Source organism: Apodemus sylvaticus, chromosome 21, assembly GCF_947179515.1.
Source record: "Apodemus sylvaticus chromosome 21, mApoSyl1.1, whole genome shotgun sequence".
NCBI lineage: Eukaryota > Metazoa > Chordata > Mammalia > Rodentia > Muridae > Apodemus > Apodemus sylvaticus.
In genome coordinates this window covers 61,159,071-61,303,249 of record NC_067492.1, presented here as the reverse complement: position 1 = coordinate 61,303,249, position 144,179 = coordinate 61,159,071, and the positions used below count along the sequence as shown (strand labels likewise).

Genomic DNA, 144,179 nt, shown 5'->3' with positions numbered 1-144,179 from the left:
GTTTTCAGCCTCTTTGTCGAGGATCAAGTGGCCATAGGTGTGTGGGTTCATTTCTGGATCTTCAATCCTGTTCCATTGTTCCTCCTGCCTGTCACTGTACCAATACCATGCAGTTTTTAACACTATTGCTCTGTAGTATTGCTTGAGGTCAGGGATACTGATTCCCCCCTGAATTTCTTTTGTTACTGAGAATAGTTTTAGCTATCCTGGGTTTTTTGTTGTTCCAGATGAATTGGATAATTGCTCTTTCTAACTCTGTGAAGAATTGAGTTGGGATTTTGATGGGTATTGCATTGAATCTGTATAGTGCTTTAGGCAAAATGGCCATTTTAACTATATTGATTCTACCGATCCATGAGCATGGGAGGCTTTCCCATTTTTTGAGGTCTTCTTCCATTTCCTTCTTCAGAGTCTTGAAGTTCCTGTCATACAGATCTTTCACATGTTTGGTAAGAGTCACCCCAAGATACTTTATACTGTTTGTGGCTATTGTGAAGGGGGTCATTTCCCTAATTTCATTCTCAGCCTGCTTATCCTTTGAGTATAGGAAGGCCACTGATTTGCTTGAGTTGATTTTATAGCCTGCCACTTTGCTGAAGTTGTTTATCAGCTGTAGGAGCTCTCTAGTGAAGTTCTTTGGGTCACTTAGGTAGACGATCATGTCTTCTGCAAATAATGATAGTTTGACTTCTTCCTTTCCAATTTGTATCCCTTTGACCTCCTTATGTTGTCGAATTACCCGAGCTAGTACCTCAAGTACAATATTGAAAAGATAAGGAGAAAGGGGGCAGCCTTGTCTGGTCCCTGATTTCAGTGTGATTGCTTCAAGTTTCTCTCCATTTAGTTTGATGCTGGCTACCGGTTTGCTGTATATTGCTTTTACTATGTTTAGGTATGGGCCTTGAATTCCTGTTCTCTCCAAGACTTTAAGCATGAAAGGATGCTGAATTTTGTCAAATGCTTTTTCAGCATCCAATGAAATGACCATGTGGTTTTGTTCTTTGAGTTTGTTTATGTAGTGGATTGTATTGATGGATTTCCGTATATTGAACCAACCCTGCATTCCCGGGATAAAGCCTACTTGATCATGGTGGATGATCGTTTTGATGTGTTCTTGGTTTCGGTTGGCAAGAATTTTATTGAGTATTTTTGCATCGATGTTCATAAGGGAAATTGGTCTGAAGTTCTCTTTCTTTGTTGGATCTTTGTGTGGCTTTGGTATCAGCGTAATTGTGGCTTCGTAGAAGGAATTGGGTAGTGTTCCTTCTGTTTCTATTTTGTGGAATAGTTTGAAGAGTATTGGTGTGAACTCTTCTTTGAAAGTCTGGTAGAATTTTGTACTGAAGCCATCTGGTCTTGTGCTTTTTTTGGTTGGAAGACTTTCTATGACTCCTTCTATTTCTTTAGGCATTATGGGAGTGTTTAGATGGTCTAGTTGGTCCTGATTTAATTTTGGTATTTGGTATCTGTCAAGGAAATTGTCCATTTCCTCCAGATTCTCCAGTTGTGTTGAGTACAGGCTCTTGTAGTAGGATCTGATGATTTTTTGGATTTCCTCAGTTTCCGTTTTTATATCTCCCTTTTCATTTCTAAGTTTGTTAATTTGGATACTTTCTCTGTGCCCTTTGGTCAGTCTGGCTAAGGGTTTATCTATCTTGTTGATTTTCTCAAAGAACCAGCTCCTGGTTTTGATGATTTTTTGTATGGTTCTCTTTGTTTCTACTTGATTGATTTCGGCCCTGAGTTTGATGATTACCTGCCTTCTACTCCTCCTGGGCGAAATAGCTTCTTTTTGTTCTAGGGCTTTCAGGTGTGTCATTAAGCTGGTAATGTATGCTCTCTCCATTTTCTTTTTGGAGGCACTCAGGGCTATGAGTTTTCCTCTTAGCACTGCTTTCATTGTGTCCCATAGATTTGGGTATGTTGTGTTTTCATTTTCATTGTGTTCTAAAAAGTCTTTAATTTCTTTCTTTATTTCTTCTTTGACCAAGGTATCATTGAGTAGAGTATTGTTCAGTTTCCACGTGTATGTGGGTTTTCTGTTGTTTCTGTTGCTATTGAGGACCACTTTTACTCCATAGTGATCAGATAGGAGGCTTTGGATTAGTTCGATCTTCTTATATTTGTTGAGGTCTGTCCCTCAGGGTCTCTTTTGATGACTTTGGGTTGAAAGTCAATTTTATCTGATATTAAAATGGCTACTCCAGCTTGTTTCCTGAGACCATTTGCTTGTAAAATTGTCTTCCAGCCTTTTACTCTAAGGTAGTGTTTGTCTTTGACCCTGAGGTGTATTTCCTGTAAGCAGCAAAATGTAGGGTCCTGTTTACGTATCCAGTCAGTTAGTCTGTGTCTTTTCATTGGGGCATTAAGTCCATTGATGTTAAGAGATATTAAGGAATAGTGATTGTTACTTCCTATCATTTTTGACGTTATTTTTTAAATTTAAAAGCTTAACTTCTTTTGGGTTTGATGAAATGTTACTATCTTGCTTTTTCCAGGGTGAAGTTTCCCTCCTTGTATTGGTGTTTTCCTCCTATTATCCTTTTTAGGGCTGGGTTTGTTGATAGATATTGGGTAAACTTGGTTTTGTCATGAAATATCTCAGTTTCTCCATCTATGGTGATTGAGAGTTTTGCTGGATATAGTAGTTTTGGTTGGCATTTGTGTTCTCTTAGTGTCTGCATGAGATCTGCCCAGGACCTTCTAGCCTTCATAGTCTCAGGTGAAAAGTCTGCTGTGATTCTGATAGGTCTTCCTTTATATGTTACTTGGCCTTTTTCTCTAACTGCCTTTAGTATTCTTTCTTTTTTTAGAACATTTGGTGTTTTGTTTATTATGTGATGGGAAGTATTTCTGTTCTGGTCCAGTCTGTTTGGAGTTCTGTAGGCTTCTTGTATATTCATGGGCATCTCTCTCTTTAGGTTAGGGAAGTTTTCTTCCATAATTTTATTGAAGATATTTACTGGCCCTTTAAGTTGTAAATCTTCACTCTCATCTATGCCTATAATCCTTAGGTTTGGTCTTCTCATTGTGTCCTGGATTTCCTGGATATTTTGGGTTACAAGCTTTTTGCATTTTGCATTTTCTTTAACTGTTGAGTCCATGGTTTCTATGGAATCTTCAGCATCTGAGATTCTTTCTTCTATCTCTTGTATTCTGTTGTTGATATTTGCATCTCTGTCCCCTGATTTCTTCCCAAGGCTTTCTATCTCCAAAGTTGTCTCCCTTTGAGTTTTCTTAGTTGTTTCTACTTCTGATTTTAGATCCTGGATGGTTTTGCTTAGCTCCTTCACTTGCTTGTTTGTGCTTTCCTGTAATTCTTTAAGAGATTTTTGTGTTTCGTCTTTCATGACCTCAGCCTGTTGACCAAAGTTCTCCTGTATTTCTTTAAGAGATTTTTGTGTTTCGTCTTTCATGACCTCAGCCTGTTGACCAAAGTTTTCCTGTATTTCTTTAAGTGTTTTTTGCATTTCCGCCTTGTTGGCTTTTGTATTCTCCTGGATTTCTTTCAATGATTTTTGTGTTTCCCTTGCAAGGGCTTCTAACTTTTGATCCATTTTCTCCTGAATTTCTTTAAGTATGTCCTTCATGTGTTCCTGTACCAGCATCATGACCAGTGATTTTAAATCCAAATCTTGTTTTACAGGTGTGATGGGGTATCCAGGACATGTTGGTAGAGGAGAACTGGGTTCAAATGTTGCCATATTGCCTTGATTTCTGTTAGTGACGTTCCTGCGTTTGCCTTTTGCCATCTAGTTCTCACTGGTGTTAGTTTGTCTTGTGAGTGCTGGACTCACCAGTGCAAGCTGCCCCTTCCCAGTTGGCCTCTGGTGCACAGCTTACCTCCTGCACTGCTTGTAGACAGGTTGCTGCTGCCCAGGCTGTTCAGATCCCAAAGCAGGCACCCGAAGGCTCCCGCTGGGGCCCGCCGGATTCACTAGAGCACACTGACTTCTCCCAGCTGGCCACCCGGAAGCCCAGCTAGCCACTTGCAGGACTTGGAGATGTGGTGCTGCCGCCCAGGCTGATCTGGATCTGGAAGCAGAGAGAGTAGAGCTGAGGGCTTCTGCCTGAGGTCTTGCCCCACATTGTGTCTGTGGACCAGATGGAGCCCGTGTGCACCCCCAGGGAGTGCCGAAGGTGTATGCTGCTGTGACCTCCCCTGTGTTCTGCTCACTCCGCTGGGCAGCCGATCCGCCAACCGAGCTGGCGCACACAAGGTTAGCCTGGCCGCCCAGTCCCTGAGTCCAGGCAAAAGCCTGGGAGCCCAAGGTCCGAGCAAAGTTCCCCTAGGGCTATGACTGTTAATTGGGTCCGCCAGGTGACTAGGATGGCGGGCATGTGCGCCCGCGCTCCCTGAAAGCGCTGGGAGAGTCTGCTGTGCTAACAACCTCCTGGGCAGGTTGACTCACAGATGGCCCACCAAGCCGCCCAGTTCTTGGGGTCAGTCCTGTGCCTTTTGGGGCCTAGACCCCCGCTTTGTTAGCCTCAGGCTATGCCTGTTACAGGTCTGCCCGCCAGAGCTCTCTGTCGTCCTGCAGGCAAAATGGCGGCGGTGCGTACACAGGCCTGGGCAAAAAACCTGGCTGGGTTGGCACCCCGATGGCCCCCCGACCAGCCCAGGGCCTGGGTGCAGGCCAACGCCCATCGGGCTCAGACCACCGTGGTGTTGGCCTCGGATTATGTTTGTGTACCTCAGTCTGTCCAATCCCTGGAGTCCGGAACCAAGATGGATGCACCTCTCCTGACTGGTGGGAGGCCGAGTGAAGTAGTTATTTCTTAAATATACTAGTTTATACTGAAGATCAGCTGTAATATCCTGCCACATGAAATTAACCAGTCCTTGATTTTTCTAACTTGCCTTGGCTGATCCTTTATTGGGACATTCTATTAGCTAATCTTTCTATATACATAGAAGTATTCATTTTTTTTTTCTATGATTTGACATAAGCTTATCTGGAAAATCTGTACTAATCCAACTGTGTTTTTTCTTTACTTTGCCACTGGTGAAAATGTGCTGACTAGTAATAGTACTCAACAGTGTTTCCCTTATTTTTCTGGCTTTTAATATGGGGTTGTTTGAGAAGGAAGCTTCAGTTTCCCTGAGCCCAGGATTTAGACAAAAAACAAAACACTTGGTTTGCTTTTTTTTGTTGTTGCTTTTTTGTTGTTGTTGTTTTTGACAGTGTTTCTCTGTATAGCAGTGGCTGTCCTGGAACTCACTCTGTAGACCAGGCTGGCATCAAACTCAGAGATTCACATGCCTGCCACCCAACTTCTAGGATTACAGGCATGTACCACCACTGCCTGGCTAAACCCTTTGTTTCTAAAAATCATTATTTAATGTTAGTAACCTGGGTGATGCTTTGGGTCATCAATTCCTGGTTCACACTGATACCTATAATGCACCTGCAGTAATGGTCTAGGAAAGCTATTCACCATGATTATGGTAAGAAGACAAGTGCTTTGAGGAAAGCTCAGGTAAAAATCCTGCTTAGTGCAGTTTCCTGGATCATAGAGGGGAAAATCCTGGTAAGTGCAGGGTCCTGGATCTCAGAGTGGAGGAGCAGGCAGCTGACCAGCCTGAGCTGGAATGTTGCTTACTTCCACATTTCTGGGAGGGGTAAGATACCTCTTGGAATCTTATTTCAACTGTTAATGGAGTGCAAACCACTCCTGAGATCTTGAAAAGGTGTGGCTCTTTATAGGAAGCATACTTTAACCTGAGTAGGGCTAAGACTCACTGGCCAATCAAGGGCACCAGACAGACCTGGTAGTCAGACAAAGAGGCAGGATCTTCCTGGAGTCTTTCTGTGTGTTCACTGTGGCTGTGCAGCTGAATGGTTCTCTGTGTCCTGCTCTGAGCTCTGCTGTTGTTTGCTGTGAGGGGACAATCAGGGAAACTCTTGCCTATCATAGCCATGTGTTCTTTGTGGATAGGAACAGGCATTATATTTTGAGGACTAAAACAGGAATAATAGAAATTATGGTTATAAATAGCTCCTATATTTGGGGGAACAAAACATGAGTAATGAAATCTACCTACATATGGTTAAGTACTCAGGTCAACTATCACCTAGCACTTCAATTTAGTTTGAACTTACGTTTAAATGAACGTTGTTAACAAAAAGGCAGTCCTTGGGACAAATTTCTTGATAGGCAAGAACATAACATCTATATTCTGTATCAGTTGAAATAGATTAAGAATAGAAAAATGTAGTGATTGAGGAGAAAATATAGATATAACTTGCCACTGGTATTTGTGGATTTCAAGCCATCATATATATATATATATATATATAAACGTAAGCCATTATATATATATATATATATATATATAAATGTAAGCCATCATATATATATATATATATATATATAAATGTAAGCCACTATATATATATATATATATATATATATATATATATAAACGTAAGCCATCATATATATATATATATATATATATATATATATATATATATACATCATATCAAATATATAACAGAACACATCTTACAAATGCAATAAATGTGGTAAGACATTTTCACAACACATTTATCTATAAATATATAAACAAACACATCCTGGAGAGAAACACAATGCATAAGCAATGTGTTAAAGCCTCTGCTTGTAACAGTAGTATTACAAAAAGACTATGAAAGAGTCATAAGAAAAAGTCATAATTCAGATAAGCCCCATAAACTTAGACGATGGGTTAATGTTTTGCACTTTCTGGTATCCTTGTACAAGAGGAAACTCTGTGGTATACAATCAATCTAATAAAGTCCTTACATTTTACAGTAATCTTTGAAAACATTCAAGAATACCAAACGTAATCTGTGGCTACAAAGAATTTGGCAAGATCTGAAGCAATACACTTACATTGTTTTACTCAAGATTATTTTTTGTAAATAAATAAACTGTGACAATTGACAACATACAATTCAAACATTATGATGTCCCTGGATTTTATTTGTTCTTGTAAAAATGTATAGGTAAAAGACACATGAAAGCAACCATAATGAAACCTTTTTAGATTTCACAATGTTCTTATGTTACATAAAGGAAATATTGCAGGTGTAAGAATTTGTGTCTGTGTTCTAGTGCATTTTATTTTGTAATGATAAAATATAATGTCTAAGGCAGCTTCTGAAACAATTGAATTTGGTTTATGATTCCAGAGCAATATTGGTTGACCATGAAATTGGAAACACAGCAAGAGTCCTGCAAGTGGGAGAATTAGCCTGAGGCAGAGAAATCTTTCAGATTTCTTATCCAATGCAAGTGTTCATCTAACTTTTTATCCCTGGATCATATACACACAACCAATAGAAATGCACTCAGCATATTTTCTTCTTATATTTGTACATGCTTTCTAAAACATACATAAAGTGAAAGACTTGGAAGGGAAGAAGTAGGGATGGAATTGAGAGAGGACAAAGCATGACAAAGTACACTTTAATTAATAGGTCAAATAATTTTTTAATAAAAGCACAGATAGACAGGTAGCATGATATTGAAAAACATTGCCAACTGAAAGGAGAATAATTTTATTCCCAGAAACTACTTGGGAGGTAATCATGTCCTATAAATACAGTCCCAAGGGAACTGGTGCTCCTTTGCTCTTGCAGGTACTGCACACAGATATACACAGTCAACACATCCATGCACACACAATAAAAATGACACTAAAAAGAAATTCTCTATAGTGTTGACTTAGCTTTTTTTGTGAGATGGAGCACAGTCAGGGCTTGTTAAAATGGACTTCTTCTGGTCTGGATTTAGGCACAGCTGTGGACACCTTGGAACCAGCCTCCTTAGAGTCAAAACCAGCCATATTCTAAGGATATAATAGCACAGCATAGCTTTCCATCTGAAATCTGCAAGCACAGTTCTGTTAGAACACTTTTCTTTGTTATCTGTATTTGTGTTATTTGTCTTTGCATGTGTAATAATTTTGTTTGGTACTTGTTTTCCACCCACAGTGTAGAACATACATTATGATATAGAAGATAGATTTCAATTTTAAATCCCTATCTGCCTTTCTGGATAGACCTGCCATCTCCTGTAGTATTCAAATTTTCACATGTATGTCATAGGGCCTGAAACTAAGAGACTTAATATTGACAGCATTTGTAGAAAGCAAATTCTCTTCTATGGTGGCTATTCTCTGACTGTTAGCCAGATTTGAATGCATGCTAGCATTAAAGTAATTATTTTTATTAGCTGATTAAGTGTGTGCAGTGATTTCTACTTGAGAAGGGATATTTATTCTAGAACAGCTATACCTGCAGAATTTTATTAAAATTAATCTGAGACAATTTGTCCTATGTTTGGCTGGCTCAAGTGGCCTTGATCCCAGAATTTTGCTCCCTAGGTCAGTGACCTTTCTTTTCAATTAAGTAAACTAACTAAATTCTTAAATTAAATGGCTATATCAGCACTCATTTACCTATTGAATCATATAAACTCTGTGGTCATGGGAGAAGGATTTGCATGTGGAACATTGTTTCTGCCTTCAGAACAGAATATTCAGAACAGAATAAGAGGATTTGCATATATGTGTTTGGAGTGCCTGCAGTCTTGGTGTTCTGTTCAGAAACTGATCCCCTGTGCCAAAAATTGTGAAGTTTGTTCTCTACTTTTTATTCTACTATCTTAAGTGTTGAGTTGCTTGAACCACATAGACTTCAATCTAACTCAGTATCACACACATGTATCTGTTTGCTTCCTTAAAACATGTAGACATTCAATAGGAACTTCACCATTTTTTTGAAGATCCAGTCAAGACATAAGAAAGTTTAAAAATAAAAGATGGTCTTATTTCCAGGAACTCATTTATATTCCAGGAACTTTTCAGTTATCCTAGAGGTTTTTGTTTATCTGTTTGTTTGTTGGTTTTTCCCTACGAAATTGAGTATTGTCCTTGAAATGTCAGAAAAAAATTTGAGCTGAAAATTTAAGGGGGTTTATATATAACTTAATGATACCTTTTAGTTTGTTGACCTCATATTTTGTTAAGCATATATATTCTTGAACATGGGGGATCTTTCAGTCTTATTTATTTATTTATTTATTTATTTATTTTACTTTTTATTATTTAATTTTTTTAGTCCAGTTGTTACTTCTCTCCTGGTACACCATCTCTAAATTCCCCATCCCATTCCTCTTACCCCCTGTCTCCAATAGCTTGCCTCAATGCACCAACACACAGCTTAAAGTACAAGAAAAATAATCTTCAAAACAATTATTTTAAAAATCCTCCTCCAACTTAAAAATGTGATAGCTGTAAATATACAAGAAGCCGATAGATCTCCAAATAATTTAGACCAAAAAAATAAAATTGTCTTGTCACTTAATATTCAAAACACTAAATGTGAGAGCTGATCCTGTGCCACAGTTCTCCATATCCAAACTCTGTGGGGGAAAAGCTGATCTTATGGTAGTTCCATCACTCCTGTAAGCACAGGAAATACTTCCACTTTGGCCCAAATTCCAGGATCAAGAGGGACCCCCCCCCAGGGACATCAGGATTCAGGAACCAAGTAAGAGCTGTGAACAGGATCCTTCTGGATTCTGTATGCATGTTGGAGCTGACCATGTGCTATAGACCTCCATACCAAATTTCCTCCTGTAGAGAACTGTTGTCCCAGGAGTACAGATATACAGGATTGCAGGAGCAACAAGCCTCAGTAAGAGACAAAAGATCAGCTAATATCAGAGATAACAAGATAACACAAGGGCAAAAACATAAGCCAAAGAACCCAATGTAAATTGGTGTCATCAAAATCTAGTTCTCCCACCTCAGCAAGTCCTGGATACCCCAACAACCAGAAAAGCAAGATTCTGATTTAAAATCATATCTCACAATGATGATTGTGAACATTAAGCAGGGCATAAATAACTCCCTTAAATAAATACAGAACACAGGAAGACAGCCAGAATCCCTTAAAGTGGAAACACAAAAATCCCTTAAAGATTTTCAGAATAAAACCAACTAAAAAGGTGGAGGAATTGAACAACATCATACAGGATCTAAAAATGGACATAGATAAAATAAAGAAGCCATAAAAACAAGAAAAACAACAGAAATGCCACATAAACATGGAAACTGAACAACACCCTACTAAATGATAACTTGGTCTATGAAGAGTTGAAGAAATTAAAGCCTTTTTAGAATTTAATGAAAATGAAGGTACAGCATACCCAGATCTTTGGCCCACAATGAACGCAGTGCTAAGAAGACTCATAGCTCTGAGTATTTGTAATTCCCACAAAAACTGTGGAGATTAGAGGACACTCATTCACTAATGTCTTTTCATTCACATTGAGCAGTAAGGCCCAGGCTTAGAGGAGGTGTATATGACTGTCTTGCAGGCACAGTGCAGCAGAAGCAGGATTAGGTCTTCAAATCAATCGTTAAATACATATGCTAAGACAAGTCTCAGCTGCAGAAGACAGTGATATAAACAGAAACAAAGACCAAATACAAAAGTCTCTGAGTAAAAGGAATGAAAGTCTTAATGATGACGAAACTATGGAGAATAGAAACAAATAAGTGATTAGATCAGTAACACAGAGAAAATGAAATTTAAAAAGTAATAGAACCATTGACTTTTTAAAAACATAAACATGGTTAAAAAGACTCATAGCTATACTAACTTTGAAATACAGCAGTCATTCGCTGCTAGAGGGAATGGCATTAAGAAGACAGTTTTTTTACTTTGTCCCATGGGAAATGTTACTGCAGACAATCCCAGCACAGCCAATGGTTTGTTTCACAAATTTCTGAGCTGACTTAACTATATCAGTGAGCATTCCCAATATCTCTGCAGGAGAACCCCCTAATTTGTAACTCAATATGCACTGGCTCAAGGTAATCCACCCAAATTGTACACCCCCACAATCTGGTCTGTTTTCATTCACATACATGAATTAATACAATATGGGAAAATAGGAAATCACTCACTCTGCTTCTGTCAGTGCTTTCTTCATAATTGTGTTCCCTGCAACTGAGTTCCTTAAACATTGATCTGTGACGTAGCTGTCGCCTATCATGTGTCACTGTGTATTGTCCACACTAACTTCTTCCTCATGTTCTAGACTGAAGGAAGAAGCCATGCGTCACATGCAAATACTTTTCCTGTTGCTGTAATGGGCAGTTCACTACATAACTCCAATTGGTAATTTTGAAACTCTCTTTTGGTGCGGCTTTATAACTAAAGAATTTCAGAATTTTAATCAAGAAGAAAACAAGGCCATTTCCCTTTGGAACAAAAGACTGGCATCAAGGTGACCTGAGTCAATATTCCCTTTTTTTTTTTTTTTTTTTTTTTTTTGGAAACATTTGTCTAAAGGCTGAAGGCACAGCTGTCTTAAAATTAACATGGATCCCCAGGGAGAATCACTCTAGACACAATTAAAGATTACTTCAAAAGGGACAGAAGACCACAATTCTAGCCAATTAGGTAGATAGGGGTTTTATACAGTAAAGATATTCCTGAAATTAATTTAGTACACAGTGCTCTAGGGTCATTCTTCAGCAACAGGGTCCAAAGTCCAAAGTCCCAAATAATGAATAATAGAAAATGTAGAAGGCAGAATGTATAAAAGTTGTAGAGGTAAGGTCTTGCAGAAGCCATATCTTATGCTGTATAAAGCTCTTAAAACTCGCATCTTGTATATTACTTACAGAGAGAAAATGGAAAGAAATGGGAGACCTCTATGAAACCAGCAAAAACTACAATGCAGCAAATTGGGGGTGGAGGGATCTCATAAACAATGCGACACTAGGAGAATAGAATAGACCTCATCTAAAGAACATTACTGACCATGCCTACAGTAGACTTAGGAGTGAAAATCACAGCCCCATATGGTGGACAGAGGTGGGTTCTGAGGATATAAAATTTCATGAAGGCCCTGTACATTACAGTTCCCTCATGTGTTATGGTTTGAAGAAAGATTTCTAGACAAACATGTTGAACAAACATGAGAATCCTAGCATCCTGGTCTCTAACTGATCTGCTTAGCACACTATCATTGGGGTAGTTTTGAGGCAGTCCTTCATTAGCTAAATGCTACTTATTGTCACTATTTCCTAAGCTTTGTAAGTTTTTTACAACATCAAATCTAATCTTCTCTATCTTTACTTAATATGGGAGTGCTACCCAACGCATGAGATGCCTTTAACAGATCTACAATATTAACAGCAGGTGGATCTTACTCATAAGTGGTAAATTCTGGGGGAAGAACTTGTAGAAGATTCAAGAAAATCCAGGGATCTCCAAATTTGGCATCCTACCCATGACATTTCAACAAGCAATCCCATGAAGGAGGTGAAGGGGTTTGCAGCCTCATGGGGTAAAGTTGTGTTGACTAACCAGAACCTTTAGGGCTCCCAGTGACTCAGCCATCAACCAAGGGGTACACATGGTTCCAGATGAATTTGGTATGTAGGAATGCCCTCTTGGGCATCAGTGGGAGGAGAGGTCTGTTGTCCTAGGAAGGCTCAATGAATGTCCCAGGGTGGGCAATCATGGGGATGGTAAATCAGGAAGAGGGCTGTAAGATGGGCATCTTCTTGGAGGCAGGGAGAAGGAGGATGTGTTGGGGGCTTTCTGAAAGAGGGAAAACAAGGGCATAACATTTAAAAGATAAATGAAGAATGTATTCAATAAAAAATGTTCTAATTTCTAGAAAGGGTACCCACAGCTTGCTTATTAGTTGTGCTTAATAGGAGCCAGCTGACCTCTAAATTATTTTGCAGAGTTGAAGGGAAATGTATGATTGTTGTCTCCTAAGAAGCAATGAGTGAGGTTCACAGGATGTTGATTTGTAGGATAATCAAAAAGAGAGAAGGAGTAGTTTACTACATTTATATGTAAAATAAGGGACTGGGCCTATGAGCTGCAAGAAAAAAACTGTCAAGATAAAGTTTTCAGAATAGCAAGAGAGAACTGCTTGGAGAACTGTCACAGGCATCCCATAGAGAGAAAGAGCTGCTTGGAGATCTTCAAAGAAAACTGATCAGAGATAAAGACAACAGAAGAAAGAGAAATCACGTGGTAAAGCTTTCTTGAGCAGAACATAAGCCACCAGCTTGCCCCACAATTCTAGGCATTTGTTTTTCTACTATCAGACACCTCTTCCTTAGGATCTCTCTCCAAGCTAAGTCAGTTCCTTGACAAATGTTTCATAATTCATGGAGTGTCACTGACTTACTGCGATTGAGTGTAAGCCAGAGAGTAAAATGTAGAGGAAGGGATCTAATGGGACCCCAGACAGTTCCTGGCAACCCAGGGCTTTTCAAAGGTCAACATCCTGAGAATCTGAGCAGAAGATATTGTAATCTCTCCCTTTAATCACCTCACCTTTTTTGAGCTGACCCTGACAAAGAAAGGACAAACTAGAAAAGAAAAAACAGAAAAAAGAAAACACAGAACAAACAAGTATGCTTATCCATTACTTGGAAGCCACACTCACAGATGCCTACTCCAGGAATTTTCACATTACTGTTCCATGACTCACTGTGCCTTTTCCAGGACCACATCTTCCTTGCTGGTTTATAGTGACATGGGACACACATGTTGATCACCTCCCTTTCAAAAGCCAGAGGTCTCAGCCACTGAGATTTGTCAGTGTCAGAACAATGGGGAAGTGCTGTGCTTTATTTCCAAATGTGTTAACTGTGGAGAACTCGGAGAGGATGGAGAGAAGAGCCAGGCCATCAAGTTGGCAGCAGAAGACTTGAGATGTCCACTTTCTTCCTAGGCTTTGGCCGCATGAATTTGTTAGAAGGCAGTTCCAGGGACACCTTCAGAATGTGGAGATTCAGGACGGGAGGAACGTTCTCAGGACGGTCTTGCTTACAGATGATGCCTGCGGACAGGGATCAGGAAAACAAGATTACTCAGATCTGACACTCTGACGGAGAGATGAAAACAAAGGATATAGTATATTCTCTGTGTTCCATGCTCTGTATTTCAGGCTGTGAGATAGACACTCCCCACAGTATGTTCGTCCACATCTGTCTACGAATATCAAATTCTACATGTCCCAAACAGCTCATGTCTGTCTCTTAGCCTTAGAAATATGTATAAATATGTTTTAAAATTGAATATTTTCATGGAAAATAATAAAGATAAAATGGTAGATATATTAAACATTTCTAAACTAATTGAAGTGTTAAGTAGAAATATTTTCTGATAAGATTGTAGATTTTCATCAAAAGTATTTCTGATAAAATTGAAGAAATATATAGAAAAATGTGTTAAAATTGAAGATATTCCTGGAAAATAATATAGATAATATGGAGGACATAGAAAACATTTCTAAATTAAATAAAGAGGTAACTAGAAACATTTTCTGATAAAATTGAAGATTTATATGGAAAAAAATTTCATACAATATTGAAGAAATATATAGAAAAATGTGTTAAAATAGAGGAATTTGTTGGTAAATAATAATGGTAAAATAGAAAACTTAGAAACTATATCTTAATTAATTCACCAAGCACATAGAAGCACATAAAATCATATTTTAATGAAACTGAAGATATTGATATATGATAAAATTGAAGAAATATATATAAAAATGTTGAATTAAAGATTTCATGGAATATAATACAGAAAAAGATGGTAGAGAAAATGCAATATTTATATAATTACTGAAGTGGTAAGAAGAACAATTTCTGATAAAATTTATGATTTACATGGATACTATTTTTGATAAAATTGAGGAATATATACAAAAACAGGTTAAAATTGAAAAATGTGTTGGAAAATAATGAAGGTAAAATAGTAAACATAGGAAATATATGTTTAATAATTGACCAAGCAAATAGAAAAACTTCATGATAAAATTGTAAATTTTGATGGAATATATTTCTGATAAAATTGAAGATTTTATAAATTCTTAGATTTATAATAATAAATAATAAGATAATAAGATATTCAAATATAAATATTTGAATAATTATATATTCAAATATATAATTTGAATATAAAGTAAAATATTTAGATAGAATATTTTCATGGAAAAGAATACTGATAAAATGGTTGACTTAAAAAAATTGTAAAATAATTGAAAAGGAGGTAGAAACATTTTCTGATAAAATTGAAAATGTACAAGGAAAAATTTTATTTTTGACAAAATTGGAGAAATATATTGAAAGTTGAAATAGAAGAATTTGTTAGAAAATAATATAGTTAAAAAGCAAATATTGAAGAATTACTTTTAAAAATGACCAAGCATAGAAAGATTTTCTGATAACTTTGAAGGTTTTTATGCAAAATGTCTGATAAAATTAAAGAACTATAAAAAAGTGTTAAAATAGATTTTCATAGAAAATAATATAGATACAATGGTAGAAATAGAAAAAAAAAAGATTTGGGCTGGAGAGATGTATCAGCGGTTAAGAGCACCGACTTCTCTTCCAAAGGTCCTGAGTTCAAATTCCAACAACTACATGGTGGCTCACAGCCATCTGTAACAATACCTGACACCCTCTTCTGGAGTGTCTGAAGACAACTACAGTGTACTTACACATAATAATTAATAAATCTTTAAATAAAAGAAAAAAATTCTAAATTAATTAAAGAGTTAAGTAGAATTGTTTTCTTTTTTAAGATAAAGCAAAATTTATTAAGTGAACAAAATGAATCCCTCTATTAAAGAAACACAGAAGTTCAAAGAATACAAATTACATATTGCCAATGGCCACACATGATAGGTTTATAGCTGAAGTTAATTTCTTTAATATCTGAACACTAAGAAATGGTAGACTAGAGAAAAAATATATTAAGTTACTAAGTTACCATACTGTCATGGGGAAATAACATGCTTGATATTTCTAATAAAACACTTGAATTGGCGATGATGGAGTTGAAGGACACATTTTAGACTCATACATGTCATTTGCAGTATACAATTACATTTCACCACTCCTCATTTCTTGAATTTTTAGTCTAGACTGTATTTCAAAGCCATAATGCTAGGAGATTAATAAAGGAGGAAAAGGAGATTGTAGGGGAAAATATAAGGCGACTCAGCAAAGGTTAAGGTGCATTAGAGTGATAATATAGAAGCATGACATTGTAGAACCGTCCTAATATTTATCCATATGTGATGGCATATAAACGAAATGTCCAAATAATAGGGGAGATGGAGTTCCAACTGACCATCTCTTACCATCAAATCACAATACCTGTATCAGGGTTTGGTTACATTGAGTTGTTGATCGACGGGGTCCAATGAGAAATCCCCCCCCAAAAAAAAACTAGACTCCTGACAAGACAATATGTTGCTCCCTACAAAGTGACAAGAACATCCCAAGAATGAAGAAAACACCTATATAACTCATTGGAAATGACAGTGTCATGTAGCCTTCACCACTACATTTTAGTGTATTTGGAACTGGAAGATAACGAAATATTTCCAATATATTTGAAGAAAATATATACAAAAATGATAGGATTAAAGATTTTCAAGGAAAATTTTACAGATAGTATGTGTTACAGATAGTATCATACCATATAGGTATGGTAGACATACTAACCATTTCTAAACTAATTAAAGTGGTAAATAGAATCATTTTCTGATAAAATTGAAGAATTTCATAGAAAATATTGATAAAATTAGAGAAAGTTATAGCAACAATCATTAAAATGGTAGAATTTGATGGAAAACAATAATAGTAAAATAGTAAAAATACAAAATATATTTTCTAATTGGCCAAGCATATAGAAAAAATATAATAATTAGATCTTGAAGGAAAGTATTTCTTTTTAATTATTTTTATTGGGTATGTTCTTTATTTATATTTTAAATGATTTGACAAAGCAAGTAGAAAAATTGTAATAATATTGAAGGTTTTGAAGGAAAATATTTCTATTACAAGTAAGAACTATAGAAAATGTACTAAAATTGAAGAATTTAATGGAAAATAATATAGATAAAATAGTACACAGAAAAGTTTCTAAACTATTTAAATAAATAGAAACATTTTTTTCATAAAATGGAAAACTTACATAGAACATATTTCTGATAAAATTAAAAAATACATACAAAAATATCTTAAATAGAAGATTTTCATTGATAATAATACAGATAAAATGGTAGATATATTAAGCATTTCTGAAATAAATGAAGTGGTCAGTAGAAACATTGCTTGATAAAATTGAAGAAACATTGGAAAAAGTGTTAAAATTGAAGAATTTCTTGTAAATTCATAATGGTGAAATTGTAAACGTACAAAATATATCCTTACTAATTGACCAAGCACAAAGAAATATTTGATAATAAAATAGAGGATATTGATGGAAAATATTTCTGATAAAATTGAAGAAGTATAGAAAAAAGGTGTTAAAATTGAAGATTGTCATGGAAATTAATACAGATAAAATGGTAGATATATTGCACATTTCTAAACTTAATGATGTGGTATGTAGAAACATGGTCTGATAAAATTGAAAATTTTTATCTAAAATATTTCTTTTTTTTGTTTTTTTTGAGACAGGGTTTCTCTGTATAGCCCTGGCTGTCCTGGAACTCACTCTGTAGAAAAGGCTGGACTCAAACTCAGAAATCCACCTACCTCTGCCTCCCAGAGTGCTGGAATTACAAGTGTGTGCCACCTGGCTTAAAATATTTCTGATGAAATTGAAGTAATAAAAATTGTGTCTACAGAAATGTAGTAAAGCTAAATAATTTTATAGAAAATAATAATGGTAAAATGGAAAACATAGAAAATATGTCTTTTGTAATTGACAAAGTGGATAGAAAATTTTTTTGGTAAAATTGGAGATTTTGATGGAATATACTAATGAAATTGATATATATATATATATAAATGTGTTAAAATGATAGCATTTGTTGCAAAGTAATAATGGTAAAAATTAAGCATATCAAATTTATCTTTGCTAAATGACCAAGCACATCGAATAATTTCTGATAAAATTGAAGTTTGTGAAGGAAAATATTTCTGATAAAAATGAAGAACTATAGTAACATTTGTTGAAATGAAGATTTTCATGGAAAAAATACAGATAAAATGATAGATATTGAAAACATTTCTAAACGAATTAAAGAGTTAAGTAGAAACATTTACTGATAAAATTAAAGATATTCTTTGAATATATTGCTGAAAATATTTAAGGAATATACAAAAGTATGTTAATATTGAATATTTTAATGAGCATATTACTTAGAAATAGAAGAAATAGGAAATAGAGTTAAAATTGAAGTTGTTGGAAAATGATAATGGTAAAATAGTAAACATAAAAAATAAATCTTTACTAATTGACCAAGCACATAAAATATATTCTGATAAATGGAAGGTTTTGATGGAAAATATTTCTAATAAAATTGAAGTATAGACATAAGTGTTAAATTTGAAAACCTACATGCAAATAAAACCGAATTATAGACATATTAACATGTCTAAACAAATTGTCTTGGTAAATAGAAATGTTTTATGATAAATTTGAAGATTTACATGGTATTTCTGAACTGGAGAAATATATAGAAAAATATATTAAGCATGTGGAATTTGATGGAAAATAATAGTTGTAAAATTGTAAATATAGAAAATATTTCTTTACTAATTGACCAATAGCATAGAAATTATTTCTGATAAAATTGGAGATTTTGATGGAAAATATTTCTGATAAAATAGAACAAATAAATAGAAGAAGTGTTCAAATTGGAGATTTCCACGCAAAATAATACAAATAACAGGGTAGACATAGAAAGGAATTCTATACTACTTAAAGAGTTAATTAAAAATATATCCTGATAAAATTGAAGATTTTAAGGAAATTATTTTGGGTAAGATTTTGGAAATATATAGAAATATTGTTAAAAAATAAGATGTTTTTGGAAAATAATAATGGTAAAATAGAAAAGATAAAAATGTATCTTTACTAATTTACCAAGTACATAATTTTTTTTCTAATAATGTGGAAGGATTTGATGGAAAATATTTCTGATAAAATTGAAGAAATATTAAAAATATTGTTAAAATGGAAGATTTTTTGTAACACCATACAGATAATATGGTAGACATATCAAATATTTCTGAACAAATTGAAGTGGGAAATAGAAATATTTTCTGATATAATTGATGCTTGACATTGAATACATTTCTGAAATACTGAAGAAAGGTAAAGAAAAATAATGTAAATTTGAAGAATTTGATGGAAAATAATAATGATAAAATGGTAAAAATAGAAAATATTTCTTTACTAATTGACCAAGCAAATAGAAAAATTTTGTGATAAAATTGGAGAATTGGATGGAAAATACTTGTGATAAAACTGAATACATAGATGCATTATTAAAATTGAAGCTTTTCATGTAAAATAATACAGATACAATTTTAGACATAAAAATCATTTCTAAAATAATGAAAAAGGAAATAGGAACATTTTCTGATAAAACTTAAATTAATTTTTATCCAAAATATTTTTGATAAATTTGAATATATATATAGAAAAATTTTAAAATTGAAGAATTTGTTGGAAAATAATAAGGCTAAAATAGTAAACATACAAAATAAATTTATTTAGTTTAGAAATATATCTAAGTCTACCATTTTATCGTTGTTATTTTCCATGATAATCTTCAATTTTGATACTTTTTCTATATAATGGCCACTATCATCTTTACAAGGTTATATTATAGTCATTTTTTCTTTATTTCAGGATATTCCAGGCTTGATGAAATTGTGTAGGCCTACTTAGGAGGAATTATGTATTCATATCTTTTGCTGATTGTGTTGTTTCAAGGGTATTCTGAAAATTTTGGTCCATAAAAGTTCTTATTGTAGTGGGTGTTGGGAGGGCATGTGCCTTGCTGATCCTGGTGTGGCAGTCATCTGATGGATATGACTAGTTTGTCTATTTTCAGACCTCCAGTTATTTATCTTTCAGATGAAGGTGTGTGCAGAGGTGGCAGGAGAATGGATATCTTCCTGAGCTTTCAGACTGCTGAGTGAAACTTGGCTTGATTCAGGGGGCTCAGAGATCAGGGAAGATGGGTAGGGCAAGGGAAGCTTACCTGTGTGCATCTGTATTCTGATGAATGTGCAGAAGAGATTTTTGATTTCTCTATTGTTTCAGAGTTTTTATGTCTTAGTCTCGTTTGTTCCATTCTATCACCTTTTAAATTGTATTTTCTTCCAATTCCTCAAGTGATTTATTTTTTCATCTCTAAGGTCTTCTACTTGTTTTTCTCTGGCTTTCTGTATTTCATTAAGGGGATCATTTTTATACTCATTAAAGACATTGGTCATCCTCATGAGGTGATATTTTAGGTCTGAATCTTGTTCGTCATGTGTGCTTGGGTATCCAGGGTAGGAGAACAGTGATATGATAATGCCAAATAACATTGACTTCTGTTGGTTATGTTCTTGCATTTTTCTTTCACCACCTGGTCATTTCTGATATTAACTTGCCTGGGCCCGCAGACTGGACCAGGACACTTTTCATCCAGGCAGTGCTGTTTCTGCTTAGGTCAGGACTTCTGTAGCCATGCTTAGTGCAACCATCATGCATCCCCATGCCTCTGATTAGTGCAGACCTCTTGAAAGCCAGGTTGAATTTGGGGTCTGTGGTAGACATATTGATCTGCCATGGTTTCAATTGAAGGTGCAGACTGTAAGGACAACATGGCTCATGAAGAGCTTCATAGATACCACAGGTTCTGGTCTCTGGGGGGGGGTGTACAAAATGGCGTGGGTATTCAGGAGAAGTCTGAACTATGCTTGTAGATATGGAAGACCACCTGTTAGACAGGTAGCATGTTAGATTTGGGAGGTATACCCTGCTTCCTTAAGTTCAGACTGTAGAAGTCCTTCAGTGGTAAAATTTTATAGAATATTGAAATTCTTTTTGGCATTCCATGTTAGTATGGTTCGGTATATAGGGCCATGAAGCATGGAATAAAATATAGGACACTGTATTATAAGCTGAGTTTTATGATTTAAATGTTCTAAGGGTACAACTTGGAAGAATCGTCATCTGCAAGGTTGCACGGCTATGTATTTTAAGTGTTCTGAAGTAATATTTCATGTCAATTATGATGCATCATGTTAAAAATCCTATTTAGTTTCCTATATTTAGTTTCATTAGATTAAATTGAAGTTTGTACATAAATCATGGTAATTATAATATACTGAGATGTTCTTTTTAGTGAAGAAAGTGAAGTTAGGTTTATTGGTGCCTGAATGTACATTCCCTTTCAAATATCTGTGGTTAATCAATAAGATATTCGCTATTGAATATCCCATTTGTAAAGATGAAGTCTTTCCATCCATGTATACTGATGAGTGCAAATACTTAAAACTTATTCAATGCTTTAAATAAATCATATTTCTGTGCCATATCAAACCTTGTTTCAAGTGATTGAAGAATGAAAGATTAGTTTGTATTAATTTGAGACAAACAGAACAAGAAGGTTTTACGAATAAATGATATCAAACATTTAATGAAAATACAACACCAATATTTTGAACATTATTCTATGAAATGGACATGGGATAGAGGCTATCTCATGTTCCACATAGCACAACATGGAATCAGATATCTGATTCCTTCCTTTCCAATTTGTATCCCTTTGACCTCCTTATGTTGTCTAATTGCTCTAGCTAGGACTTCAAGAACTATATTGAAAAGATATGGAGAGAGGAGGCAGCCTTGTCTAGTCCCTGATTTTAGTGGGATTGCTTCAAGTTTCTCTCCATTTAGTTTGATGCTGGCTACCGGTTTGCTGTATATTGCATTTACTATCTTTAGATATGGGCCTTGAATTCCTGTTCTTTCCAAGTCTTTTAGCATGAAAGGATGCTGAATTTTGTCAAATGACTTTTCAGCATCTAATTAAATGATCATGTGGTTTTTTTCTTTGAGTTTGTTTATGTAGTGGATTGCATTGATGGATTTCCTTATATTGAACCATCCCTGCATCCCTGGAATGAAGCCCACTTGATCCTGGTGGATGATCATTTTGATGTGTTCTTGGATTCGGTGGGCAAGAATTTTATTGAGTATTTTTCATCCATATTCATAAGGGAAATTGGCCTGAAATTCTCTTTCTTAGTTGGATCTTTGTGTGGTTTTGGTATCAGCGTAATTGTGGCTTCATAGAAGGAGTTGGGTAGTGTTCCTTCTGTTTCTATTTGGTGGAATAGTTTGAAGAGTATTGGTGTTAAGTCTTCTTTGAAGGTCTGATAGAATTCTGCACTGAAGTCATCTGGTCCTGTGCTTTTTTTGGTTGTAAGGCTTTCTATGATGCCTTCTATTTCTTTAGGGGTTATGGGTCTATTTAGATGATCTATTTGATCCTTGTTTAATTTTGGTATTTGGTATCTGTTTAAGATGTTGTCCATTTCCTCCAGATTCTCCAGTTGTGTTGAGTACAGGCTTTTGTAGTAGGATCTGATGATTTTTTGAATTTCCTCAGTTTCTGTTGTAATATCTCCCTTTTCATTTCTAATTTTGTTAATTTGGATACTTTCTCTGTGCCCTTTGGTTAGTCTGGCTAAGGGTTTATCTATCTTGTTGATTTTATCAAAGAACCAGCTCCTGGTTTTTTTTTTATTTTTTTTTTTTTTCTGTGAGTTTTTGTTTTTATTTTTTTTTTTATTCGATATAATTTATTTACATTTCAAATGATTTCCCCTTTTCTAGCCCCCCCACTCCCCGAAAGTCCCATAAGCCCCCTTCTCTTCCCCTGTCCTCCCATCCACCCCTTCCCACTTCCCCGTTCTGGTTTTGCTGAATACTGTTTCACTGAGTCTTTCCAGAACCAGGGGCCACTCCTCCTTTCTTCTTGTACATTTGATGTGTGGATTATGTTTTGGGTATTCCAGTTTTCTAGGTTAATATCCACTTATTAGTGAGTGCATACCATGATTCACCTTTTGAGTCTGAGTTACCTCACTTAGTATGATATTCTCTAGCTCCATCCATTTGCCTAAGAATTTCATGAATTCATTGTTTCTAATGGCTGAATAGTACTCCATTGTGTAGATATACCACATTTTTTGCATCCACTCTTCTGTTGAGGGATACCTGGGTTCTTTCCAGCATCTGGCAATTATAAATAGGGCTGCTATGAACATAGTAGAACATGTATCCTTATTACATGGTGGGGAGTCTTCTGGGTATATGCCCAGGAGTGGTATAGCAGGATCTTCTGGAAGTGAGGTGCCCAGTTTTCGGAGGAACCGCCAGACTGATTTCCAGAGTGGGTGTACCACTGTTTTTTTTTTTTTTTTATTCTTTTTATGGTTCTCTTGGTTTCTACTTGATTGATTTCAGCTCTGAGTTTGATGATTTCTTGTCTTCTTCTCCTCCTGGGTGAATTAGCTTCCTTTTGTTCCAGGGGTTCCAGTTGTTCCGTTAATCTTCTAGTGCATGCTGTCTCGAATTTCTTTTTGGAGGCACTCAAAGCTATGAATTTTCCTCTTAGCACTGCTTTCATTGTGTCCCATAGATTTGTCTATGTTGTGCCTTCAATTTCGTTAAATTATAAAAAAAATATTTGATTTCTTTCTTTATTTCTTCCTTTACCAAGTTATCATTGAGTAGAGTATTGTTCAGTTTCCATGTATATGTGGGTTTTCTGTTGTTTTTATCGTTATTAAATACCAATTTTACTCCATAGTGATCTGATAGGAGGCTTGGGATTATTTCAATCTTCTTATATTTGTTGAGGTCTGTCTTGTGACCAACTATATGATCGATTTTGGACAAGGTACCATAAGGTACTGAGGAAAAGGTATATTCTTTTGCATTGGGATGAAAAGTTCTATATATATCTGTTAAATCCAATTGGATTCCAAAAGAAATGAATGAATGATAAACTGAACAGAAGCTAAGAAATATTTTGTGAGACATAGAAGAACATTTTATTTTACATGCACATACAGCACTGTAGGGTATATCATAAAATTGCAATGCAAAGGTATAACTTAAAGGAAAAAGAAAAAACAACAAAGTCTCCCTTGATAATCAGGAAGGATACAGTTGTGTTTGATGTGCCTTCTTTACACCATGCCAATAATATGGGCTTAAGGCAGAAAGAAATAAAAATCAAGAAATTATTTGTTTTTCAAGGATATGGAAGATTTCCCTGTAGAAAACAAGATGGAGTCTCACCACTCAGTCTTGGCAAAAGCAAATTCAAGTTTATTGAAGGACCTTTAAGTTTGACCTGTAGCCTGGCTATAATGAGCATGATATGGATACTTTCAAATGCTCATGTGTACCCATTTACTTCCAAAAGACTGCCACAGGCCAGGATGCCATTTCCGTAGTAGTCACAGAGTAGAGCCATCCTCCACACACATTCCCAATTCATTTGACATGGTATTACGAACCAATATACAACAGGTATAGAATATCGCAATATCAAGGCTCACAATTTTCACAATCTTCAGGTCTGCAAAAGTACTGAAAATATTCAAATTGACAAAGTCATAATTCAACCAAACTATGAAACAAAATTTTATTCATACTAACTAAGATGGCACACTCAACTTCATAGCAACCATTCAAAAATGGAGATAAAGATTCCACTTAATTCAGTGTGTATAGTATGGGCTTAAAATACTGTACTTCAAAAAATATAAATCAAATTCAATGCTCAATCTGTGTCATTCATTGTAATAAAATCAAGTTATATAAATTAGCGTAACAGACATACATCTGTGTTGTTGCAATGTCATCCATGACAGGTCTGTTTCAAAATAAACACCAAGTAGCCATGGATGAAAAATATAAGGTATATACTAACATTAGCAATACAATTCTCTCTCAGATATGACATGTCAATTTTTTTCATTTCTTTGAGAAAAATGTATGAAATTGCTCTCAAGCTTCTTAATGAGGTGTGAATAGACATCAACAATGAAATGTTTCATCAAATGTCACTGACTGCCAGGAAATGATTATCAGCCAAGACATCAGCATAATAACTCAGTGAATGTCTGCACAAGTACTGATATTGAACAGGATGGGTATGGAATTTTTATAATCCAGGCAGTTTTAGATTTAGCATAATGACATGCTGTCCAGATAATAGGAATCACAATAAGTTTGAAGATATTTTGTAAAAACTAGCAGCATACAATAGTATATAAACAACAGAGAGAACGTTCAATTCCTGGTCCAATATTTTATGTGAGCTTGCACTTCCTTACACTAGACAGTGGAAGACATAATGTCCCATGATTCTTATAAAAGTGTGAATGATATGGAACTTTTATGACCTTCTAACTTCTTGTCTATGGAAGTTCTGTTGAAATTTATTGTGTTCGTACATATGGCTGTTGACATATATTCTGGAACAAGCTGTCCTTGGGAATTATGCCATGCATATGAATGAAATCATAGCACCTGAGGATGGACAAAATGATCTCCAAAACATGTTTTCAGAAATACGAATGACATCATGGCACCTGAGGATGGAGTACGTGATCTCCAAAACATGTTTTCAGAAATGTTTTGATCAAAAGTTTTCGGACCTCAGATGTAGAAATTGAGGCCAGATTTTACTCAGTGTATCCAGGGAGAATGACATAGGATGAATGGAAAGCTACAGTGAATATAATTAAGTGGATCTCCAGACAGCAGCAGCCTTAAAACAGACAATTAGTTGTAAATGTCTGTGTGATGTTTGTCTGCATAAGAAACGGATTTCACAACTGCTCCATCAGAGAGCCTAGACATGAAGAAGCTGTGCGCTTTCACTACTTAATTTTTACTCCTGAAGTTTTCTCTCATTTTGTGCTGTTTGACAGAACCCATTTGCTTTTAGAGGATAAAGAATATTGAACAGAATGATGTAGGTTTGAAAAATGATTGTGGTTTTTACCTTTGGGCAATCGAGGGACATATTGAAGAGAATCTATATAATAAAATTATTGATTTTAGGTAAGTCATTAACTTTATTTACTGCAACAATGTGTTAAATTAGAAACATTTAACTGTGTACAAAAACTGTGTGGTTCTGTCCTGTTCCTCCCCCTATAACTTTAGAAACTGCTGAAAATTAACTATTACACCAATAATTATTTAACAGTTTCAAATGTGTCATTTCTTAGTTTAGCTTTAATATATTGTGCTCCATTCTCAATGATGGAAAATGAGTATTGATTCTCTCTTTTGAGTTTTTGTTGATAGCATATATTGAAAGCTGTTTCTTCATCTGCCATGAATTCACAATTCCTTTCCTTTTTAAGAGTTCATTTTGAAGAGACTGCATCAGTGCCTATATTAAATTGCCTGCCAGTGATTCCTCTAGGTGCATACATATAAATGCCTTCATAAATGGTTATCTAACTTGGGTCTCTAACAGTTGGGCATATATTATTTCATTGAAATATTTGTGTATGTGTTGCTCTACTATACATGCTTAGAAGTACAACATTATATACATATTTGTGAAAATACATATACTTTGCATTATAAAATAGTTCTTAAATGAGGCCCTCATTCATGAGGCTTATTTAAAGAAATTTATTTAGAAATTTAGCATGTCTCTTAGTGTAATCTTTACTGCGAATGAAATTTTAAGTTTCAAATATCTCCCTTAATCATCACTATGCCTTGTTTTAGAATACCAGCAAGATGTTTTGAGTTTTATCTGGTAATGTTTTTTGCCACTGAGGAGATCAATGAGAATCCTTACCTTTTACCCAATATGACTTTGATGTTCACCATCACTGTTGGTTCTATTCAAGATACATTGGGACTTCTGGATAGTCTATATTCACAACCAAACAATAGCATGTATTTTACTAATTATGTCTGTGCAAACTATAAACTTTGTGATGTACAGTTTACTGGACCATCATGGAAAACATCTGCTAAACTGGCATTTCATTCTTGGTCACCAAATGTAAGAATGTGTTACCCTGAATGAGTCAACAACATTAAATTCCATTTAAAAATGTCAACAAGAAAACATTGACAGCATGCATTTATGAGTGTCCTACTTCTCTCTCTTTCTCTCTCTCTCTCTCTCTCTCTCTCTCTCTCTCTCTCTCTCTCTCTCTCTCTCGAAATATATATATATCTGTGCCACACACACACATACTGCATGTATAATATAGTGATATATATCACTATATATGTATCACTATATATATATATATATATATATATATATCACTGGACATTTATTTATACACACACACACACACACACACACACACACTAAGGAATTAAATAATCAAATCACATATGTACTGGATAAACAGGCAAAAACTGTGTTCAAGGAAATTGAGACTTGTCAGAAATAGTTTAGAGTCTAAAAGAAAGAAAATATATGTTATTTATAATATAATCACACTATCCTCAATAGGAGATTGGAATGGTAAAGAACATTATTTATATATAATTCCAAATATACTAATAATCATATTCTTCATGTGGATGTATCATCCTCTCATCTAAACTCTTTACGTTTTCTTTGACCATTTAGTCCTAACCTAAGTGACCATGACCAGTTCCTGATGTCCATCAGATAGCCAGCAAGGACACACATTTACTCCATGGCATGGTCTCCATGATGCTTCATTTCAGATGGACTTGGATAGGACTGGTCATGTCAGATGATGACCAGGGCATTCAGTTCTTTCAGATATAAGAGAAGAAATGCAAAGGTATGGGATCTGTTTAGCTTTTGTGAATGTGAGCCCAGAAACCATGCAGATATACATGACAAAGGCTCTTATATATGATAAACAAATTATGACATCTTCAGAAAAGGTTGTTATCATTTATGGTGAAAGGAACTCCACTTTAGAAATCAGCTTTAGAAGATGGGAATATTTAGGTGCTCAGAGAATCTGGATCACAACTTCACAATGGGATGTTATCACAAATAAAAAGAAATTCAACCTGGATTTCTTCCATGGGACTGTCACTTTTGCACACCACAGCGGTGAGATGCCTAAATTTAGGAATTTTGTGCAAACTATGGACACTGACAAATACCCAGTAAACATTTCTGAGTCTATGCTTGTGTGGAATTATTTTAATTGTTCAATCCCTAAGAACAGAAAGAAAATGGAACATTTTAAATTCAACAACACATTGGAATGGACAGCACTGCACAAATATGACATGGCCCTGAAAGAAGAAGATTACAATTTGTACAATGCTGTGTATGCTGTGGCCCACACTTACCATGAACTCATTCTTCAACAAGTAGAGTCTCAAAATCCAGAAGAATTCAAAGGAATATTTACTGACTGTGAGAAGGTCAAGTTTCTGACATTTCATTATGCTTAGATATATCAATTTGATCTTTTAAATGGACCCAGAGACACACATGTACATTTGTTATGAATTAGTCTCTCAGTGGAAAGATTTTTACACTGCAAAACTCCCTAATTGTTTTTTCACATGGATGAATATCATGCACAAGGGAAACATTTGATAGGAAACAATATTTTTTTATGATATTCCTGAGTTTCGTGAAAACATGTCTCAACATTTCATCAAACAATTTCAAAAGTTAAAAAAGGAGCTGATAGTTTTAATATAAAAGCTTTAAGTGATGACTAGACTAGAATAATTTTCTAAAGAGTACATTTTCAAGAATCAGTACATGTGCTGTAACTAATAGTTACTCATTTAAATTAACAATGATTAACAAAATCACAAATGATTAAGACTATATATGTTATTAAGTTTCATTTTATCTCATATTTTTTATTGTCTATAAATGAGAGACCGAAAGACATTCTTTATTTTCACACACATTCAGAATTCCCCTTCATTTGTACACATGTGGCTACATTTACAAAAATGTATATTTTTGACTAACATGAACACATGCACACACACCATGTTACTTGTTATATGCTAATCATTTTTCTAGCACATTCTACCATCAAACATGGAATATTATATAAATTTTTAGTATCGATGGAGGATATTCTATTTTACTACACGAGAATACTTCAATACAGCTCTTTTGTTAACATCCTTAAGGAATTAGCAGAAATTCTCAATTTTGCTTTTCCTGTGTGATACCCATATGTAAGCATCTAATGGTGCATCTCATTTAGATGTCTTCCGTGCTGAAGACCAGGGTGTTTACTAACCCTGTTGGAGAACTGGTGAATCATAGGGAAAATCAGTGTGCAGAATATGATAATTTCATCATTTGGAATTTTCCACAAGGCTTTGGATTTAAAGTGAAAATAGGAAGCTATTTTCCTTGCTTCCCACAGATGCAACAACTTCACATATATGAAGATTTGGAGTGGACCACAGGAGGAACTCCAGTGCGTATACCACAAATTTTAAATGTTTTCAAGATATCTATATTTTTAAATATGAGGCACTGAAATAATATTTCTGTGGTTAGGATCAATTGCTACTCTTTCAGAAGGCCATGCTCACCAAAATCTGGTACCTCTCAACTCCATGTAAATCTCATCATAGCAATCAAAGGCCTCTGAATTCCATGTTCAGTTGCACCCATAGGCCTATTCACCACACACTACAGGGGTGTGTGTGTGTGTGTGTGTGTGTGTGTGTGTGTGTGTATAAAATGAAAAATTTTAACTATATGTAAAACATGGAATTTTCTTATTTTGTGAGAACATATTTATAGCCTAATTAAGCATTGCATGTGTTCATTAACAGAAATCTTTCTCTAGATTCAAGGTATATATACACATATATGTATATATATAATTGGTTATTTTATTTACTTACACTTCACATGTTATCCCACTATGCCACTTACTAGAGTCCCTTCTTCTGTGGGGGATTGACTTATCTGGCATCACTGGGAGGAGAGCCCCTTGGTCTTGTGAAGGCTCAATGCCCCACTATAGGGAAATGCTAGAGTGATGAGGCAGGAGGCTCATAAATGCAGGGGAAGGGGTTAAGGAATAGGAGATTCAAGTATTTTTTTAAACTTCATTAATTTTAAGACAGTCTTAAACAACACTTCCTATTCATCAAACTACTTTTGCTTGACTTACCCTACCTTCTTTCTCCATACACCTCAGTATTCTGATTTTTTTATTTGTAAATCATGGGAGAAAACTGATTCATCCTTTTGGATGAATCAGTTTAGGAAGGAAATGTTTTTAATTGCTATATCCTGAAAGTTAAATATATAATATTACATGATGTAGAAAATACTGTGTGACTTCAGGGAAATACAAAATATTAATGTGCCTGAAATTGTTAAGAAATATTGGTTAACAGAGGAATATTTACAGCCTTATCTGTTAATGTCCCCTATATCTATTTATGGGTCATTATACATATTATGTATAAATGAACTACACAAACACAAACACACACATGTACACACCCTTTCTCTTATAAACACACATATTATATATTATTTATATATTGTCTCAGTTTCCCTCCTGCTTGTGTAGTGTGCCATGTACTGCTGGATTTAGGAAAATTCATCAGAACGAGACAGCAGACTGTTGCTTTGATTGTGTTCAGTGCCCAGAAAATGAGGTTTCCAATGAAACATGTACATGCTTGCATGCAGAAAGAAATGCTGATTTTGAATCGTTCTCTTTCCAAACAATAACTATTATATGGCCTACATGGAAAATGAAGTTCTAAAATCTCTGTTTTTCAGAATTTAATCAGTTACATAATGTGAACTTCTTTTGGACCTAGCAAGTAACTTGCAATATCTTCCACAAACAATCCATTTCTCTCACAATATGTTGGTTGCTGATTTTATACTATGCAGAAAACTTTTAGGAGGACATGCAGTGTGCCAGTTTTTAAAGACAAAACTATGAGCATAGAGCTTCAAGAATGAAAATATTCCTTTAGAGGCTGGGCAGTGGTGGCACACGTTTATAATCCCAGCACTCTGGGAATCAGAGGCAGGCAGATTTCAGAGTTCGAGGCCAGCCTGGTTTACTGAGTGAGTCCTAGGACAGTCAGGGCTACACAGAGAAACCCTGTGTCTGAAAAACCAAATCCAAAAAACCAAAAAAAAAAAAAAAAGAAAAAGAAAATATTCCTTTAGGCAAACATTACTTGCAAGAGTAATTGTATGTTCTTGTTCCTAGGTAGAGATACAGACATATGGCACAACCCAAAAAGCAAAGTACCTAATGCATTTTGTCAACTGAGATCAATAATTTTATGTGCACACTACCCTTGTCTGTGAATAGTGATTTTATGGTTTCAAGAATTGAAAAATCTGAGATCACGCATATTATTATTTATCATATTTTTATTATATTTTGTTTAATGTATAATTTTTTCAATTCCATTCCTTATCATGGTGTTTTGTTTCAACACAAAACGCAGGTAAATACAGAGCAATATTAAGTGAGTGGTCCCTGCAGCAAGAAGGAATAGATGAGATTTTCAATACCAAATTATTTTTTGATATATCATCTGAATACTACAAATACACAATTATTAACTAAATAATTATTATATCTTATGAGGTTTTATTGTTGTTTTTTTACCATCAGATATGGAACAATGTGTGAGGTGTCCAGATGATAAGTATGCCAACTTGGAGCAAACCCACTGCCTCCAAAGAGTTATGTCATTTCTGGCTTATGAAGATCCATTGTGGATAGCTCTATGCTCCACAACTCTGTTCTTCTTGGCCATCACAATTCTAGTACTCTTCACTTTTGTGAAGTACAAGGATACGCCTATTGTGAAGGCAAATAGTCTCATTCTCAGCTACATCCTGCTCATCTCACTAGTCTTCTGTTTTCTCTGCTCATTGCTCTTTTTTGGACATCCCAACCAGGCCACCTGCATCCTGCAGCAGACCACATTTGGAGTATTTTTCACAGTGGCTGTTTCTGCAGTGTTGGCCAAAACATTAACTGTGGTCAAGGCTTTCAAGCTCACTACTCCAGGGAGAAGGATGAGAGGGATGCTGATATGGGGGGCACCTAACTTGGTCATTCCCATTTGTACCCTGATCCAACTTGTTCTCTGTGGCATCTGGTTGGCAACATCTCCTCCCTTTATTGACAGAGATATACAATCTGAGCATGGGAAGATTGTCATTATTTGCAACAAAGGCTCAGTCATTGCCGTCCATGTCGTCCTAGGATATTTGGGTTCCTTGGCTCTGGGAAGCTTCACTGTGGCTTTCCTGGCTAGGAACCTTCCTGACAGATTCAATGAAGCCAAGTTCCTAACTTTCATCATGCTGGTGTTCTGCAGTATCTGGATCACATTCCTCCCTGTCACCATAGCACCAGGGGGAAGATCATGGTGGTTGTGGAGGTCTTCTCCATCTTGGCTTCTAGTGCAGGTTTGCTAGTTGTATCTTTGTCCCCAAATGTTATATTATTTTAGTTAGACCAGATTCAAATATTACACATAAGTACAAAAGTAAATTGCTTCATTGAAACTTTCATAGAATGAAAATGTTAGATGATACTCAACAGATTTTTCTTTGTATTAATCAAAGTAGAATTTAATCAGTTAAAAACTTAAGTAATAAACAAATTTGAACTTGCAAATAGGACAGCACTGGTCACTGTGATACCAGTTAACGAAGTATGGTGGAACATGGTTTCATTCATAAGTACTCAATCCTGAAGATATTGAGAACTAGGAATGTCTATTGAGGAGTGATTCCCATTGTTTTTACCTGTGGTTTTGGATGTAAGCAATGTAATAAATTAAGCATTGATATAAGGTGACGGTACTGACTGTGGACTCTAGATATTCTTGGAGTTATACGTAAGAAGACTGCAGAGAACAATGACATGAAGCCAGTAATCAACACTATTCCACATGCATTCATCGAATGCCTACATACAATTTCATGTCTTGGCTACATTCAATATACTGTGACCCAGGTACATGAGAAAATAAACAATTTTTGCACATGTTTCTTTTCAGTCATGGTGTTTGTACAGCAACAGCATCTAAGACATCACCTAAATGGTAAATTGCCTCCATTGAGATTTAGAATATCATAGATTCCTGATGCAATAAATGACACTTATTTGAAAAGAGAAGTAAGAGTGAATGTTAGTAGATTGTAAAGCACAGTGACACTATTGCATGTGAGAGCACAGAATCGCTGGACTTTGGAATAGCTTTACAATGAACTAGGAAGATATTAAGAATATCAAATAACCTACAATGAAGGGAACATTTTATGAAGAGGACAAGGAGATTCAGGTTGGGGTTGCAATATTATTCTCTGTAAATTCATGGGAAAAGACACAATTTTATTATGAAATGAAAGTGCTTCATTAAGTGAGAAAATCCACTAATGAAAATGTCTCACACAAAACCTTTACCACAATAAGGTCATTGAATTTGATGGACACATAAATCACTCTAGATGAAGGGTGTCATCATACATTTTATAAAAGTACGAGTACTGAAGATTACATCCATTTAATATTACACACACAAACATGCATATACAAATACATCCACATTATTATCTCTTTACATCAGGTGATAAAGGTCAGTATCATTTTTCTCCTAACGTACTGTTTGCTGCATTATCTTTTAAATATTATTTAGTAGTTTATTTTTGACATTGTCATTTAATTTCTTTTTGTTTACATTTCCTGTCTCCAAAACACTCTTTGTACCACTCCCTGCACTCCTAAACGCACATGGCCTCTTATCTCATTTATTCTTCCTGAATGCGTATATTTTTGCATACACATTTATATTTTGAACTATAAATTCAAGAGAATGTAAAATTGCATTTATTTCTTGTTCTGATAAAGTCACATAACACTAAATTCACTCTTAATAACATTCTGCTATACATAAATATCAGGGTCTTGATGACCCAACATCAGAGAGCTTTCCTTCTGTAGATGATAGAAACAAATACAAATACAAATACCCTCAGACAGACAATTTTTAGAATGTGAAAGAATTTGGAACATACATTCACAAATGAGATGACTCCATAAACTCCCTTCCTCAGGACTCAGTAAACACTGTGGAAGGATTGTTAGTAGTGTTATCCATGCCAGAGGGGATGGAGAACACCCACCATGGAAAACAGGACTTCTAAAACAAGAAAGAGAGATGCACATATGAAATTACAGAGAATGTGGCAGCATGCACAGGGCCTGCATGGTTCTGTTCAAAATAGGGTCTCAGTATTGAGAGGGAAATGGAACTGCACCCCCATTCCAATTCAGTTGATAGTAATTTACAAAAATAAATATTAATTGTTTTTATAATATAAAATGCTTTACGAAATGAAAGATGACACTATACATTAGCATCTACCCCAAGAAGTTGTTGGGGATACTATCCTATATGTAGAAACCATTTTCCAGAAACATGATGGCCACCAGATAAATGAAAAAAAAATGAGACATTAAAATTCATGTCCAAATTATCAATGATTAAACAAACTTGCTTTCCTGTATGATTTACAAGAATTCCTTTTGTGATTGTAAATTTTTGTTTAGGATTGGACTACCAAAATCACATTTAAAAGGAAAAAAATAATTGTCACAGAAAATGTGGCCATGCTTAATTGAAGAAGCAAAACACACATGTGAAATTTTATCCCTACAGACTCCTGATGCTTCCCTCTAAGTAGTCAGCAATCAGTCTGACATTAAAATAGCTGTTACTAGGGAGAATAAAATCTCATCATATAATACAGTATTATTGAAGTGCTATCACAGGGATGATTTTTCTCAAATGCCATCTTTTGCTTTCTTTAAGTCTGCAGCTTATTTGGTCTTATTTAACAGTTTAGTTGGTATTGCGATGCAACACTCTTGCATTTACCACAGATGCCTTGTCTTTGCCATTTTTTTCTATTTTCTCTCAATTACCTTTACTTTACCTGCTTGTTCTGTTGCAGTCATCAGAAAGATATTATTTTAATATAATGGAGAAATGGAGACAATTATTATTTTACCATTATTATTTTATTATTTTTATTATTTAATTATTATTTTATTCTCTTTTTATTATTGTCATTTTAATTATTATCATTATTTTACTATTATTGCCATTTTAATTATTAGTTTATTAATGTCATTTTAATTGTTATTATTTTTACTTATTATTATTATTGCCATTTTAATTATTTTTCATTTAAATTATTATTATATTATTTTATTATTACTTTTATTATTATTAATTATTGGCATTTAAATTATGATATTATTATTTTCACTTGAATTATTATTATTATATTATCATTATTTACTACTGTCGGCTTATTATTATCATTATATTTTTCCTTTTTATTAACCATTTTTTAAGTTTACATCTCAGATGATCACCTACTTCCCTCTTTCCCCTTCACACACTCCCCATCCCATCCCCCTCACCTCTGTCTCCACCCACCCACCCACACCTGCCTCACTGGTCTAGCACTGCCCTACACTGGGGCATTGAGCCCCACAAGACCTAGGCCTCCTCTCCCACTGATGCCAGATAAGGCCATCCTCTGCTACATATGCAGCTGGAGCCCTGGGTCCCTCCCTGTGCACTCTTTGGTTAGTGGTTTAGTCCCTGGATGCTCTGTCTGGTCTGGTTAGTTGATATTGCTCATCCTATTGTGTTGCAATCCACTTCAGCTCCTTCAGTCCTTCCCCTGACTCTTCTGCCTGCTTAGTGTACTATTCATCCATGGGATGTTTTTGAGGCAGTTCTCTATCAAATAAATGCTACTTACTGTCACTATCGCTAAGCTTGGTAAGTCCTTTACATCACAAATTCTACTCTTCTACATCTCAGTTTAATATGGCAGTGCTCCCCAATATACTGTCATTTTAACAGTTCTACAAAATTAACTGCAGGAGGAACTTACTCCTACATGGTCAGTGCTGAGGGCAGAACTTGTATAAGAATCAAGGGAAACTAGGGCAGTCCATGTTTGTCATCCTGCCCATGACATTTCTCAAAGTTAGTCCCTGGTTCAAATGTTTGGAGCAGATTCCGCCCTGGTAGTGAAGTTATTCAGAGGTTACCACCTGATGTACCAAATAAGGAGCACCACAAGGAAACTCAGAGGTGGCCACATCTGGCTACTTATGACTGATGCTTCCCATACAGCCCCAGGGAGGACCCACAACTACATCTCCAGTGCTCATCCACATTCTCCTCATTATGGGCAGAGACCTGTGCTCAACATGTCTCAAAACCAGAACTTACTTGAGGTTACCACACAGCACCGAAGAGCAACACTCAAAGCAGGACACAGAAAATCTTTCAGGCCTGTTACTCCAAAACAAACTTCATCATGACACCAGGAAGAACCCTCCTCTTAGTCTGATTGGCAGGTCTGCCTGGTGTCCTTGACTGGCCAGTGAGTCTTACCCCTCCTCAAGGTTAGAGTATGCTTCCAGTGCTGGGCCAGACCTTTCATATATTTCAGGTCAGGTTTGCAAGTCCATAGCATTTGTTTCTGTCCTCCAAGATCCCCATCCGTCTGTACTCCCACACAGCACTGGAGGACACACCATTGCAACTGAGGGTGTTCAGCTTCTTTCCACTCCTCCCCTTTGTGGGCAGTGATCATGCTTTCATCATGACCTGTCTTCATAGCTTGCTTGAGAATTCCCTACAGCAAATCCCCTTCTTCTTCCTAAAATCAAGGAGGATAGCCTGTTACTTGACTTGCATGGGTGATATAAAGCTGGCACATCAGTGGAATGATTCCTAGGCTATTAAAATTAAAGAGGGATTTTAGGAATCACGTGTTTTGAAATGCAAGTTCATACAAGTCCTTTCCATGATATGATAGGCATGAAACAACTCCGGGAGAAAACCAGGAAACAGATGACATTGTGGAACACTATTGCTAATCAGCACATCTTTCTCAATGGCAAGATGGGGAAAAATTACACAGTAGTGTTAGCACAGATTCTCTAGATCAACAGATCTCAAAGAGTGAGTGAATTTTTATGTGTATGTAGAAAGAAGATTTATTAAAATGTCCCAAAGACAGTTGTTCTCTTCTTCAAATAATGGCTGTCTGTCAAGGGAAACTTAAAATTCTAGGACTTATCTTCTGGGGAAAAGGAGCTGCAATTCTCCTGAGCTCAGCATGAAGACAGAATACAAAACTCCTATTTCCTAAAGTTGCTCTTTAAAGTTAATATCTTGGGCATCTTTTCCCTTGTGGGTCAGATTGATACCTCTACTGCACCTGAGGAATGGGCTATGCAAGCTATTCACCTTGATTACAGGAAGAGGAAGGCTGTGCTGTGAAGAAAGCACAGGTCTGAATTTAGGTCCTGTAAGGTGCAGGGTCATTGCTCACAAGGGGAGGAGCTTAGTAGCCTGAGCTGGAAGAGTGGGCCTTCCCCAAGGCCTGGGTGGTGTGAGAGTCCTCTTGCAAGGAAGGAACAAATGCTAAGGGATTGAAAACCACTCCTATGTTCTGGAAAAAAGTTTGGCCCTGAACTAGAAGCACACTTTAACCTTGAAGAGTGGTAAGGCTTATTGGCCAATCCAGACCTCCAGGAAGACTTGTCATTCAAAGAAAGAGGCGGGATATTCCGCGTACCTTTCTTCAAGTTCCCTGTGGCTGTGCAAGCCAGGATAGTTCATTGTATCCTGCTCTGAGCGCTGCTGTTCAATGCTGTGCTGTGTGGGGACCTCAGAGAAGCTCTGAAATCAAGAAATGGTAAGCACAAGATATCTGCCCACAGTGGGGAGGTAGCTGAGCAGTGGGTGCTGGGGTGGAGGGGCCTACCAGGGTTGGGTGGGAAATATCAGCTAGATGTATTTGTGAGGTTTCTAGTGGTGCTTCTTACGTGCTAAATCAGTCAGTGACCTCTAAATATCTTCCCTATCAAGGGTGAATCTTCCAAAATCATTTGGTTTGCTTTTAGAAATATCATGGCTGCTTTCTTTTTATTCTGCAGCTCGTTACCAAAACATTTTGTGTTTTACACTATACACTGATAGGGCTGATATGAATCTTATAGGTCTATTTTAACATGTGACTGGTGTTTGTTTTCTTTTGTTTTGTTTGCACTATTCCTATTTCTTTACATGTATAGTGTTTGAATATTGCATGGCATGGGGACTTTTTTTTTGTTTCAATCTATTAGATATTTTGGATGCTTCGTGTACCTTAATAGGAATCTTTCTCTTTAGTTTAGAAATTATTCATTTATAATTTCATTAAAACTATTTTCTTGACCTTTGAGCTGATATTCTTCTTCTATTACAGTCAATTGTAGTATTTGCTTTTGGTTTGTTGCAGTGTTCCTGGTTATTTAGTGCCAGGAAACTTTTAGACTCCAAGTAATTTTTGACCAATAAGTACAGTTATTCTATTTATCTTCCTTTCCCTGTTCGGTGTGTGAATCTTGCCTTTGTAGTGGTCAATGTGCAGGCAATTTCAATGGCCTGCACTCCAAAACTTAGCACCTGCTTAAATCATTACCTGCCTCCATCAACTGCTGTTGTTGTCAGATGTGCTTTATATACATGGAGCACTAGCTTCAGCTGCTCTCTATATTTGTTCCCTGTTTCTGTTCTCTACACACACACCCTGTATAGTCTTTCTCTACTCTCATCACACTCTTTCTGCTCCCTGTGTGTGTTCCAGTCTGCAGGTCCTCTTGTGTACCTCTATCCCTTCCCAAGTTCTCACTCCTGTCCTTTCCACAAAACATCCTCTATTGTACCAGATCTCTTGCATGCTTTAATTTTTGAGGATCTGCTGTGACAGGATACCTTGGATTACTTGGTGATATATTTCCCTGACTTATCTTCATTATGTTCCAATGCTGATGTATAAGTACCTGGGTTTGTGGTGATAATAGGTCTAGATACTGATCTCTGGGTTTGTCTTGTTTGGGTGGTAATTTTATTCCTGAATTGCTGTTGCTGTCTGAATTTTCACTGGATATTGGCTAAGTGTCGCCCCTTTTACTTACCTGTTTTGTGGACATGTTCAAAACAGAATGCTTGCTCATGTTGAAAGCTGGAAGAAATGACAGGCAGGAAGATACGATCTTAGCAATCCACCAGGAGACATAGTTAGGGAAGAGGGTAAGCTGTCGCTGGTGTTTGTACAGTGCTAGGGACAACTTTGTAAAATGCATGTGAGATAAATAGTGTAGCAAATTTTATGGAAACCCTTCTGTGTCTCGTGGCAGGCATGACATGTGGTTGAGCAAGAAGTGTACATTCCTGTGTACTAGAAGAGAAAAGTGTATCCTGTACCGTTGTATGTCAGAAAGATATTACTTGCTTTCTGATTTTAAAAGTTTGACATTCAATATATTGCCTTGAGTGTCAGAAGACACTTTAGACATTTGAACTGTATAGGCACTCCTGCAGACTATTAGGATCACTGTAGACTGAATACATTTTCATCATAGGATGAACATAGGCCTATAGTATCCAAGGTCAGAATGAAGTTGATTGGGTCCCCTGGGTATCCCCACAACGTGGGGATTCACGTTTCTGCTGGGTTAAGTGCATCCTCTCACACTGAGGCCAGGCAATGTAGTCCACTTAAAGTAACAGATACCAAAGGTAGGCAGCAGCATTAGGGACAGACCCTGTCCTAGGTGTTGAAGGATCCTCATGAAGACTAATCTGAAATTCTGGTAGCTACGTGCTAGGGGTCTTAGTCCAGCCTGTGTCTGCTATTTGCTTGGTGGCCCAGTCTCTCTGTCTCCCCATGGCTAACGATTTCTTGAATCTTCTAGACTACATGTGGAGTTCCTACCATCTTCAAGGCCTTCTATCCTTCCCCAACCATTCCTTAAGTGTCTCCAAGGTCCATCCCTTGTTTCACTGTGGTTCTCTGCATCTATTTCAGTCAGCTGCTGGGTGAAGCCTCTCATTGGACATTTATGAAAGTCTCCTGTCTGGGAGCATAACATTGTATCCATAATAATATTAAAGATTGGAGATTGCCAATAAGGTGTGTCTCCAGTTGGGCGAGTTTTCATTGGGCATTCCCTCATTCTGTGCTCCAGGTGTGCCCCTGCTTTTCTTTTAGATGGGACAAATTTTGTTCTGTGTGTCTACTGTGCTGTAGTTGAAATTGATCCTTCAGGTTTCTTCTCATGTTCCATACAGTCAATATTTGGACTCTGTCCCTAAATCACATAAGATGCTTTAGCCCCATTTGCGTTTAATGTTAATCAATTTTAGAAGCCTGGTGGTTTAATTTTTTATTTAGTTCCTTTGTTTTTGTTTTCAAGATAAAATATCTCTGTGAAATCCTTCCTGTCCTGATACTCGGTATAGGAACGACATAAGCCACCTGACACGGTTTTGTACAATAGGAATATGCTTTTGTGCAACTTTTAATCCTCATGTTTCACTTTGAAATTTGGACAAATAGATAGGTTATATTCTATTTCTCAAGTTGATATATGTTCATTACATCAATACTACCTGAGGCTTCAGAGTCCTTGGATTCCAGGTGTATGATGTACTCCCTCATACTTGTGATTGTTCTGAAATGTTTGAATAGAGAGTATTTTGCTTATGTGTATGAATATGAATATCATATATCTCTTCTTTACTGTTGTCATAAGGTAGCGTCAGAACTCTTGATCTTGAAGTAATGAATAGATGTTGGTCCCTATGCTTATGTGAGAAATTGATGAACACAATGTGGAAGACAGCTAGAGCTTTCCACTGCTGAGCTCTCTCTCCGGCCCTACATTGCTTATCTATGACCAACATTTATATTACTATATTTTCATCTGTACATTTGTAACTGTTTAAGCATTCATTCCCTTTTAGCAAAAATTTATTAATGTTATAGTTTAAACTGTTGCACTTCATGTTTCTACAAGATGAATACAGATATGAAGTAAATGTATAATTCTTTGTGGTAAATTTTAGTAAATAGCTATGAGTTCTCTATATTTTGGTTTCCTTGGTTGATTTTTGTAGGGGTTGAGGATCTTAATATATAACATTTGTTCCCCTAGAACGCGTTACTTAGGCCATGTCAGCATCCAGCTTTATGACATATACCTGCATGCACCTCTGTGATCGAAGAAATGGGCAAATATACCCAGTTTGCCCATCACTTTTGTACTTAGTATTTGTTCATACAATTTTCAGATGTGTGAGCAGTATTTTGGAAGTTTTCCATGCATTTCTCTCTCAATTGGCATTTCTCTGCATGGCTATATCCTATTCAAAGTGTTCAAAAGCAACACAGATGAATCTTATAATTGATGTTCCTTCTAAAACGACAGAGTGATTGTAAATTCTGAGTCATAATAAAAGTGGAGCAAGTACCAATTTTGTTTTATTTTGTATTGTTTTTTTATTTTTCAAGACAGGGTTTCTCTGTATAGCCCTGGCTCTCCTGGAACTTACTCTGTAGACCAGGCTGGCCTCGAACTCAGGAATCCACCTGCCTCTGCCTCCCAAGTGCTGAGATTACAGGTGTGTGCCACCACCGCCTGGCGCAAGTGCCAAAATTATATGAATATATGTTCGAGGAAGCATGCATTTCCTTTACATTGACGTTAATATCATGCTTTGTGTTGTACACATGTATGGGATATTTAGGATGCAGTGACTTTGGATGATGTGCATGTGAACTTCACTGAGGAAGAGTGGAATTTGCTGGATCATTCTCAGAAGAATCTCTACAAAGATGTGATGTTGGAAACATACTTGAACCTCAATGCTATAAGTAAGACTGTTACTTTTTTCTAAAGGTAACAAATGATTATTGGTTATTGATGATCTTCTATTATTTTAATTGTGAATAATGAAGATTGAGCTGAATATTCAGTTTCACTAAATTTTCACCTTAAATTTAATGGTGAATTCACAGTGCCATGAATTTTTCCTAATTTTCAATTGTATATCATTCATTTTCTGTTACTGTGTTTTAGGCTATAACTGGGAAGACAATCATCTTGAAGAACATTTTCACAGAAGTAGCAGACATGAAAGTAATATTCATGTGGAAGATGATACAAACTTACCTCTGAGGTATTTTTTGTATCTTTTGGAATCTCCAATGAAAAGCGAGAGTGTGAAATAACAATCCTTTAAGTGTAGTTGTGATTATAATATTCTTACAAAAGCATCTACCTCAAGATCCGATATCTGATTTGTGTATCCATTTGATAAGTAGCTGCGTCAGAGCTGTGCTGTGGACCTGCCAATCTGTATAGTCTCATAGTACTTAGATATTGCATATTGAATAGTGATAAATTTATATCCTAAACATTCAAGTAAGCAAAGAGTCCCTAGTAAAAGTGGTGATACTCATATTCTTGTAGAAATATGGTTAAGTTTTTTGAGATGTCATTTTATGAGAATCAAGAATGTTGTTGTGGAGAAACATTAATATATATTGCACATGTTATGAACAAAAATTCAAACAGTGTTAAAGCAATGTGTAAATCTTGCATTTGTCATTCTTTTTTGAAAAATTAGGTATATTATGTGTCCCAATTGATAAAAACTATATGAGCATAGCGATATTGAAAGAAGCAACATAAATTTTTTGTTCTTAAACAATGAGAATATATGTAGTATTCTGTCTTTGATAGACATTTGCAATTAATTAGTTTTCTACATTTATGGCGAATATCTCCAAACTAATAGTGTAGAAAAACTTAATGGGTACTAGGAATTTGGAAATAGTTCTGTGTGTCATGGTCCACAGTCAAGTGTGTTATAACTCACACTACAGTTAAAATTATGAAAGCAGTCAGTGTTATAAAGATAAGAGTTGTTCAAACTTTCTTCAGATAGCTGAAATACATCATATAAAAATCCCACATAAAAAGAATTTGTTATAAGTATGAGCCATATAATTCACATTGATTACATGATTGATCAGAGTAATGAATGTGGTACAGATTTCACATTTTCTAATTATCTTTGCAGGCATGCGAGAAGTCATAGTGGAGAGAAACCCTATGAATGTAATCAATGTGGGAAAGCATTTGTGCAGCACAGTACTTTCCAATACCATAAAATAACAAATACTAGAGAGAAACTTTATGAATATAATCAATGTGGTAAAGCCTTTTCGTATCACAGAAATCTCCAAAGTCATAAAAGAACACACACTGGAGAGAAACCTTATGAATGTAATCAATGTGGTAAAGCCTTTGCAAGACCCAGTCATCTCCAAATTCATAGAAGAACACATACTGGAGAGAAACCATATGAATGTAATCAATGTGGTAAAGCCTTTGCAGGTCACAGTGTTCTCCAAAGACATAAACTGACACATACTGGAGAAAAACCTTATGAATGTAACGAATGTGGTAAAGCCTTTACAAGAGCCAGTCATCTCCAAATTCATAAAAGAACACATACTGGAGAGAAACCTTATGAATGTTATCAATGTGGTAAAGCCTTTTCAACACCCAGTAATCTCCAATATCATAAAAGAACACATACTGGAGAGAAACCATATGAATGTAGTCAATGTGGTAAAGCCTTTGCAGGTCACAGTGTTCTCAAAGACATAAAACAGACACATACTGGAGAGAAACCTTATGAATGTAATCAATGTTTTAAAGCCTTTTCATGTCAAAGTAATCTCCAAAGACATAAAAGAACCCATACTTGAGAGAAATCTTACGAATGTAATCAATGTGGTAAAACCATTGCAACACACAATCCTCTCCACTCTGATCAAAGAGCACATACCAGACAGAAATCTTATTAGTGTAATAAATGTGGTAAAGTATATTCAAAAGGGAGAAGTCTTCAAATTTTCTGTGCTGGAAAGAAACCTACTGAATATAATCATGAATTAAGTGAGAACCCAGCACATATCATCCTAATATGATAGACATATGTGCTTGGGACTATTTCCACTCTGGAGATGGTTCTCTTGATGCCTTGTCAAAGAAGGTTGCTGCCTTTTACCCTTGTCTGAAGAGTTTCCTTGAGGTTATATGAAAGAGATTTACATTAATTGCCTTGACAATGTAAGTCATGAAAATCACCACATAGAATTTGCCTTTACAGTTTTTAACAAGCATAGTAAACTAAGAATTGAAAAATTCAAAGCATAAGTTTTAAAATGCAAGGTATCATCAGGAAGTTGGAGAAAGCTAAATCCTGTGATCAAGGACATTCAATGGTGTTAAAGAAATAGTTGCATTAAGGCAAGATTCCATCCAGCTAAACATATGGATTTGCAGTTGTATGAATGTGAACTGTATCATGTTGGGAATTATTATTGCCTGGTTATTGTTTTCATGTGGAGATATGAAGATACACGTATGTGTCAAACTGAGAAGGGGTAGGTCCGGATTGCTATTCTGGGTTTTCAATTTAAGATCAAAATGGAAGAGCTTAGGTCCAGGCATGGTGTTGCATGATTTTTATCACAGAGTTCTGGAGATAGATTCTTGGAGATCTCTGAACTCAAGGTTAATGTACTGAGCACGTTCTAGTACTGCCAAGCTTAGGCAGTGCAGTTTTTGAAAAATAGAATGTGGGTGATAATGTAATGGAAGTGGCCATGTTTCAGCCACATCAAATAGCAGAACTCAGAAGCTTTGTCTATGTGGCTCTGAATTTAGAGGCAAGAATAGAAGGGAATAGTGAGACAATTAATGCTGGATTGCTGTATTTCAAGAATTAGAGGAGATGGAGAAGAGTTCAGCATCACTGAGGTTAAATCTTCTGGATAGTGTTTTCTGAGTGAAAAATAGGGTGTGTTTTAGAGATAGTCAAGTTTGGACCTACTAGTGCAGCTGCACTTGTTCATGTATAAGAATCACACAAGAGGTACTGGCTTTGAATTCATGAAGTTGTTATGCAGAGCAGCTGAGTCTTGGAATCATTGAGCGATCATAGGGAGCCTGTAAGTTAAGCATATTTGCAGCAGGAGAACCCTGCACCCTGAAGATGCAAGTACCAAGGGATGACAGCAAGAACAGCAGGAGCAGAAGAGTGGTGTCAAACAGACCCAAGAGTGATAGAGAGGGCAGAGCTGGAAGAGTGACCCAGTCTCTTTAGAGGACCAGAGATGATCATGTGTGGATCCCAGACATTGAAACAAGAAGCTGTGATATTGAAATTACCTTGGAGACAGAGACCAAGGTTTTGAGATGTTAGAACTGTGTGTTACCTTCTCAGGAAAACTGCTTTAAGGGAATAAAACCACTCAAAGTGAAACAATTGTGCTTCAGTAAACAATGCAGAAAGGTGTTGTAGTTGAGAAGAATGCTTTGACATCAGACCTGGACTTGCAGTGTTTAGAGATTGTTCGGCTGGCTTTTGATCTTTTTTAGGTACAGAATTTCCTCACAATGACATTTAGAAATGGTAAAGTGTATCCTGTTTATATGATGGCATATTATATGGTTTTTGTTTTTGAAAATAATATGTGATTACTATTACATTATTGGATTAATCTCAGAAAAGACTTTGAACTTTGGACTCTTAATGTTCTTGAGACTGCTATAGAGGACGGTGACTTTTGAAGTAGGAGCTCACAGATTCTGCATGTTTAAGTGATCCCTCTACACTCGTGTGTTTTAACAATCATACGGGGGCCAGGCAGTGGAATGTGGTAGTTTAAATATGCTAAGGTAAGTGAGTGGCATTATGAGATTTTTGTGGCCTTGTTGGAGGAAGTGCATCACTGTGGGGTGGGCTTTGAAATTCCTACCAGTACTGAAGAGATTCCCCCATATTAGATCCCTGGAAGACAGTCTCTTCCTAGCTGCTGCTGGATAAAGATGCAGAACTCTCAGCTTCTTTTACAGCATCAAGACTGTCTGCATTCCTGCTATGATGAAAATGGAATAAACCTCTCAAACTATAAGCCAGCCCCAATTAAACTTTTGCTTTTATAGGAGTTGCCTTTTTCATGATGACTTTTCATAGCAATGGACACGATAAGACAGAAATATCGTGTGTTCTTTTAATGTGGTCAAGACTTTGCACTATTCCGTAGTCTTCATTTTCATGAAAGAATATGTGTTAGAGAGAAACATTATGGATGTGTTCAGTATAATGAAGCCTTTGTACACCTCTATAGTCTTCATCATTATGAAACTATTAATACTAGAGAGAAATTCGATGCATTTTAGCAATGTGGTCAAGCCTTTACATTATGGGAACCACTGAGTTCCAACACAATTCAAACATCAGGACAATGCAAATGATAAGAAGCCTTTGTAGTCAAATCGTTACTGATTAATGCTTCCTTGAATATATTAAGAAGCTTATCTTTATCACCCCATTCTGTCCCCACCCCAAGCCAGAATCTGATATATATTTTAAACCTTAAAACCACAGACATTCTTGCTAAGTTACAGCTATATTTCCCACAAATCTGGATTTTCCTCTGTTGTTACTCTACATGAAATGATACAGAAGGTGGGTTTTATGGTTTAGCCTATCACACTATTGGTTCTTTTAAAGTTAGGAACAGGCATTTAATTTTGAGGAATAAAACAGGGAAAGCAGAATTATGATTAGGAACAGTCATTATGTTTCAGGGAATAAAAAAAATCATGAAAGCTTGCCAGATATTGTTAAGTATGCAGGTTCACTATGTCCTGGGACTTGAACTTAGTTTCAATTTATGATTAAATGTACATCAGCAACAAAAAGGCAGTCCTTAGAGCAAGTTTTTTTTTCCTTGTTCCCAACATTTGTATATCATAGTCATCTTTGAATATGTAATATAACACATACTGAAGAGAAATCTTATAAATATAATCATGTGATACAACATTTTCACAACTGTTATCTATGAATGCACAAAAATACATCACAGACAGAATGATATGAATATGCCATTTGGTAAAGAAAGCCTTTGCACGTAGTAAACTCTTTAACATGCAATTAATATATTAAATCATTTGTATATCACTGTAGTCTTTGAGAACATTCAAGAATACTAAAAGTAATCTGTGACTAAAAAGAAGTTCTCAGCCCACACACCTTTATTGAGTTACTCAATGTTATATATTATGTAGAAAAAATGTAACAAGAGTCACCAATCAATTCAAATTTTATGATATCTCTATATTTTATTTGCACTTGCAAACTCATTTTTACCTACAAAGGCCACTATTTTTTTAAATTATTTTTTAGTTAATCATGTATCCAACAACATTGCTAACAGTGTTGATCAGCTCTAGGAACTGCTTTTGTGAAGTGTTGGTTCACTTATGCAAACTATCAAATGATTTGCCAAGAAAGATAATTTTACTTCCTCATTTCTAATTTCTATTACCTTCTTCTCCTTCAGTTTTATTGGTCTTGCTAAACTTTAACATACTATATTGAATAAATAGTTATAGAGATAATGGACGGTGGTCCATGCCTAGTTTGGAAATTAGTGGAATTAATTTTAATTTCTCTCAAGTTAATTTAATGTTGTCTATAGGCTTGCCTTCAAGTGACATTTTAATGTTTAGGCATGTCCCTTGTATTCTACAATTTTATCATAAAGTGGTCTTGAATATAGTCAGAGAATTTTATGTCATCTCAGAAGATGATCAATTCTTGGCTTTTCTTGCACATTAATTCCATTATGTTGAACCATCACTGTATTTCTAGAATAAAGCCTTCCTCATTGATAATGGTGGACCATCTTTTGATGTGTTTTTATTTGTTTTATTTATTAAGTATTTTTTTGCATCTGCTGTTTAAAGTAATGTTGCTCTGCAATTCTCTTTTATTGCTCAGGTTTTACTGACTAGATATATGAGTAATTATGTGTTCAGAAAATAAATTGGCTAATATTTCTTTTGTTTGTATATTGTTGAAAACACTGAGAAGTATTGTTGTTAAATTCTCTTTGAAAGTCTGGTAGGACTGTACTCTAAAACTCACAGCCATGGGCTCATATTGGTGGGATATTTTTAATGAATTCTGTTTTCCTTCATTTTTATGTTTGTTTAGGTTGGTTTTCCCTAGTTTAATTTTGGTATGTGGAATCTATTGAGAAAATTATCCATTTCTTTTAGAATTTACAAGTTGGTGGAGTGCACCCTTTTTAAAACTGTGTCTTTACCTTTCTCTGGATTTCTTCATTGCTTGTTATTTAATCCCCAATTTCATTTTAGAGTTCATAAATTTGTATATTCTTTATCTTTTAATAAGGGTTTGTTTATCTTGTCTAATAAAAGGCTCAAAAGATCAATTTCATGTTTCATTAATTCTTTGTATTGTTCTCTTTCTATTTCATTGATTTCAGCCCCCAACATTAAAATTGCTTCTGTCTCTTCCTTGTTTTCTTTGCTCCCTCACTTCTTTTTGTTGTAGTCTTTAAAACATGCTGTTAAATTGCCCACATGAAAGCTCTCCAATTTTTTCATGTAGGCATTTTCTGCTGTGAACTTTTTCTTAGCTCCACTTTCCTTTTCTTTGTTTTCCATACATTTGTTCATGTTGCATATTCATTTCCATTGATCTCTAGAAAGTCTCTGATTTCTTCCTTTTTTCTGTGTAGACCCATTTTCTCTCAAACATTAGTTTGTAGTCAGTTAGCTGCCCTCCCTCATCCCTTACAACACTGAGACATCAACAGGTTTTTGGCCCAGATCATATATTTTGTCTCATCAGAGAGTCTGGAGTCTCCTGGTTCTGTTGCAATCAAGTACATGAGGAACCCAATTTCTAGGGGCCACCCACTGGGCTGCCTTGTTGCTCCCTGGGATGAAGTTTATTCCTTTCTCATCAGAAGGCTCCTCTCCTTATAAATGGCTCCATATGAGAGGTAGCAATGGCATACCAGCCATCTGTCTTGACTCTGGGGAAAAGAAAACCTTACCACAGTGAGGAGGGCAGGCCTCCGTCTTTGAGTCCACAGGAACCAGACACATCAGAACTGGAAGTGACCATTTAATGAACAGGAAGTGGCCGTGCCACATCTGGAAGTGGCAGTGATGTGACAGGAAATGACAGGTCCTATCCAGAAGTGACTGCACATCACAGGAAGTGACTCACTTTAAGAGAAAGTACACATTCAATGCATGGAAGTGACTGTCACTTTCACAGCAAGTGGCCATACACCACAGGAAGGGGCTTTAATGGCTTTAATGTCCTTTATTAGCTCTAATGACTTTTTCAGAGTTGCCAGTTCAGTTTTCTGGGCTGACATTCCTGCCAGATGTGGCTCTGCCCATGTGATCTCCATATTTGTCACCACTGATGCCCCAGCATAGCTCTGTCCATCCTGAATGAGTTGGTTGCCATTGGTGCACCCCGTTACCGCTGCATCTATCTGAGCAGTCATACAGAGGCCCAGCAAGTGAGGTCAGGCTCCATCAGCAGGGAACCTGAGGAGTTATCCTGGAGGCATTCAAGGAAAGAGACTGGTAATGAGTCATTCTGCCAAATCTTTAACCAGGAGGTTATTGCTGCACTGAAGTGTAAACAGGGTGGGGGCTAGCGTCTGCCAATTGGTGACACATTGGCCATTGACTAATGCCAGAACCCCTCGTATGAGTATTCATTCCACCAGGTCTACAAAGGTCACCTGATGTTGGCAGAGTAAGGATTTTTTTCTTCGAGACAGGGTTTCTCTGTTTAGCCCTTCCTGTCCAGGAACTCACTCTGTAGATCAGGCTGGCCTCAAACTCAGAAATCCACCTGCCTCTGTCTCCCAGAGTCCTGGGATTACAAGTGTGCACACCACCACCCTGCTTTTTATGTGTGTGTAGGTTTAAACATTCAGATTTTTTCAAGGCATCTAAGACATCCTGCATTTTTGTATTGTTTTTATAGCCACTTGGAATTAATTTATAAACTGATGAAAAGACTATCTGTAGGTTTTAGCAAGACAGAATGTGGAACATTACAACAAAAGCTGGTGGGTTTCCATTTTACTTTTAGGGTAACCCTGATCTTGTGGTGGGGTCACTTTTGATTCTTAGGTCCCCCTTATCTCCTTTATTGAGGCTGTCCTTTTTAGGCATCACTTATGGTCTTCTGATTTGGCCTTGGCTGCCAACAGGGTCTTTCCCAGATCTCCAGTCTGTTGCTTCTGTCCTCTCATCTGTGTCTCCTCTGCAGTCTTACTGCCATTAAATACTCTCTTTGCCTATGTTCTTCAATCTCTTAGACAACTCTTTCCTAACTATTCCATCCTCTGTGGCTGTGTCTTCATAGCTGGTGTTCCCTGATTAACAAAAGCTCAAGCAACTGCTGCCTTTGCTTCTGGTGATTCAGTGTTCATGGGTGTGTATTGTCAAAAATGTCTCCATGACCCTGTCTCAAAAAGCTGTAAGGCTTTTATTTTCTCTCCGCCTTATATTATACACTCTGGACAAATTTGTGAGCCATCTTGTGGCCAGCTGGAGACCTGCCAGCAGAGATGGACGGTGGACAAAAGGCCTGCTCTAACCTTCAATGGTGTTATAATCCCAGTCTGGGTGAGTTAGGGCAAAGCAAGCATATTGGGGCCATTAACCAGCTCATATACCAAACCCAGACACTATTGTGGATGCCAACAAGTGCCTGCTGACAGGAGCCTGATATAGCCATCTCCATGATAATCTCTGCCAGTGCCTGACAAACACAGAAGGGGATGCTTTCACCCAGCCATTCAACTGAGCACCGGGTCCCCAATGGAGGAGCTAGAGAAAGGACCCTAAGAAATGAAGGGGTCTGCAGTCCTATAGGAGGAACAACAATATGAACCAGCTAGTACCCCCAGAGCTCCCAGGGACTAAACCACCAACCGAAGAGTACACATGGAGGGACCCATGGCTCCAGCCACATGGGTAGCAGAGGATGGCCTGGTCGGACATCCATGAGAGGAGAGGCCTTTGGACCCATGAAGTCTCATTACCCCAGAGTAGGGGAATACCAGGTCAGGGAAACAGGAGTGGGTGTGTTAGTGAGCATGGGGAGGGGGGAGGGAATAGAGGGATTTCAGAGGGAAAATTAGGAAAGGGGACAACATTTGAAATGTGAATAAAATATAAATATAAACATATGAATATATAATATATAAATATATCAATAAATATAAAAAAATTTTTAAAAAAATTAAAAAGCACTTGGGAAGCAGAGGCAGGTAGATTTCTGAGTTTGAGGCCAGTCTGATCTACAGAATGAGTTCCAAGACAGCCAGAACTACACAGAGAAACCCTGTCTCAAAAAAAAAAGCAAAAAAACAAATGTAAATAAGAAAATATCTAATAAAAAATTCTTTAAATAAAACACAACATTAACTCTCATTGTGACCACCTTGAATGGATAAAGGTCAATTCACAAGTATCTTAATCACTGCTGTGGCTTTGATAAAATACTCTGTCAGGAGAACAGGTTTATTCCAGCTCACAGTTCACAGTAAAGTCACTCATGGTGGAGAATGCCACTCTGAAGTTTGAAGCAGCTGCTCACTCACATCAGGTGTGTAAATAATCAGGACGCCAAGAGCAATGAACGCCTACTGCTGCTCAGCCCCTTTCCACACACTGCCCGGGATCCCAGCCAGGGAATGGTGCTGCCCACAGTGGGTGGGTCTTCCCACACCAGTTAAGATAACCAAGGCAGTCCCTTACAGCCACGCCCCGAGGAACCTCCCCCTTGTTAGGATTCTGTATAAGCTCCACCCCACAGTTACCTGGCAACAGTCAGGTATGCCCCTCCCCAACATTACCTGGCAACATCCAGGTAGGTCTGGCACACTATAAAAGGGGCTGCTTGCCCCTGCCCCACTCTTATTCTCTCACGCTCAGCTTCTCTCTTGCCCCTTCTTGGGGTCCCCTCCCTTTCTCTCCCCTACCCCCTCTCTTCACATGGTCATGGCCAGCCTCTGCTTCTCTACTCTCTCCCTCTCTCTGCCTCTACTACCCACTTAACTCCCCTCTCCATGCCCTGAATAAACTCTATTCTGTACTATACCGTCTTGTGTCTGGTAACCTCAGGAGGAAGGGATGCCATAGCATGGACATGCCGAGGCACCCCATTCCCCCCACACCACTGTTAGAACATATTCTCTAACCTCTTTCTCTTTTTATGATCACAACACCCCTGGCCACTCTCATCTTATCAAGTAGACAATTGAGTTTAACCATCATGATGGCTTTGAAGCTCGGTCTATTTATCTAGACACTGGGGTCCTCTGCCTTGCCTTGCGAGAGTATATGAAATCATTTTCTCAGAAAGTAATAGATTTTTATATTTAAAAATATTTTAAATTTCAAAAATCTACTTATTGGAATTTGTACATGTACTAGCTTTCCCACCAGATCTTAAATGTTTTGGGGGACTGTGCCTGACCAAATAGATATTCAAAATTTAAGGGGCTGGGTGGGTACAAACCAGGGCTAGAAACTTCTACATATCCTGCTCCTTGTTTCCCTCTAATTTCCCTCCTTATGAGTGGTAATATTTTTCTTTATTACTGTAATTAATAAGGCTGCCCAGTGGCTTTGTTCCACATAAATCAAAGCTCTTCATAAACTTTACCTCATTTTCTCCCCTTGATCTGGGAGGGGCAAATTGCTAGTTAGCCTAGGATGGCCCCTCCCACTCCACAGATGAGAACAAGGGCAAGGACTCAAGAACTGACTCGTGGGTGGAGGGAGCACCGGGTGGCAGCCTGCCAGGGAAGCGTGGCTCCCTAAGGACTGTGTGGGTGACTTGGATTTCCCAGATGCCATTTCCACCATGAGCAGAAATGGTCTCAACCTCCACTCATTCCCCCAAAGTGACCCCTACTGTTGACTTTGTCCCATCTCTCTATAGGGTTGTCTATGTTGTGTTTTGTAAAAGAAAGTCAAGGATGTGTTTGGTGTAGGTGATGCAGTATGGTGTGGGTGAAGGGGGTGCCTCTGCGGACCATGCTGACACACCACTTCCTCCTGAAGTACAGGCCACAGAATGAAATAGTATAGAATAGAGTTTATGTAGGGCATGGGGAGGGGAGTTTTGGGAGTAGAGACAGAGAAAGGCAGAGAGAGAGACAGAGAGAGACAGAGAGAGAGAGAGAGAGAGAGAGAGAGAGAGAGAGAGAGAGAGAGAGAGAAGAGAGGAAGAAGAGAGAGGCAGAGGAGGAAGAGGAGGGAGGCTGGTCATGCACACATGGAGGGTGGAGAGGGGAAGAGGGAAAGGGAGCAAGAGCAGGAGAAGAGAAGAGAGCAAGCAGCCACCATTAGAGTGAGTTGCCACACCAGGCTGTTGCCAGGTCAATGTGAGGCAGAGCCTAGACAAAATGCCAACAGCCAGGACTACAGGGCCTCTTATAACTGAATAAGGGCAGCCTGGAGCCTGGCTGTGTGGCAAGCTAATGCAGAGTCTACACACCAAATTGTAGTGAGTCTTCCTTGCAGAAAACTTGTGGTTCACGCTGCCTAACGTTCATGATCCTGACGCCCTGCCTGATCCTTGATGGCCTCAGAACTAGGAATCTCACAACATATGACCCTGCTCAGTCCACATCTCTGTTACTGAGCTGAAAGGGTTTCCTGGAAGGAATTGCCTCTGTGGTTTGAGGCTTTGTATAAAGTGTCCTTGAGAACCGCATCCAAAAGCGAATTCAGGGAACATGAATACCCTAAATCAAAATGTATGGAAAAACATAATTCCTATCTACCAGTAGGGCTTTCTTAAATATTAATTAAATGGGAATCTAAGGTCAACATTTTAGCTCCTGGTTCACAGTCAATATTCAAAAATATTTGTTAGGACTATAGAGGTGACTGATTTTTTGAGACAGAGTCTATGTGCCTCTGGTTGTCCTCATTATGTAGAGCATAGATGAACAAGGAAACTCCTATAAAAGCACCATTTTCTCCTTCAGCATCTCCTATACTGAGAAGAATCCCTGGGGTTATTCTTATTCATGGTAGACTTCCTTATCTTCCTATATCTTCCTTGGTGTCATTCCTGTTGATGAAACTGTATCTATTCCTTTCATTGTACCATTTTTTACTGTTTCCAAAACCTTTTTTGTGAAGAAGACCTAATTCTGGCTGGAGGGTGCCACTCTCAGGAATCCACTACCCACACAGCTGCTTGTGGAGACTGACTTGGTGGTAGAGGCTCTGTGGGTGATGGTGGTTGAAGCAGAGTAGCTGCTGGGACTTACCAATCATGATTGAGGTAGTGGTGACTTGGACAGGTGACAAGGGCTCGGGATCCTTCCATGGAGTGATGGTGAATAGATTGGCAATGGTCATGAGGCTCTTAGGCCTCTCTAGTTCTTTACTTCTTAAACAATCAAAAAGGGATTTAGTCCCATGAAATAGTTATTACAGCTAATCAGATGGTGATTGGTTACGCATGTAACTTTGCTGACATGCATGCACCAGTAAGCACATCTTATGAGCCCAGTTGTTGCAGTTTGCAGAGTCACAGCTGTATGAAATCAGTAATTACTTTTCTTCTTTGGTAGCATAAGAAATACCTTCTAGCATCATGAAAACTAGTCAGTAAAGATCAAGCTTTGAGGTATGTACCAGACTGATCTCCTTGTGTTCTGTGCCATAATTTTATTTTTTTAAATGATGACTTAAATTTTTTGGTATTTGGCAGTATATGCAAGGCATCATATCTTTCATAATTGTAAATTTTAGTAAGTCTACAATGTAGGGATTAGATGAAGAACAGAGATCCATGGGAGTTTATGTAGTAGTCAGGATCAAAAGGCATCAAAAAGCTACAAACCCAGGAAAGACTGATACTGTTACTAGGATCTTTTGGGAAATCCAGGTGAAGACAGTAGCTTGCTTCAATCTCCCTGCTTCCACTTTGGTTCAATCTTGAGCAACTTATTTAACCTCTCCAAACTTTGATTCCTCACTGCATTCAAATTTGCTCTTGCTTTTCATATCTACGTGGATTTTTTTCCAGATTTCTACTTTATTTGTATTCTTTCTTCCACTTTTAAGGGGTGAAACATCTAAACAAACAAAAACCCAAACTAAACTAAAACAAACCAAAACAAAAACCCAAAACCAGCACCACCACCCAAAACAAAAGAAATGAATGAAAGAATTAGATCAATCTCAATGACTGTTATAGGAAACTTAATCATTCTACTCATGCAGCAGAATATTTTTGTACAAATTCTAGTGATTCTTTGAAGCTAACCCACTCTAGGAAATTACCGAGGAATTAAAAGAGAATAGTAATGAGTTGAGCCTCATTTCTGTTTTGGGCAAACAATCCATAACTATTATGCTTTAGAAAGAAACATGAATCAAGTCTAAAGTATCTCCCCCTTAATTGTATGGAGAATAAAGTGATAGTGTATACTTGCTCCTGTCTCTACTTTACTGTGAAACTAACTTCTACACACAGTATATATAGCTGTATCTACCCTTGTCTTACTGACAATATTCCTCTTCCCCTTTCTCTGCCTACATCTTCATATTCTGAGAAATCTACTCAGAAAATGACCACACACCCTGTATCCATAATTATGAATATATTCTGATATATTTACTTATTCCTTGCTGACTTGCCTTCTTCAATATTTTTGACTTTACAGTGTATTCTACTCCTATATTTCTCTAGGTGATACATCCTGGAGCTCTGGCTAGATGCCTCACATCTACCATGGTCTCCAGATCACATGAAGACTAGCGGGAGAAAGTAAAATTTCCATATTTGAAAACTGAGTGACAGCAAGTTCAAAATCACACCAATAATGACTCCAAAACAATTTCAGAACAATTGGAAATAATAATTTTCAGTGTTGAGAGTTGAACCCAGAGCTTCAAATATGTGAGCAGGTGTTCTAATACCACTCACCCCAGTATGCACATCATCTCACATGAGGAACTTTCTCCCAATGTACAATTTTTTAAAATAGATCCCTCCTCACTTAACCAAAGTTGACTGCATCGTCTCTACACTTTGCAAGTATAGACCAGGATAGGATTATCCAAAATCAAGATTTCATTAGAAATTCAATCTTCCAGGACCTAGGATGGTGCTGAGCCCATAAATCATGTTAATCACATGCTTGTTGAATATATAACATCTGTGATGCGCAAATTTTGTTTCAAAGAATTAAGCATAAATTATCCTCCATATTCAAAACTGTGTAATCAAGAAATGAGTCAATAATTAGGGAAGTTTTATAGCTATTATGTGACAGGGACTGATTCAGGGGCAGTGAAGTATAGGTTTTACCTATGGAGCATGGACTGACTAGAAATCCATCAGTGGGAGGGACAAGACCAGACATATTTCCAGAGGAGTAGAGCAGGTGGTTGTTGTGCAAAAGTGCCTTAGTGGTTTGTTCTCTCTTCCCTCCATCTGTCTGTCTCTGGATGTCTTTCTGTCTCTGTCTGTGATTATGTCTTTCTGTCTCTGTCTCTCTATCTCTGTCTCTCTGTTTCTATCGCTCATTATGTCTCTCTGTGTCACTCACTATGTCTCTCTGTTTCTGTCTCTCTCTCTGTGTCTCTCTGTTTCTGTCTCTCTTTGTCTCTCTGTCTCATTATGTCTTTCTCTCTCTGTCTCTATCTGTGTCTCTCTCTATATCTCTCTGTTTCTGTCTCTGTCTCTGTCTCTGTCTCTGTCTCTCTCTCTCTCTCTCTCTCTCTCTCTCTCTCTCTCGTTCTCTCTCTCTCATAATAGATTAAGTTTTTTTCATAAAAAAGTCAATCAGATTACTGAGTTCAGGATCAGCCTGGCACAGTGCAAGTTCTGTAGAACTTATAATTTCTAGAAAGGGAACACACAGCTCGCTTATCATTTGTGTTTAACAGAGGCAAGCAGATTTCTAAATTACTTTGTTAAGTTTAAGGGAAATAAGTAATTGTTGTCTCCTAAGTAGCAAGGGCCTAGGTTCACAGGACTCTGATTTATAGGATAATCAAAAAGACAGCAGAAGTTATTTACTGCATTTATAAATAAAATAAGTGACTGAGCCTATGAACTGCAAGAAAAACTATCAAGGTAAAGTTTTCAGAATATCAAGAGAGAACTGCTTGAAGAACTGTCACAGGCAGTACATAGAGAGAAAGAGAGCTGCCTGGAGATCTTCAGCGAAAACTGATCAGAAATAAAGATGATTGAACAAAGAGAAAGCTGGTTGTAAAGCTGTTTTTGAGCAGAACATAGACCACCAGCTTGCACCACAATTCAAGTCATGTGTTTTTCCACCATCAGACACCTCTTCCTTAGAAACTCTCTCCAAGCTAAGAATATTCCTTGACAACTGATACATGGAGTGGCACTGACTTACTGCTACTGGATGTAAGCAAGAGAATAAAAAGTGGAAGAAGGAATCTAAGGGGTCTTCAGAACACAGTTCCTGGCAAACCAAGGTTATTTGAAGATCAACATCTGGAGAATCTGGGTGGAATATTTTGTCACCTCCTCTTTTTGAGCTGACCCGGACAAAGAAAGGGCACACTAGAAACTTTTTGAGACTAGGCTTAAGATACACCACCAAAGAACTAGTATATTGAGTAGGTCTCCATGTCTATATTAGTACCTGGAAGGAGCATGAGCCTGGCTGTGACTTATTCATAAATCCTCAGCACAATGTGTGGTTGCTTTGGGTAATACTATTTGATGAACAGGTTAATCTGGCATCTTCTACTGGAACCTGTGCAGATATAGAATAGCTTCATATCAGACTTTCCCAGACTGAAATGTCCTTAATACACAGTGTGGAGTCTAGTTTATCAGGTAGCTAAATATTGCCAATCTTGAGAGCACTCTTTAAGCCATCCTCTATGATGGCCAATCTATGGATGGACAAATTCCAAGCTAAATGCCTTTATTCAATCTCCCCTGTAATTTTGGAGAAGATGAATGGGATTCCGGAGCTACAACTCATCGTTAGAGTATTTGGATAGCATATACAATGCCGCAGGATCAATCCTGTCTTAAGAGCCTTCAGAAAAGAAGTGTTCCATAGAGAATTTAATTCACTCTAAACCACAGTCTCCTCACAGGACCTACATGGATTTCCAACAAATGTATATATGAATGTGTATATGTAGATGTCTGTGTGTATATATGTATGTATATGCACACACACACACACACACACACACACACACACACACATATATATATATATATATATATATATATATATATATATATATATATATGAATACATAGATATATTTTTATGAAGATAGATTAAGAGCTTATAAAATTCCTTGGATAAAATGATAAGGTAAAAGAAAGGATGGTTCACTTTTAAGAACACATCCAGACCACAAGAATAAATGAAGACCTAGTAATGGGAAAAATAAGCCACGAGAGCTCTTATCCCAAGATTATAAAAAATACGTATACTCATCTTTCCAAAAGAAGGAAGCATCTCCAGTTCTCCCTGACTGACAAAGGCAATGGGAAAATAACAAATATTTGTGTAGAGGATCAATATTCTCAAGATAAAACAGGAGACCTAAGGGGAGGATACTCTATATTCTTGTTCCATAAAAATCAGATGTGTGAACCCTGTCTGAATCCAGAGCTGAGATATATATACATATATTTTTTTTATTATCGTGACTCATGAGGCTGAGAAGACAATACTGGGAGAGATAACAGTCTCACGTTTAGCAAAACTTAGTCCAAATGCCACAGGGTTATATGATAGGGATGAGGCAGAAGACATAAAATGAGGGGTATAGAATCTGCCATCAAAAAACAAAGGCAGAATAACCATTCCACCATTGGTGGTCTCCCTGATAGGCACTTACCTGCAGAAACATTTCTTCTTGAGATTCTTGTGGTTCTGTGAGGCTTCATTATTCTCAATCTCTAATCTCTGCAGGTGTGATATTACCTGCTCATGAACTAACTTTAGCTTCTCACATGTTCGTATGGTAGGACATGTCTCTAGGAGTGTAGAATCCCATGAACACTGGCCTAACACATCACATCAGCACAGAGTGATCCTCAAAGATCATATACCATGGAGTGTGATATCATGGATCCTGTGTACTGTCAAATTATGGTGATTATAAAACATGCTATTCTGACACTAGGCAGAAAAAGGCTATGTATACAACTGTAGGACTCTCGGGTTGCATGTAGTCACTAAGTAGGATTGGGAATGCAGTCAATCCCAATAAGTTCTCAGGAGCAAAGTCAGTTAGAAATGGCAAGATATTTTGGGGATGGGGACTAAGAATAAGACAACTTATAAATCGCTAAGGGTTTCCAAAGTGTACCAAAGTGCTCTCGTCCTTGGAGAAGCATTTATGGACATGAGATTGGACACTTTCCATGCAAATCTTCAATTTTTCACTATATATTTCTACCCCTTTTTTCAAATTATTCCACAATATTTTTATTCCTACCATTTTATCTGTATAATTTTCCATGAAAATTGTCAAAATTTGATGTGTTTTTCTATATATTTCTACAAATTTATCTGAAATATTTTCCATGTATCATCAATTTTATCAGAAAATGTTTGCAATTCCTTCGATTAAATTGGAAATATTTTTAGTCAACCTGTTTATCTATATTAATTCATGAAAATCTTCAATTTAAACATTTTTCTACATATTTCTTCAATTTTATCAGAAATACTTTCCATGGAAATGTGCAGTTTTATCACAAAATGTTGATAACTCACTCTTAATTATTTTACAAGTGTTTTTGCTGGCTTTCAGTGAGATGGAAAGCCAGTTTCCTATGGCCTCTCTCTCATTTCTCTCATTTCTCATTTTCTCTCACTCGCAGGTAGACTCCCCCTCCATCTTGCAGACATAAATATGGGTGAGCTCTCAAGGGACTAATTGAAAGTCCTGAGAGCAGTGGGTTTTGTTACATCACTGGTGACATCACAGGGAATGCCTACAGCTCTCCAGGATTCACTAGAACATTCAAAGAAGGGATAGTTTATGTCATGGGGAACAGGCTTTGCCTTCCTGTTAATGCTCTCCCTCTACTGAACAGAAGCTGAGGAGCCCATCCCGGGAGACTCTTCTGGGACACAAATGCTGATCACCTCCCTTTCAAAAGTCAGAAGTCTCAGCCACTGAGATTTGTCAGTGTCAGAACAATGGGAAAGTGGTGGGCTTTATTTCCAAATGTGTTAACTGTGGAGGACTGGGACAGGATGGAGAGAAGAGCCAGACCATCGAGTTGGCAGCAGAAGACTTGAGATGTCCATTTTCTTCCTAGGCTTTGGCCACGTGAACTTGTTAGAAGGCAGTTTCAGGGACACCTTCAGCAAGTGGAGATTCAGGACGGGAGGGACATTCAAAATGTTTTAAAATTGAAGATTTTCATGGAAAATAATACAGATAAAATGGTAGACATATTAAACATTTCTAAACTAAATGAAGTGTTAAGTAGAAATCTTTTCTGATAAAACTGTACATTTTCATCAAAAATAATTCTGATACAATTGAAGAAATACATAGAAAAATGTGTTAAAAGTGAAGATTTTCCTGGAAAATTATAGGAAAACATGGAGGATTTAGGAAACCTTTTTAACTAAATAATGATGTAAGTAGAAATGTTTTCTGATAAAATTCAATATTTACATGGATAATATTTTGGAGAATATTGAATAAATATATAGAAAAATGTGTTAAAATAGAATTAGTTGGTAAATAAAATGGTAAAATAGAAAACATAGAAAATATGTCTTAATTAATTGACCAAGCACAAAGAAGCATATTCTAATGAAATTGAAGTGTTTTTGTTGTTGTTGTTTTTGGCTGTTGTTGTTGTTGTTGTTGTTTTTTGGATTTGCTTTTTTTCCGAGACAGGATTTCTCTGTATAGCCTTGGCTGTCCTGGAGCTCACTCTGTAGACCAGGCTGGACTCGAACTCAGAAATCCACCTGCCTCTGCATCTGAGAGTGCTGGGATTACAGGCCTGCGCCATCACCACCCAGCCAGAAATTGAAGTTTTGATGGAAAATGTATCTGATAAAATTGAAGAAATATATAGAAAAAAATGTTAAAATTAAAGAATTCATGGAATATAATACAGAAAAAATGGTAGAGAAAATTAAATATTTCTAAAATCACAGTGTTAAGAAGAAACAATTTCGGATAAAATTTATGATTTACATGGATAGTATTTTTGATAAAATTGAGGAAATATATAGAAAAGACATCTTAAAATTGAATAATTTGTTGGAAAAAAAGGTAAAATAGTAAACATAGAAAATATATCTTTACTAATTCACCAAGCAGATAGAAAAATTCCTGATAAAAATGTAGATTTTGAAGGAATATATTACTGATAAAATTGAAGAAATATAAAGTAAAATATTTAGATAGAATAATTTCATGAAAAATAATACCGATAAAATGGTTGACATAAAAAATTGTAATATATTTAAAAAGGAAATGGAAACATTTTCTGATAAATTTGAAAATTTATCATTTATAAGTAATTATTTTTTACTAAATTAAAAAAATTTTTAAAAAATGTTAAAATAGAAGAAATTGTTAGAAAATAATACAGATAAAAAGCTAATATTGAAGAATTTTATTAAATGACCAAGCATAGAAATATTTTCTGATAACTTTGAAGATTTTGATGGAAAATATGTTTGAATAAATTTTAAAAATCTAGAAAATGTGTTAAAGTAAATTTTCATAGAAAATAATACAGATAAAATGGTAGAAATAGAAAAAAATTCTGGCTGGAGAAATGGCTCAGTGGTTAAGAACACTGATTGCTGTTCCAAAGGTCCGGAGTTCAAATCCCAGTAACATGGTGGCTCACAACCATCTGTAACAAGACTTCCTCTTCTGGAGTTTTGAAGACAGCTACGGTGTACTTATATATAATAATAAATAAGATCTTAAAGAACAGAAAAAAATCTAAATTAATCAAACAGTTAAGTAGAGACATTTTCTGATGAAATTGAAGATTTTGTTTGGAAATATTTCCAATAAATTTGAAGAAAATATATACCAAAAAGTGCTAGGATTGAAGAATTTCAAGGAAAATTATACAGATAATACAGTAGACATATTGACCATTTCTAAACTAATTAAAGTGGTAAATAAAAACATTTTCTGATAAAATTGAAGATTTTCATGGAAAATATTGATAACATTAAAGAAACTTATTGAAGCAGGCATTAAAATTGTAGAATTTGTTAGAAAACAATAGTCGTAAAATAGTAAGAACACAAAATAGCTTTTCTATTTAACCAAGCATATGGAAAAATTCTATTAATTAGTATTTAATGGAAAATGTTTCTTTTTAAAATTATTTTATTATGTATATTCTTCATTTACATTTTAAATGATTTCACCTTTCCTCTTTCCCCTTCCCTGAAAATCCCATAACCCATCTCCCCTCCCCCAGTTCCCCAATCAACTCTCTCCTGCTTCCTTGTAGTAGATACTGAGGCATCAATACTTTCCAGGACCAGGGGCCTCCCCTTCCTTTGATGTTCAACATCTGGAGAAATCTAAAAAAAGTGTTAAAAAAGAAGATTTTCATAGAATATAATACAGATAAAATGATAAACATAGAAAACATTTTGAAATTACTTAAAAAGTTTAGTAAAAATACTTTCAGAAAACAATTGAAGATTTTGTTGGAACATATTTTTGATAAATTTGAAAAGTGTTAAGATTGAAGATGTTCATGGAAAATATTACAACTAAAATGATAGAGTGAAAAATTTTCTGAATTAATTAAAGAATTTAGTAGAAATATTTTCTGAAAAATTGAAGAATTTGATTGAAAATATTTCTAATAAATTTGAGAAGTGTTAAGATTAAAGATTTTCATTGAAAATAATAAAGAAAAAATGGTTGATATATTAATCATTTCTAAACCAATTAAAATGGTAAGTATAAATATTTTGTGATATAATTTAAGGTATTCATGGAAAATATCATTGATAAAGTTGAATAAATATATAGAAAAAGTGTTAAAATTATAGAATTTCTTAGAAAACAATAATGGTAAAATGGTAAACATACAAAATATATCATTGCTAATTTATAAAGCAAGTAGAAAAATGGTCTAAAATATTGAAGATATTGATGGAAAATGTTTCTGGTAAAATTGAAGAACTATAGAAAAATTTATTAAAATTGAAGATTTTTTCATTGAAAATAATACTGATAAAAATGGTGGACATAGAAAACATGTCTAAGCTATATAAATAATTAAGTAGAAACATTTTTAATAAAATCAAATATTTACATTGAATATATTTCTGACAAAATTGAGGATTTATAGAAAATTTGTTGAAATGATGATTTTCCTGGAAAAATACAGATAAAATAATATAGAAAATATTTCTAAGCTAATTAAAGAGTTAAGTAGAAACATTTCCTGACAGAAATTGAAAATATACTTCAAATATTTTCCAGAAAAAATTAAGATATATACAAATGTGTTCATATTTAATATTTTAATGGAGTACATATTAAAATTAGGAGAAATACATAGGAAAGAGAGTTAAAATTGAAGTTGTTGGAAAATAATAATGGTAAAATAATAAACATAAAAAATATATCTTTGCTTATTGACCAAGCACATAAAATGTATTCTAATAAAATGGAAGGTTTTGATGGAAAATATTTCTAATAAAATTGAAGTATAGAAAAAAGCATTAAAAATTAAGAAGTAAATGAAAATAATACAGAAAAAATTAAAGACATATTAATATGTCTAAACTAATTGAATTGTTAAAGACAAATATTTTATGATAAATTTGAAGATTTACATGGTATTTCTGAACTGGAGAAATATATATAAAAATGTATTAAATTTGAAGATTCTTATGGAAAATAATAGTTGCAAGCAAAAATTGTAAACATAGAAAATATTTTTTTTACTAACTGACCAATCACATAGAAAATATTTCTGATAAGATTGGAGATTTTGATGGAAAATATTTCTGATAAAATAGAGCAAATATATAGAAAAAGTGTTCAAATTGAAGATTTCCATGCAAAGTAATACAGATAACAGGGTAGACATAGAAAATAATGCTTCACTACTTAAAGAGTTAATTAGAAATATAATCTCATAAAATTGAAGATTTTCAAGGAGAATATTGCTGTTAAGATTGTGGAAATATATGGAATTTTGTTAAAAAAGAAGATGTTTTTGGAAAATAATAATGATAAAATAGAAAAGATTAAAAAATGTATCTTTACTAATTTACCAAATACATAAAAAATTTCTAATAACGTACCCGGATTTGATGGAAAATATTTTTGATAAAATTAAAGAAATATTAAGAATATTGTTAAAATGGAAGATTTTCATGTAATACCATACAGATAAAATGGTTGACATATCAAACATTTCTGACCAAATTGAAGTGGGAAATAGAAATATTTTCTGATAAAATTGATACTTTACATGAATATATTTCTGAAAAAAATGAAGAAAGATAAAAATTAATGTAAATTTGAAGAATTTGATGGAAAATAATGGTTAAATGGTAAACAGAAAATATTTCTTTACTAATTGACAAAGCAAAGAGAAAATTTTGTGAAAACATTAGAGATTTGGATGGAAAATATTTGTGATAAAACTGAATACTTAGAAACATTATTAAAATTGAAGCTTTTCATGTAAAATAATACAGATAAAATTTTAGACATAAAAATAATTTCTAAAATAATGATAAGGAAATAGGAACTTTTTCTGATAAAACTGAATTTTTTCATGTGAAATATTTATGATGATTTCGAAGATATATATAGAAAAATTTTAAAATTGAAGAACTTGTTGGAAAATAATAATGCTTACATAGTAATAATACAAAATATATTTATTTAGTTTAGAAATATGTCCTAAGTCTATCATTTTATCTTTATTATTTTCCATGATAGTTTTCAATTTTGACACTTTTTCTATTTAAAGTCCACTATCATCTTTACAAGGTTGGATAATAGTCATTTTTCTATATTTTAGGCTATTCCTGGCTTGCTGAATCGGTGTAGGCCTTCTTTAGAGGTATTATGCATACAAGTCTTTTGCTGATTGTGTTATTTCAAGGCTTTCCTGAAAATTTTGGCCCATAAAATTTCTTATTGTAGTGGGTGTTGGGAGGGCATGCACCTTGTTGATCCTGGTGTGGCAGTCACCTGATGGATAGCCTTAGTTTGTTTTTTTTTTCAGACCTCCAATTATTTATGTTTCAGATGAAGGTGTGTGGAGAGGAGGCCGAAGAATGGAGATCTTCCAGGGCTTTCAGACTGCTGAGTGAAACTTGGCTTGGTGCAGGGGGCTCAGAGATCAGGGAAGATGGGCAGGGCAAGGGAAGCTTGTGTGTGTTTGGAGTCTGATGAATGTGCAGAAGAGACTTGTGATGACTTTATTGTTTCTGATTTTATTTTCAGTCTTAGTCTCTTTTGTTCCATTCCATCCCCTACTAAATTGTATTTTCTTCCATTACTTCAAGTGATTTATTTATTCCTTTTTAAATGCTTTTCTCTGGCTTTCTGTATTTCATTAAAGGGATCAATTTTATCCTCAATGAAGATATTTGTCATTCTCACGAGGAGCAATTTTAGGTCTGAATCTTGTTCTTCATGTGTGCTTGGGTATCCAGGTTAGGAGAACTGTGTTCTGATAGTGCCAAATTACATTGACTTCTGCTGGTTATGTTCTTGAAATTTTCTTTCACCACCTGGTCATTTCAGTTATTATCTTGCCTGGGCGTACAGACTGGACCAGGCCACATTGGAGACAGGCCATGATGTCAAAGGTTATATCGGGCCTTCCTTGGCTGTGCTTAGTGCAACCATCATGCATCCCAATGGCTCTGATTAGTGCAGACCTCTCGAAAGGCAGGTTGGATTTGGGATCTGGGGTAGACATATTGATCTGCCATTGTTTCAATTGATGGTGTAGACTGTAAGGACAATATGGCTCATGAAGAGCTTCATAGATACCACAGGTCCTGGTCTGTGGGATGGTCCAAAATGGTGTGGGTATTCAGCAAAAGGTCTGACCTATGTTTGTAGATATGGAAAACCACCTATTAGACAGGTAGGCCACTAGATATGGGAGGTACACCCTGCTTTCCTAAGTTCAGACTGTAGAAGTCCTTCAGGTGTAAAATTTATATAGATTATTGAAATTATTTTTTTTGGTATCCCATGTTTGTATGGTTCAGTATATGCGGCAATGAAGCTTGGAATGAAATATAGGACACTGTATTATAAGCAGAGGTTTAGAATTTAAAGGTTATAAGTGTACAACTTGGAAGAATCATCATCAGCAAGACTGCATGGCTATGTATTTTAAGTGTTACTGAAGTAATATTTCATGCCAATTATGATGCATTGTGTTAAAATCCTTTTTATAATTAAGCTATATTTAGTTTCATTAGATTAAATTGAAGTTTCTACATCAGTCAGAGCAATTATACTTGACCGAGATGTTCTTTGTAATAAAGAAATTGAAGTTATGTTTATCAGTGCATGGATAATCAATGGGTATCACATTGGCTTTCAAATATCTGTGGATAATAAAAAAAATTTTGCTCTTTCATGTCTCATTTATAAAAGATGAAGTCTTTCCATCCATGTAGAGTGATGATTGCAGATACTCAAAACTACTTCAATACTTTAAAAAGTCACCTTTCTGTGCCATATCGAACCTTATTTCAAGTGACTGAAGAAACCAAAATCAGTATCTGATTAATGAAAAACAAACAAGAAAATAAGGTTCTACTAATAAATGATATCCAACATTTAATTTAAACACAACACTAATACTTCAAAAATTATTCTATGAAATGAAAATGGAATTGAGGCTATCTCATGTTCCACATAGCACAACATAGAATTAGATATCTGATTCCAAAATGAAATACAGGGACAGCAAACTGAACAGAAGCTATATAATATTATTTGTGAAACATGGAAAAGCATTTTATTTTATATACTCATACAGTACTGTGGGGAATATTTTAGGATTGCAATCCAACAGTATAAATTTAACAAAAAAGAAAAAAAAAAAAGAAGACTACCTTGAAAATCAGGAAGGATACAGTGGTGTGTGGTGTGCCTTCTTTCCACTATGTCAAGTAAATAACACGAGATTAGGCAGAAATAAAAGCTATTTCAAGAAATACCATTTGTGTTCCAAGGACACAGGGGATTTCTCTGTAGAAAAGAACATGGAGTCTCACCTCTCAATTCTGGTAAAAGCAAATTCATGTTTGTTGAAGGATCTTTGTCTTTGACCTGTAGCCTGCCTATAATGAGCATGGTATGACTCCAAGTCATGTGCACCAAACAACTTCCAAAAGACTGGCACAGCTCAGGATGGCGTTTCCATAGTAGTCACAATGGAGTGAAGAGTCAGTCTGCACACACATTCCCAGTTCACTTGACATGGCATTACCACCGAGTATAGCAGTATAGAATATCACAGTTTCAACTCTCTTTGAAATTGTTCTCAAACTTCTTAATAAGGTGTAAACAAACATCAACAAAGAAATGTTGTATCAAATTTCCCAATCTACAGGTCTGCAAAAGTACTGAAAAATATTCAAATTGACAAATTCATAATTCGACCGAAGAATGAAACAAACTTTTATGCACAGTAACTTATATGGTACAATGAAATCTATAGCAAGATTTTATTATAAGCCAGTGACACAGCAACCATTCCAAAAAAGGAGATAAAGATTCCCTTTCATTCTCTGTGTGTATTATGTGCCCAAAATAATTTAGTTGAAACAAATATTAATCAAATTAAATGCTAAATTTGTGTCACTCATTGTAATCTAACCAAGTTGCATAAATTAGCATAACAGACATACATTTGTGTTGTTGCAGTGTAATCCAAAGCAGGACTGTTTTGAAGCAAATACCAACTAGACATGAATGAAAAATATAAGGTATATACTAACATTAGCAATACAATTCTCTCTCAGAAATGGCTTGTGAATTCTTTAATTTCTTTGAGAAAAATGTATGACATTGTTCTCAAACTTCTTAATGAGTTGTGAAAAAACATCAACAAATAAATGTTTCATCAAATGACACTGACTGCCAGAGACTGATTATCATGCAAGAGATCAGCATAATAACTCAGTGAATGTCTACACAGCTACTGATATTGGACAGGATGTGTGTTGAATAACATATTCCCCAGATGACAGGAAACACAGGAAGTTTGAAGATATTTTGTAAAGCATGACTAGCATATGATAGTATATGAACAACAGAGAGAATGTTCAACTCCTGGCTCAATGTTTCATGTGAGACTGTGCTTCCCTACACTAGACAATGGAAGATATAATGTCCCATGATTCTTCTCAGAGTGTGAATGCTATAGACTTTTATGACCTTCTAAAATCTGGTCTATGGAAGTTCTGGTGAAATCGATTGTGTTTATACATAAGTCTGTTGACACATATTCTGGCCCAAGCTGCCCAGCAGAAGATTGTCCTTGGGAATTATTCCATGCATATGAATGAAATCATAGCAGCTGAGTATGAAGTAAATGATCTCCAAAACATGTTTTCAGAAATATAAATGAAATCATGGCACCTGAGGATGGAGAACATGATCTTCAAAGTATGTTTTCAGAAATATTTTGATCAAAAGTTTTCAGACCTCAGATGTAGAGCTTGAGGCCATAATTTCTCTCAAGGTATCCAGGGAGCATGACATAGGATGAATGGACAGGAATTGCAAATAAGATTATGTGGATCTCCAGACAGCAGCAGCCTTAAAACAGACACTTTGTTGTAAATGTATGTGTGATGTTTGTCTTCATAAGAAACGGATTTCACAACTGCTCCATCTGAGAGCCTAGCACACATGAAGAAGCTGTGTGCTTTCACTATTTCATTTTTGCTCCTGAAATTTTCTTTCTTCCTTTGCTGTTTGACAGAACCCACTTGCTTTTGGAGGATAAAGAATAGTGAAGATAATGATGGAGATTTGAGAAGTGACTGTACGTTTTTCCTAAGGAAAATGGAGGTAATTGGAGAAAATTTTTATCATGAAGTTATTGATTTTAGGTAAGTCATTGACTTTTCTGCCTGCATCAAAGTCATGCATCAGAAATCTTTAGCTATGTACACAAGCTGTTGTTTCTGTCCTGTTTCTCCCGCTATAACTTTAGAAACCACTGAAATTTAATAATAACATCAATCACTCTTTTAATAGATTCAAATGTGTCATGGTTTAGTTTAGATTTAATACATTGGGCTCCAGATCACAGTTCTGGACAATGAGACAGTCTGGAATCTCTCTTTTGAGTCATTATCAATATCATATATCAAAAGATGTCTTTTCATCTGCCTTGATTTCACAATTTCCACTTTTGTCCAGAGCCCAATATGAAAAACTGCATCGCAGCCTATATTCAATTGTCTGCCAATGATTTCTGTGTGAGCATGCATCAAAGTGCCTTCATAAAATGGTATCTAGAGGGAGCTGTGGAAGGAGAGAAGCCCCGCGGCCATATTTGCTGCCTGCCAGGACAGAAAAGGATCACTAGGTTCTGTATCACCTTGAGCTTTAGATTTCTGGTGGTGCAAACCGCCAGGGGTCTGCCTACACTCAGGAACTGAGCACATAGGCTGGTTTTTCTGCCAGCCCGCCGGGCTCGAGGGCCGTGTCCTGCCCAGGGAGCTGCGGAAGGAGAGAAGCCCCGAGACCATACTCACTGCTTGCCAGGACAGAAAAAGATCACTAGGTACTGTATCACCCTGAGCTTTAGATTTCTGGTGGTGCAAACCGCCAGGGGTCTGCCTGCAATCAGGAACTGAGCACATAGGCGGTTCATCTGCATGCCAGTCCTTCGCAGGACCTGTGCCCTATGTGAGAATCTACAGAGAGAGTGACCCCCATCACAACATCTTTGCTCCATAATAGAACAGACAGAGAACACCTGGTTGACCTTGACAACCTAAATATAGCATTGCTTGAGGCAAGACTGAGAAGGGCTCCAAAGGCACAAAAGAGGAAGGTAGCATATCAGTAATCTATGCCAGAGGAAACCCAGTCATCCAGTGTTGCAGAGATAACCTTAAAGATCCCCAGTAGGTTGAAGCACCAGCCAGTGACAATAAGACCATCTAACACCAGGGAGAACTAGATGGCTAAAGGCAAATGTAGGAACTTTACTAACAGAAACCAAGGCATTATGGCAGCATCTGAACCCAATTCTCCAACATTAGCAAGGCCTGGATACCCCAACACACCAGAAAAACAAGATTTGGATTTAAAATCACTGGTCATGATGCTGGTACAGGAACACATGAAGGACATACTTAAAGAAATTCAGGATAAAATGGATCAAAAATTAGAAGCCCTTACAAGGGAAACACAAAAATCATTGAAAGAAATTCAGGAGAATACAAAAGTCAATAAGGAAGAAACACAAAAATCACGTAAAGTAATACAGGAGAACTTTGATCAACAGGCAGAAGTCACAAAAGAGGAAACACAAAAATCTCTTAAAGTATTAGAGGAAAACACAAACAAGCAAATGATAGAACTGAGCAAAAACCTCCAGGATATAAAAACAGAAGTAGAAACAACTAAGAAAGCACAAATGGAGACAACTTTGGAAATAGAAAACCTTGGGAAGAAATCAGGGACCATAGATGCAAATATCAACAACAGAATACAAGAGATAAAAGAAAGAATCTCAGATGCCAAAGATACCATAGAAACCATGGAATCAACAGTTAAAGAAAATGCAAAATGCAAAACGCTTGTAACCCAAAATATCCAGGAAATCCAGGACACAATGAAAAAGCCAAATCTAAGGATTATAGGCATTGGTGAGAGTGAAGATTTACAACTTAAAGGGCCAGCAAATATCTTCAACAAAATTATGGAAGAAAACTTCCCTAACCTAAAGAGAGAGATGGCCATGAATATACAAGAAGCCTGTAGAACTCCAAACAGACTGGACCAGAACAGAAATACCTCTTGTCACATAATAATCAAAACCACAAATGTACTAAATAAAGAAAGAATATTTAGGGCAGTAAGAGAAAAAGGGCAAGTAACATATAAAGGAAGACCTATCAGAATTACACCAGATTTCTCACCAGAGTCCATGAAAGCTAGAGGATCCTGGGCGGAGCTCACGCAGACTCTAAGAGAGCACAAATGTCAGTCGAGACTACTATAACCAGCAAAACTCTCAATTACTATAGATGGAGAAACCAAGATATTCCATGACAAAACCAAATTTACACAATATTTTTCTACAAACCCAGCCCTACAAAGGATAATAGGGGGAAAACACCATTACAATGAGGAAAACTATACCCTGGAAAGAGCAGGATATTAAGCTTCTTTCATCAAACCCAAAGACGATAACCACACAAGTATAAAATTAAAATAAAAAATGTTAGGAAGCAATAAGCACTACTCCTTGATATCTCTTAATATCAATGGACTCAATTTCCCAATAAAAAGACATAGACTAACAGACTGGTTATGTAAACAGGACCCTACATTTTGCTGCACACAGGAAACACACCTCAGTGTCAAAGACAAAAACTACCTTAGAGTAAAAGGCTGGAAGACAATTCTACAAGCAAATGGTCCCAGGAAACAAGCAGGAGTTGCCATTCTAATTCCAGATAAAATTGACTTTCAACCTAATGTCATCAAAAGAGACATGGAAGGTCACTACTTGCTAGTCAAAGGAAAAATCAAACAAGAAGAACTCTCAATCCTGAACATTTATGCCCCAAATACAAGGGTGCCCTCATTCATAAAAGAAACTTCACTAAAGCTCAAAGTACACATTGCACCTAACACAATAATTGTGGGTGACTTCAACACTCCACTCTCACCAATGGACTGATCAGGAAAACAGAAACAAAACAGGGAGACAGTGAAACTAATTGAAGCTTTGAACAAACAAACTTAAAGAACAAAACCACATGGTCATTTCATTGGATGGTGAAAAAGCATTTGACAAAATTCAGCATCCTTTCATGCTTAAAGTCTTGGAGAGAACAGGAATTCAAGGCCCATACCTAAACATAGTAAAAGCAATATACAGCAAACCGGTAGCCAGCATCAAACTAAATGGAGAGAAACTTGAAGCAATCCCACTGAAATCAGGGACCAGACAAGGCTGCCCTCTTTCTCCTTATCTTTTCAATATTGTACTTGAGGTACTAGCTCGGGCAATTCGACAACATAAGGAGGTCAAAGGGATACAAATTGGAAAGGAAGAAGTCAAACTATCATTATTTGCAGACGACATGATAGTCTACCTAAGTGACCCAAAAAACTACACTAGAGAGCTCCTACAGCTGATAAACAACTTCAGCAAAGTGGCAGGTTATAAAATCAACTCGAACACATTGGAGTTAACATATATATATATATATATATATATATATATATATATATATATATATATATATATATATATATATATATAACTTTTCATGCCAAAGCAAAAGAATATACGTTTTTCTCAGCACCTCATGGTACCTTCTCCAAAATAAATCATATAGTTGGTCACAAGACAGACCTCAACAAATAAAAGATGATTGAAATAATCCCATGCCTCCTATCAGATCTCTATGGAGTAAAAGTGGTCTTTAATAAAAATAAAAACAACAGAAAGCCCACATACACATGACAACTGAACAATACTCTACTAAATGATACCTTGGTCAAGAAAGAAATAAAGAAAGAAATCAAAGATTTCTTAGAATTTAATGAAAATGAAGGCACAACATACAAAAATCTATGGGACACAATGAAAGCAGTGCTAAGAGGAAAACTCATAGCTTTGAGTGCCTACAAAAAGAAATTCGAGAGAGCATACACTAGAAGATTAACGGAACAACTGAAAGCCCTGAAACAAGAAGAAGCTAATTCACCCAGGAGGAAAAGACAGGAAATCATCAAACTCAGGGCTGAAATCAATCAAGTAGAAACCAAGAGAACCATACAAAGAATCAACAAAACCAAACGCTGGTTCTTTGAGAAAAATCAGCAAGATAGATAGATAAACCCTTAGCCAGACTAACCAAAGTGCACAGAGAAATTATCCAAATTAACAAAATTAGAAATGAAAACGGAGATATTACAACAGAAACCGAGGAACTTCAAAAAATCATCAGATCCTACTACAAAAACCTATACTCAACACAACTGGAAAATCTGGAGGAAATGGACATTTTCTTAGACAGATACAAATTACCAAAATTAAACCAGGATCAAATAGACCATCTAAACAGACTTATAACCCCTAAAGAAATAGAAGGGGTCATAGATAGGCTTCCGACCAAAAAAAGCACAGGACCAGATGGTTTCAGTGCAGAATTCTATCAGACCTTCAAAGAAGACTTAACACCAATACTCTTCAAACTTTTCCACCAAATAGAAACAGAAGGAACACTACCCAACTCCTTCTTCGAAGCCACTATTACGCTGACACCAAAACCACACAAAGATCCAACTAAGAAAGAGAATTTCAGGCCCTTATGAATATCGATGCAAAATTCTTGCCCAACGAATCCAAGAACACATAAAAATGAACATCCACCATGATCAAGTAGGCTTCATCCCAGGGATGCAGGCATGGTTCAATATAAGGAAATCTATAAGTGCTATCCACTAAATAAACAAACTTAAAGAAAAAAAAACCACATGATCATTTCATTCGATGCTGAAAGAGCACTTGACAAAATTCAGCATCATTTCATGCTAAAAGTCTTGGAAAGGACAGGAATTCAAGGCCCATATCTAAACATAGTGAAAGCAATATACAACAAGCTGGTAGCCAACATCAAACTAAATGGAGAGAAACTTGAAGCAATCCCACTAAAATCAGGTACTAGACAAGGCTGACCCCTCTCTCCATATCTTTTCAATAAAGTTCTTGAAGTCCTAGCTAGAGCAATTAAACAACATAAGGAAGTCAAATGGATACAAATTGGAAAGGAAGAAGTCAAACTATCACTATTTGCAGATGATATGATCGTATACTTAAGTGACCCTAAAAATTCTACTAGAGAACTCCTACAGCTGATAAACAACTTCAGCAAAATGGCTGGCTACAAAATCAATGCAAGCATATCAGTAGCCTTTATATATTCAAAGGATAAGCAGACTGAGAAAGAAATTAGGGAAATGACCCCCTTCACAATAGCTACAAACAGCATAAAGTATCTTGGGGTGACTCTAACCAAACAAGTGAAAGACCTATATGACAAGAACTTCAGATCTCTGAAGAAGGAAAATGAAGAAGATCTCAGAAAATGGAAAAATCTTCCATGCTCGTGGATTGGCAGGATTAATATATTTAAAATGGCCATCTTGCCAAAGGCAAACTACAGATTCATTGCTATCCCCATAAAAATCCCAATCCAGTTCTTCATAGAGCTAGAGAGAACAATTCTCAAATTCATCTGAAATAACAAAAACCCCAGGATAGCTAAAACTATTCTCGACAGTAAAAGAACTTCAGGGGGATTCAGTATCCCAGACTTTAAACTTTACTACAGAGTAATAGGAATAAAAACTGCATGATATTGGTACAATATCAGGCAAGCAGATCAATGGAATAGGATTGAAGACCCAGAAATGAACCAACACACCTATGGTCACTTGGTCTTCGACAAAGGAGCTGAAAGCATCAGGTGGAATAAAAGAGTCTATCCAACAAATGGTGCTGGTTCAATTGGAGGTCAGCATGCAGAAGAATGCACATTGATCCATTCTTATCTCCTTGTACCAAGCTCAACTCCAAACGGCTCAAGGACCTCCACATAAAACCTGACACACTGAAACTAATTGAAAAGAAACTGGGGAAGACCCTGGAGGACATGGGCACAGGGGAAAAGTTCCTGAATAGAACACCAATAGCTTATGCTCTAAGATCAAGAATTGACAAATGGGACCTCATAAAACTACAAACTTTCTGTAAGGCAAAGGACACCGTCAAAAGGACAAAATGTCAACCAACAGACTGGAAAAGGATCTTTACCAACCCTAAATCCGACAGAGGGCTAATATCTAATATATACAAAGAACTCAAGAAAGTAGAACACAGAGAACCAAATAACCCCATTAAAAAGTGGGGTACGGAGCTAAACAAAGAATTTTCACATGAAGAACTTCGGAGAGCTGATATGTTCAACATCATTAATCATTAGGGAAATGCAAATAAAAACAACCCTGAGATTTCACCTCACACCATTCAGAATGGCTAAGGTAAAAAACTCAGGAGACAGCAGGTGTTGGCGAGGATGTGGAGAAAGAGGAACACTCCTCCACTGATGGTGGGATTGCAAGATGGTGCAATCACTCTGGAAATCAGTCTGGCGATTCTTCAGAAAAGTGGGCATGTCACTTCCTGAGGACCCTGCTATACCACTCCTGGCCATATATCCAGAGGATTCTTCAGGATGCAATAAGGATACATGCTCCACTATGTTCATAGCAGCCCTATTTGTAGTAGCCAGAAACTGGAAAGAACCTAGGTGTACTTCAACGGAGGAATGGATACAAAAAATGTGGTATATTTACACAATGGAGTACTATTCAGCCATTAGAAAAAAATGAATTCATGAAATTCTTAGAGAAATGGATGGAGCTGAAGAACATCATACTAAGTGATGTAACCCAGTCTCAAAAGATCAATCATGGTAAGCACTCACTGATAAGTGGATATTAGCCTAGAAACTTTGAATACCCAGGACATAATCCAAAAATTAAATGATGTCCAAAAAGAATGGAGGAGTGGTCCCTGGTTCTGGAAAGACTCAGTGCAAGAGTATAGGGGAATTCCAGAACAGGGAATTTGGAAAGGGTGGATGGAAGAACAGGGGCAGAAGAGGACTTATGGGATTTGTGGGGAGTGGGGACCCAGAAAAGTGGAAATCATTTGAAATGTAAATAAAAAATATATCAATAAAAATGGTATCTAATTTTGGCAACATTATCCAACAGTTGGGAATACATTAATTAATTCAAATATTTGTGTGTATTGATATATGATACTCAATTATATATATATATTTGTGAATAAAAATATATTTTGCTTTATAAAATAGTCTTTACATGAGCACCTCCTTCAATTATGGATTTGATACTGAATGTGGAATAAGACTACCAGGCTTCATATTCTGTTGCCAGAATAATCTTTTCAATCAAGTGTACAAATGCCCAGGCACAGATTAGGCTTATTTTCAATATCGAATTTCTGGTCAATATTTCTATTAACTTTTGAATAAATAAACATCAGAGAAAATCAAAGAGATTAAATATACTTCTTCTGGCATAAGAAGCTGCTCTCAATATCTGAGATCCCAAGTGTGAGATGTTATCATATGTCCCTGCAGATCTTGAGGGAAAATGTGTTGAGATATCTTATCTTTTAGCTAATTAATATATTTGTGACTTCTTTCTTTCATGAGCCAAGTTTTCCTGTGCTTTTCTGTCTCTGACTTTCATCCCATCTCTTATTCAATGTTCATATCTTTGGGTTTTAAATAATATATTTTCCAGTTGGTAGCCACAGTACACGGTACACATTGCTAGTGATGGTTAATTCACATTATTCTTCTGTGTTACGTTAGCATGAATTTCATTTCTGAAATATTCTATATTTTCCCACACCTCATTGGAAAAGTAGTGGAAATTATAATTGGTGGCAATTTTAAAAGCCATAATAAGTTTTGCAATTACAAATATATGAACTGTGTCAATATAATTTTCAGGAGTAGAAAGAAAATCTTAGGTCAAATCTCTGAATTGAAAAATGCATATTTCAGCAAAAGAGAATGTTTGGTGTTTCTACTCCTGATTAGAGGTAATAGCTAATAGCAACAGATTAATTGCCAATTGTGCTGAATCATTTCATATGGAGAGAAGATCTCTATATTCAAATATAATTTACAGGCTATCAAAGGATTAGGAAGACTGAGGTGTTAAAAGAAATCTGAAAACTTTTTACAAAATTGGCATATTCACAGCATACTAAGAGGTAACATTAAATCAACTTGCAAAAGAGTTATATGGTACTTTTTATCAATGTGTATATTTTGAAATAGATAAATAAAATTAAATGTATCTTAAAATAATTATCCTGCTTGATGATATTACAGTTGAAAATAGGAAAAGCCTGTCCTACAAACTTCATGAAACTTTTGATAATTTTCTCACTGTACATGAAGTTAACATTTCCTTTATGTTTAAATTCAAAGAGGTTTTGCTATTTGAAAAAGTATTCTTACTGATAAAATAATTTCTCTTCTAGAAACACTGATAACCGTTCTTGGGTAAGTTGATTTTTTAGAGAACGTACTCCGATATATAATGTGTTTGAATACTGTCACACTATGTCAGGTTACTTTTAAATATAATTTTTAATGATTCACTTTTTAATATTTGGTGCTTTTATACTATACTTAATTCACAAAGAATATTTTGAATGGTGAAACAATTTAGTACCCGTCATAAGACATAGTATGCTCAGTTATAGATATTATTAAATGTGTATTAATGGTACTTTTAGGATATGAGCATATATGAATATAAAAGTTGAACAAAATTTCAGTGTATTATTAGATTCTCATATATTCAATATTATTAAGATGTTTGATGCATAGTTTGCATTTAAATAATAAAACATAAGGAGAAAGTATTATGTATTTCATATGTGGTTTAAGTCATGCTGTTTATGTATATGGGAAATTAAAATTCCAAGCATATTTTATAGCAGTCTTACTCAACAGAACAGATATCTAGTTCAAGGATGGCATTTAGAGATAAAATGCTTTTTATTGATTTTGGTGAATACAAAATTTATCATATCATTGTACGAAAAGACTGTGAATTCTTGAATTGTGTTCAGCTCCAAAGATATATGAAACTTATTTCAAGACATTTAGACAGGAATTTATCATGTCTCAATTAAAAACTTTACTGCAACTGAAACTTTATGTTTCAAGCATTTCCCTTTATCATGACTCTGCCTTGTTTTAGAATACTATCAAGAAGATATGAGTTTTTCTTATAGTACTTTTTGCTACTGATGAGATCAACAAGAACCCTTTTTTTTTTAATCCAGCAAGACTTTGATATTCTCCATCATTGTTGGTCTGGGTCAAGATACATTGTGAGTTCTCAATATATTATATTCACAACAAAACAATAATGTGAATTTACTTAATTATATATGTAGAAAATATCAAATTTGTGATGTAAACCTTATAGGACCATCATGGAAAACATTCCGAAATCTGGCATTTCGTTCTAGGACAGCAAAGGTAGGAATGTGTGAAAATGAATAAGTTAACAATATTAAATTCCATTTATAGGTGCCTACAAAAAACATGGGAACAGCATGCATTTATGATTGTGATACTACCACTACTATTACTACTACTACTACTACTGCTACTACTACACACACACTCATATATATGTGTGTGTGTGTGTGTGTGTGTGTGTGTGTGTGTGTGTGTGTGTGTGAATTAAATCAGATATAGATGTTTTAGGAAAACAGGAAATTCAGACTTGTCAGGAATAGTATAGAATCTAATAGAAATAATAATATGGTATTTATATATAATCTTAATGTCCTATAATTAAGATTATAATTATAGGACATTAAGATTATATATAATCTTAATTTATAGATTAATTTATAATTAATAGAACTCCTATTAATTAATTCAGGAGTTCTGAAAAGTGAGTGGTGTTACTTGTATATAATTCCAAAGAGTCTAATAATCATATTCCTCATGTGAATGTTTCATCCTCTCTTCAACGTCCTTTAGGTTTTCTTTGAACCATTTAATCCTAAGTGACCCTGACCAGTTTCCCTATGCCCGTCAGATAGCCAACGAGTACATACATTTGTCCAATGGCATGGTCTCTTTGATGCTTCATTTTAGATGGACTTGGATAGGAATGGTTATCTCAGCTGATGACCAGGGCATTCAGTTTCTCTCCGATTTAAGAGAAGAAATGCAAAGGTGTGAGATCTGCTTAGCTTTTTGAATGAGAACCCAGAAGTCATGCATATATACCTGAAAAAGTCTTTGATACATGATAAACAAAATATGACATCTTCAACAAAAGTTGTTATCATTTATGGTGAAATGAACTCTACTTTAGGAGTCAGCTTTAGAAAATAGGTGTATTTAGGTACTCATAAAATCTGGATTGCAACTTCACAATGGGATGTTATCACAAATAAAAAGGAATTCAGCCTTTATTTCTTCCATGGGACTGTCACTATTGTACACCATATAGGGGAGACTGCTAAATTTAGGCATTTCATACAAACAATAAATATGGCCAAATACCCAGAAAATTTATTTCTGAGTCTATAATGGCGTGGAATTATTTTAATTTTTCAATCTCTAAGAAAAGCAGTAAAATGGATAATTTTACATTCTATAACAAGTTGTAATGGACAATACTGCACAAATATGACATATTCCTGAGTGAAGAAGTTTACAATTTGTATAATGCTGTTTATGTTGTGGCTCGGAACTACCATGAACTCATTCTTTAACAAGTAGAGTATCAGAACATAGAAGAACAAATTGTTCACTGACTGTCAAGGTAATGTTTCTTACATTTCATTATGCTTAGATTTATCAATGTTATCTTTCAAATGAACACAAAGGAAAGACTACACATTTTAAATAGATTATTCTCTCAGTGGATATATTTCTACACTGCAAAACTCCTTTATTAATCTTTTACATGGAGGAATATATTGCACAGTGATATCATTTAATAGGATAAAATACATTTTTGTGATAGCAGTGAGTTTTTTGAAAACCTGTCTCCACATTTCCACAAGTGAGTTCAAAATGTAAAGTAGGAGTCAAAAGTTTTATGATAAAAGCCTTAAGTGATGCCTAGAGTATACTAATTTTCTAAGGAATATTTTCTCACAAATAAGGACATGTGCTGTAACTAATAATAACTCAATTAACTTAACAATTATTTACAAAACCATAAATGATTAGGATTGTGTATTTTATTAAGTTTATGTTTATCTCATATATGTATACTGTCTATACATGAAAGACCTTCAGATATTCTTTATTTTCACACACATTCCAAATTTCCCTTCATATGCACATACATGACTTCATTTATTAAGAATATTTTTGTCAAGCAAGTGCATATACACATGCACACACACACACTAACACACCATGTTAACTTGTAATCCTGTAGTCATCTTTTCTAGCAAGTTTTAGCATTGAATGTTAATATTAAGTGTATTAAATTTTAATCATTCATGAGGAATATTTTATTTTACTACATGCAATTACTTTAAAAAACTGTTTTCTGAAAGTCATTGAAATTTTAGGGGAAATTGTCAAATTTTCATTCCCTTTATTCATATAAATATGTAAGCATCTAATATTGCATCTCATTTAGATGGCTTCTTTGCTGAAAACTAGGGTATTTACTAACCCTGTTGGGGAACTTGTGAACATGAACCATAGGAAAACTCATTGTGCAGAGTATGACATTTTCATCATTTGGAATTTTTGAAAAAGCCTTGGATTAAAAGTGAAAATAGGAAGCTATTTCCCTTCTTTTCCACAGATCCAACAAATTCATATACCTGAACACTTGGAGTGGGCCATGGGAGGAACATTGGTGGGTCCAATTTTTTTATTTGTTTTCAGTATATCTAAATTTTAAAATATGAGGCAATGAAGTAATACCTCTGTAGTTAAGATCAGTTGCTACTCTTGCAAAATACCATTCTCAGTTACAAGCACCAAAATTTGGTAACTCTCTATTTCATGTAAATCTCGTCTTTGTGATCAAAGGCCTCTTGATTCCATGTGCAATTGCACCCACATGCCTATTCACTCCACACTTAAGATATATTTATTACATTTATATATACATACACATACACGTACACGTACACGTACATATACATATACATATGCATATACATCATATGCATATGCATATACATATTCATATTAAAATTTTATAGCTTTATATAAGCCACAGAATTTGCAGATTCTGTGTTTATATTTAGCATTTAATTAAGTAAGCCATATATTCATTAAGAAAAACTTTTCTCTAGATTTAAAGTTTTCCTTTTCTAATATAATATTTATAATTTATAATATATACTATTTATATTTGTATTGGATAGTTTCTTTATTTACATTTCAAATGTTATCCCCTTTCCAGGTCTAAACTTCTGCAGCCTCCTATGTTATTGCCCATCCCTCTGCCTCTAAGAAGAGGCATCTCCACCCATCAACACATTTCCAACTTCCTGCCCTGGATTTTCTCTACACTGCAGCATTGAACCTGCTCAGGCTCAAGGACTGCTCCTCACATTGACCTCAAATAAGGCCATCCTCTGCTATATATGCTGCTGGCACATGGGTACCTACATATGTAGTATTTGGTTTTGGGAGTGTGGCCAGTTAGCATTTTTCTTCCCCCATGGGGCTGCAAACCCCACAGCTCCTTCAGTCCTTTATCAATTTCCTCCATCAAGGACCCTAGACTCATTCTAATGGTTGGCTGTGAACTTCTGCCTCTGTGTTTGTCAAGCTCTGGCAGTGCTTCTCAGGAGACAGCTGTATCAAGCTCCTTTCAGGAAGCAGTTCCATGAATCCACAACAGTGTCTGGGTTTGGCAATTGTACATGGGATGGATTCCCAGGTTTGTCAGTCTCTTGATAGTGTTTTCCATCAGTCTCTGCACCACACACACTTTGTCTACACATGTACTCATGTGCATATTTTGTTCCCCCTTATAAGAAGTACTGAAAAGCCACACTTTGATCTTCCTTCTTCTTCAGGTTCACATGGTCTGTGAATTGTAACTTGGGTATTCTGAACTTTTGGGCTAATATCCAGCTATCAATAAGCGCATATTGTATGTGCTAATTTGTGACTGGGTTACATCATTCAGGATATTTTCTAATTTCATGTGTTTGCCTGTGAATTTCATGAACTCATTGGTTTTTTTTTTTTTGAATGGATTGTTTTTAATAACTGAATAGTACTCAATTGTGTAAATGTATCACATTTTATGTATCCATTCCTCTGTTAAGGGACATCTGCGTTCTTCCCAGCTTCTTTCCATTATAATTAAGGCTGCTATAAACATAGTGGAGCATGTGTCCTTATTACATGTTGAAGCATCTTCAGAGTATATGCCTAGCACTGGTATAGCTGGGTCCTCGGATAGTGCTATGACCATTTTTTTTTTAGGAACTACCAAACTGATTTCCAGAGTTTTACCAGCTTGCTCTCCCACCTTATATGTTGGAATGTTCCCTTTTGTCCAAATCCTTGCCAGCATTTACTGTCACCCAAGTTTTTCAACTTAACCATTCTGAATGATTTGAGGTGGAATCTCAATGTTGTTTTGATTTGTATTTACCTGATGACTAAGGATGTTGAACATTTCTTTACATCTCTCTGAGCCATCCAGTATTCCTCAGTTGAGAATTCTTTGTTTTGGTCTGTACCCCATTTTTAGTAGGGTTATTTGATTCTCTGTAATCTAACTTCTTGAGTTATTTATATATAGTGGATATTAGATCTCTATCAGATGCTGGAAAGAAAAAGATCTTTTCCCAATCTGTTAATTGCAGTTGTGTTCTACTGACCATATCTCTTGGCTTACAGAATCTTTGTAATTCAATGAGGTCCAATTTGTCAATTCTTGATCGTAGAGCATAAACTATTGGTGGAGAATTTCTCTTTGTAGGTCTATGAAGAATTGATTTGGGATTTAGATGGGGATTGTATTGAATCTGTAGATTGCTTTCAGCATGATGGCCATTTTTTACTAATTCTGCCAAGCCAAAAGCATAGGAGATCTTTCCATCTTCTGAGGTCTTCTTCTATTTCTTTCTTCAGAGACTTGAAGTTCTTATCATAAAGATCTTTCACTTGTTTGGTTAGAGGCACCCCAAGATACTTTAATTTTTTGTGACTATAAGGAAGGGTACCATTTCCCTAATTTCTTTTCAGCCCATTAATAAACCCTTCCCCCTTCTTCAGGGACCAACTGTAATTTTTTATATTAATCTAATATACTCTTATGCCAAATCATTAGACTTTGAGTATATGAAGTCTAATGATTTCTTTGCATGGATTTTATGTCCAGCTTCTTTGCTGAAGAAGTTTTCCTGGTTAGGAGTTCTTTGGTGAAATTTTTGGAGTCGCTTATACTATCATATCATCTGCAAACAGTGATATTTTTACGTCTTCCTTTGTATCTGTTGAGCTCCTTTTTTGCTACTTATTCTGTCTAGAACGTCCAGTATTATATTGATTAGATAGGGAAATTGTGGGCAGCCATGTCCCTAATTTTAGTGGGTTTTATACAAGTTTCAATCCATTTATTTTGATGTTTACTACTGATTTGATTTATATTGCATTCATTATGCTTAGGTCTGGGCCTTGAATTCATATTTCCTAGACATTTAACATGAAGTTTATCAAATGGTTTTTTTCAGCATTTAGTAATTTGATGATGATTTTTCTTTGGGTTTGTTTATGCAGTTTGATGGTTTTCTTTATATTGAACCATCCCTGCATCTCTGGTATGAAGACTACTTGATGGCGATTGATCAATTTGATGTATTTTTGGATTTGCTTTGCAAGAATTTTATTGAACAATTTTGCATTGATATTTATATGGAATATTAATCTGAAATTCTCTTTCTTTGTTGGGTGTTTCCATAGTTTGGTATTAGTGTAACAGATTTCATCAAATGGACTGGGTAGTGTTCCTTCTATTTTGTTTGTACAATTTTGTTTGTTCTATTTTGTGTAATAATTTGAAGTGCATTTGTATTAGATATTCTTTGCAAACCTGATAGAATCCTTCACTAAACCCATCTTGTCCTGGGATTTTCTTTTCTGTTTGGGACAATTTTAATAACTGATTCTATTCCTTTAGGGGTTGCTGGACAGTTTAGATGGTTTATCTGACCCTGATTTAATTTTGGTAATTGGTATCTGTCTAGAAAATTATTCATTTCATCGATATTTTTCAGCTGTCTTAAGTATAGGGTTTTGTAGTACAATCTGATAATTTTTTTAATTTCTTCATTTTCTTTTTATCTCCTTTTTCATTTCTGAATCTGTTAATTTCGATATTGTCTCTGTACCCTCTGGTTAGTCTGGCTAACGGTTTATCTCTCTTGATGATTTTCTCAAAGAACAAATGTCTAGTTTTGTTGATTCTTTGTATAGATCATTTGGATTGTACTAGGTTTATTTCAGTCCTGAGTTTTATTATTTCCTGACACCTACTCCTATTGGGTGTATTGGCTTCTTTGTATTCTAGAACTGTCTTGTGTGTTATCAAGCTGCTAGTGTATGCTCTCTCCAGTTTGTTTTTGGAGCTACTCAGAGCTATGGATTTTCCTCTAACCACTGATTTTATGGCGGACAGAAAGTTTTGGATTGTTTTGCCATCAAATTCTTTAAATTCTGAAAAGTCTTTAAGTTCTTTCTTTACTTCTTCCCTGACCAAGTTATCATTTAGTGGCCCATTATTGAGCTTCCAGTAGTATGTGGGCTTCTTGTTGTTTTGTTGTTTTTGTTGTTGTTGTTGATGATGATGTTTTTTTTATGTTTTTGCTGTTGTTGTTATGGAAGACCTGCAATAGTCTCTGGTGATTGGTTAGGAAGCATGCGATTATTTAAATCTTCTTATGTCTTTTGAGGGTTGTTATGTGACCATATGTATGGTCAATTTTCGAGAAGGTAAAATGAGGTGCTGAGAATAAAGTAAATTCTTTTGTTTTAGGATGAAATATTAAATAGATATCAGTTAAATTCATGTAGACCATAAGGTCTGTTAGTTTCATCGAGTTTCTGTTTCCATGATCTGCCCATTGTTGAGAGTGGGGGGTTGAAATCTCTCACAATTATTGTGTGAGGTGCAATGTGCGCTTTGAGATTTAGTAAAGTTTGTTTTATGATCGTGGATGCCCTTGGATGTGAAGCATAGATGTTCACAATCTACAGTTATTCTTGGTAGAATTTTTCTTTGATGAGTATGAAGTGTCCTACCTAATCGTTTTTTTTAAATAACTTTTGGTGGAAAGTTGGTTTTATCAGATATTAGAATGGCTACTCCAGCTTTTATTTTTGGGACCATTTGCCTGGAATTTTTTTCCTGCTTTTTACTCTGAGGTAGTTTCTGTCTTTTTCATGGAAGTACATTTCCTGTATGCAGCTCTTTACTCTGAGGTAGTTTCTGTCTTTTTCATGGAAGTACATTTCCTGTATGCAAAAAAATATTGAGTCCTGTTTATATATACAGTCCATTAGTTGGTGGATTTTGGTTTGGGAATTGAGTCCATTCATATTAGGAGATATTAAGGAAAAGTGATTCTTTCTTTCTGTGTTTGTTGTTGTTGTTATAGGTGGAAATATATATGCGTTGCTATCTCATTTGGGTTTGTTGAAACAATATTGCTTTCTTGTTTTTTCTAAGGTGTAATTTCCCTTTTTGTGTTAGAGTTTTCCATTTTAATTCTTGGTCGGTCTTGATTTTTGGAAAGATATTTTGTAAATTTGGTTTTGTCATGGAATATCTTGGTTTCTCCATCTACAGTAATTGAGAGTTTTGCTGGGTAAAGTAGCCACAGCTTGCATTTGTGTTCTCTTAGGTCTGTATAACATCTGCAGAGGATTTTCTGGCTTTTGCCATCTCTGGTGAGAAGTCTGGTGTACTTGTGACGGGTCTGCCTTTATATGTTACTTGAATTTTTCCCCTTATTGCTTTAACATTCTTTTTGTTTTGTGAATTTAATGTTTTGAATATTATCAACTGTAGGAATTTCTTTTCTGGTCAAGTCACTTGGCATTCTGTAGGCTTATTGTATGTTTATATGCATCTCTATTTTAGAGAGTTGGTAAGTTTTATTCTATAAATATTTTGAAAGTATTTATTGGCCCTTTAATTTTGGAATCTTTGTTCTCTTCTGTAATAATCCTTAATTCACAGGTTGGGAACTCTCTTTCCATCCTGGATTTCCTGGATGTTTTGATTTAGGAGCTTTTTACATTTTGCATTTTCTTTGACTGTTGTGTCAATGTGGTGTCTTCTGCACCTGAGATTCTCTCTTTTATCTCTCATGTTCTTTGCTACCTAAACTCATTCCTAGGTTTTCTATTTTCAATGTTATCTTTCTCTTTATGATTTTTCGATTGTTGTATTTCCATTTTTGACACTGGATCATTTTGTTTAATTCCTTCCTCTCTTGGGTTTTGTTTTCCTCTATTTTGTTAGTGGAATTTTTATTTCCTCTTTAAAGGCTTCTTCCTCTTTTCCTGTGTTCTCCTGTATTTCTTTAGGTAATTATTAATGTCCTCCTTAAAGTCCTCTACCATCATCATGAGGTGAGATTTTAAATCATCTTCTTGATTTTCTATTTTGTTGGAGTATCCAGGGCTTTCTGTGGTGGAATAATTTGGTTTTGATGATGCCAAGTTGCCTTGGTTACTGCTGCTCATGTTCCTGACCCTTTTTTAGCATCTCTGGAGTTAGGTGGTCTTCCTGCAAACCTGTGTGTCAGTATTCATGGGAGAAGAGTACTCCCCAGGAGGAATTTTGGTATGGACAGTTGTGGCACAGGGTCAGTTCTAGAGTGCAGAGGGAAAACTAGGTGTATCCTGCCCCAGACTTCTCCTCAAGCTCTGTGTTCTCAGGGCCCTGTACAGGTCCCTTGGAGGAGAAGTGATAGTCTTAACTGTGCTCACAGGCATGTCAGCACTCTTAGGAGCCCAGCGCTCTCCCAGAGGTTTCTAGATATGGAGAGCTGTAGCACAGGATTAGCTCTTGGAGCTGAGGCACAGGATCAGCCAATTTATATTTTTATTGGTTTTTTATTTGATTATATTTAAAATTTTATTGCCCTTTTCCAGTTTCCCTCCTCTGTGTAGGATTGCCTTATCTGGTATCAGTGAGTAGGGAGGTCGTTGGTCCTGTAGAGCTTGATTCTGTAACATAGAAGAATGCTATTGTGTTGTAGCAGGTGTGTCTGTGTGTGTTTCAGAGCACCCTCATAAAAGCATGGGTAAGAGGGAAGAGCTGTGGGTTCAATATTTCTTTTAAACTTTGTTAAACATCATTAAATTTTATGTGAGTCTTATATACCTTTTTCATATTAATCAAATACTTCTTGATTTATCCTAATTTCTATCTCCATACAACTAAATGTGCTAATTATTTTATTTATAAATGATAGGAGCAAACCTGATGCCACATAAACATCCATTTCAATTAATCAGTTTAGCAAAGTAAATTCTTGAATTTTTACAATCTCAATGTTACATATATAATATGAAGTGATGTAGTAAATATTGTGTGATATTTATTGCAATGAAGAATAATAAAAAATGGCAATATACCTGAATTTGTTAGCTAATGGTGTTTATCAGAGGAATATTTATAGTGATATCTGTTAATGTCCCATATATCAATGCTTGGGTTATTATACACGAGGTATATACAATAACTTCACACACATACACACACAAAAACACACATTATATAATATTTATGGATTGCCTCAGGTTCCCTCCTCCATGTTTAGGATGCCATGTACTGCTGGATTTAGGGAAATTCATCAGAAAGAAACAGCAAACTTCTGCTTTGATTGTGTTCAGTGCCGAGAAATTGATGTTTCCAATGAAACAGGTACATGCTTTCATGCAGAAAAAAATTGGTAAAGTTGAATACCTTGTCTTTCCAGACTAAAAATATGATATGGCCTAAATGGAAACTGAAGACGTAAAATCTCTGCGTTTCAGGACTTAATCAGTTAAATTTTATCAACTTTTTTTGGACACAGAAAATAATCTGAAATATCTTCAACAGGTAACACACCTCTCCCAACATGATGATTATGGATTTTATATTATAGTGAAAATGTTTAGGGCAACTTATATGTGTAACAATTTTTAAACAAAAATTCTAGGCATAATCTAATCATATGTTTATTCCTCTTTGATTCTTTGTACAAAGAGAGTTGACTACATAACCAGTCCACAATCTTCCCCTCCATCACCCAGCTTAGTCCCTGACAAAGACAAAGTTTCTCAGGGTAACAGATTTATGATGAAATATATTTTAAGAACTTTTGTGGTTTAAAGGATAAAGTATTTATGTCAAATAACTAGAAAAAGAGTGAAGATTTCAAGAATGAAAAAAGAGATTGAGCAATGCTTATCATCCATCACAGCCTAGCTAAGAAAAGAGTGATGAATGTGCATATCCACAACCTTCATAGCTTTGAAGGAACAGATGGTAAGAAAACGATTTTACCACAATAAAAGGGACACTAATATGTCTATGAGACATACAGCTTAAAAAATTGAAAATATTTATTTATGCAAACAACATTTGCATGATGAACTGTAAGTTCTGGTTCCTCTGTGTAGATATATACAAAGAACATAACTTTCAAAGCAAATAAATTACATAATGTATTTCATCAACTGCCATCAATAATTATGTCTGCACATTACCCTTCTTTGTGAGTAATAAAACGATTGTTTGAGGAATTAAATAAGCTGAGATTCTGCATATAATTTTTCATCATATTTTTTGTTTAATAAATACATTTTACTGTTCCATTCCCTATGAGGATGTTTTGTTCCATCCCAAAATATAGGTTAAGAGAGAGGAATTTTAGATCATTGGTCCCTACAGCAATAAGTTATGGATTAGATCCTCAATACCAAACAAGTCAGAAAGAGTCAGAAGCAGATATTTGCACCCAACAAATGGAAAGAAGCAGATGACCACTGTGGTTGAATTTGGAGGAAACTGGAAGAAGCTGAGGAGAAGGCCAAATCTATAAGAAGACCAGAAGTCTCAGTTAACCTGGATCCCTGTGATCGATCAGAAATTGAGCCACCCCTCAGCCTGCATACACCAGCTGATATGAGGCCCACAATCCTAAACAGCAGAGGACTGTTCGGTCTGAAGTCAGTCTCAGAAGATGTGCCTAATCATCAAGAGACTTGGGGACCCTGTGTGTGGGCAGGTCTGTTCGTGTGGTAGTTGGTTGGGGACATCCTCTTGGCGATGCATAAATAAGAATGTGGAACATGAGGAGCATTAAAAACTGGACTGTAAAAAGAGATTAAAGAATACATTTAAAAAGAAGAAGAAGAAGAAGAAGAAGAAGAAGAAGAAGAAGAAGAAGAAGAAGAAGAAGAAGAAGAAGAAGAAGAAGAAGAAGAAGAAGAAGAAGAAGAGAGTCCACCGCACTCAGTTTGGATATTGTGGGGAAAAGCATAAGGTAGTTCAAAAAATTACAAATTAAATACAATTCTCCATTTGTGTCACTCATCGTAATCTAACCAAGTTACATATATTAGTATAACAGATATATGTCTGTGTTGTTGCAATTTAATTGAAGACTGTACTATTTCAAAACAAATACCCAGTAGACATAAATGGAAAATAGAATTTATATACCAATATTAGCAAGAAAATTCTCTCTCAGAAATGACACCTAAATTATATTATTCCTTTGAGTAAAACGTATGAAATTCTTCTCAATCATCAATCAGCAATGTTTCATCAAATGTCACTGACAGCCAGGGACTGATTTTCAGGCAAGCAATCAGCATTTTAAATCAATTGTCTGCATAGGTACTGACATTGAACAGGATGGGTTTTGATTCTGTATTATTCCAGGCATTATTGGATTTAGCAGAATTACATGTTCTCAAGGTAACAAGAATCACAGGAATTTTGCAGAGATTTTGTAAACATGACTAGCATACAATAGTATATGAACATTAGAGAGCATGGCCAACTCAAGACTCAGTGTTACATGTGAGTCTTATCTTTATTCCACTAGACAATGGAAGCTATAATGTCCTATGATTAAAGTCAACTTCTGAATGATATACAGCATTTATTATTTTCTTAAATTTTTTCTTACTATGGAGATTCTGATGAAATCTATTGTGTTCATACATATCGTCTGGTCCAAGCCGTCCAGTAAAAGATTGTCCTTGGGATTTATGCCATGCATATGAGTGAAATCATTGCACAAGAGGGTGGATAACATGATCTCCAAAACATGTTTTTGTAAATGTTTTGATCAAAAGGTTTCATCCCTGAGATGTAGAGCTTGAGGCCAGAAAATTCTCAATGTATCCAGGGACCATAACATAGGATGAATGGAAAGGAACTGTGAATATAATTAAGTGGATTTCTAGACATCAGTAGCCTGAAAATAGACACATACATTTAAATGTACGTGTGTGATGTTTGTCTGCATAAGGAACATATTTCACAACTGCTCAATCTTTGATCATCGAAGATATAAAGAAGCTGTGTGCTTTCATTATTTCCTTTTTGCTCCTGGCATTTTCTCTCATCTTGTGCTATTTGATTGAACCCATTTGCTTTTGGATGATAAAGAATAATGAAGATATTTGTGGCAATTTGAGAAGTGACTGTGTTTTTTTTTTCCTTTTTACAACAGATGAACCAGTTGAAGAAAATTTTTATAATAAAATTATTGTTCTCTGTTAGGTCAATAGAAATTTTATTTCTGATGTATTCTGTATTATCTTACACATTGAAAAATACAGGAAATCCCCATTGTTGACAATTTTATAAGTCATATTAAGGTTTAATATGACAAATATATACAATTTTTCAATACACTTTTCAGGTTTTGAAATAAAAGTTAGTTCCAAACTCTCAATTGAAAAATGCAATTTTCAGCATATGAGCATGTTTGGTGATTTACTCCTGATGAGAGGTAATTGATAATATTTAAAACTGAATTGCCAACAGTGCTGGGGTAAATGAACAAATTTCAAATGGAGATAAGACCTATGTGCTCAAAGATCACTTAAAGGATATCAGTGAATTAGAAAGACTGAGCTATTCAGGGAATATGATGAATTTTTACAAAATTGACATAGTAACAACAAACTAAAATGTAATATTAAATTGATGTGTAAAAGAGCCTAAATATTCTAGTTATGTGAAATATTATATCATTTTTTATATTTTACCAATGATAAACAAATTTTAAAGGAAATATATCTTAAAATAATGACTCTGCTTGTTGAATATTAATAGGTGTAAATGTTAAAATCATGTTCTACAAACACCATGGAAAAAATATTGATAATTTTTCTTTCTGTGCTAGAAATTTGCATTTGTTTATATAATCGATAAAACTGATGGATTTCCATATATGGCACCTTTCCTGCATCCCTGTGATGAAGCTTCATTGATCATGATGTATGATCATACTGATGTGTTCTTGGATACAGTTTGTGAGACTTTTATTGAGTAATTTTGCCTCAGTTTTCATAAGAGAAGTTGATCAGAAGTTATCTTTCTTTGTTGGGTCTTTGTGTGCTCCAGATAACAGAGTAACTGTGGTTTCATAGAATGAATTAGGTAGTGTTCGTTATGTTTCCATTTTGTGGAATTGTTTGGAGATTATTGGTATTAGGTCTTTTTTGAAGGATTGATAGAACTCTATACTAATCCCATCTAGTTCTGGGCTATGTTTTGTTGGAGGAATATTAATGACTGGACTATTTCTTTTTTTTTTTTTTTTTTTTTTTTTTTTGACTGGACTATTTCTATTCTTTTAGGGGTTATGGGACTTTTTAGATGGTTTATCTGATCCTGATTTAAGTTGTCAACTTCATATCTCTTTACAAAATTGACCATTTCATCCAGATTTTCCAGTTTCCTTGTGTATATGCTTTTATAGTAGGATCTGATGATATTTTTTTTGAATTCAATAGATTCTGTTGTTTTATTTCCCTTTTCATTTCTTATTTTGATTTGGATACTGTATTTGTGCCCTCTGCTTAGTTTGTTTAAGTGCATATCTATCTTGTTGATTTTCTCCAAGAACCAGCTTCAGCTTGGTTGTTTCTTTGTATAATTCTTGTTTCTATTTCTTTGATTTTACCCCTGAGTTTGATTACTTTCTTACATCTACTGCTCTTGTGTATATTTGCTTCATTTTGTTCTAGAGATTTCATGTGTGTTGTCAAGCTGCTAGTGTATGCTCTTTCCAGGTTCTTTTTGGAGGCACTCAGTGCTATGCATTGCCCTCTTAGCAATGCTTTCATTGTGTCCAATAATTTTGGGTATGTTGTGGTTTCATTTTCAATACATTTTAAAATATCTTTCATTTCATTCTTTATTTCTTCCTTGACCAAGTAGTCATTGCAGAGAATGTTCTTCAGCTTCCATACATATGTGGGATTTCAAATATTTCTGTAGTTTTGAAGACCAACTTTAGTCCATGGAGATCTGGTAGGAGGTATGGGATTATTTTAATCTCCTTACATTCTTGAGGTCTGTTCTATAACCGATTATATGGTCAATTTTTGAGAAGGTAGCATGCAGTGCTGAGAAGATGGTACGGTCTTTTTCTTCAGGATAAAATATTCTATATTTATTTGTTAAACTCATTTGGTTCATTTTTTTCAATTAGTTTCACTGTGTCTGTTTATTTTGTGTTCCTATGATCTGTCCATTGATGAGAGTAGGATTTTGAAGTATCCCACTATTGTTTTATGATGAGCAATAGCCTTGGTTTCTGTTGCTAGTGTTCTTGAACCTGCCTCTTGCCATCTGTTAATCTCTGTTAGTTGGTCTTGCTGCTTCTGGCTGGAGTCCATCCTGTGTGCCTGTAAGCCTCTGTCAGCACTCCTTAAACATCAGCTCTCCCCTGGCAGGTCACATTTACAGAGGTTTGGGGGAAATTCTTACCCCCATGCACATGGTATCTGACAGGGCTATGTCCTAGCTTCTCTGACAATCCTAAGTGCTCCGGGCCAGACTTGTTTGGACAGCCACTTGAGAAAAATGGGGATCTCACCTACAAGTTCAGAAAACAGAGCCCTCCCTGGAGACCAGCTCTCTCCTTATTGTACCAGTGGGTAGAAGGCTGTGGGACTGCCCCAGCTCCCAGGTGCAGATAGCAACTGGAAGGTTATTTGATTTTCAAAATACTTGGTGATATTAATATGTTTGATGTATAAAATGCATTTAAATAATAAAATATCTGTAATGTGTTATGTTGTTCATATGTGGTTTAAGTAATGATTTTTTTATCTGTGGAATTATAACTTCAAGGTTATTTTGTAGCAATCTTACTCAATAAGACTGAAATCTAGTTCAGGAATAGCATTCAGAGAACAAATAATCTTTATTGATTTTCATAACTACAGAATTTTTCTTACAGTGCCCTAAGTCTATGAATTCTTAAATTGTATAATACTCTAAGAATGTTTTATTTATGAGACTTATTTTAAGACATTAAGACCTACATTTAGAATGTCTCATATGACAAATTTTACTGTAATTGAAATTTTATGTTTCAAACATTACCTTTAATCATTATTATGCCTTGTTTCAGAATACCTGCAAGAAACTATGAGTTTTTTCTGGTAATGTTTTTTGCTACTGATGAGATAAACAAAAATTCTTATCTTTTACCCAACATGATTTTGATATTTGCTACCATTCTTGGCCAGTGTGAAGATACATTAGGAGTTCTTGACATAATACATTCACAATTAATAACAATCCATGGTTATAATTTTATTAATTATATCTGTAGAAAACAGTCTTTTGGTGATATAGAACTTGCAGGACCATCATGGAAAATGTCCCTAAAACTAGCAAGTGATTCTAGCACACCAAAGGTAAGAATATGTGACACTCATACTTTTAATTCTATTTACATGTGCCTCAAATAAAAATTGGGCAGCTGCTTTGTGCTATGTGCTACACACTCACAGACACACATGCAGACAAACACACACACACACACAAAAACTATAATATGTATAATACAAATTAAATAACCAGATCATAGATATACTGTGAAACAGGCAAAATTGTTTTCTAGGATATTAGGACTTGTCAGAAATATTCCAGAATCTGATAGGAATAACATATCTTATTTCTAGTATAATCTCACTATCTTTAATAGGAGTTCTGAAAGGGGAGTAGTGTTACTTGTTTATGAGTTCATACAGTTTAACAATTATAGACCTCATGTGAATGTTTCATCCTCTCTTCTAAATGCTTTAGATTTTCTCAAGACCATTTAATCCTAACCTGAGTGACCATTACCAGTTTCCATATGTCCATCAGATAGCCACAAAGGACACACATTTGTGCCATGGCATATTCACCTTGATGCTTCAATTTATATGGACTTGGATAGGTGTGGTCATCTCAGATGAAGACCATGGCATTCAGTTTCTCTCAGATTTAAGAGAAGAAATGCAAAGGCATGAGATCGTTTTAGCTTTTTTGAATGTAAGTCCAGAAACCATGCAGATATACATGACAAAGGCTATGATATATGATAAACAAATTATGACATCATCCGCAAAGGTTGTTATCATTCATGGTGAAATGAACTCTCCTTTAGAAGTCAGCTTTAGAAGGGACTAAATAGATGTGAATATTTAGGTGCTCAGAGAATCTGGATCATAACTTCCCAATGGGATGTTATCACAAATGAAAATAATTCAGCTTTGATTTCGTGCATGGGACTGTCACATTTGCACACAACAGAGGTGGGATTGCTAAATTTAGGAATTTTATTCAAACAATGTACACCGACAAATACCCAGTAAATATTTCTGAGTCTGTACTGGGGTGGAATTATTTTAATTGCTCAATATATAAGAACAGCAATAAAATCGAACATTTTAAATTCAACAACACATTGGAATGGACAGCACTACACAAATATGACATGGCCCTGAGTGAAGAAGGTTACAATATGTATAATGCTGTGTATGCTGTTGTCCACACCTACCCTGAACTAATTGTTAAACAAGTAGAGTCTCAGAAACCAGCAGAAACCAAAGCAATATTTACAGACTGTCAGCAGATGAAGTTTCTTACATTTAAGTTTGCTTAGATATATCACTATGATCTTTTAAATAACACTGAGAAACATTTGAACATTTCTGAGAGATTATTTTCTCAGTGGAAAGATTTCTACACTACAAAACTCCCTAATTAATCTTTTATATGAATGAATATCATGCACAATGTAAACATTTAATAGGAAAAATATTTTTAATATTATCAATGAGTTTTTGTGAAATCATGTCTCAACGTTTCACCATTGTGTTCAAAAGTTAAAATAAGATTCAAGGGATTTATGATTAAAGCCTTAAGTGATGACTAGACTAGAACTTTTTCCTAAAGAGTAATTTCTCAAGAATCAGAACATGTGCTGTAACAAATACTTATTCATTTAAATTAACAATAATTTACAAACCACAAATGATTAAGACTGTACATTTTATTAAGTTTCTGTTGATCTCACATATGTTTACTATCTATACATGAAAGACTAATAGCACTTCTTTATTTTTACACGCATTCAGAATTCCTCTTTATTTGCTCATTCATGGCTACATTTAAAAAAAATATTTTTGACTAACCTGAACACATGCAAACTCTCACTCACATTCACACCCACACCATGTTACATTTTTTCTCACATTTTACCATTGAACATTAATATGAAATATATGACTTTTTAGTTATCAATGTGTTGTACTGTATTTTACTATATGGATTATTTCAATGCAGCTCTCTTTTGTGAAAGTCATTAAGAAATTAACTGAAATTCTCAATTTTCCCTTCCCTCTGCATTGATACACATATGTAAGCATCTAATGATAGATCTCATTTAGGTGTCTACATTGCTGAAGACCAAGGTATTTACTAACCCTGTTGGAGAACTGGTGAATATGAATCATAGGGAAAATCAGTGTGCAGAATATGACATTTTCATCATTTGGAATTTTCCACAAGGCTTTGGATTAAAAGTAAAAATAGGAAGCTATTTTCCTTGCTTCCCACAGATGCAACAACTTCATATATCTGAAGATGTGGAGTGGGCCACAGGAGGAACTTCAGTATGTATACCACAAATTTTAGTTGTTTTCAAGATATCTATATTTTTAAATATGAGACAAGACACTGAAATAATATCTCTGTGGTTAAAACCAATTGCTACTCTTGCAACAGACCATGCTCAGTTACAAGCAGCAAAATCTGGTTCCTCTCATCTCCATGTAAATCGCATCATAAAGATCAAAAGCTTCTGGATTCCATGTTCAGTTGCACCCATATGCCTATTGACTACACACTATAAGAATATATTTATTAATATATATATATATATATATATATATATATAATGAAAAATTTGAAACTATATGTGTACCATGGAGTTTTCTAATTATGTAACAACATATTTATAGCCTAATTAAAATTAACATGTTTTTGGTAACAGAAATTCTTCTCCAGATTCAAGGTTTCCTATTATATATATATATATATAAAATTGGTTATTTTATTTAGTTACATTTCACATATTTTCCTACTTCCTGGTGTCCACTCTTCTGTAGGGGGTTGACTTATCTGGCATCAGTGGGAAGGGAGCCCCTTGCTCCTGTGTAGGCTCCATGTCCCAGGACAGGGGTATGCTAGAGTGATGAGGCAGGGGTCTCATACAAGCAGGAAAAGGGTGGGAGGGATAGGATAATCTAGTTTTTGTTTCATTAATTTTAGGACAGTCTTATATAATATATTTTGTTGATATTAATCAAAGAACTCCTTCTTGATTTAAAGTACTTTCTTTCTCCATAGTCCTCAGTATTCTGAATTTTTTATTTATAAATCATGAGAAAAAACTGATACCACATAAGCATTTCTTTTGGATTTATCGGTATAGGAAGTTAAAGTTTTAAATTTCTACATCCTTAAAGTTACATATATAAAATTACATGATGTAGAAAATATTGTATGACCATCGGTTACTGCAGTGAAATACAAAATAATAATGTGCATGAAACAGTTAAGAAATACTGGTTATCAGAGGAATATTTAAATCCTTATCTTTTAATGTCTCTTATATAAATCTATGGGTCATTATACATATTATGTATAAATGAACTTCTCTCTCTCTCTCTCTCTCTCTCTCTCTCTCTCTCTCTCTCTTTCTCTCTTTCTCATATTATATAATATTTATATATTATCTCAGGATCCCTCCTCCTTGTGTAGTGTGCCATGTACTGCTGGATTTAGGAAAATTCATCAGAAAGAAACAGCAGACTGCTGCTTTGATTGTTTTCAGTGCCCAGAATATGAGGTCTCCAATGAAACAGGTACATGCTTGTATGTAGACAGAAATGCTGATTTTGAATCCTACTCTTTCCAAACTAGAACAATGTTATGGCCTACATTGAAACTAAAGTTCTAAATCTTCATGTTTCAGAACTTAATCAGTTAAATAATGTCACCTTTTTTGGACCTAGCAAATAACTTGCAGTATCTTCTACAAACAATACATTGTTCTCTTAATATGATGTTTACTGATGTTATATTATGCAGAAAACATTTAGGAGGACAGAAATGTATACCAGGTTTTAAAGAAAAACCATGAGGTAAAGAGTGTCAAGAAGGAAAATATTCCTTTAGGCTAACTGTACTTGCATGAGGAATTGCATGCTCTGGTTTCTATAGGAGATACAGACAAATGGCACAACACAAAAGGCAAACAAAGTATGTAATGCATTTTATCAACTAAGATCAATAACTATATCTGCACACTACCCTTGTCTGTGTATACTGATTTTATGGTTTGAAGAAATAAAAAAAATGAGAGCATGCATATTACTATTTATTGTATATTCTTTCTTTTTTATTTAATGCATAATTTTTCCATTTCTTTCTCTATTATGGTGTTTCACCACAAAACACAGGTTTATAGAAAGCAATTTTAATTCAGTAGTCCCTGCAGCAAGAAGGAATGGATGAAATGCTCAATACCAAATTATGTATTGATATATCATTTGAATAATAAAAATACCTAGTCATTAAATAATTATGATACTATATTAGGGTTTTTTTTGCCAGCAGATATGGAACAATATGTGAGGTGTCCAGATCATAAGTATACCAACTTAGAGCAAATCCACTGCCTCCATAGAGCTGTGGCATTTCTGGCTTTTAAAGATGAATTGGGATTTGTTCGAGGCCCCATTGCTCTGTCCTTCTCGGCCATCACAATTCTAGTACTCTTCACTATTGTGAAATACAAGGATATGCCTATTGTGAAGGCCAATAACCGCTTTCACAGCTACATCCTGCTCATCTCTCTAGTGTTCTGTTTTCTTTGCTCACTGCTCTTCATTTGACATCCCAACCAGGCCACCTGCATCCTGCAGCAGACCACGTTTGGAGTGTTTTTCACAGTGGCTATTTCTACAGTGCTGGCCAAAATAATAACTGTGGTCATGGCTTTCAAGCTCACTACTCCAAGAATAAGAATGAGAGGGATGCTGACATCGGGTGCACCTAACTTGGTCATTCCCATTTGTGCCATAATCCAAGTTGTTCTCTGTGGCATCTAGTTGGTAACATATCTTCTCTTTATTGACAGAGATATACAATCTGAACATGGGAAGACTGTCATTATTTGTAACAAATGCTCAGTCACTGCCTTCCATGTTGTCCTGGGATTCTTGGGTTCTTTGGCTCTGGGGAGCTTCACTGTGGCTTTCCTCGCTAGGAACCTTCCTAATAAATTCAATGAAGCCAAGTTCCTAACTTTCAGCATGCTGGTGTTCTGCAGTGTCTGGATCACCTTCCTCCCTGTCTACCATAGCACCAGGGGGAAGATCATGGTGGGTGTGGAGGTCTTCTCCATCTTGGCTGTTAGCGCAGGGTTGCTAGGGTGTATCTTTGTCCCAAAGTGTTATGTTATTTTAGTTAGACCAGATTCAAATTTTGTACAGAAGTGCAAAGCCAAATTGCTACATTGAAACTTTCATAGTAGGAAAATGTTAGATGATACACAACTTATTTTTTCTTTGTCTTAACAAATGTAGTACTTGATCATAGAAAAAATTTAAGGAATTAACAAATTAGAACTTACATATAGGACAGTACTATTCATTGTGATAGAAATGAATAAAGTTTGGTGGAAAATGGGTTCATAAATAAGTACATGATCCTGAAGAAATTGAGACTAAGGAATCTCAATTGAGGAATGGCTACCATCAGGTTGACCTGTGTTTTTGTGTGTAAGCCATGTACTTAATAAATGATTAATATAAGGTGATGATAGTGACAGTGGATGGTACCCACACTAGGTGAATTTTTCTTGGAGTTATTAAAAAGGGGCTGCAGACAACATGGGCAAGAAGTCAGTAAGCCACATTATTCCACATGATTTCATGGGGTGCTTGCATCCAATTTCATGCCTTGGTTACATTCAGTTTTCTGTGACCAAGGTACATAAAGAATAAACAGTTTTTGCAAATGTTTCTCTTGTGTTTTGTGTTTTGTTTTGTTTTGTTTTGTTTTTTTTAGAGCAACAGAATTAACGATATCACGTAAATGTTAAAATGCCTCTGTTGGGATTTGGGATATCATAGATTTCTGATGCAATAAAAAGCACTTATTTGAAAAGAGAAACAAGACAGAATTTTAGCAGAGTGTGAAGCACATGGACAGTGTTGCATATGACAGCATATGCATAAAAGAACTGGGCTTTGGAGGAGCTTTAAAATGCACTAGAAATATCTTAAGAATATCAATTAACCAAAAAGGTAAGGAATATTTTAAGAAAAGTTCAATGGAGTTCTTATTGTGCTCTGTACATTTATGTAAATAGACACAATTTCATTATGAAATGAAAGTGTTTCATTAAGTGAGTAAAAACACTAATGGAAATGTCCCCCACAAGACCTTTACCACATTAAGGTGCCTCTGGCATTATATGTAGCAGAGGAAGACCTTTGGCATCAATGGGAGAAGAGGCCCTTGGTCCCATCAAATCTCAATGCCCAAGTGTAGGAGAAGGCCAGGGAAAGGTGGCAGGAGTGGGTGTGTAGGGGCACACACCCTCATAGAAAGAGGAACAGGTGTGGGGTACAGTGTTTCTGTGGGGAAATTAGGAAAAAGGATAGCATTTGAAATGTAAATACATAAAATATCCAATTAAAAATGATACCACTAGGATACAGGCATTTCTCTAATAGAGCCAACCACCTATCACAGATAATGAATCAAAATAGACACTGCACCCTTTTGACAACCTCTGTGTTGTTTACTTTATTCAGTGGTGTAAATTGACTGGTCTATAGGCCATGTTCTTCCTCTGCATGACTTTTTACCCTTTTCCTTTATTTTAGCCTTCCGGCCTCTCAAATCCCTCCTGCAGATGCAGTCACATGGCAGCTGATATTTAATCCTATTTATCTCAGATCTCCCAGCAGTGCCTTCCATCATTTAAGATCCAATTGTTCTTGAGCAAGAGATGTGAATGACTCATGCAAGGAACAATAAGGCTTTGACCTTTTTGCACAGACCTGCTCAGAAAACCTCATGCCGGTTGCACAACAAATAGGAAGGTTGGGATTGCTGTGGATGCTAAAATCTGTCAGAGTTATTAGAAGTCATCCACCTTCTCTATGAAAAGGACAAGCCTAACTATTAATTCGTTACATATTTTGAAAATCTGGGCCTTTCTATTTGACTGAAATGTTAGGACAAAAACTTTAAGTCATCCATGTATAACATATAATAAAACCTCTAAGCAGTCTGTCGATCAATAGAGCTGATTAAAACATAAACTAAGATTGGAATGAGGCAGTATGATTGTATTGTCCCCACAAACATAGACTTTTAAACAAGTCTCACCTTAACAGCAATTAATTGACCTAGTATATGTGGCTACTTAAGAAGAATTGTACTGTTGTGATTATATTACACTAAAGTCACCTTTCAGACAGAGAACAGCTGAGTGGAGGTTTTCTGAATCCAGTAGTACTTTTGTGAAATTTTCATTTACTCAACAATATCTGCTGAACTTCTAGCACAAGCCAGCACTGTGCTAGAAAAGACTGCTGGGTAAAAACAATGGGCCTTGCCCTCACTTTTTTCTTTTTCCTTTTTAAATATTTGCTTTATTAACATGTCAAAAAGTATCCCCTTTATGAGTAAGTTACCCCTCTGAAAGCGCCCTATCCCATCCCTCACCCCCTGATTAACCCCCTCCCCCCAGTTTCCTGACTTGCATGAGGTCCTATTTCTCAATTCTTGGACTTTGAGTATAACCTATTGGTGATCTGTTCAGGAAAATTTCCCCTGTGACCATGTGCTTCAGGTTCTTTCCCACTTTCTCTTCTATTTGTTTCAGTGAATAAGTGGATATTAGCACAAAAGTTCAGAATACCCCTGATACAATTGACAGACCACATGAAGCTCAATGAGAAGGAAGATCAAAGTGTGTATTCTTTGGTTCTTTTGAGAAAATCTCAAGATTCACACAGGAGTAAATATGGAGATAAATTAGAGAAGAGATTGAAGGAAAGGTCATCCAGATGTGGTCCCACATGTGGATTCATCCCATATACAATCACCCCGGCATTATTGAGGATGCCAAGAAATGCTTGCTGAAAGGAACCTGATAATATTGTCTCCTGACAGGCCCTGCCAGAGCCTTCAAATACAGAGGCAGATACCCTCATCCAACCACTCATCTGAACATGAGGTCCCCAAATGGAGGTGTTAGAGAAAGGACTGAAGGAGCTGAAGGGTTTTGCAACCTCATAGGAAGAACAACAACATCAACCAACCAGAGCTCCCTGGGACTAAGCCATCAACCAAGGAGTACACATGGCTGCATATGTAGCAGAGGATTTCCTTGTCAGGCATCAATGGTAGGAGAGGTCTTTGGTCCTATGAAGGGTTGATAGATAGCACAGTGTAGCAGAATTGAGGATGGTGAGGTGGGAGTGTGGTAGGTGAAGGAAGACCCTCATAGAAGCTGGGGGAGGGAAGATGGGAAAGGGGTTTTTGAGAGGGGGAAACCAGGAGAGGGTTTAACATTTGAAATATAAATAAAACATTCAGTAAAAAAGGAAATAAACCCACATACTTTTACAAATTTATTATTATTATGAATAGATATTTTATGTCTAATTCTTCACTCTCAAGGCCACCTTAGTTATTCAGGTGTGCTGTCATACTCCTGTAACTTCAGAATGCACAGGCAAAAATCATCCCTTGTAAATAATGGGCACACAGAGCTATATAGTGAATTCTCAGACAGCTAGGGCTGCTCAGAGGGTTGTGTCTATTGTGTGGATGACATGGCTTACTCCATGGATACACACTTAATGATGCAATCCATATCAAACTATAGTCATACTGCCATGTTTATTTTTACCCTGAAAACATATACTCTATATCCCACATTCATCTATGAGAAATACAGTCACCTTACTCTTCAGGTACTAAGGAAATAAATATATTCACAATACAGTATAAAAGAAATCCAGAAATGCACATCATTTTGATAAATTTTTCTTATTATAGCATCAGTGATAACCACACAACAAAGATAATGACTTCTAAGTCATGTAAGGAAAGAACTTTTTATAGATGGTGGCTTTGATGCGATTCTTTTGCTGTTTGTGTTGTTCATGTATATTTTTATTTTTATTTTATATGTAAGAGTGGTTCTTTTATGGTTAAATTATTTTATCCCTACCATTTTTCTATGGCCATCTTGCAATCAGCTCCCTCAGCTGCCAAAAGAGGTTATCAGATCCTCTATTATCAGGTTGTCCTTGTTTAACACCATCCTCCAAGAGAACAACAAATGCTCTTTTGAGCTATTACTCTAATTTCCACACTAGGCCTTTGTCTTCAGCAGTTTTCCTGCTCTAATTGAACTGTATCATTCCCACTTAAATGGAGATACCTCTTCAGTAGTGAAGATAAAGGTAAGTGAGGTTTGTATCCTAATTATCTTAGGTTATGGCACATTTATGCAGGGCTCTATTGTCCCCAATGATCTCTGTGGTTTCAAAATAACAGCCCAGAAACACTTACTTTAGCATCAGTTTTGGAGGAGATTGCTCACCTCTACTTTAGAATGGCAACATAGATTAAGCACATCTATAAAGTACAAAATTGATATTATCCTCCTTGAGGCTGGAGTATTATAATCAATCCTTCTTGAAAACCAGAAAAAAATATTCATCTAAAAATGTTGGGAGGAAGATCCAGTGTAGCCACAGTGTATGGATCTAAAGTCTAGACTGCAGGCTTCTGTGGGAAAGCACGTCTGTCCAACCCTGGAAAATTAGAGGGCCAGTTAAAGACTCCCTTTTGCCAAGAAAGGTCTCAGAGAATATTGAGGAAGTATATCGTCTAGCTGACAACTGACTACTTACAAAGTGGGCTATAGGGCTTTGACTGGCAGGCCTTGTTAGAGACAAAATGACATGGTTTCTGCCTTTGGAATAGAACCAGCAGGCATGGGCCTCCAGGAGTGTTGATAGTTGATGTGGGTATAAAACTTCTTTATATAATAATGCACATATTTTATATTATTCCTTTGAAGAATGTCTTTCTTGTTAATGTTAAGGACTCCCTGATAATCAGAGCTAGCTGGAGTCCAGAAGCAAGGCATGGCTAATTTCTCAGCAAATAATAAAGTCTGGGAATTTCTGTACAGCCATTTGGGGTATGGAAAATCCTTTAAAAATATGATGTGGAAAATAGATAATTTCTCAACTATGTGAAAATATAAGGATGTAGTATGATGTATAACTGGATTCACAAAACTAAAGTAACAAAATCAGCTGAACTGTGTGCCAACTTCTCTGAATCATACTAAAAAAGGAAATAAAGAGATTTAGTTTTTGTTTTTCTTGAAATGGTCGTCATATTACTGAGTTCAAGATCAGCCTGACACAGAACAAGGTTATGCCCAGGTGTTGTACAAGTTGTAATTTCTAGAAAGGGTACCCATGACTTGCTTATCATTTGTGCTTAACAGAGTCAAGCAGATCTCAAAATCATTTTGCAAAGTTAAAGTGAAATCCATTACTGTTATCTCCTGTTTCTTTTGACCTCACTCTCATTTTTCTAAGCTCCCCATTCTCATGCTCGAGTAGACTCTTTCATCTTGTAGACATAAATATGGGTGAACTCTCCAGGGACTAATTGAAAACCCTGAGAGCAGTGGGTGTTGTGACATCACGGGTGACATCACAGGGGTTACCTAGAACTCTCCAGGATACATTAGAATGTTCAGACAAGGGTTTGTCTATGTCATGGGGAACAGGCTTTGCCTTCATGTTAATGCTCTCCCCCTACTGAACAGAAGCTGAGGAGCCCATCCCCAGGAGACTCTCCTGGGATACAAATGTTGATCACCTCACTTTCAAAAGCCAGAGGTCTCAGCCACTGAGATTTGTCAGTGTCAGAACAATGGGAAAGTGGTGTGCTTTGTTTCCAAATATGTTAACTGTGGAGAACTGGGATAGGATGGGGGGACGAGACAGTCCATCAAGTAGGTAACAGAAGACTTCAGATATTCACTTTCTTCCTAGTGTTTGGCCGCATGAACTTGTTAGAAGGCAGTTCCAGGGACACCTTCAGCATGTGGAGATTAAGGACGGGAGTGACGTTCTCAGGATGGTCTTGCTTGGAGATGATGCCTGTGGACAGGGATCAGTAAAACAAGATGACTCAGATCTGTCATTCTGAGAGACAATAACACAGGTATATGTATTTTATTATCTGTAAGTCAGTCTGTGAGAGACCCATCTCATCAGGCACTCCACTACAGTTTTGTATCCCAACTTGTCAACAAATGTCCAAATTCTCTGTTTCTTAAACAGCCCTTGTCTGTTACTCACCAAGTTCCAACCTATTCTATAACTAATTTTACCACAGTATATCACACCCGACTGCCTCCAAGTGTGGTCTAAATGTCACAAATCAAAAAACACCCCATGACTCTATGCAGATCACAGGTCCTATTATCAAGGAGATAAGTGTTTTCTGGAGAGAGATAATGACCACAAAGCCTGAGCATGGACAGTGATCTCTAGCTTGGTCTCTAGAGTCCTTCCTTGCATGGGAAGGATATAGCTGTGAAGCCTTAAATGGCTGTATAGTTATAAATTTTATATTCTCATGGAAAAAGACAATTTTTGCCCTGAATATTAAGAATCCTTATTACAATCTCAAATATAATCCAGAATTAGCTCACCTGTGATCCTAATCTGGGTGCTCAAAGATACAAGTTTCTGACCTGAATCTTGGTGAGGAGATTTTAAAGCATAGTGTCTGTGAATTCCAGAAGATTAAGACAAGGAGATCTCCAAGTTCAAGATCATCTGGGATTAAAGTCACAGTAGCACATTGCTTTAGTAGTCTCTGCTAGAAAATGATAGCCTTAATTAAATCTGGGCTAAGTCTCCTGCTGGAGACTGACAGCCTTTAATCTAGGCCACGCCCCATGCTGTAGACTGACAGCCTTAAATCTGGGTGACACCCTCTCCTGGAGACCTACATGAGGACATTGGAAGGATACAGACACTCCCTTCTGCCTGCTAGCCTCATGGGACTGAGCGACTGCTAGATCTTTGGACGTGCATTTAGAGCTACCGCTGACCATGGTTGGAGAGTTGGACTGCAGACTGTGAGTCCTCGAGAAACTCCCTAAATATATAGAGACCACCAATATGTTCTGTGGCTCAGAAGAATCCTGACTAATAAAAGCATTGTGATGGGACAGTGGGGAATTGTGATGAGACAGTGGGGCACTGTGCTGGGACAGAGGGGCACTCTGATTGGAGAGTGGGACATTGTGATGGGAGAGTGGGACATTGTGATGGGACACTGGGACATTGTGATAGGACAAAATACCAGAATGCCAACAGAGAACACAACACATGCATTCACAAGTGTGTGATGTTTCCAAGCGATGAAGACCCCTTGGGTATGGCTCTTGCCTTAATATCCTTCTGTTTCTCTGCATTCTCAGCTGTAGTACTCTGTGTCTTTGTCAAGCACCATTACACTCCTATAGTGAAGGCCAAAAACAGAATCCTCAGCTACCTATTATTCATGTCACTCATGTTCTGTTTTCTGTGCTCCTATTTCTTCATTGGCCATCCTAACAGAGTGACCTGTATCTTACAGAAAATCACATTTGGAATTGTGTTCACTGTGGCGGTTTCCACAGTTCTCACCAAAACAATCACTTTGGTTCTGGCTTTCAAAGTCACAGACCCCGGAAGAAGGTTGAGAAACTTCATAGTATCTGGGACATCCAACTACATTATCCTCATATGTTCTCTATTCCAATGTATTCTGTGTGCAATATGGCTAGCAGTTTCTCCTCCCTTCGATGATATTGAAAATTCTGAGCATGGCCACATCACCATTGTTTGCAACAAGGGCTCAGTTACTGCATTCTACTGTGTCCTGCGATACTCTGCCTGGACCTTGGAAGCTTCACTGTTGATTTCTTTGCAAAGAATCTGCCTGACACATTCAATGAAGCCAAGTAATTGACCTTCACATGCTAGTGTTCTGCAGTGTCTAGGTCACCTTCCTCCCTCTCTACCATAGCACCAAGGGCAAGGTCATGGTTGCTGTGGAGATCGTCTCCATCTTGACATCCAGTGCAGGGATGCTTGGATGCATCTTTGTACCCAAGGTCTACATCATTTTAATAAGACCAGACAGAAATTCTATCCAAAAGGTCAGGGAGAAATCATATTTATGAAGAAATCGTTAAGGATTTCTGCCAAACGTTGGCACATATCTATCAATTCTTGGATTACAGTGCATGTATATAGTTTTGAAATCACTCTCACTGGCTCCTCTAGTGATGACTAGAAGTATCATATCTGCCGATCTTGTGAACTTCTCCATAAAATCTTAATTCATTCACTTGCTTTGTTTATTCCGGAAGAAATAAAATTCTCAAATCAAATTAAAAATGTATTCATCATTTTGCTTTTGTGGACATTTCTCCTCTGGTAACTTCCAATAAAATTTGATAAGATAGCTGAATCTATAACCTTGTACAGAATCTGAGTTCCCGAACAGACATGGCTACAAATAGAAACCATCTATCAAGTCAAACAAATGAACTAAATAATTTGCAAAGATGAAATAAGATCATATGTTCTTATTTCCTGTAGGAGCACATATATGGCAGAGTACTGCCAGTTTTCACCTATTCTTCAATATATTGTCAGGTATTCTGAGGTAAAAATGTTCTTTTTCTCCTCTCAAATACAAAGACACTATATCCAACAATGTGTAGAGGCTGTCGAACCCAGTGGTTGAATTACGGAATAGTTTAATAAGCTGAGGAGGAGGGTGACCCATAGAAAGACCCACAGTCTCAACTACCCCGGACAACCAAGATCTCTCAGACACTGTGCCACTAACTGATATGAGGCCCTCAACACATATATGGTATAGGACAGCCTGGTTTGGCCTCAGTGGGAGAAGACACATCTAAGCCCCTGAGAAACGTGACTCCCCAGGGACTGGGAAGGTCTGGGAATTGGGAGGTGTGGATATCCTCTTGGAGATGGGGGAGGAGGTATGGGAAGAGGAAGAGTGAGGGGGAAGATGGTGAGGGGCATACCTACTTAAGTGTAAAAAATAAAGATTAAAAAATTTTAAAAAATAAAATACTTTATATATAATATATATTTATATTATATATTATAGTATATTATATATACTATATTATATATAGTATCATGTATAATATATTACATTATATATGATATATAATATATAATATATAGTATATAGTATTTTATATTATATATGATATATACTTATAACTTAGTTATGAAAGCAATTGGTAAAACTACTGATACAGGCATGTAGCTAATTTTTCTCAGAGTCTGGCCTTGGTATGGAGTTCTGACTGAGGTCCTTGACTCAAAAAATTCTGGAAGGATAAAATGGGAGCCAGATACTTTGACTGCTGCTTCCAAGAAAATGGCATTTCCAGAAAGACAACTGAGTGTTTGTGCCTGAGCTAAATCCATAGCAATCACAAATTGTCTGCCAATAATGGGATACAGAACGGGTTTATAATGCATCAACACTAATAAGAACTATTCCTTTCCTAAGTAAGTCTTCATAAAAATGTGATCATTAACAATGTCCCTTTAAGGAACACATTCTTCATTAATATCCTCATTGTATTCATTGAAAATTCTTAGAAGATGTAATTTCACAAAGAAAATATTTATTTTCAAACTGAAGTTTAAGAGTTTCTACGCAAATTTATTATAATAACTGATCTCTAAAATTACATTTATATTCCATTCCAATCTTGAATTTTAATAATAGTAGCTTATTCCTTTTTATATTTAAGTATGTGAACCACTGGAGAATGAAAATGGGAAAAGGTCAACTGGACAGTACTACTTGGATGCTGGAAATCAAGGTTCAAGTTCTCTCTCAGAGTAATGAAGAGGACAAATTATTACTTGTAACATTAAAAATTGCTAAGGAAATGATCAAAAACTTTATTCATGATCTAGGCACCCCGATTTCAAAAATTCACATTACTTTATATCTATGAATTTGGTAATTTTGACTCATGATGTATAGAATATGTGTGTTTGTGTGTTTGTGTGTGTGTGTTTGTGTGTGTGTGTGTGTGTGTGTGTGTGTGTGTTAGGGGCACATGCTAGTCCTGATCCGGTTACAGAGCACAGCCAATGACTTGTGTCTCATATTTCTGAGCTGACTTAACTATATCAGAGTGCATTCCACATAGCTCTACAGGAGAATTCTGTCATGGGCAATTCAATATTCACTGGCTCAAGCTAACCTATACAAATTGTACACCTCTGCAATCTGGTTTGTTCTCCTTTAAGTACATGAATTAATACATGCAGGGAAATGACACGATCACTCACCATGCTTCTACCAGGGCTTTCATCAGGCTGCCCCCTACAGCTGGCTCCCTTAAAATTTAATCTGCTATGTAGCTATTGTTTATTCTGTTCCACTGTGCAGTGGAAACAGTAACCTGTTACTCAGGGTCTCCTGTGAAGGCCGAAGCCATGCTTCACATGTAAATCCTTCTCCTGTTGCAGCAAAGCACAGTTTACTGCGTGACTCTAATAAGTAATTTTAAAACTCTGTTGTGGTTAAGATTTTAACTAAATAATTTAGGAAGTTTAATCAAGAGGAAAACAATGGCCATGTCCCTAGGGAGCAACAGACTGACAGCTAGGGGATCTGGGTCAACATAGCTTTCCTTGGAAACATTTTTGTAAAAGGCTGAAGACACAACTGGCTTAGAATTAATAAGCTTTTCCAGGGAGAAATGACTCTACATACAATTAAAGATTATTTTAAAAATATTTTTAATGACAAAATGAATTCAACTCTGGCTAATGTTCTTTTAGGTTCAGGACCCATGTTATATTTTGGGCAATTTAAATAGAGACAGGAGACTGAAATTCTAAGCAGTTAGGTAGATGAGAGATTTATATAGCAAAGGTATTCCTAAAATTATTTCTTAAGTATACAAGTGCCCTAATTCAAAGGGTCATTCTTCAGTGACTGGGTTCAATGATGATCTCAGAGGATGAAAAAGAGAAAAACCAGAAAGTAGAATTTATTAAAGTGGGCTGGAGAGATGACTTAGAGGTTAAGAGAGTCAACTGCTCTTCCAGAGGTCCTGAGTCCAATTCTCAGCAACTACATGGTGGCTCACAAACATATGTAATAGGATATGAGGCCCTCGTCTGGTCTATCTATCTATCTATCTATCTATCTATCTATCTATCTATCTATCTATCATTCTATACTATTTATATTTATATTTACATTTACATTTACATTTATATACAATGTAATATAATATTTTTATTATGTACCATAATAACATTTTTAAAAGAAAAAAGAATGTATCAAAATTGTGGTAGGGGGATCTTACAGAAGCCATGTCTTATGCTAAGTAAAAGTCTTTAGAATAGCATCTTGTGAACTACTTACAGAAGGAAATTGGAAAGAAATTGGAGACTTCTATGAAACCAGCATAAAATATATACAATAGGACAAACTTGGGGGAGAGTCTCATAAGCAATGCTGTACTAGGAGAATAGACTATAGCTCAAGAACATTACTGACCAAGCCTACTGTGGCATTAGGACTGATAAATTCAGCCCCATATGGTGGAAAGAGTTGGGTTCTGAGGATATAACATGTCCTGAAGGACCTGGACCCAGACATTACCAGCTCTCCCTAGCATATTCCTAGCTTTAGAAAAGGAACTCTATTTTATTATCAATATATTGTAGCCTCAGGAAAAGCTCCCAAGGCCCAGGCCCCAGGCTGTTATTGGCTCTACCAAGTATGTTTCTGCATTTGAAAATGAGGTATATCGTTCTTCATGCATGAGGGCCTCATGGAAAGACATGCTGCATAAGGCTAGCCGTCCATAAAATAGTCTCTCTCTCTCTCTCTCTCTCTCTCTCTCTCTCTCTCTCTCTCTCTCTCTCTCTCTCTCTCTCTCTCTCTCTCTCCTCAAACCCCTCTCAAATGTATTTTTGACTTACATTACAAATGTTGCCCAACTATCCTGTTCCACCTCCCAGCACTATTTACCTCATCCCCCTCCCCTTTTACTTTGAGAGGGTGCTGCACCACCCCTCCTCCACTCCTGCTATCTATGCACCCAGATCCACCTCACATCTGCCTTTCTCCTTAATGGAATCAAGTCTCTACAGGATTAGGTGTATATCCTCCCTCTGAGCACAGACAATGCAGTCCTCTGCTATATATGTTCCTGGAAACATGCACCATTCCATATATGCTATTTGTTGGATTGCTTAGTCTCTGTGAGCTCCCAGGGATCTGGGTCACTAGATACTGTTGGTCTTCTTACAGGATTGGCATCATTCAGAGCCTCTTCAATCCTTTCCCTAACTCATCCCCTAACTCTGACCTGAGTCCAATGATTGGCTGTAAGTATTTGTATTTGTCTCAGTTGTTGTTAGAGCCTTTCAGAAGACAGTCATGCTCAACTCCTGACTGCAAGTACATAGGTGTTTTTCCCTCTCAAATGGCTGTCAGCTAGTGTAGTCTTTCCAATGAGGCAGATCTATGCTTTTCCCAATTAGAAAATGGGCACTTGAGGCACACCGGGCCTTAATGTTAGATATGATGTTGTAATGACCCATGGAAATGCTTATTACAGTCCTGATTTTTGCTATGAGGATGTGGTAAGCAAATGGACATTTGTGTTGTGCATTACAGTTGCCTCACCTGTTATGGTTTGGAGCCATATATCTCAACAAACCTGGTGAACAAATAACTAAATCCTAGCATCCTTGTTTCTAGCCAGCCTACTTAGCACACTACTCATCTGTGTGGTGTTTTTGAGGCAGTCTCTATCAAATAAATGCTACTTACTATCACTATTTCCTAAGCTTGGAAATCATTTACATTACAAATTCTACTCTTCTACATCACAGGCTAATATAGCAGTGCTCCCTAATATAAGAGATGCCTTTTAACAGCTCTACAAAATTAAGTGCATGTGGATCTTACACATAAATAGTAAATGCTGAGGGAAGAACTTGTATAAGAATCAAGAGAAACTAGGGCTGTCCAAGTTTGGCATCCTGCCCATGACATTTGTAAAACCAAGCCCCTGGACCAAATGTTTTGAGCAGATTCAGCCCTGGTAGTGAAGTTATTCAGAGGTCACCACCTGATGTACCAAATGAGGAGCACCACAAGGTACCTCACAGTTGGCCACATCTGGCTACATCTGACTAATTCTTCCCATCCAGTACCAGGGAGGATCCACCACCCCAGCTCCATTGCTCATCACATTCTCCTCATGATAAGAAGAGACTCTGTGTGCAACATGTCTCAAATACAGAACTTACTTGCGGTCACCACACAGCACCCAAGAGCAACACACAGAGAACCATTCAAGCCTGTTAAGTCAAAACAAACTTTATCATAGCACCAGGAAGAACCCTCCTCTTAGTCTGACTGGCAGGTATGCCTGGTGTTCTTGATTGGCCGGTGAGTCTTACCCATCCTCAAGGTTAAAAGCTGCTTTCAGTCCTGTGCCAGATCTTTCATATATCTCAGTTCAGGACTGCACTCCTATAGCATTTGTACCTGCCCTCCAAGAACCTCATCCATCTGCACTCCCACCCAGCACTGGAGGAGAATACACCATTGCACCTGAGGGTGTTCAGCTGCTTGCCCCTCCCTTTTGTGGGCAGTAATCCTGCACTCATCATGACCTGACTTCATAGCCTTCTTGAGAATTCTTAACAGCACATCGCCTTCTTCTTCAAATCAAAGTGGATAATCTGTTACTTGAATTGCAGTGGACGTATAAAGATGACTCATCAGTAGAAGGAGCCCAGTTAAGAGCCCAGGATCTTAACATTAAAGAGGAATTGTAGGAAACACGTGTTTGTTATATGATTTCATACAGTTCCCTTCTATTAGATGATATGTATGAATAAATCCTGGGAGGAAACCAATGACAAACACGGTGAAGCACTGTTAATAGTCAGCACATCTTTCTCAATGGCAAGGTGGGGGGGAAAGTGCACAGTTATGTTAACACAGGTTCTATAGATCAACATATCTCATAAAAGAGTGAATGTTTTTGTTTATGAAGAAAGCAGTTTTATTATAATGTCTCAGAGACAGTTGTCCTCTTCTTTCAATAATGGCTGTCTGCCAAAGGAAACTTCAAAATCAAGGACTTATCTTCTGGTGAAAGGGAGCTGTATTTCCCTGAGCCCAGCATGAAGTCAGAAAACAAAATTTTTGTTTCCTAAAGTCACTCTTTAAAGTTAGTAGCTGGGGTACCCTTCCCCTTGTGTGTCAGATTGATACCTCCACAGCACCTGAGGTATGCAGTATGGAAGATAATCACTTTGATCACAGGAAGAGGAAGGCAATTGCTGTGAAGAAATCTCAGGCAAGGCCTGAATTTCAGTCCTCTTAAGTGCAGGGTCATAGCTAACAAGGGGTAGAGAAGGCAGCTGAATAGCCTGAGCTGGATTAGTGGGTTCTCCCCTAGGCCTGGGTGGTGTGAAAGGCAGGCACAAATGCTAAGTGAGTTCAAAGGACTCCTAAGATCTGGAAAAAGTTTGGCCATGGAATAGAAGTGCACTTTAACCTTGAGGAGTGGTGAGGCTTACTGGTTAATCAAGACCTCCAGACAGACCTGCCACTCAAAGAAAGAGGCGGGATCTTCCGGGTACCTTTCTGCAAGTACTCTGTGGCTGCGCAGGCCAGAATACTTCATTGTTTCCTGCTCTGAAATCTGCTTTTCTGTGCTGTGCTGTGAGACTCTGAACTGTGCTGTGTTGTGAGGCTCAGGGAAGCTCTGAAATCGAGACATGGTAAGCACAGGATATCTGCCCACAGTGGGGAGGAAGAAGTGGCTGAGGAGTACATGCTTCGGTAGAGGGTACTATCAGGGGTTCGATGGGAAACATCATCTAGATGTGACAACATTTGAGGTTTCTAATGGCGCTTCTTACTTGTTAAACAAGCAAGTGACCTCTGAATAACTTCTCCATCATGGCTGAATCTTCCCAAATCATTTAGACCACTGGTTTGGTTGTAGAAACATCATGGCTGCTTTTTTTCTTTATTATGCAGCACGTGCCCAAAACATTTTGTGTTATACACTACACATTGAGAGGGCAGGTATGAATCTAATAGCTCTATTTTAACCTGTGACTAGTTTTTCTTTTCTTTGTTTTTACAGTTTTTATATTTCTTTACATATATAGTGTTTTGAATATTATGTGGCAAGGGGACTTTTTTTGTTCCAATCTATTTGGTATTTTGGATGCTTCTTGTACCTTAAAAGGAATCTTTTTCTTTATTTTAGAAATTATTCATTTAAGATTTTATTAAAACTATTTTCTTGTCCTTTAAGTTGATATTCTACTTCTACTACAATCAATTGTAGTCTTTCTTTTTGGTATGTTGCAGTGTTCCTGGTTATTTAGTGCCAAGAAACTTTTAGACTCCAAATAATTTTTGACCAATAAGTATAGTTATTCTATTTATCTTCCTTTCCCTGTTCGGTGTGTGTACCTTGCCTCTGTACTTGTCCATGTGCTAGCAATTTCATTGGCCTGCGCTCAATGACATAGCACCTTCTTAAATCATTACCTGCCTCCATCAAGTGCTGCTGTTGTCAGGTGTGCTTTATATACATGGAGCACTAGCTTCAGCTACTCTCTCTATTTCTTCCCTGATTCTGTTCTTTACACACGCCCCTCTAATGTCTTTTTCTACTCTCATCATGTTCCCTCTGCTCCCTATATCTGTTCCAGTCTGCATGTCCTCTTGTATACCTCTATCTCTTCCCCAGGTTCTCACTCCTGTCCTTTACACAAAAGAACCTTTTTGTATCATATCTCTTGTATGTTTTAATTTTTGAGGACCTGCTGTAACAGTATACAGAGGATTTCTTGGTGACATATTTTTCTGGCTTATCTTTGTTATATTCCTGTGCTGATACCTAGGTGTCAATGTTTGTGTTGATAATAGGTCTAGATACTGGTTTCTGGGTTTGTCTTGTTAGAATGGTAATTTTCTTCCTGAATTGTTATTTGCTGTCTGAATTTCCAGAGAATATCGGCTGTTTGTTGGCCCTTTTACTGACCTGTTTGGTGTGTATTTTCAACAGGGAATGTTTAATAATGTTGAAACCTGGAAGAAGTGGCAGGCAGGAAGATATGATCTTAGCAGTCCACCAGGAGACATAGTCAGGAGAGAGTTTAAGCTGCCTCTGGTTTCTATACAGTGCTGGGGAAGCTGTACAAACTGCATGTGGGATAAAAAATAATTAGGAAAGCCTACATTTTCTCCTGGAAGGCATGGCATGTGATTGAAAAAGGAGTGCCCATTCCTGTCTACTGGAAGAGGAAGGGGTATTCTGTACCAGTATATGTTGGAAAGATATGACTTCCTTTCTGATTTTAAATGTTTTGACTTTCAAGATATTGCCTTATGTGTCAGAACACACTTTAGACATTTGAACCATGTTGGATCTTCAGCAGACTATGAGGATTACTGTAGACTGAATGCATTTTCATCAAAGGATAAACATGAGCCTATAGTATCCAGGGTCAGAATGGAGTTGATTGGGTCCCCTGGGTATCCCCACACAGTGGGGCTTCAATTTTCTGCTGGGTTAAGTGCATCCTCTCCCACTGAGGCCAGACATTGGAGTCCAGTTAAAGGAACAGATACCAAAGATATGCAACAGCTTTAGGGACAGCCATTGCTCGAGTTGTTGGAGGACCCTCATGAAGACTAAACTGAACTTCTGCTACTAATATGCCGGGGAATTTAAACCAGCCCGTATCTGCTATTTGGTTGGTGGCTCAGTCTCTCAGTGTCACAAATGCTAAAGGTTTGTTGAGTCTGCTAGACTACCTGTGGAGTTCCTACCCTCTTCAGGGCCTTCAGTACCTCCGAAACTCTTTGTTAGGAATCTGCACGGTCCATCACATATTTCACTGTGGTTCTCTGCATCCTTTTCAGTCAACTGCTGAGTGAAGATTCTCATTGGATGCTTATGCAAGGCTCCTGTCTGGGAGCATAACAGAGTATCCTTAATAAGGTTATGGATTAGACCTTGCACGTAAACTGTGTCTCCAGTTGGGTGAGTTTTCTTTGGGTATTAACAATGAAATTCAGTTTCTGCTACAGGTGAGTCCATGCTTTTTTAGGAAAGGACAGATTTTGTTCATTGTGTCTACTGCATTTTGGTTGACACTGATCCTTCAGCTTTCTTATCATGCTCTCAAAAAATCACAATTTGGATTCTGTCCCTAAAGCACAGAAGATGATGTAGACACATTTGTTATTCAGTGCTAAGATATTTTGCAAGCCTGGTGGTTTAATATTTTTAATTTTATTCCTTTGTTTTTAAAGGATGCTGAATTTTGTCAAATGTTTTTCAGGATTTAATTAAATGACCATGTGTTTTTTTTTCTTTAAGTTTGATTATGTAGTGGATTACATTGATGGATTTCTGTACATTGAAACATCTCAGCATCCCTCGGATGAAGTATCCTTGATCACCATGAATGATTGTTTTGATGTGTTCTTGGATTCACTTGCCAAGAATTTTATTAAGTATTTTTACACTGATATTCACAAGAGAAATTGTTCTGAAGTTCTCTTACTTTGTTGAATTTTTGTGTGGTTTTGTAATCAGCAAAATTGTGGCTTCATAGAAGGAATTGGGTAGTGTTTCTTCTGTTTCTATTTTGTGGATAAATTCAAGAGCATTGATATGAGGTCTTCATTGAAGGTCTGATAGAATTCTGCACTAAAACCATCTAGTCGCATGCCTTTTTTGGTTAGGAGAATTTCAATTGCTACTTTTATTTCTTTAGGGTTATGAGATCATTTATCTGATCCTTATTTAACTTTGGTATTTGGTATTTGTCTAGAAAATTGCTCATTTCATCCAGATTTTCAAATTGTGTTGAGCTTTTGTAGTGGGATCTGATGAATTTTGAATTTCCTCAGTTTCTGTTGTTATATTTCCCTTTTTATTTCTAATTTTTTTAATTTGCATACTATGTCTGTGCCATCTGGTTAGCCTCGAAGAACCAGCTCCTAGATTTCTTGATTCTTTATATAGTACTTTTCTTTCTAATTGGTTGATTTTAGCACTGAGTTTGATTATTTCCTGCCTTCTCCTCCTCTTGGGTATATTAGCTTCTTTTTGTTTTAATGTCTTCAGGTGTTCTGTTAATCTGCTAGTGCATTTTCTCTCAAGCTTCTTTTTGATGGCACTCAGAGCTATGAATTTTCCTCTTAGCACTACTTTCATTGTGTCTTATAAATTTTGGTACTCTGTGCCTTTATTTTCATTAAATTCTAAAACGTCTTTGACTTTTTTCCTTTTTTCTTCTTTGACCAAGTCATCATTTCGTAGAGTATTATTCAGCTTCTATGTGTATGTGGGCTTTGTGTTGCTTTTGTTGCTCTTAAAGACAGGCCTTAATTCATAGTGATCAGATATGGGGCATGGCGTTAATTCAATCTTCTTATATCTGTCGAGGTCTGTCTTGTGACCAATTATATGGTCAATTTTGGAGAAAGTACCATGAGGTGCTGAGAAGAAGGTATATTCTTTTGATTTAGGATGAAATGTTCTATAAATATTTGTTAAATCCATTTAGTCAGTAACTTCTGTTAGTTTCACTGTGTGTCTGTTTCATTTGTATTTTGTTGATATGTCCATTGATGAGTGTGAGGTGTTGAAGTCCCACAAAATTATTGTGTGAGGACCACTGTGTGCTTTGAACGTAAGCAGGCCCATGAGTGGAATGATGGCCAGGATTTTAACATTAAATAGCGATTTTTGGAAACACATGCTTTGCTTTGCAGCTTCAAACAATTCCCTTCCACCAGATGATAGGTATGAAACAACCTCGGGAGGAAACCAGGAAACAGATGACAAACACTGAGGAGCACTATTGTTTGTCAGCACATCATCCTCACTGGCAAGGTGGAGAAAAAACAGTTGTGTTAGTTGAGTGCATATATGTCTTTTTGTGCTTGAATGTTTACATGTGAGTGTCAACATGGAATATTTATTTGTGTGTAAATAAGTTTATATCTATATTTTATGTGCTACTCAGAAAAAATGTGATCCTCTCTGTATTATTGTGTGTGTGTGTGTGTGTGTATGTGTATGTATGTGTGTTGCATATCTGTGCATAATTATGTAGTTTTGTCTGTGTTTGGTAGTCTTTACTGAGAGAACTGAAATTCTTGGAATATTATGATAATTGCATTTATCCAATTGCTTGTATTTAAATTTCCCTCATTCTTTAAATGAAGTTTCCTTTTCCATGGAACCAGAACACAATTTATGACTTGAAGTAACGGTGTATACATTATAGTGCAATGCTTATCTTTAGATAAACTCCTTCCTGAGAAAGACCCACTTCATTAATCCTCATGGGGACAAAGTGATTATGAAAGAGAGAGTAGTACTGAAGGAAGACTATGACATTTTTCAGTTTTGGAATCTCTCTCAATGCCTTGGAGTTAAGATGAAGATAGGAACTTTCAAGCCATATTTTCCACATTGTCGACACCTTTATTTATATGGAGACATGATTGAGTTGGCCACAGGAAATAGAAAGGTGGGTGTATATGAATTTACTGATTTAAAATACACAATGGTAAACACTGGCAAGTGAATTCACTGCATCATATTGAATTGAAATATTTTATCACATCAGGAAACAATTTCTAGGCTCCTGAATTGTGCTTCTTTTTACTTTTTTGACATATTTTTACTAATTTTTTAAAGATTTCATCTATGCATAAAATATAACTTTTTCATATCAGAACTATTTTCTGAAATTTGATGAATACAAATCAATTTTTCACCACTAATTGATATTCTTTCCTTTGAATTAAGCAAAATTCTCATCAGATCATTGTTGTTATTACACAGTCATCTCCTCCCTTAGATTAAACCTCTTTAAGAGATATTGATAAGTGTGACACTAAAATTACAGTTATGAAACACAAAATTCATAGCTGCTATCCCTTGGCACAATACTCAAAAATATGTTCCCATATAGTAAAAGGATACATACCAAGTTCACTAATGAACAAAATTACAGAAATTAATATTCACAACTTTTTAATTATTCGTAACTTTTAAAATTTATTCATTACTTTTTAATTCATTTGAAGAACCCCTTCACACTTTTAAGCAAGTTGAACAAAAGGACAAAGGAACATATTTAAAGCTCTGGAAGAAGAGACAAATTAGTGGCTTTTAAAATACATCAAATAAATCAATAACAGCAACCAGATAAAAGTAACAAATAATTTTCAGTTTTAATTGAACATTTTAATTAATACTCTCTAAATTAAATCAAAGAAAACAAGGCTCATTTATTTTTAAGATATTCATTGGTGGCCTGCACAGGGTAGGGAGACACATGCACATACAGGAGGAGAACTTTTCTTTATAAAAGTTGTGGCAAACAAATTAATGTGTAATAAGTGGGAAAAGGGTAATTAAAGAACAATACCTTTGATGGATATGTATGGAATAATTCTTGAGAACAAAGCTAACAAAAGAACACAACACACAACAGAAAGATTATTCTCTGAGAACAGGGCAATATTTTTGTAATTGTGATGTTTTTATTTATTGAAAAAACCTTGTACTTCTTATATAATATATCATAAATACAGTTTTACTGCCTTCTATTGTAATGTGACCAATCCTTAAATTTTTTTGTAAATATATTGGAGTTAAAACTCCTACTTCCTTCCCAACTGCCTCTCCCATCACAGCCACTTTCTGTACCTTATTGAAAAATAACAGGATTCTATCGGAGAATAATATAAATCAAGATTAAACAAAACCTAAGACATTATATTAGGAAAATTTTTTCATAACGCATTATGGTATCTAAACATATGAAATGGAACTAGGTGAAAGAATCAGAAAATCCTACTTCATGTTTTGCACAAATAGTAGTGATTGAAGCAACAAATGAGTGACAATTATTCCCATTTCAGTACTAACAATACTTCATTTTTTAACTATAATTAAAACTCTAATTTCTATAATCTGGAAATATTAATGCCAGTTTTTTTTTTATGCCACATGTGCATGCGAGTAAGTATAGTATGAAGCACATATAATCTATTCCTGGTGAACTGCAAAATGAAATCTTTGAACAAAATGATATTCTATGTCAATTGTAATTCTACTTTAAAAAACTGGAATAGACTGCCCTTATAAATAGCAGCCCAAACCAAAATATCTGGTAGCCAAATACTGTTGGTATCTTCTTCTATCACTGATTCATCATTCACAAATGTAAAGGACAGTGGGTGAATTTTTTTGCCCTACTGGGAAATTAATCTTATATAAACTGAATCTCCTCAGGCATTGGGAATTTAACTGTGAAAATAAAATCACATTGACATTTGTGCCCAAATATGACCAAATCATTGATTCTTCTTGACTATTCATTCTATTGTAGACAGGTTTCTGGGATGAGGTTAATTGACACTCTTGCTTTCAAATATATCAGAATTAGTGCTCCTCCACAACTACTGATACTACTGTATTACTCCTTCATTTCCCTACTTTGGATTTTGTCAACTCTACTTTCAGTCAGAAAATTATTATATTTTGGAGTTGTGCTTCTTATAACATATATAAGGAAGCACTACTTTACCATAAGTGTGAGTTATGTGACAAACTGTATAGACATATAAAGAATCATTTATCACAGTGTACTTTAATATTTTATATGAAGTTACTGTAAGTAAATAGCAAGAATATATATTCAGAGGTTTATTATTTTTACCTTTTTGCCTTGAATGGGGCCTAGTGTGTAATAGGGCTTAGAAAACTTTGCAATCATATTCCTAACATTCAATTGCTATAATTCTTGAAGGAGGCTAGAGATATTTAAAAAAACCTAGTATTTATTATCAGTGTTCATTTTCAAGTTTTATATCCTACCTCTTTTATTATTTCTCACATTTAAAACATCAGTGCATAACCTACTCCAGGTAATGTAGAAATGGAGATTTACCTGTTGACATTCATTCTTTCTCCAGGCATTCAGAGCTCTTATTCTGAAATTTCAGTGCCTGAAGAATCCCACAGTTTTTATCAGGCCATGTTAACCATTGTTTGATGCTTGTGATCCCCTTCCCTATCAAACTTTTCCTCTTCCAGTTCATATCTTATTAGAAGTGTGCTCTAAAAATGACATTGAGCTTCATTACAAACATATATCTTAATTGTGAGGAAATGAACACATTAAGATTGATGTTTAAACAAGATAGTTGTAAAAATAATATTTTCTATCAGTATTCATGATGTAAAATCACAGTGACAATTTTGCATAAGCATGATAGTGGTAACCTGCCACTTTTCTAAAACTGTTTTATCAGTTTTAGATGTTCTCTGGTAGAATTTTGGGGTCAGTGAAGTATACAATCATACCACCTGCAAATAATGATATTTTTATTTCTTCCTTTCCAATTATTATCCCTTTGACCTCTTTTTGTTTTCTCATTTCTCTGGCAAGGACTTTGAATACTATATTCAATAGAGTGGATTAGAGAGAGTGGGCAGCCTTATCTAGTCTCTGATTTCAATGGGATTGCTTTGAGTTTCTCTCAGTTTAGTTTGATGCTGGCCACTGATTTGCTGTATATTGCTTTTAGGGTGTTGGATTTTGCCAAATGCTTATTCAGAATCTAATGAGATGATCATGTGCTTTTTTCCTTTGAGTTTTGTTTTTTAAACTGGATTATGTTGATGAATTTCCTTATATTGAACAGTCTCTAAATCCCTGGGATAAAGCCTACTTGATCATGATGGACAATTATTTTGTTGTATTCTTCAATTTTGTTTGCAAGAATTTTGATTATTACTTTTGCATTTATACTCGTAAGGAAATTTGGTTTGAAATTTTCCTTCTTTGAGGGTCTTTGTGTGGTTTAGGTATCAGTGTAATGGCAGATTCATAAAACGAATTGGTTAGTATTCCTTCTGATTGAATTTTGTAGAATAGTGTGTAGTGTACTGGTATTAAGTCTTCTTTGATGGTCTGATATAACTCTGGGCTAAACCCATCTGTTCCTAGGCTTTTCTTGGTGGAGAGACTATTGATGACTGCTTCTATTGAAATCTTAATGTGCTAAGATAAAACATAAAATAAATAACTAAAGTCACTGTCAGTATGTGTCTAATTTTTTCTCAGATGCCATTCTCTGTGTGCAGTACAGACTGTCGTCCTGGATTCAGAAGATTCTGGAAGGAGGGAATGGCAGCATGCTGTTTTATTTGCAACCCTTGCCCTGAAAGTGAAATTTCTAATGACACAAGTGAGTGTTTGCTGTGCTGAGAAATGTTGCAAATATGTTATTCTCTTGTACCACACTGGAATGATGAAGTCAATAGAAAGGCAAATACAAATATAAAATATATCACATTTGCAGCTTATTAGCTGTAGATTAAAAAATCATTAACAATATTCTGCCCAAAACAAACAATAAAATATACCTTGTGTCTTAAACTAGATATTGACTCATAGCGCATTCGTTGTAGATTACATTTTCACAAAGAAATGCTTTAGAAAATAAAATTATGATTTGAGGGGTTTCTCCCGCAAGTTTTTCATAATAATTAATCTATTGTAAAACTACATGCATATTATATTTTGTCACAATTTTTTGAAAGAATTAAATTCTCAAATTTTATGAATATAACTGTCATACATATAATGTGTACAACATATACACATTATAGACCATAAAGAACCAAATATAATATCAAATCTACTGGATTATGTCATGATACTGCAAGGTACAAAATCCACATTCTCTGTTAGATTAATATGGAAGATGAAAGTATTTGAAAATTTATGAGAAACTGCTAATATGTAGTATTCAGAAAGCCATGTTCAAAGCCATATGTCATATGAATGCAGAAAGTAAAGCTTTGACCCATGATGTAATATATAAGATGAGAATTATATTTATATTACATACACCAACCTGTATTACAATAATTATTTAGGGTTCATAAAATACAAAATGTTTATGGTTAGCTTGTCAGCTATTTTGCCTTTCATTCTATATAGTATAGTAAAGTTCTTGAAAGATATATCATGTTTTTGAGATAGTTCAAAAATTATATCATTTGTGGCTAAGGCTTACAATCTGATTTATTCCAAGGTGCATGTAGCATAACCAAGCAACATACACAGAACGTGTATTTTAAAGCCTTGCACTTCAACATACACTATGCCCCAAAATATTTTCTCAAAGCTTACTGATACTCTTTTAGATGTAAAAAACAAATAAGAATTGATTAATATTTGTATCAATAAATCCCACAAAGATTCCATAAAATATTTTAATATATTAACTGTGAATATCTCAGGGATTGGTAACACATGTGCACATATGCTCAAATAATCACCCTGTAGTTGCATTTACACGCACTTTTGAGACATCTGACACAGGTGCAGGGATTTGAACTCAGGATCTCTGGTAGAGCAAAATTATCTATCAAAACCTAATCCAATATTTCAGCTTTTAGGACACTTATCAAACAATAACTCTCCATAAATACATTGGTCTAGAATAGAATATTGAAAAACAGGGAAGCTAATTAGAATTCTATGAAATGGCATGAAAATGAAGTGCAATTACTAACACAACACAGTTCATATTGTAATGATGGGAATTACAACTTAGGAATGGGGTACTATTGCTTAATACAAATCATCTAAGTTGCCCCTCTTTCTCCGGGACTCCTCTGATATATTTCTCATTCCATTTGTCAATACTGATTTCATCCTTGATTGCATTCACAGACACTTAGTAAAATAGAAATGGAGATGAGGCAGGAGTGAAAGTGTTCAACAATGCAAAGGAAGAAAGAATCAAGGTGAAGCATTTCTTAGTACAAAGTATCTGCAAAGATTTTTGCTTCCTTCAGTGGTAATATTAATGTATCTCATGAAAAATAATCAGAACATGTGTTTACCTATTGACAGATGAGGATACATCTGATGACTTATTTTTTTAATGTTTTCTGATTTTCAAAGAATGATATTACATTACCTTACAATTTCCAACTTCTTATGACTTCAGACAGGAATCACTTAAATCCAATAATACAATTGTTACATTTACATGAACATATACATATTAACACATAAACATAGACATAGCATACCTATTCATTTTAATGTTCTTTCTATGTCAATGAGTTTGAAATAGTGAATCCTCAAGTACATATTACAGGTCTTGTACCAATAGAAGTCAGAATCTCAATGTGTCATAGATAATGAATTCTAAATACAGTCAATAATCTCTGGAAACAGTAAGTGTAGAGCTTCATATTTATAAAATATACCCAAACACATGATAGCTTAAAACATATCTTCTCTGAATTCAATGACTGATATCAAAATGAAAACAGAAAAATGGTTTAGGAAATCTATACTTTCTTATAAAATTATAAATTATATAATCAACAAAGTTAAAAGATAAAGAAAGAATTGTTTGGATATATTTTCCCTCAAATCTTTATGAACATTATGAATTGAAAGCAATACTGTGTATTAATCTCTTTCAAATTACATTCTTAGCTTCGAAGGCTGCATTGCAAGGCTTCTTTCAACAACCTTACTTGAAAAACATTGTCAATAAATTTTCTACAGCAGAACTAACTAAAATTTTTATTTGAACATCAGATATGGACCAGTGTGTGAATTGTCCAGAATACCAGTATGCGAACACAGAACAGAGCAAATGCATTCAGAAAGGTATGAACTTTCTAAGCTGTGAAGACCCATTGGGGATGGCTCTGGCCTTAATAGCCTTTTGTTTCTCTGTATTCACAGCTGTGGTACTCTGTGTTTTTGTCAAGCACCATGACACTCCTATTGTGAAGGCCAATAACAGATTCCTCAGCTACCTATTACTCATGTCGCTCATGTTCTGTTTTCTGTGCTCCTTTTTCTTCATTGGCCATCCTAACAGAACAACCTGTATCTTACAGCAAATCACATTTGGAATTTTATTCACAGTGGCTCTTTCTACAGTTCTGGCCAAAACAATCACTGTAGTCCTGGCTTTAAAAGTCACAGACCCAGGAAGAACGTTAAGGAATGTTCTGGTATCAGGTGCACCCAACTACATTATCCACATATGTTCCATGCTCCAATGTATTCTGTGTGCAACATGGCTAGCAGTTTCTCCTCCCTTTGTTGATATTGATGAACTCTTTGTGTGTGCAACAAGGGCTCAGTTACTTCATTCTACTGTGTCCTGGGATATTTGGCCTGACTGGCCCTTGGCAGCTTCACTGTGGCTTTCTTGGCAAAGAATTTCCCTGACACATTAAATGAAGGCAAGTACTTAACTTTCAGCATGCTGGTGTTCTAGAGTGTCTGGATCACCTTCCTCCCTGTCTACCAAAGCACCAAGGGCAAGGTCATGGTTGTTATGTAGATATTCTCAATTATAACATCCAATGCAGGAATGCTTGGATCCATCTTTCTACCCAAGATCTACATCACTTTAATAAGACCAGACAGAAATCCTATCCAAAAGGTCAGGGAGAAATCATATTTTTGAATAAATAATTCAGGAATTCTGTCAAACGTGGACACATATCTATCAATTATTGGATTACAGTGCATGTATCTAGTTTTGAAATCACTCTTACTGGCGCCTCTACTGATGACTAGAAGTATCATATTTGCCAATCTTCTGTACATTCTTCATAAAATCTTTACCCATTCCCTTGTTTTGTTTACTCTGAAAGAAATAAAATTCTCAAATTCTTATTAAAAATTTATTCATCATATTGCTTTTGTGGATATTTCTCCCCTGGAATCTTCCAGGAAAGTTTGATAAGAGAGTTGTATCTATGACCTTGTATAGAAAGTGAGTAACAGAACAGACATAGCTACAAATAGAAACCACATATCAAATCAAACAAACAAATTAACTAAATAATCTACAAAGATTAAATCAGATCGCAATTTCTTATTTTCAGGAGGAGCACATATATGACAGAGTACTACCTGTTTTTTCACCTATTATTCAATATATTGGCCAGTAGTCTGAGGCAGAAAATTTATTTTTCTGCTCACAAGTACAAAATATTATACCCAACAATGAGTAGAAGCTGTGGAACCCAGTGGTTGAATTATGGAATAGCTGGAATAGGCTGATGAAAAGGGTGACCCATAGGAAGACCAACAATCTCAACTACCCCAGACAACCAAGATCTCTCACACACTATGCCATGAACCAGGCAGCATAAACTAGTTGACATGAGGCCCTCACATATGTTATAGGACTGCCTGGTATGGCCTCAGTGGGAGAAGACACTTTGACCCCCTGAGAATTGGTAAAATCCATGAATTGGGATGGTCAGAGAGTTATGAGTTGTAGATATCCTCTTGGATATGGGAGACGAGGTGTGGGAAGAGGAAGAGTCAGGGATCAAAAAAGAAGTGGGGATAACAACATAAGTTAAAATAATAAATACTGAAGAATTAAAATATACAGAATAAAATAAAGAAGATTGTAGATTTGTGAACATGTTATTATAATGTATGTATGGAAGGGATTGGTAAAACTACTAATATAGTCATGTAGCTAATTTTTCACAGAGTCTACTCTTGTTGTGCTCTTCTGACTGGGGTCCTTGACTCAGAAAATTCTGGAAGGATTGAATGGGAGCCAGATGCTTCCTAGAAAATGACATTTCCAAAAAGAAAACTGAGTGTTTGTGGCTGTACTAAATCCATCATATTCATCAATTCTCCTCCTATAATGGGGTTCAGAAAAGTTCTAAAATGCATCAACACTAACAAGAACTATCTCTTTCCTAAGTAATCTTCATGGAAATATGATCATTGACAATGTTACTTTAAGGAACACATTTTTCCAGATTGTATTCATTGAAAATTCACGGAACATGTCATTTCACAAAGAAAAAAATATATTCAAACTGGTTTAAGGGAATTCTACACAAATTTATTATAATAACTGCTCTCCTCTAAAAATCACATTTATATTATATTTAATCTAGAAGGTAGATTAAAATTTATCTTGAATTTTAATAATATGTACTTATTATTTTTTATATTTAATTATGTGTCCCTATGCTTTCTGGTCACCATGTAAGTGCAAGAGCCAGTGGAGGACAGAAAATGGCAAAAAGTCAACTGGACTGTACAAGCTGGATGCTGAAAATCAAGGTTCAAGGTCTCTGTCAGATTAAAGAAGAGGACAAATGATTATTTGTAACATTTAAAAAAATTGCAAGGAAACGATCAAAGACTTTATTCTTGATTTAGACACGCCCATTTCAAAAATTCACATGATTTTATATCTATGAATTTGTGGATAATTTTTGACACATGATGTCTAGAATATAAGGAATCTTGTATTTTACATTTTTATATACACTCAGTTTATTGTGATGCAATATAATGAGTTAAAAGGTTATTGTACACTTAGACACAGTTATTCAAATTTTGGTTTCAAAAAACCAATATTACTCAATAGATTATTTATTCAGTGCTTGCTACATATAAATGGGAGACTGGTAGATTTAGCTTTTAAGCACTTATAAGGAAATCACTGCCTTTAAAGGACATTTGTGGCCTCTATGATATCAATGGAGATAAATCCCCTAAAACTAAATATGACTTAATGAGTTAATCCACAGTACTATTTAATAAAATGAGACAGCCTAACCTTAGAAGGTGTGTTCTGAAATACATATATTCTCCCCTCATACTAAAAATTATTATACAAAGTATTATAAAATTATTTCTAATAAAACAAATATGAACCAATCTTACTTAGAACAACATATGCAATAAAAGTTAAATCATATTTATTATTTTACTTATATATATGTGGGTGCAGTAGGGACACAAGTGCTTGCCTGTGAATACAACTTCAGCTGAAAGTAAAAGGCCTCCAGTGACCCTAGAGTTAAATACAGAGACAGCTGTGAAAACCTAACATGGATAGAAAAACAGAACTCAAAAATTCAACATGGCCAGTTCATTCTCTTCACTGTTGACCCAAATTCCCAGGCTTACAACAATATTAACTAATAATTGCTTTTCATAATTGCATTGTTATAGATAAAATTAAATGAAATCCTGGAAGCACATCATCACTCTCTGAAATTATTCCAAAATTCAGTAAAATTGCAATGATGTTTCTTTTATTATTTCTTTTTAAAAATTGTTTAAACATTTTATTTAATCTATATTTACATTCTATATGTTATCTCCGTCCTGGCCCACTGTCTACTTTTCCACATCACATACCTACTCCCCCGTCCGCATGATGTTGGCTCCTCCCTTCACACTTAGTAGCCAACCAGACCTCCCCATTCTCTGGGGCCTCTAGTCTCTTGAGTACTATCTGCATTTTCTGTTACTGAGTCAGACCAGCCAGACCTCTGAAGTATATTTACTGGGGACCTCATCAGCTGGTGTATACTACTTTTTTGTGGACCCCATATCTGAGAAATTTTGGGTTTTCAGATTACTTGAGAATTCTGGTCCTACTACAGGATCAGCTTTCTCCTCAGCTTCTTCCAGCTTTTCCCTAATTCAAACACCGGAGTCAGCAGATTCTTTTCGTTGGTTGGGTGTAAATATCTGCATCTGACTCTTTCAGCTTCTTGCTGGGTCTTTTGGAACATTTCTTAAACTTGTTGCAGAGATGACTACATGTGCAGAATTAGGTTAGATTCCTAAACACATACATTCTGTTTTACCACTCTTGCTTGCTTGTTGTTGATTTTTCTTGAAAGGGTAATTTATCAATATCTTCACTATTCTGTAATAAAATTTGGGTCTCACAGAGATGAGAATTTGTGAATGAAAAAGTAGATAACTGATCCTATAGTCAGTGGAATCAGGATGTAGTGTTTTCTAATGCAAAAATGGAGTGGGTGGATGGGTGGGTGGAGAAGCACCTATGAGGAGGTTGGGGAGTGAAATGGGTGCTTTCTGAGGGGTAACCCGGAAGGGGAATAATATATGAAATGTGAATAAACAAAATAATCAATAAAAAGGAAAGAATAAATGGAACAGACTTTTCTAAATTTAGTGATAGGGTTACTGCTAGTATTAAAACTACTCAAGAGTTCTGTGTCCCTGCTGACAGATGAGGATGTAGGTGAGTACATATTATTTCTAAATAATATATGGGTGCACCATTTGCTGTTGCCCACTACTGGAAAGCCATGTTCAAGTGTGCCTACTCCAGGAATTTTCATATCACTGTTCCATGACTCACTGTGCCTTGCCCAGGACCACATCTTTCTTACTGGTTTACAGAGAGATAAAAAAAAAATCAGTTACTTTTGGCCTCTCTCTCACTTCTCTAAGCTCCCCATTGTCACTCTCAAGTAGACTCCTCCTCCATCTTGCAGACATAAATATTGGTGAACTCTCAGGGTACTAATTGAAAGCCCTAAGAGAAGTGGGTGTTCTCAAATTACTGGTGACATCACAGGGGATGCCTAGAGCTCTCCAGGATACACTAAAATGTTCAGACAAGGAATTGTGTGTCATGGGGAACAGGCTTTGCCTTCCTGTTAATGCTCTCCCACTACTGAACAGAAGCTGAAGAGCCCATCCTAGGAGACTCTCCTTGGACACAAATGTTGATCACCTCCCTTTCAAAAGCCAGAGATCTCAGTCACTGAGATTTGTCAGTATCAGAACAATGGGAAAGTGGTGTGCTATATTTCCAAATGTGTTAACTGTGGAGAACTGAGACAGGATTGAGAGAAGAACCAGTCCATCAAGTTGGCAGCAGAAGACTTGAGATGTCCACTTTCTTCCTAGACTTTGGCCACATGAACTTGTTAGAAGACAGTTCCAGGGACAACTTCAGCATGTGGACATTTAAGACGGAAGGGATGTTCTCAGGACAGTCTTGCTTGGAGATGATGCCCGTGGACAGGGATCAGGAAAACAAGCTCATTCCTCTGCCCACCCTCCTCAGAAAAAAATTAGATCATGATACTCAAAACTTCAAGTGAGCTATGAAATCTTATGACACTCCTGCTATACCACAAAGATAGCCCCTTCCTCCAAATGTAAAGCCGAGAATTCCTGTCCTCATGGGTACATTTGATGAGACTGTGCCCAGCCCACCAATAGTTCCTCTTCCTGATACTCTTCTACCAGTTCCTCTTCAGCCTCCAGAACACTTTATAAACTGTCCATTTAATCTTCATCTCCCTCCACTGGGATGTGTTCACAGAGACCCAGACTGGCTCAGAGATATTATTACATGTCCTAATTCACCAAGCACTCCTCCCACTACACCCTCTCCACTGATAGCATGCAATGCCACTTGCTCAGTTACAGTCACCACAATCTAGCTCATCCTCCCGTACCTCCTGTACCAGCAAAGTAGAATTCAGGCCCTCACTTATCAAAGTTGTCACCAAAGACTTAAAAACAGGAGCTTTCCCACCTGACACTGTACAGACTGCCTCTGTTTGAAAATGCAGAAACCCTTCAATGTCCTTGGCCACATGTAGTCATTGACGCTGGAAGAGTATTTGCAATAGTTTTAAGTTTATTAAAAATACATACTGTTTTAGTACTTTTTTTTTACAGAAATGCTACTGGTTACATAAGCTTTTAAGAACTGGTAAAATTGTCAGATGACAATGGTGCACACCTCCAATCCCAGCATTGGCAATGCACATGCAGTTGGGTGTCAGGGTCTGAGGTCTTCAGAGCAAGTTCCAGGACATCCAGGGATAAACAGAAAAACTTGTTTCAAAAAGTCAAAACACAAACCAAAAAAAAAAAAAAAAGGAAAAGAAAAGAAAGTAAGAAAGAAAGTAAGAAAAAATTTTGAAATTGTAAAATGCAAAAGCTCTTTACTGTAGCCCTCAGGTGATCAGTAGCATTGCCTGATCAGCGCCTCTGTGCTGCCCAAAGGACAGTATAAAGAATCTGTATTGCACTGTAGACTGCTAAATTAAGCTCAGAATGATTTCTGACTGTACTGAGGAGGGCTAGAGATCATGGGAGTTCTCAAGTCAGAGTGATGTCTATTTTAGGGCAGTGAATTTATGCAGATCTACAAGAAGTGTGATGCTGTTCCTTGTTTTTAACTCTGTGAACATCTTCTAGCTTTGAACTTCATTTGGTTTTTACATCTAGGATAATTATGAATAATGCCCACTGGTCTTAAACTCTTTGAGAACTTGTCTAAAATGTCAGTATTTGCTGCTGAAGACAAACACAGAAAATAGGATGAAATAATAGAATTCACTGGGTCACAGCCTGCAGTACGTCAACAGGGTTCCCAGACCATCTAGGAGAAGGTGAAGACAAGATACAGAAAGGACGGACAGCAAGACAGTATTCTGATCAAGCTGTCAAATTTTATTTTTTACACAAGGCAATTTAAAGGGAAGAAAGCAGGATGTAGGGAGGGGTGAAGGGGAAAAGTCATTGTATTCAGGGAACAATCATAGTGGGCTAGCATCATTTCTCAGTAATAACTTGGCATGATTATTCGATCATGAGGAGGTAAGGTGCAAAGGAGTTGCTATGGTAACCTAACCACAGGTGAGCTTTGTTTGTTCTAGCCCACTCAGGTGAGCTCTGCATGTACTGACCATCTAGCTTACTTGGCTCATCTTTAAGCTAGTACATTTTCTTCTAAAAGCAGCCTAGAGAAAGCAGGCTAGAAATGGCTGAAAGGAGGGGGTTTTGAAATTTAAGTGAGAATGGCTCCTGGCACACTTCTTATTATTTTGTTAAATTATGAACAATTCTACATAACTTGATTATATGAAGTCACATATTTCAATATGATGTGCCTTTTTTTTGCAGTGAATGATGTCTTTAGCCTATTTATTTGCCTATTGTTTGGGGAAGCAAAATTAATATACCATGTATGTACAGTTTATATTGTATATAGGTGAAGATAATGCTAATAACATATATAAATGTAAGTGACGTGAAACCTATAATACAATCTGCTATTTTACTAATTTCTAAGTCTGAAACTAATGTTTCTTATGGCATAAGAACCAAGTGGTATCTGTCTTGTCTTCAAACCTATTAAGTGTCTTTAATCTTGTGTTAACTGAAATTTATAAAACGTTTTTCCAGATTAGTAATATTTAAACAGAAAATGCTTTCAAGGCTTTATTATATTTTTTAATAAGACAGGATAAAACGTAGCCATTTGGATACTCTTGATCAAAGTGATCAAGGTATGCTATGCTGATGGCACACTTGCAGCCATTGTAAAGTAGCCCAAAGCCAAGTTGTTTATCTATAGGTCTGTGTCCTTTTACCTTCGTTGTATCAGAGTTCATGACAAGACTAATAAATCACTTCTATCATAATTTGTTAAAAAAATCAATATAATACCTTTTCTATATATTTCTTCAATTTTATCATATATATTTTTCATGTAAATCTTCAATTTTATCACAAAATGTTTATAATTGCAGTTTCAATTAATTTAGTAAGGATTTTTATGCCTATCATTTCATCTGTATAATTTTGCATGATCTTCGATTTTATCACTTTCTTCCATATAATTCTTGTATTCTATCAGAAATATTTTCCATGTAAATCTTCAATTTCATCAGGGAATGTTTATAATTCCTTTTTCAATTAATTTAATATGTTTTTATGCTTATCATTTTATCTGTATACTTTTCCATGAAAATTGTCAATTTTAACATATTTTTCTATATATTTCCTCTATTTTATCAGAAATATATTCCATGTAAATCTTCCTTTTTATTATAAAATATCTCTTTTTTATTGAATAACAGCTTCATGTGTATTTCCAATGCTAAAACCTTTCCAGGTTTCTCCCCTCCTGGAAAACTCCCAACCCCTCCTCCCACCCCCTGCTTCCAAGTATATGCCTCTGTACCTGATCCACCCCTACCTCCCCCCAACCTCGATTTCTCTTTGTTGTGACATCTATTAAGCCTTCACCTGACAAAGAACCTCTCCTCCCACTGATGCCCAACAAGGCCCTCTGCCACATTTTTGGCTGGACCTCTGTGTACCCCTTGATTGATGGTTTAGTACCTAAAAGACCTGGGGCGTCAGGGTGGCCAAAATCATTGTTCTTCCCATGGGGCTGTAAAGCCCTTTACCTATTCCAGACCGCACTCCAACTCCTCCATTGGGGACCCCACACCCAGACCAATGGTTGACTGCTAGCATCTTTCTCTGTATGTGTAAGGTTCCGGCAGTGTCCCTCCAGAGACAAGCATGGCATGCTCCTTTCAGTATGCACTTCTTGTTGTCCATCCTTCATTTTTCAAGTTATTTAGCAATATTTTCACATGTACCATATTATGTGTATAATTTTCAAGGAAAATTGTGAATTTTAACGTGTTTTTCTATATATCTTTTCAATGTTATCACAGATATTTTACATGTAAATCTCTAATTTTATGAGTAAATATTAATAATTACACTTTGAATTAACTTAAATATATTAGAGGTCTACCATTTTATCTGTATAGTTTTCCAAGTAAATTGTCAGTTTTAAAGTTGTTTTCAATATGTTTCTTCAATTTTATCAGAAATATTTTCTATGTATCTTCACTTTTATCAGGAAATGTTTATACTTCCTTTTTCAATTGCATTATAAATTTTTATTATGTCTACAATTTTATCTATATAATTGGCATGCAAATAATCAATTTCAATTTGTTTTCTATATATTTCTTCAATTTTAAAATTTCAGATCATTTAATCATCTACAGGGGCTAAATGTTGCATATTTGTCACCAACAAGGACACATTCTAAGCTATCATTTGGAAAGACAGGTAAGATGATGTCTCCAAACCACATAGTTATTATTTTCCTCCAATACCAAATATCCCAACATAGATAAGGTATCCTCCTTAGCCTGAAACCTTAGGGAGGAGGAAACTCCCTCTTTGGTTAAGAAAGACGTTTCCAATTGAAAGGGAGCATTTTCTCTGGAATCCAGAGATTTCTGTATTTCTTGATTATGTGGATCAGGGAATCAGTGAACATGGATGTGTGTAAACATGGCTGTGATTATATGTATGCATGTGTAATGTCATGGATCAATGTGTGTCTGTGTTGGTCTCTGTTGTAGAGATTTAGACATATATATCTACTTCCTGTACCATATTGATCTTATTTATGGGAATTGATTATTCTAAAGATTCAAAAAAATATTTTGAACCCCTATGAGAATTTCTAAAAATATCATGGTCCAAATATTCTGAGACTGCTGAGAATCAGTGTTGTCTTTTTCTTTTTTTCTATATTTTTTGTTTAAATTCCAAATGATTTTCCATTTCCTGGTTCCCTCCTCCACATAAGTCCCATAAGCCCTCTTCCCTCTGCCCATTCATCAGTCTAAGCCCTCGCACTTCTCTGTTCTGGTATTCCCCTACAATGCTATATCAAGCCTCTCCAGGAGAAGGGCCTTCTCCTTCCTTCTTCTTGGGAATCATATGATATGTGAGTTGTGTCTTGGGTATTAAGAGTTCCTGGGCTAATATCCACTTATCAGTGATTGCATTCCATGTGTGTTCTTTTGAGAATGTGTTACCTCACTTAGGATGGTATTTTTCTGTTACAACCTTTTGCCTAAAAATTTCATGAATTAATTGCTTTTAATTTTTGGGTAGTATTCCATTGTGTAAATATACCACATTTTCTGTATCGATTCCTCCATTGAGGAATATCTGGGTTCTTTCCAGATTCTGGATATTATAAATAAGGCTGCTATGAACATAGTGGAACATGTGTCCTTATCGCATGCTGGGGAATCCTCTTTGTATATGCCCAGGAGTGTTCTTGAAGGGTCCTGCGGAAGTGTCATGCCCAGTTTTCTGAGGAATCGCCAGACTGATTTCCAGAGTGGTTGTACCATCTTGCAATCCCACCAGCAGTGGATCAGTGATCCTCTTTTTCCACATCCTCACCAACACCGGCTGTCTCCTAAGCATTTAATCTTAGCCATTCTGACTGGTGTGAGGTGAAATCTCAGGGTTGTTTTGATTTGAATTTCCTTAATGACTAATGATGTTGAACATTTCTTAAGGTGCTTCTCAGCCACTCAAAATTCTTCAGGTGAAAATTCTTTGTTTAGCTCTGTACCCCATTTTAATAGGGTTATTTGGTTCTCTGGGGTCTAACTTCTTGAGTTTTTTGAATATATTGGATATTAACCTTCTTTTAGATGTAGAGTTGGTGAACATCTTTTCCCAATTTGTTGGTTGTCATTTTGTTCTTTTGACAGTGTCCTTTGCCATACAGAAACATTGTAAGTTTATGAGATCTCATTTGTCAATTCTTGATCTTAGAACACAAGTTCTTAGTGTTCTGTTCAGGAACTTTTCCTCTGCGTACATGTCCTCAAGGGTCTTCCCCAGTTTCTTTTCTAGTAGTTTTAGTGTGGTTTTACGCGGAGGTTCTTGATCCACTTTGATTTGAGCTTAGTACAAGGAGATAAGAATGGATCAATTCACATTCTTCTGCATGCTGACCTCCAATTGAACCAGAACCATTTGTTGAAAAGGCTATCTTTTTTTCCACTGGATGTTTTCCACTTGTTTAAGGAGGTGTTAGACCCATTGCTTTGACTAAGACTGTTGACAAAGTAAATATGTTTCTCTTCTCTGGCAGCTATTATGATTTTTAAATTTGCTAGTCTAAAGATGATCCACACAGACAGCATCAGCAGAAAGACTCATTAAAATGTTGGTCACCCTCGAACCTGGGGTGAAGTTAACAAATCTATTTTCTTCAGAAATTTACATGACAGCATATGAAATTGCATAAAAATGGGAATGTGGAAGAACTTGCTGTGATACCATTCTTGTTTCCCTAGATGAAAACAGAAGATCTAAATTTCACAAAGCTCCAATCATTGGTGCTGTCTGGTTTCTGTGTGGTGCCCACTTCTCATTAGCCCATTTCTACTTAAATTTGTCCTTTGTTTTGAAGGGTACAAAATTGTTTCATTCACTATTCTTATTTTTCTATAATTATATAATTACAACCATTATCTTTATCTCACTGAGGAACATCCAATTTACCCTTGCTTGATTTATTCACTCTATTAAAATTTTGGCAGTTCAATAGTCTAAACCTGAGATAGCCTTAAATCTGAATTGAAATCAGATAAAAAATAGATATTTTAAAGTGTTTATGAGACAAACCAGGAGGCCTAAACCATACAAAAATGTATAGATAATACTCAAGAAAGATGAGAGTTATTATTCAATATTAATTCTTTTCTTCATATATTATATAATAATTATTGTAAACCCCTTCTTTTTGTGACTAGAAAACTACATATATACAGTTTTGTCAACTTTTTTGGTCTTTTTTGACATTAATCGTTTTTACATAGGCTTGAGAAAATGTATAAACTTGTATATCTTAAACTAAAGAAAATCACCCTTCCTGGTTATCTGTCATTCATCATTTCAATCCCTTTTTCACTACTCTTTTTATTTACCTAATCATCTTTCTACAGTTCTCATCATTTGTCTTTCATTATGCTCTCTATTCTTTTCCTATCCTTCCTCTCTTTCGTTTCTAACACCGGTTTGCTGTTCCCTCTATCCCCCTTTCCTTCCTTCCTTCCTATTTTCCTTCCTTCCCTCCTTCCTTCATTTCTTTGTTACCTCTTCATTCCACATTTCTTTTCTTTTACTTGACAGATAATATTTATTTTGTAGAAATGCATCTCAACTATGATTATAAGACATTCTGAGCACTTTATTATGGTATGCACATTAGGCAACACTTATAGCTAGTAGTTTTTTACCATCATATTGCAGAAGCCTGTAACTATTCTCAGGATGAAATTATAAGAAACTGTGATCTCCATGAAGGGATATAATACTGTTTAAAAACATTGAAAACTGGAGAGTTTCATGTATCTATGTTTTCTGTTCTTTTCATCTTGCCTTAATAAAACACACCCTGCATGTGTTTGTTTATTGGTGAATTATTTTTAACATTGAAGTACTTCACTGAGCCTTGGTCTTGATGTTTTCAGAAGTTCCCAAGATCAAGGGTGCAAAACCACCAAGCTATCCTTTTCCAGGTATAAGCAGTCCTCCATGATTAAAATTTTCCGAATTTTAGGGGGGGAAGAGTGGGTTCCTCATGGGATAATTTTAATATAAATGGGGGCTAAAATGTAAAGGTTCCATGATATTGAGGGAGATTGTGTGCTCTTTTTAACTAAGAGAGGAAGCCAATCTGTAAAAAGTAAAGAATTGCTGGAAGGGAGAGTCTTAAGGTAGTAGATGCAGGAAAGCATATTTCCCATTTGTCCTCTCAAAATTTAAGCAAGAAACAATGAATTATATATTGTTGAGACTACATAGAGACACAACCCTCAAATGGATTGCAGTGCAGATTGACCCAGGTTATAATGAGGGATCACTGAAGAGAGATTTCTAATCTGTTTGGGAGAGTTGTCTATTCTCAAGTAAGACCAAAAAGACTATTAGATTGCTAAGATGTGCACAGCACTAGGATAGAAAATTGAATTTCATCATATGCTTCTGGATCATTTTTTCTTGAACACCCTGCCTAAGATCACTGTGAACTAATTCCTTGTTTCTGTCAATGCATTTATTCGCTCCTTCTGTCTATCTTTTGCTGGTTTCCAAAAGTGTTCTCTGTCTTTATCTTGGAATGTAATCCAAACAGCTAATCATCACTCAATACCATCCTACATTTCCCTTTCTTTGGGTTGATGACATAATATAGTTCAGATCAAGGAAGTGTGTAATAGGAAGCACACTGAAATTGTGGAAAAAGCCCTTGAAATTCAAATGATGGGAAATAAAAACTATAAATAAAGTCAAGTGATTTCTCCATCAATATAACTCATATGAGAGTGTTGGAATAGAAATATTCTTTCAAAGTTGAAATATAAATTTCTACTGTACATCAAATATGTGACTGAAAAACAACTATTCTCTAGATATACCTGATTTTAAAATTTTCCTTCACATGATAGTAATAATGAAATCCATACATTGATAAGGAAAAATGGTACTTGGTCTTCATATGGGTCCCCAAGCATCTGGAATATTTCTTGTTCTTGAATCTGTTGCCTTCCTGTTGATCACACTTCCATAAGTGGCTCACCTTATCTGGCCTCAGTAAGATAGTTGTCCTGTGACTTGAGTACCAGATCTTACATTGTTTGGAAGGTATATATAATATTATAAACTATCTGATTTGAACTACAGATTTCTATTCCTCATTACCTTTTTTCTTCCTTTCATAATAACATTCTTCTGCTAATATTTATTTTTAATATATACTTTATTTTTGGAAGATCTGTGATTTTCTTTTGTTTCTTCCCCCACTTTTTAACTTTATTTATTTATTTTTTTTACACTCCATATTTTATTCCCCACTCCTATCCACCTTCTGACTGTTCCACATTCCACACCACCTCCTGATGACAAACACCTTGGGGCTTCCAGTCACTTTAGAGTTAGTTGCAACATGTCATTACCCGGCTATACCCTGCTGTGTGTGTTTGTGTGTGTGTGTGTGTGTGTGTGTGTGTGTGCATGTGTTGAGGGCCTCAAAGCAGCTGGTGTTTTCTGTGGTGCCTATTCTGTGGTGCAGTGTTTCAGGGATCACAGGGGTCCAGATTTATTGAGAGTGCTGGTCTCCTTATGGGGTCGCCCTTCTCCTCAGCTTCTTTCAGCCTTACCTATTTCAACAGCAGGGATCAGCTGCTTCTGTCCATTGGTCGGGTTCAAATTTTTGGATGTGACTCTTTCAGCTGCTTGTCGGGTCTTCTGAAGTGCGGTCATACTTGATCCCTTTTTGTGAGTGCATCATAGCCTTAGAAATAGTGTCAGGCCTTGGGACCTCACTTTGGGCTGGATCCTACTCTGAGCCTGTCACTGGATCTTAATTTCCTCAAAATTCTTTCCATTTCCATCCCTGTAATACTTTCAGACAGGAACACTTATGGGCCAGAGTTGTGACTGTTGTATGGGGACCCTCTCCCTCATTTGATGCCTTATCTTCCTGCTATAGTTGGGCTCTATAAGTTCGCTCTCTTTACTGTCAGTAATTTCATCTAAGGTCTCTCCCTTTGTGTCCTGAGAATCTCTCATCTCAAAAGTTTGTGGTGCATTCTGGAGGGTCCCACCAACCTCCAACCACTTGAAGTTGCCTGTATCCCTTCATTCTACTGGCTCTCAGGGCTTCAGTCCTTTTCCCTCACCCAAACAAGATCAGACCACTCCCCCCAACTCCCCTGCTGTGGCCACTTTATTTCTCAGGCCCCTCCATCATTCCCCACATGTGACTGCTTTTTTCTCCCACTGATGTAAGACTGAGATTGGGCCCTTCAGCTTGTTGGCCTTTTTGAGTTCTGTAGACTCAAAAAATCATGTAGCCTTTTATTACCTTTATTACCTGCTTATCTGTGCATTTTCTATATTTCTTTCAGTGAGTTATTGATATCCTCCTTAAAGGGCTCTATTCTTTTCATGAAATAGGGTTTTAGGACAGATTTCTAACTTTCAGATGTGTTTTATTCGGGGCTTGCTATGGTGGGAGAATTGGTTTTCCTTGATGCCAATATATTTTGGCTTCTGTTGCTATGGTCTTAATTTGCCTATTACCATCTGGATGTCTTTGGTGTTTGTTGGTCTGGATGAGTGTCTGGAATCTGATTTTTTTGACCCTGGGTTGCTTCACTTCTCCTGGTAGGCCTGCAGCCATGACTGTAGAAGACCACCTGTGGGACTAACCAACTGGGAGCTCTTCACCAGGACAGAGATCTACTGATCTGTTTCCTTGGCTGCAGTAGATCTCCTTGGAGGCCTTCATACTCTTGTGTCTTTACTGGAACAGTCAAACTGTAGTCTAACTGCTCTGGGAGCAGCTGACCCTCAATTCTCTGAGTGCAGTTGATCCTCAACTGCTCTGAGAGCATTGAGTCCTCTAGGATTGGTTAGAATATGGCGCCTTCATGGTAGTTAACTAGCTAGGAGTCTGCCCCAGAAGAAAGGAAAAGATGGGGTGGCAGCGGCGGCGGTGGCAGCAGTGGCTGGTCCAGCTGAAGGGCCATCAGCAGTGGAACCAAGGCGACACAGAGTCCAGTTAGGCCCTGCACCCACGACCACTGACCTTCACTGACCAGCCGGGCGGCAAGCAGCTGCAGTTCTGCGGAGCCTTTCACTGCACGGAAACCACTTCAGAATTCGGCTTCCCGCCAGTCAGGAGAGACTCACCTCCATCTTGATTTCAGACTCCACAGATCGGACAGACTGAGGAACACAAATATAATCCGAGGCCAACACCGCAGGGGTCTGAGCCCGACGAGCGTTGGCCTGCACCCAGGCCCTGGGCTGTTCGGGTGGCCATCGGGGTGCCAACCCAGCCAGGAGGTTTTTTTTCCCTGGCCAGCGCACGCGCCGCCATATTGCCTACAGGACCCAGAGTGCTCGGGAGGGCAGAGACAGCTAACAAGCATAGCCTGAGGCTAACAAAACGGGGGTCTAGGCCCCAAAAGGCACAGGAATGACCCCAAGAACTGGGCGGCTTGGTGGGCCATCTGTGTGTCAACCCGCCCAGGAGGTTGATAGCACAACAGACTCTCCCGGTGCTTTCGGGGAGCGCGGACGCGCACACCGGCCATCCGGGTCACCTGGCAGACCCAATTAACAGTCATAGCCCTAGGGGAACTTTGCTCGGACCTTGGCCTCCCAGGCTTTTGCCTGGACTCAGGGCCTGGGCAACCAGGCTAACCTTGTGTGTGCCAGCCCGGTTGGGGAATCGGCTGCCCAGTGGAGTGAGCGGAACACAGGGGAGGATACAGCAGCATACACCTTCGGCGCTCCCTGGGGGTGCACACGGGTTCCATCTGGTCCACAGACACAATCTGGGGCAAGGCCTCAGGCAGAAGCCCTCAGCTCAACTTTCTCCGCTTCAGATCAGCCTGGGCGGCCGCACCACATCTCCAGGTCCCTCAAGAGGCTAGCGGGGGCTTCCGGGCGGCCAGCTGGGAGAAGTCTGCGTGCTCCGGTAAATCCTGTGGGACCCAACGGGAGCCTTCAGGTGCCTGCTTCGGGATCTGAACAGCCTGGACAGCAGCACCCTGTCTACAGGCAGTGCAGGGTGTAAGCTGTGCACCAGAGGCCAACAGGGAAGGGGCAGCTTGCACTGGTGAGTCCAACACTGACAAGACCAAGTAACACCAGTGAGAGCTAGATGGCAAAAGGCAAACGCAGGAACGTCACTAACAGAAATCAAGGCAATATGGCAACATCTGAACCCAATTCTCCTCTACCAGCATGTCCTGGATACCCCATCACACCAGTAAAACAAGATTTGGATCTAAAATCACTGGTCATGATGCTGGTACAGGAACACATGAAGGACATACTTAAAGAAATTCAGGAGAAAATGGATCAAAAGTTAGAAGCCCTTGCAAGGGAAACACAAAAATCATTGAAAGAAATCCAGGAGAATACAAAAGCCAACAAGGAGGAAATGCAAAAAACACTTAAAGAAATACAGGAGAACTTTGGTAAACAGGCTGAGGTCATGAAAGACGAAACACAAAAATCTCTTAAAGAAAAACAGGAGAACTTTGGTCAACAGGCTGAGGTCATGAAAGAGAAAACACAAAAATCTCTTAAAGAATTACAGGAAAGCACAAACAAGCAAGTGAAGGAGCTAAGCAAAACCATCCAGGATCTAAAATCAGAAGTAGAAACAACTAAGAAAACTCAAAAGGAGACAACTTGGAGATAGAAAGCCTTGGGAAGAAATCAGGGGACAGAGATGCAAATATCAACAACAGAATACAAGAAATAGAAGAAAGAATCTCAGATGCTGAAGATTCCATAGAAACCATGGACTCAACAGTTAAAGAAAATGCAAAATGCAAAAAGCTTGTAACCCAAAATATCCAGGAAATCCAGGACACAATGAGAAGACCAAACCTAAGGATTATAGGCATAGATGAGAGTGAAGATTTACAACTTAAAGGGCCAGCAAATATCTTCAATAAAATTATGGAAGAAAACTTCCCTAACCTAAAGAGAGAGATGCCTATGAATATACAAGAAGCCTACAGAACTCCAAACAGACTGGACCAGAACAGAAATACTTCCCGTCACATAATAATCAAAACACCAAATGTTCTAAACAAAGAAAGAATATTAAAGGCAGTAAGAGAAAAAGGCCAAGTAACATATAAAGGAAGACCTATCAGAATCACAGCAGAATTTTCACCTGAGACTATGAAGGCTAGAAGGTCCTGGGCAGAACTCATGCAGACTCTAAGAGAACACAAATGCCAACCAAAACTACTATATCCAGCAAAACTCTCAATCACCATAGATGGAGAAACTAAGATATTTCACGACAAAACCAAGTTTACCCAATATCTATCCACAAACCCAGCCCTAAAAAGGATAATAGGAGGACAACACCAATACAAGGAGGGAAACTTCACCCTGGAAAAAGCAAGATAGTAACCTTTCATCAAACCCAAAAGAAGTTAAGAAATCAAATTTAAAAAATAACGTCAAAAATGATAGGAAGTAACAATCACTATTCCTTAATATCTCTTAACATCAATGGACTTAATGCCCCAATAAAAAGACACAGACTAACTGACTGGATACGTAAACAGGACCCTACATTTTGCTGCTTACAGGAAACACACCTCAGGGACAAAGACAAAAACTACCTTAGAGTAAAAGGCTGGAAGACAATTTTACAAGCAAATGATCTCAGGAAACAAGCTGGAGTAGCCATTTTAATATCAGATAAAATTGACTTTCAACCCAAAGTCATCAAAAGAGACTCTGAGGGACACTTCTTGCTGGTAAAAGGAAAAATACAACAAGAAGAACTCTCAATCCTGAACATCTATGCTCCAAATGCAAGGGCACCCTCTTTCATAAAAGAAACTTTATTAAAACTCAAAGCACACATTGCACCTAAAACAATAATTGTGGGTGACGTCAACACTGCACTATCCTCAATGGACCGATCAGGAAAACAGAAACTAAACAAGGACACAATGAAACTAATTGAAGCTTTGGACCAATTAGATTTAACAGATATATATAGAACATTCTATCCAAAAACAAAAGAATATACCTTTTTTTCAGCACCTCATGGTACCTTCTCCAAAATCGACCATATAATTGGTCACAAGACAGACCTCAACAAATATAAGAAGATAGAACTAATCCCATGCCTTCTATCTGATCACTATGGAGTAAAAGTGGTCTTCAATAGCAACAAAAACAATAGAAAACCCACATACACGTGGAAATTGAACAATACTCTACTCAATGATACCTTGGTCAAGGAAGAGATAAAGAAAGAAATCAAAGACTTTTTAGAACACAATGAAAATGAAAACACAACATACCCAAATCTATGGGAAACAATGAAAGCAGTGCTAAGAGGAAAATTCATAGCCCTGAGTGCCTCCAAAAAGAAAATGGAGAGAGCATACATTACCAGCTTAATGACACACCTGAAAGCCCTAGAACAAAAAGAAGCTATTTCACCCAGGAGGAGTAGAAGGCAGGAAATCATCAAACTCAGGGCCGAAATCAATCAAGTAGAAACAAAGAGAACCATACAAAAAATCAACAAAACCAGGAGCTGGTTCTTTGAGAAAATCAACAAGATAGATAAACCCTTAGCCAGACTGACCAAAGGGCACAGAGAAAGTATCCAAATTAACAAACTTAGAAATGAAAAGGGAGATATAACAACGGAAACTGAGGAAATGCAAAAAATCATTAGATCCTACTACAAGAGCCTGTACTCAACACAACTGGAGAATCTGGAGGAAATGGACAATTTCCTTGACAGATACCAAATACCAAAATTAAATCAGGACCAACTAGACCATCTAAACAGTCCCATAAAGCCTAAAGAAATAGAAGGAGTCATAGAAAGTCTTCCAACCAAAAAAAGCACAGGACCAGATGGTTTCAGTGCAGAATTCTACCAGACCTTCAAAGAAGAGTTAACACCAATACTCTTCAAACTATTCCACAAAATAGAAACAGAAGGAACACTACCCAATTCCTTCTACGAAGCCACAATTACGCTGATACCAAAGCCACAAAAAGATCCAACAAAGAAAGAGAACTTCAGACCAATTTCCCTTATGAACATCGATGCAAAAATACTCAATAAAATTCTTGCCAACCGAATCCAAGAACACATCAAAACGATCATCCACCATGATCAAGTAGGCTTTATCCCGGTAATGCAGGGTTGGTTCAATATACGGAAAACCATCAATACAATCCACTACATAAACAAACTCAAAGAACAAAACCACATGGTCATTTCATTGGATGCTGAAAAAGCAATTGACAAAATTCAGCATCCTTTCATGCTTAAAGTCTTGGAGAGAACAGGAATTCAAGACCCATACCTAAACATAGTAAAAGCAATATAGAGCAAACCGGTAGCCAGCATCAAACTAAATGGAGAGAAACTTGAAGCAATCCCACTGAAATCAGGGACCAGACAAGGCTGCCCCCTTTCTCCTTATCTTTTCAACATTGTACTTGAGGTACTAGCTCAGGCAATTCGACAACATAAAGAGATCAAAGGGATACAAATTGGAAAGGAGGAAGTCAAACTATCATTATTTGCAGAAGACATGATCGTCTACCTAAGTGACCCAAAAAACTCCACTAGAGAGCTCCTACAGCTGATAAAAAACTTCAGCAAAGTGGCAGGTTATAAAATCAACTCAAGCAAATCAGTGGCCTTCCTATACTCAAAGGATAAGCAGGCTGAGAAAGAAATTAGGGAAATGACCCCCTTCACAATAGCCACAAACAGTATAAAG

At 36.2% G+C, this 144,179-nt stretch overlaps 1 pseudogene; it reads left to right on the top strand.

Annotated features, from left to right (window-relative positions):
• Positions 1–25,725: 25,725 nt before the first annotated feature.
• On the top strand, positions 25,726–124,873 carry LOC127671769 (vomeronasal type-2 receptor 116-like; annotated as a pseudogene).
• Positions 124,874–144,179: the final 19,306 nt, after the last annotated feature.